The 144179-nt window shown below is 43.7% G+C and overlaps 1 protein-coding gene across 1 annotated transcript; it reads right to left on the bottom strand.

Moving 5' to 3' along the window:
• Positions 1 to 33348: 33348 nt before the first annotated feature.
• LOC147678811 (rheacalcin-1-like) lies at positions 33349 to 107790 on the bottom strand. Its single transcript, XM_086945732.1, has 5 exons — positions 107784 to 107790; positions 103312 to 103427; positions 57644 to 57784; positions 39567 to 39693; positions 33349 to 33664 (listed from the first exon to the last, which is right to left on the bottom strand). The coding sequence occupies exons 1-5, from the start codon at positions 107788 to 107790 to the stop codon at positions 33594 to 33596; spliced, it is 462 nt and encodes a 153-aa protein (XP_086801858.1). The 3' UTR covers positions 33349 to 33593.
• Between the last annotated feature and the right edge of the window lie 36389 nt (positions 107791 to 144179).

Raw genomic sequence — 144179 nt, 5'->3', positions numbered from 1 at the left:
TATAAGCTCTGTCTCGACAAATGAAATAGGTACCCCTAGCAGTAAGAAAGGCAGGGGAAGAGTTAGCCGGAAACACATAAGTCTCTACGCACTCACTCCTCCCTAGCTGAGCTCTCGGATTTCTCCCATTACCTTGCAAACAGACCTGACCTCGGTGAGGTACGACCCAGATTGGAGTTGAGCTTTTACGCTTGCTTTCTCCTAAACTAAGGCGATACTCTGAAGTATTCCAACTTAAATATACTCGCAATTCGTCTCTAGGGTATGATGGAGTATTATTGACGTCCTTGACCATATCAATAATTCCCTGGACTAAAGCTTTGTTAGCAGAGTTATATTTAGTGGAACGTGGTGGACGTGGAGGATAGGTTTCGAGAGCATAAGCAAAGATGGTTTGGAAAGCCTGAAATGATCCATTATAGCTGTAAGGCAAAACCAGATATGGAATACCTTTATCCATAGTGTGAGGTATCAAGCCACATACCCAGCAGTCTGTAGTGTTAACTACCAGTTGGTGTTGGTGCAAGAGCTGTACAAAAGTGTTGTTGGTGAATTCTGAGCGTCTGGCTTGCTCATGTTCCGGAAACGAGTGAAAAGAGTGTATAGAGGAAATAGTAGAAATAGCAGGATCAAGGGGAGGTACTGTAGAAACTGGCACAAAAATCAAATTTATGCTAAAGACGATTCCACCCACCAATGTTGCTAAAACAATCAAAAATGTAACGGCACATTGCATCAAGAAACATTTGCTGTGAAGAATTCTATTAAGTCTGTTTCTGCGAACGTAAATCACATTCTTTCGTTGCAGCGCAGGAAGCTCCATCTTCTACAATCCGCTCGCGACCACTGATGATGTGTACGTAGATGAAAATGCCTCTATCAGCCCTGGGAGTTCCCAGAACCAACAGAAAGATCGACCTTGTGTCAGACCCCTGCAAATTCAAACTAGGCACACAGCCACGACCCTACGGCTACCCAGACGGCAAGGCAATTTTAAAAACAATAAACAATAGCAAACTTCCTGGCTGAAGGCAAAAGTTCAAAATATATATAAATATATCAAAATCACAGTATGCAGTTGCCTGCTTTATTAGTCCTTTTTATGGCTTCTAAGGTTGTATCTTTTCTTCGCTGGTACTGTCTGATCGGAAAATAGTGTATTACTAGCAGCTGTTGTAGAGTTTAAGTTCGCAGATAGCAAAGTTTCTTGTGATGCTGGAGACAAATGTTCAGTGTTCAAAGGAGTCCTTTCAGGAGGAGAGTCAAGTTTCAAAGTGTCAGTAATCAAATCGGCATCGCTGAAAGGGACAAATTTCGGAGTTGTTTCAGCTTCGGAGGCACCAATTCCCTTCTTCACCCAGTCGTCGTAAGGCAGCGGCAAAGGAACACGCTTTACATGAGAGGCGTGAATCCAATGTTTACGGCCAGCGACACGTACAGCTGTCCTCGTTGCCAGTAGGACCTGGAAGGGGCCGATGTAGCGAGGCTGAAGATTCTTTGTCCTCGCAAAATTTCTGACCACCACGTGGTCGCCGGGTTTCAGCTGATGCCCTGGACTCTCCGGAGGTTTTGGCAAAGCATCGAAGACCTGTTGATGAATAAGACTCAATTTAGCAGTCAAGTCGTAAAGGTAGTCTATCAACATAGGATATTCAATGGAGCAAAAGTGTTTAGGCCTCGGCACACCCCAGATATTTGCCGGACGGCCAAACACAATCTCATATGGAGAAAGCCCTATTCTAGAATGCACTGTTGCTCTCGTTGATAACAAGGCCAAAGGAAGTGCGTCTGGCCAGGCTAAACCTGTGGATGCTTGTATCTTGGCTATCTTAAGCTTCAGAGTGCCATTGTAACCCTCGACTAAACCAGCAGATTGGGGATGGTTTGCACTGTGGAATTTTTGTTTCACTCCTAGACCAGCACACACACTCTGCATAACTTTCCCTATAAACTCACTTCCGTTATCTGACCATACAATCCGTGGCATTCCAAACCTAGGGAAATATTCCTTGAGAAGAATTTTGGCAGTTGATAGGGCAGTGTTGTCCTTTAATGGGTATGCTTCTATCCACCTGGAAAAAGCACAAACTACCACCAGGACGTACTTTAAATTGTTGCAGCGTTCCATGTAAATGAAGTCTAACTGAATCACTTCAAAGGGGCAGGAAGGAGGAGCGAAATGACCAGCTGGAGTTGGAGTTCCCTTGCCAGGATTATGCATCAAGCATACCATACAATTTTTCACCACTCTCTCTGCACACTTACTGATTCCCTCATTCTTCCAAACCGGAGCTAACATCTTACATATCCCTTTAGAACTTATATGCGCCACTCCATGCGCCATCGTCACTACTGCAAGCACATATGCATCAGGCAACATCCAACGCTGCTGTTCTGTCAAATCAATCCAACATCCATTCGAGTCCAACTTGCCCGTACTTTCTCTCCATACACGTTTCTCTTCCTCAGTCGCTTCTTTCTGAATCTCTTTCACACTTTCCATAGTGTCCTCACACATTCCAGACTCAGCAATCCATCTTGCAGACGTAGCAACGTACATTCTACTCATCGTGTCTCTAGCTGTCTGTTTAGCAGTTTCATCAGCAAAGGCATTCCCACGACCAACATCATCCGTGATTGCTTTATGAGCACTGCACTTCACAATCGCAACTTCAGTCGGCAAGGTTAGAGATTCCAACAAGTCGTTAACTAGCTGACCATGTTGGATCTTAGTCCCATGGGACGTAATGAAACCTCTTTCTCTCCACAACCGGCCAAAACTATGGGCCACGCCAAATGCGTACTGACTATCTGTAAACACATTCACTCTCTTTCCCTTAGCTAAAACACACGCTCTCGTTAGAGCTATTAATTCTGCAGCTTGGGCAGAATTCTGACTCACTCTTGCAGTTTCCACAATCGTCTTCAAAGTCGTTACCGCGTAGGCAGCAGTCACATCACCATTCTCCAATTTAAAACATGACCCGTCCACATATAGCGTACCATCTGGGTCGGACAGGGGAGTATCTTTTAAATCGATACGTCCTTTTGTCTCTTCCTCCGTTTTGAAATAACAGTCATGTGGCTCAGAATCACTCGACTCTTGATCAGTCGGCAACAATGTTGCTGGATTCAATACATTGCATCTTTTGATCTGAATATGACTCGCTAATAATGTCAGCTCGTAACCAGATAATCTCGCACTAGTAAGGTGTTGAGTCTTCGTTCGGTTCATGAGTGTATCCACTGCATGAGGAACCATGACCACTAGCATATTGTTCATCACCAAACCAGCAGATTGTCGAATGGAAGCTGCAGCTGCCGCTGTAGCCCTCAAACAACTAGGTAACGCTCTGGCTACCGGATCTAATGTTGATGAAAAATACGCACAAGGGCGTTGTTTATCACCAAATTTCTGTGTCAGAACACTCAACGCGCAACCTTCTCTTTCGTGAACGTAGAGCGTGAATGGCTTGCTGTAATCAGGTGTACCTAATACAGGAGCTGAACACAATGCTTTTCGTAATTCAGTAAAACTCTCTTGGCATTCATCAGACCATGGCACCGGACTTGGAACATTTTTCCCAGTCAAAGCTACCAACGGTTTTGCTAAAAGAGAAAAATTTGGGATCCACTGCCTACAGTAAGAGGTAATACCTAGGAAGGCACGTACTTCTCTCTGTGTGCGTGGAACACTCATCTGCGTAATTGCTTTTATTCTTTCTGGGGTCAACTTCCTTCCCTCCTTTGATAAGAGGTGACCTAGGTAGGTTACCTCTTGGCAGCAGTATTGCATCTTGGAAGGAGACACCTTATGATTCAAATTGGACAAATGATGCAATAACGAAATCGTAGCTGCTTTGCAAGTTTCCTTGTCATCGGCAGCCACTAAAAGATCGTCTACGTATTGTACTAGGGCAGAACCTGGAGGAAGGACAAAAGAATCTAGCTGACTTTTTAAAGCTTGACTATAAATGGATGGACTTTCACAATAGCCTTGTGGAGCGCGTTTAAATCTGAAACTGCGACCTCCTAGACAGAAGCCGAAAATATCCCTACTCTCTTCGGCTATCGGAATGCTAAAGAAAGCATTCTTTAGGTCTATAACTGAGAACCATGTAGCTGTAGCAGGTATCAATGTTAACAAGGCAGTAATGTCTGGCACTACAGGAAACTGCGGAATTACAATCTTATTAACTTCTCTAAGGTCTATGACAAACCTATAAACTGGAGGTTTTGTAGGGTCAGTTCGCTTCAGAATCGGTAATACAGGACTGTTACAGACATTTCCTCTAGTTTCTTCAACTACACCCTTCTTAATCAAGTCTTGCACAATCAATAAAAGTGCACGCTCACCTTCACTCGATATTTTATACTGGGGAATTCTTGGAAATTTCACATTTGCTTTCAAAGTCACTACATACGGTGGAATTTCTAGGAGACCTACATCATTAGGACCAGTCGCCCAAAGAGAATCAGGGAGTGAACGGAGCTCCGGCGGGAGTGCGTCCATTGACAAGTACATCGGAGAGGTGATGTTTTTTCCCAGTGTAAGCTGTACTCCTTCCGGAGAGCAGTACAATGTCGCATATAGTCGCTTTAACAAATCTAAACCAAGCAGATTTTCATTACAACCTGTCGTCAAAATCAGGGGTGCTTTCAATTGGCACGGTCCAACAGAAATAGACAAAGGACCAGATATCGGATTGTACACAGGGGCGCCTGAAAAACCTACGGAAACATTTGTTGAGCCAGACAAAGGTGCGCCAGGGAGTTTCGCATGCATTATAGAACTTTTTGCGGCACCAGTATCCAACAGAAACGGTTCGACTACACCTGATGTTGCTACTGCGACATAAGGCCCACTCTGATCCACTGGAACTGATACTACTCCCTCTCTCTGTCCATGGCTGTCCTAGTACCCATTTTGTTGAAAACCCTCTTCTACTTCACAATAATCTTCAACAAGATATTGCTGAGATCTATTTTGCTGAACAGACTGTCCATTTCGTTGATCAAAGTGATTGGATGGACGATCATTAGTTTGTGGAGGCATAGCACCTCGTCCTCGTCCTCTAGAATTCTGCACAAAACCACCACGACCTCTCTGAGCTGCTGCTGCATTATTTTGCGCCAAGATCGGACATTCATTTTTATAGTGACCCTCTTTCTTGCAGTACGCGCATTGATTCCATTGATATTGAGGTCTTGATGTACTATAATCTGTCCTTTGGTATGAGTTCTGCTGCGTATTAGTCTGGTTCGCGCGAGGCGGATACGCCTGCTGCAAAAGAACTTTAGTTTTTAAATCTTTCGTTTTCTTTTCTGATTTTTCCTTTTCCTCTTTATCTCTATTTTCGTAGTACTGCGCAGTCGCAAGTATTTGCGCTGTCGTAGATACAGCCCACGCACTTTCTGAGTCTTTTAATTTATTGCATAATTCAGGTAACAAATTATGCACAAATTTATCGACAAACAATCTTTGCCCTCCTTCTGTACTCATGTCCTGGCCACTATGATCCACAAAAGTCTCTTCGAACCTCGTGAAGAAGTCCGAGACACTTTCGTCTTTCTTTTGCCTACATGCTGACAACTTGTCCCAATTAACACGCAATGCTGGCATCAGAGTCTTCATTAGATCAATTATTCTACCTGGCAGATTAGCGATCAAAGGTTCGGGTTTCGCACCACCTATTTGTTGACCATCTGCTGCAGTGATAGCTGCCCAATCACCACCTAAAGCAGCCTGATGATCCTCTCTACGAATTTTAGCCCACACTGGTTGCGGAACTACGTTACCAAATAACATATCAATGTCGGCTAAGTTCATTATACAAGCCTCAACTGTCTGTGTTAATTCCTTGTAATATCCGGCTGGATTCTTACGCGGATCTGGCAAGGCCTGCTTTACTGCTAACACTTCTGCTCGTTTCCATGGAATGTGTATCCACACTCGTTGGAACTGCGCTGGAGCACCTGCAATACCAGCATTATCATCACGTGGCACTGCTTCGCGCCAGATTGGAGGAACTTCCCTCATAGGATATTGGCGACTTAGCTTCATTTTACCTTTCTCTAAATCTCTCGGAGAACGAAGAGATGGATCATTCCTAAAACTTAAAATGAGTTCCATCGCTTGCTTTATTTTCTCACCCACTATCATTCCAGCAGCAAACTCCTTTTGAACCCTAATTAAATCTTCCAAATCTGATTCGACATCGTCTTCTTCTATCTCTTCACGTAACAACGAGCACATCTCATCAAAGACGTATCGTTGCGTTGGTTCTCCCCACTGCATAAATGTGTCTAACACATCTCTCGTACTATATCTTCTACCCTTCGAAATCCATCTGAGAGCCGTGGAGTCTAAAACTCCCCGTTCCTCAGTACTAGGAAGCTGACTCCGTCTCTGTACAGAGTCAGGAGTAGGAGTCTTAATCAGGGTTTTATATATAGGAGACAGCATATTAGTAACTGAATCAGTGATTCTTCGACGAACAGAAAGTGGAGTTAGTACACTCGCAGACATAGAGAATGCAGTGGAGGTAGGAATAGATGAAGAAGCAGTAGGAGTATCGAGGAAAATAGCTTCTGGAGCAGTAGGTACAGAGGTAGGTATAAGAGTTGGCAGTGTAGGAAGAGGAGGAGCTGTAGGAACATTTACATTCACCACAGGAAGTACAGGAACTTGGTTCTGAGGGACAGGAGCAGGAGCACCAGGTTGTCCAGCAACCGGCAATTGAACATTCGGGACGAGCGGAGCCGTAGCACCTTGTGCATACGGTGGAGGTGACCGTAACAGATAAGACAGCAGAGGATCGTTTTCGGAGTCCTCCAATATCTTAGCCATTTTCGATGGCAAGGCAGGATAGCACTTGTCAATCGCTAGGTTATGCTCTCTAATGGCTACATCTATGACCTTCTCACACTCGTTAGCCTGCAACTGTTTAGTCGCTTGCTCTAGAGTTAACCCTTCTTGTTCTTTCTGTTCTTTCTTCAACCTTTTCATTTCTCTCTGTTTGGATTCTTTCCGCCAATAACGGAAGGAATCAAACATTGCCGGCCGGGCTTTCTTCTTGAACAATTTCGCTTCTAAATTGTCGAGAATCTCTTGCTCAAAACTACCATGCAGTGGCCAACTAAGGACACCATCCTTCTTACAATAGCGGACCCATATCTCATTATAATTTATAGGACCCACGCCATACTTACAATATAAATCATATAGGGGAGTCCCAATCGGAGGAACCAGACAAGAGTCCTCCAATCGCGAGTCACTGTTGCAACTAAAACAAGACAACATTTTCCGACTTACCATTTTCAGTCCGGAACACAAAACAAACAAAACACGGAACAAATATGTGCACTCGAACCAAGAACTTAGGCCTACCAAAACGAACTGATGTATCGATACCCAAAACTAAACCAAATAGATTATCGTAACTAGAACAACCAATGATAATCTAACAAAACCAAACTAAACCAAGAACCGATCAAGGATTTTTAACAATCCTCACAAAGTAACCAGCTAGCTATCACTAAATACTTAACTGAGGCACTGAAGACGTCACCAAGGAGAAACCCGTCACGTTTCGCCGTACTAAGGACTGCACCACTTCGGGTCCAAGACAGGGCGACGGTCAAGGCAACGGCCCACTGCAGCCGTCCTGAACGGGAAACCCTCGTGGAAGAGAACTTTGGGCCACTTTTGCGATATGCCGGGATCGATGAAGTGGGGCGCCTCCCTCAGGAATCTTCACACGAAGCTTCTCGAACTCTTCAGGCTTTTGGACCGGTACCGAATGACGTCGCCCCACGTTGGGCGCCAATTGGAGTTCTGGACTTTTTGGTTCCGTCCAGAGGTGTCAGGGTACAACACCCAAAGACCCCGGAGTTCCACCTGCCTTGGTGCACAAATGAACAGAAACACGGGCTTCTCGATGGTGGCGTCAAAGACCAAAGGTTTATTACTGCAGGGACACAGAAGTCACAGAATCTACGCACGGGCAGAAACTAGGAGCCTGTTCGATTTGTACAAAGTGGGTCGCTCCTTATATACTAAAAATTGTGCTCTAGGCAAATATTTCACATGTCGGTACATTCCCAAACCTTTGTGTCTCTAAACAATAAATATTTGACGTTACACAGGAACCGTCGATAAAATCTGATACCAAACATCTACGAAGAGGGGTTCCCACTAGTTCATCACAATCCCCTGTCAATATTGCATTCAGGACCCGGACCGCCTCATCGTAAAGTTCGTTACCTCCCCCTAATAAAGATTCAGAAAGAAAGAAACAGAGCCAGGTGTGGAAGATAGAAAAGTGGGATAAGGGATGTTTGTAGGTCGTAAATGGGCAAGGCTACCGGCTTCGGCCGCCTAATCATGATCAGGTACAATGGACACGAAGACCAGTTTGGCAAGACTGGCCTTGGGCAGAGGAGGCAGCCTTTGTCGAGTCATGCAGCTACAGCGTGATCTGGTTTAAGGTGCACGTGTCATGTAAGAGGTGAATCTCCGGCTAAGGCTACGTGTCCTTAATCAAAGTGGAGTAAATGAAATGATCAGAGGCTATTGCATATGTGAGGGCAAGGAAACACAAAATGGCGGCCATGATCTAAGATGGATGCCGTGGGTATATCAGAAATATGTCAATGGAAGGAGTGCTCTTGCTCGTAGCGTAGCGAAAACACTAGGATATACTAAATGGATCATTTGCGGTTCACTGATACCAATACTATGTATTTCCGACAAACTTGAAAACACGGGTTCAAGTCGTCACGGAACCGTCACGGAACCTCACCTTTTTGGGTCGATGCAGCCGAAACATGTAAGCCTTTTTTTGTAATATGCACTAAATATATTTTCATTGCAAGGGTATTGTTTTTAATCCTGACCCAGAGAGTGAGCTAATAAATATTCTTTTCACTCTCTGTAGTTAGTTTTAGTATCACACACTTCACTATTCGATTTTCATTTGAGCTGCGCCTGCCACCCTACCAGTTTAATGTTTCACATCTGATGGATTTAAGTATATCCTTTAGAGAATAGAAATCAAAACATCCCTGAGCTCCTCCCTCACATTGAGGGGGTTGTAACCCTTGGCGGAGCTAGGTGTCCCCACCAAGAGGAGAATCCCAGATGATGAAACATGCCATACATGTGGGTGATGGAATTACGTCTTAATTAAAAGGACTTTTTTCACTTTTTTTTACTAGTGAGAGGTTACTTTGGCTTGGGTTATGTACAATGCTTCTTCGTAGCACACCAGACCAGAGGACTCTATGTATTATTGCTAAAATAATATGCCTTCTATTGGGGAAAATTGTTCATATTATGAAATCTTTAAGTTAATGATGTTTCTCTCGCACATCTCACCTAAAAAAGTTATAGCCAGGCTGCAGGTGGTGCAAAATGCGGCCGCCCAGATTCTCACGGGCACAAAAAATCGTTGCTCTGCCAAACCGGCGATCAGAGCACTCCACTGGCTTCCTGTGGAGCAAAGGGTGCAGTTTAAGGCCATGTGCTTAACTCATAAAATCCTCCATGGAAACGCCCCACCTATCCTTAAAGATCTTGTGATTCCTTATATCACGACCATAACCCTCCGATCCTCTAATGTCCACCTCACTCAAATACCCAGGATTAAGAAAGCACGCTCCGGAGGCCGGCGGTTTTCCTATCAGGCGTCCAAGCTGTGGAATGTTCTCCCTCTGGACCTCCGTGCCCAACCTAATCTTCTGTCCTTCCGTAAATCCTTGAAGACGTGGCTGTTCCCTTGACCTTCTTCTCGCTTCCGCCTGACCTGACTTCCTGGATTTTCTGTCAGCGCTGGGACGCTCCTGGGCAGCCATGCGCTTTAAAAATCTCATTCCATTCCATTCCATTCCATTCCATTCCACATTCATAATGTTTTAATTATTCATGCATTTATTGTTTTAAATGGATGCTTCTATTCTGCAATAGCAGTGGTCTGCATGGTAACCATAATCTTTATTACTACCATTGTATTTTATTTGTCTACAGTTCTCATGCCTTATTCTTATAACACTGTATTTTGTATATATGCTATCCACACACTGCATTATCAATGCTGGTCCGGATTCTGCCCTTAGCAGGCCAGTATCCAAGGGGCTTTGAATGAAGTAATATACTGTCTAAGGTATATTCCCTTGGTGGTTATGCAAGCTTAATAGGGAGTCCAACTCCATTTCTAAATAAAGACTTTTCTTTTGCCTCAATCTTTTATAATGCCGTATGAATTCTTGAAAGCCTAGGGTACAGACTTCCTTTAAGGTAGCATATTTTTATAAAAGTTTTAGACATGTTTCAAGCATTCTACTCTTCTTCAGGAGAACACACTCAATTATTAACCTAAAATCAAAATATGAATCACATTTACTTTTGGATTGAAGCATACTCAAAGCAGTCCAAAGCATACATCATAACGTATCCAATAAAAATCAAACATAAAACAAGTGATACCCACCCTCTCATTGACACATTGCTAAATAGACATTATTTTTTTCTGAAATGTATCAATAAATCTAAAATAAATCGTAAAAATGCTAAAACTATATGGAAAAACTGAGATACATCATTAAGTATTGGTTTCTATGCATATTTCATAACATCAATTACTGTGTTTTACAGATCATATGATACAATTTTCTTTACAAGGGCTGGTATATTTTCTCTGTTCCAACCCTGTACCTAAATCCTTCCTCATTCCTATTGGAATTAACTTTTGGTGTGTGCAACCATACTTCACATCTCCACTGCAGACAAGCTGCAGAGTAACTATTCAGTGTGCAAACCACACTTGTAAGATGTTTAAAGGGATCTTTCTGAATGGAAGCAGGTCAAAGGCTGCCTGAAAATTTGGGGCACTCTTAAACTTCCTTTGATAATTTTATTGAAGCTACTTCCTATTAAATATATATGACCCTCAAACAAAAGAAATACTCTTCTGTGAGATGCAGCAAATACAGATAAGCATGCATGGGGTTTTCAGAATTGACTGGTAATCTATCAGATATTACAAAATGTACATAATAATAATAAATTAAATAATAAATAATACATTAATAATCAGTTGTTTAGGTCATTATTATTTAATTCCCCTCCCATCCTATACCCCAGCAAACCCAGCAGCTTGCACCTAATATAAATAACTATAAATATTATGAAATTTGCATATTTAATAATCAATACAAAAATATTAAATTAATAATTACTTGTTAATTAAATATACTCCCTACCCTATATCCCTACAAACCTAGAAACCTGCTACAGCATTATAGATATCTGTTAGGACTTACATTAAGTTAATAAATCATTTATAATTGCAAACTATAATTAAAAATATTATTAACATTTATACATACAAAAATAATACATATAATTAATATATGAACAAAAACACATAAAGAAAATTAAAAAAACAATATTGTTTACAACTATATTATTGAAAACGATATTAACACCAACGATATTCTTGACAGCGATATTACATACCTGAAAACAATTGATATTCTTAACAACGATATTTCTACATCACAAAATTTTTAGATCACAATATTTATTTTACAATATTTCTGTAAATCAATATTTAAAACTCAATATTTTTCCAAACACTTGCCAATCTAAGTGTTCTAACCTAGGCAAACACAAGTGAGGGGTTTCAGGGGTGGCTTCAGAGGGAATAGCAGAAGAGTTCAGGAGTGGGGGCTCCCAAATACAGAAATATCAATATTTAGGGGACTACCAAGAAAACAGAGGGCTTGGAATAGACTGAGATCTGATATCAGATAGAGGCAGGGATGGGAAGCTTCGGGGGCGAGTGAGGAGTAGTCAATATCATTAGAGATGAGGGAACTGAAAGTGGCACTTTGGGTAGTGAAAGGTAAGAAATGGCCAAGAAATTAAGCTGAAATCAGTGAAAGAAGATACATGGTAATTATGTTAAAAATTGGAACAAGCAAACACCATTTCAGTAAAAGAACAGAATTGAACAAACATTGGGAAACATAGTGCAAACCACATTAGAGAAATATACAGTAAACAAGGGGTAAATTAAGGTACACATGAATATCAAGAAAAGGAGAGTTTCCCTTGCGAGTGCAGCGAAAAAGATGTGGCTTCAATGGCGTGAAGTCATTTTTTTTGTCAGGACACCACTGATGCTCTGTCTGTCATGCCCTGCTGCTGAGATTAGGAAATAGGCTGGTATTACATATGAAGTGCACCACCTTGCCAAGCCACAAGATCACATTACAACTGTGTTTCTCTTGTGTTAATACTCTACACCCTATAACTTACTATGTGTTGTATTTATATCTCTTTCAAGATGATGAATTCAGCAGACATGGAGTGTTTTGGGAACAGCAGCAGTGCAGTAGGATTCATCCTACTTGGATTTCAGGCAGGGCCAGCTCTGGAGCCCCTCCTCTTCCTCCTTTTTCTCTCCATCTACCTCTTAACGGTAGCGGGAAACCTCCTAATTGTGGTCACTGTGACCCTAGAGAGCCACCTGCACTCACCCATGTACTTCTTTCTGGGAAACCTGTCATTCTTGGAAATCTGGTACCCAACAACCACTGTGCCCACCATGCTGGCTGGCATATTGGCAGGGGTAAGGCTCATCTCCTATACCGCCTGCATCTCACAGTTTTATTTTTTTGTCTCCTTTGCCGGCACAGAGTGCATCCTCTTAACGGTGATGGCTTATGACAGGTATGTGGCCATCTGTTTTCCCTTACGCTATGCAGTCCTGATGGAAAAGGGGCTTTGCCTGAAGTTCACAGTGATTGCCTGGATGTCTGGGTTTTCTCCTCCATTGATCACAGTCAGCTTCCTCTGTAGACTGCAGTTCTTCGGATACAAAGAGATAAACCATTTCTTCTGTGAGTTTGCACCCTTGGTAAAAGCTGCCTGCTCTGACACCTCTGTGATAGAGATGACTGTCTTTCTCCTAGCCGTCAGCATGTTGTCCATCCCATTCATTCTAGTCTTAGTGTCTTACACTTACATCATGTCAGCCATCTTGAGAATTCCTTCTGTACTAGGCAGAGAGCGAGCCTTCTCCACCTGCAGCTCACACCTCACTGTGGTCATCGTATACTTCGGGACACTGATATCAATATACCTGACACCGACGTCTGGCCACTACCTCCATCTCAACAAAGCCCTATCCCTGGTCTATACTGTGGCGACCCCACTGCTGAACCCCATCATATACACTCTGAGGAATAAGGAGATGCAGAGGACCTTCAGGAAAGTTTTCAGGACAGCTGGAATTCTCAAAGTATGAAAGCAAAGAAAATAACCTACTCTAATGCAAAAAGCATTCGAAATTAAACTTATCATTAGAGAATGCGGGTGTCCACTCAGAGCCAAGATATTACAGCGAACTGGTCTTTTGCACCCTAAGTCTTAAATGGTTTTGAAGCTCTGCAGGCACAATGACCACCGAGTGGTGAAATTAATAGTTGAAGACTAAAAAGTGTGTCAGACTTCCCACATGTTCCTTCACAGTGACCATACCAATGAGTTGATATAAAATAATGCTCTTGATTGGAATACAGTGCAAGAAGTACATGTGACGTATATAGCCCTTTCATAGTTGTGTCTTGTCGCAGGTCATGTAACCAGGTGCTCTATAAATCTAAAAAAAACTAAACTAAATGGTTTTCAAAAGTTGCCATTCTTGCAAATAAAGGATTACATTCTTGACACATTGATATTTGATCTCATATTTCATAAAAACTAAATGTTATATTTGAAGGAGATTCTTAACACTTAAAAAGGTAAATAAGAATGTCTAATGCAGCAAAACAGTCTCAGGCTAGATGTAAACAGGCTGATTGTAAGATGATAACTCCCCCTGCTCTTGGAATGAAAGAGATCAGATTTTATGAAATGGACTTAGACGTCCCCTCGGACATGCCTGAACACTAAGCAGGGGTAACCTTTACAATCAAGGAGTCTGCCAAGAAAACTCTGAAAAGGCATATGGAGTAGGATTATGTGTGTGAATGAATTTACACTTCTCCCTCATTCCAGTGATCTATGTTTGAACATGATATGCCAATAAGCACTGTTATTTGCACAGATTTTATATCATGTGTAACAGATATGACAGTAAGTGTTAAAGGTCACTACCTGGAAGAAAGGTATTTTATAATAGCAACCTTGACACCCCCACACCTGGTGGACTCAATGATGATAGTAAAATAGACATATTGATGTAGGTTTTATTTTTATTTTTCCTACTCTTCTTTGAAACTCTGATGTTCAAAAGATCCTACCAGCAGCTCCCTTGGCTTCTTGAAACGCTCTGCGTGGACATAAAAGTGGTCTACGTCACTTTGTGGTTTCAGTTAATTTTCCCTTTTGGACGCATCACTGCTGGCCAAGAAACATTGATGCGACCCTGGCATCCCCTGGCCAGGAAGTCCATCTATATGAGGCGTGCCTTGTGGACACTCTTTAAAAACAAGCATTGTTGTGCTAAAGATACGACTCACTCCACATTATTATTATGCTCAATGGATGAATAGATGAATGCGGGTCATTCAGCACCATTGATGGTACGTCAGCCTCCACTGTTGCTCTGAGATTCATGAAACGTGTAATATTTGTGTTCCTCTAACTGTTTGATATCTTTAGTACTTTTGGTAGGGAAAATACAATACTTTTTACATTGCTCTGCCTGGATTGTCTCCTCTGGCGAGGTGTCAAGGTGATCGGACACCATATAAGGACAAGTCGCCTACGATTCTTCATTTTTCTTTCCCTTGTGATAAATTATCAAGCACTTTGAATAGTGTTATACTGAAGGTGTGACATCATTGTTAATATTAAGCACATTAAGCACTAGGAGAAATATGTCATTGTGATTTACAATAGATATACACTGATATTTAAGACACTTTTTATAGCTGGGTTTTTATGCATGCAAATTTACTTTGCTGTGCACCAAAAAACACTATGTAGCCGTTCTCTACTACCTCTCTTATGCAGAAAGATGTCACTTTGGAGGCGTGCCCCAAAGAAGTTCATCTGAATGTAGGGATTGGGACAAGTGCAGGTTCAATGCATGTGGGGTCTCAATAGACAGTAACCAAAATGCCACACAGGTAGGTGACCACAGGAGGACTCAGTCCAATGTCCTGAGGAAGTATAACGACCATACAACTGATACATGACAATCCTGGCTGGCTCAAAAACATCAACTATATTTACATTTCTGCTAAATGTTCCAAACCTTAACAATTTTTGTCTGACTCTCTCATCATGCTGCATGTATTTGGTGAAGAGGGTCCTAAGACCACACTCAGAGGCACCCTCATCTATAGACCACCCGGCCCCCGAACACAATTCAGCGAAGACATCACTGACTTCATCAGCCCTCACGCCCTCCCTTCTGAGGACTACCTGCTACTGGGAGACCTCAACTTCTACCTGGAAAAGAACAGCGACAGCAACACCACCACCCTCTTGGACAACCTCGCCAATCTCGGACTCAAACAACTTGTTGACACCCCCACCCACTATGCCGGGCCCACGCTCGACCCAATCTTCACCTCCAGCAAGCACATCTCCTTTAATCACACCACAGCTCTCCATTGGATGGACCACAGCTGCGTTCACTTCAACTTCAAAAAGACTACAACCCATAACCACCCACAACCAATTCCACGGAGAAACTGGAACAAAATTACCTCCGACCAGCTCTTCACATCGCTTCACCAAAACCCTCCTACAAAATCATCGGACCCAAACAAAGCAGCCACCAACCTCACACAATGGATCACCCACAGCACTGACGAATTAGCACCCTTGAAAAACCATCAAATCAAGAAAGGCAGCAAGAAAGCCCCCTGGTTTAATGATGACCTTAAGAAATCCAAGAAAATCTGCCGCACCCTCGAGAAAGCATGGGGAAAAAACCCAACTTCTGACAACCTGGCCCCCTTCAAGAACGCCACTCGCAAACACCACCAACTGATCCGATCCACCAAGAAATCATCATTCAAGGATCGACTCGACAACAACGCCCACAATAGCAAAGAACTATTCAACATCGTCAAAGAGTTTACCAACCCCACCGCTGGCACCAATGGCATCACTCCCTCCCAAGACCTCTGCGACTCTCTAGCATCGTTTTTCCACAACAAAATTGCTGACATACATAACAGCTTTGGAGACCAGTCCACCCCCCCACCTCCGAAGTTGAACCCCTCCCCAACAAGCTTTGCGCCTGGAACCCAATTACCAACGAAGACACCATCTGCCTGATGAACACCATTAACTCAGTATCACCAACCGACCCATGTCCCCACCACATCTTCAACAAAGCAGACTCCATTATCGCACCCCATCTCCGAGACATCATCAACTGCTCCCTCAACTCCGCTACCCACCCGGATAGCTGGAAACATGCCGAACTCAGCGCCCTCTTGAAGAAACCTACAGCAGACCCCACTGAACTTAAAAACTACCGCCCCATTTCGCTCCTCTCATTCCCTGCCAAAGTCATTGAGAAAGCCGTCAACAGTCAACTCGCCGACTTCCTCGAATCCAACAAATCCCTCGACCCTTCACAGTCCGGCTTCCGAGCCAAACACAGCACCGAGACCGCCCTCATCGCAGCAACAGACGATATTCGATCCCTACTGGACAACGAAGAAACAGCTGCCCTCATCCTACTTGACCTCTCCGCAGCCTTCGACACAGTCTGCCATACCACCCTTATACAACACCTCAGCAACGTCGGAATACAAGGAAAAGCATTGGACTGGATAATCTTGTTCCTCATCAGCATAACCCAGAGAGTCCGACTCCCCCCTTTCAGATCAGAGACCACAGAAGTCATCTGCGGGGTACCCCAAGGATCTTCACTCAGCCCCACCCTCTTCAACATATACATGAGTCCCCTCGCATCCATTGCGCGCCAACACAACCTCAACATTATATCCTACGCAGACGACACCCAATTGATCCTCTCCCTCACCAAAGACCCAAACACCGCCAAAACAAACCTACACGAAGGGATGAAAGAAGTAGCCGAGTGGATGAAGAACAGTCGTCTAAAACTCAACTCGGACAAAACGGAAGTCCTCATCTTAGGATCATCCCCCTCTGCCTGGGACGACTCATGGTGGCCACCGGCCCTAGGAACCGCACCCATACCAACGGACCGCGCACGTAACCTGGGCTTCATCCTAGACTCCTCCCTCTCGATGACCAGACAAGTCAACGCTGTCTTATCATCATGCTTCAACATCCTACGAATGCTCAAAAAAATCTTCCGCTGGATCCCCACCGAAACAAGAAAGACAGTCACCCATGCACTGGTCACTAGTCGACTGGATTACGGAAACACCCTTTACGCCGGAACCATAGCCAAACTACAGAAAAAAATCCAACGCATCCAAAACGCCTCAGCCAGACTCATCCTTGACATTCCCCGCCAAGCTCACATCTCAGGCCACCTGAAAGACCTCCACTGGCTCCCCATCAATAAGAGAATAACGTTCCGCCTTCTCACCCACGCACATAAAGCCCTCTACGACCTAGGACCCGAATACCTCAACATGCGCCTGTCCTTTTACACCCCACCCGCAAACTTCGATCATCCAATCAAGCCCTCGCCGCAATCCCAAGCATCCAAAGATCCTCCATGGGGGGAAAATCCTTCTCCTACTCTCCTACTTAGCGGCTAAGACCTGGAATTCTCTCCCCACCCACCTCCGCCTTACACAGAACCACCTCTCCTTCAGAAAACAACTAAAAACATGGATATTTGATAAGTAAAGCTCCCCCCCTCCCTCAAGCGCCTTGAGACCCACTGGGTGAGTAGTGCACTATACAAATTTAAACTTGACTTGACTATATATGTATTTGCCCTAAACTCTTTGGTATTTGTAAAGGTTTTCCACAGAAAACGAGCAAAACAAACAAGCAATGCTTACTAACATGTTTGTTTCTGGCCACTCTTTCCTAATGACATCTGTCAACCCCAAACCATTTCAAAATCATGCAGAATGTGTATAACATTATGCATAATTTAATTATTTCATTCCTTTATGTCAGAATACGGTCCACAGAAATATCACCTTATGTAAATATTGTTTTCTGCATATCATTCACACAAAATATTGTGTAGATTTTACAATATTAATTCCAATAATGCTGTATTTTTGTCAACTACATGTAGGACATAATGATAATTTTGGACTAAGTTCTGGGACACATTACCATTCTGCTGATGGGAAGCAGTCTCTACCCCCATCCTTATTGTCTGTCTTGAAGTCTATGCAGAGTACCAATTGTATCTGGCTTGTAGGGAGAGAAGCTTCTTGCCAACCTAAACCTGCCTGGATTACCACATTCAAGAGATCTCACTGAATTAGGTCTGCTTCCACAATGTTCACAAAATATTCCAAAGATGATGACATTATTCCTGGTAATGATGAGAGATGCATTGAAAATAAAGAATCAGGGCAGATGCAGGACCAAGGAGAGTGAGAAGGGGTGTTGTTACATGTACAGACAAATCTCACATTTTGCACAAATAACTGCTATAAAATAAACACTTATTCTGTCATCCAACCAGCCTTTATCCTCTTAAATTCTTGTCCATCAGTAAATACTTAACATGATGCAAAAGAAGGAAAGATTTTGTGAACCCATGTTATATATGTGAACAGCAGAGGGTTCAATATCCGACCCCTCTGATGCAGTCAAGGTTGACAACTCTTTTTATTAACTGATAGGAAGGGTGTCTGATGCACTCAAGGTTGAGAGCCCCGCCCCCTTTACGTCACCTGGTAGGAGGCATGTGTGGTGTACTCAAGGTTGATCACCCCATCTTTTCTTACCTTATAGGAGGGGTGTCTGACACATTCAAGGTTGACCCCATTTTCATTACCTGGTAGGAAAGGTGTATGATGCATTTTTATTGCCTTGCCCGTTTTTAGGGGGACCACCATGGGACCTAAAATAAAGGCGGTGTGACTACGGGTTTCGCAGTCTGCTCCCACACTGACTAACCCTTAATCAGGTCCTTAGAATCAATAGCAAATCTCTGCTATAAAATACCAATCTACCTACACACTAGCGAACCAAGGTACACACCACCATAACTTAAATGTTTTAACTAACATAAAAATTAGACTGAACAATAAAAATATTATGTTAATTAATTAATTAAAAATCAGCACATGATCAATTAAAAAGCACAAGTTTAGAAACAAAGACAAAAAAGTGAATATAACACGCAGAAATGTAATAAAAATTTACAATTACAGCAAATACACATACATAATTAAATACAACTCCTCCCACTCATAAATAAATAATTACATTTACAGTTCTGTAGCTGTAGGTCTTCATCCAAATCCATGTTGTCAAAATATAACCAATCAAAAGGTAAAAGTGAAGTCCAAAAAGGCCCCCAAAAAAAGAAAAACTCCACCAATCAAATAAAGAAATGACAGGAATATATTTCAAAAGTACACTTAGCAGTAAATGAAATGGCTGTAGAATTAAAACAAAAAAGACTATCTCCCTATAGAAAACAATGAGACTTTAGACAAAAATGTAGCAAAAAAGTTCTAAAAATATTTAACGTTATAAAAAATATTTAAAAAATGTCAATAGATGTATTTAGAAAATGTTAATAATTATGTAAAGTATAGAATACATTGTAATATACAAACAACACATAATATAATATAGCACTGTGTATAATCAAATAAAAAATATATAAAAGCACTTACAAAAGCATGTATATGCGACAAACATATATGGTTAAAAGAAATTGTACCATATTGGTAAAAATGTTGAAAAATATAAATATGTCAAACAATGGAAAAAAAATATAAACATTTTTTGCATTAAGAAAATATAAGAAATGCTGTAATATATAACAATACAAACTTTTTATTTTATGATTTACACTATATTAGCTTAAAGAAAAATAAAATATAAAAAGTAGATACAGAAAAACATAAAAATCATAAATGGTGTTATTCACTGTCCTTTTTAAAAATGTCAATATTAATGATGAATATGAAAAACGCAATGCTTTTACATCTAATGCTCACACTGTAATGTAGTGGTCTCCAAGCTTGTTTGGCCCGTGGCTCCCTTGACCTATTGCCTGTGGAGTTTGGGGGAATATAAGCCCAACCTCGGTAGTACTTGCATTTTTCTCCCTGAAAATAATTGGGATGACGCTGTTGAAAGTATTATAATCACATGCACAGGGTGTTTAGTTTTACCTAGGTGGCGCCTCTAATAAAATATTCCTAGTTACATTTCTTTGCCCATGCTGTTTTTAGAGTACCCTCTCAAAGTTTTTATAACACAGTGCTAGATAGCACCCTATGCATGTAGGCCCTATTGCCAAAGTGTTTCTGGGCTTGAAAAATATTTGCATGCACTTCCATTTCTATCCATGTCACATGCCTACACACCTTTCTCAGCAGGGTGGCTCACGATTTTTTTAAACCACATACACCTTTATTTTGCTGTCTCCTTCCTAAAATTGCCTTCAAATCAATGCAAGTAAAATACATTTCTTAGATGTTTTTTAACACATCCCTCTTTCTTGTTGCCGTATATGGTGTGTTACTTGCCTGTTCCCAAGGAGAGAGCAGACCTGTTTGGAAAAGCGTGTCTACTGAAAGAAATGTTTACTGGAAGCACCTGTGATTCAAGTACAAATGTCAATACCTAATAATACTTAGGGGGTCATTAGGATGACGGGCGGACTTAGTCAGCCCGCCATCCTATCGGATTATGGGACCGCCCGTCATAAGGGCGGGGGTCCCGTGGAGGGTATTAGGATGCGCCTGCCACAGTGGTGGGCGCATACTGCATTGTGGCGGGCGTGCTCTCAACACCGCCCGCCACAATGCTAAAAATGCATGTGATGCATTTACATACACAAAGCGGCAGGCACCACGCGGTGACTGCCGCATTGTGTATGCAGGTGGGTACCACAGGTACCCCCCATGTGCACCCCCTACTTTGCCTTCACCATGGGGGCCCGCAGGGGGCCCCCAAAGTGAAGACCGCCTGCCTTTCCGTGGCGGCATTGACGATACGGAAAGGCATTCCCCAAAGCCCATACTAATATGGCTGGTGGCATCTGATAGACACCGCCACCATATTAAACCTTTTCCGCTCGGGTCGCAGGGCGACCAGGGCCGAAAAGCGGAGGACGGTCTTTCATTCCGCAGCGGTCCCCCCGCCATAGTAATATGGCGGGGGAAAAGGGTGGCGGGCGGGTGGCGGGCGGATAAGGATGTCTGGCGTATCGCCACTGCCCGCATGGCGGTGGCGGCCCGCCTGACATCCTAATGGGCCCCTTATTGTGTTTAATAGACAGGACAACTGTACTTTCCTGATAACTTGCATTGGTGTAAAATGCATTTACAAAAAACAAATTAGGCATCTTCCGCTTACTTTGGGAATGTTGATATGTGGGAAACCAGTGAAATATGGAGGTCATCTCCCTCAACAAGTTAGGCACTATGTTTACAGCCTTAGGCATGTTACTTACAAATCATCAACATTATGTGATTAAGTCTAATTAGTTCAACTGAAGCCAACAACCCCTTCAAAATTAAATGCATTAAAGTGCTTGGTGCATGACTCCCTGGGCTAGGTTAGACGGCTCCCCGGGCAGCCATGGCGCACAGTTTGGAAACCACTGCTGTAATGTAACATATTACAAAAAACATGTTATACACTAAAGCAGTTACATTTACTACGCCCACTTCTATTGAAACCATTTTGTGAATTATGTTACACACCGAAGGGATCACAATCCCCATTTCAAAACAAGCCATTTAGGGGAAGGTGTTGGACACTAAAGTGGTCCCATTTACTATTCCACCTCCAATCTAAGCTATTAAGGGGAAGGTTTTGGGAACTAAATGGGTGATACTTACTATTCCTAATCCAATCTAAGTCATTTAGGGGAAGGTTTTGGAAAATAAAGTGGGCATGTTTACCATTCCCATTTCAAGCTAAGTAATTTAGTGGAAGGCATTGGACACCTAAGTGCGGAATGTATTGCCACACCAATCTAAGCTATATAATGGAAGGTCCTGGACACAAAAGGTGTAAAATGTGCTATTCCCATTCCAATATTAACCATTTAGGAGACGGTGTTGGACACTAAATGGGTGACATTCACTATTCCGACTCCAATCTAAGCCATTTATAGTGGAAGGTTTAGACACTAAAGCAGCTACATTTCCTTTTGTGACTTCAATCTAAACCCTTTAGGGGAACATTCTGGACACAAAACAATTCACAATGACTATTCCCACTCCAATTGAAACTACTTAGAGGAAGGGTTTGTATACTAATGTGGCCGCCTTACCTATTCCCAGGACAATCTGAATGTTTTTGAAGGTGTTCAACAAAAAAGATAACAGCATATATTTAGCCCTCCAAAATGATAATATTATCAAGGAAATATTATTAATTAACAAAAATTCTTAAATACCATATGTATTTTACATAGACAAAAAAGCCATACACATCTATTATAAAAACTTAATAGATTGATATTAACTTATGTAATAACATAAAATAAATTAATATATCTTAAATATATTTAATATAAACCCTTGTTGCAGTGGGGCACTACAAGTCCCAGGATTACTAGGGCAAGAGGCGGCTCTTTTACTGCACTTTATCGGCCAGCGCTATCTAGCGCACAAACTCCTCTTATGGCGAAAGATGCTTGTTGTTGTGGGGACTTTGAGCACCAGGATCACCAGGGGTAGGAGGAGGCTCTTGGCTTTTCGCACACCAGCACTGTATCGGCCAGGGCTCTATAGCACACAGACTCTTCGTCCAAAAGGGGACACAAGGTGGCGAAGGGCAGGCCCGTCCTTCACCCTGGGGGGAGTGCCAGGCACCGTATCCTTGGGACTAACCTGTTGCTTTTGATTTTCTTTATTTGCAGGGGTTGAGAAGCCTCGAGATTTAGTCTTGGATTAGGGCTTTGGGGCTGTTGGGCATGTGCTGTTTTCTATCAAAGCAACATTGGGAAGAGAAAGGCAGTTTCTCTGAAGACAGCTGATAAATGCTGTAGCACTAGCAAAGCCATCCTATCTTTCCTGAATAACGTAGCGGGAGCCCTCACAGAGATGATTACCCATGTGGAGGATGAACTGGCCATGATCCAGTGTGAAGGGAATTAAGGGGCTTATTATCAACAAATATCTATATTTATCGCTAAATGGGCTTAGCGACAATTTTTTTATCGCCGCGCATCGCCGGGTTTTATCGCAGAGATAACATGCTATTAGCAACGTTTATCTCTAAAGCGATAAAATTAGCGGCAATAGCGGCAAAATGCATGAATATTGCTGAGAATACAGCGATATTCACGAATTAATGCCAATAGGGTCTTAGCCTGAATATCCACCTCCCATTGGATATACAGGCTAAGAACTGGTCTGAGCAGGCGTTTTGGAGATATTAGCGTTTAGCGCAAATATTTCCATTGCTACGCCTGCGTTGATAATAGGCGATAGCGATGTTAGCGACTGCTTTCAGTCGCTAACAGGTTGGGTACACCCACTTTGTATGTCATTATCGATAAATATCGCTGACATGCAAAGCAAGTCAAGTCAAGTCATAGAATTTGTATAGCGCACTACATACCCAGAGGGTTTCAAGGCGCTTAGGAAGGGGAGGAGGATTATTTGTCAAATATCCACGTTTTAAGCTGCTTTCTGAACGCTAGGTGGTTCTGGGTGAGGCGAAGGTAAGCGGGGAGTGAGTTCCATGTTTTAGCAGCCAGGTATGAAAAGGATCTGCCTCCCATGGTGGTCTTGTTGATGCGAGGTACAGTGGCGAGGGCTTGGCTGGAAGACCGTAGTTGGCGGGAGGGGGTGTAGAAGGACAGTCGAGAGTTGAGGCAATCTGGTCCGATGTCGTAGAGTGATTTGTGTGCGTGGGTAAGCAGTCGGAAAGTGATCCTCTTATTGACGGGTAGCCAATGGAGGTCTTTAAGGTGACCAGAGATGTGTTCGTTGCGTGGGATGTCTAATATGAGCCTGGCTGATGCGTTTTGGATTCGTTGGAGTTTCTTCTGGAGTTTTGCGGTAGTACCCGCGTAGAGGAATGGGGAGCACCTAACAAATTTAAAGTTGGCACTAAACCACTCAGGGGTAAAAAAAAGGGGTCATCACCTCCCAAGTCAGCTGCAGCTGCAGAACCCTGTCTCCCACATCCTGTTTCCCTGTAACAAAGGGTGCCAAACCTTATTGATCAATCTACCCCCCTAAAACATAAGTCCTCTTTAGATCACCAGCAGACAGGGAGGGGATATTCCAAACCTGCAGAGCCCTAGGGGGACTCTTCCATGTGGCATAATGATTCAGCGTCCTCCGGCTGCTACTCTTCATGCCTTGGTCATGGGGGGAGGATGGGGGAGAAGATTAAAATGGGCTTGGGCTGTCCCAGCCGATTTTAACCTTTTTTTGTAATCCTCTTATCTATCAGATGTTTACACCTCTCTCTATGAAGGAGCCTCTGACATCAACATTTAGGCGGTGTACTCTATAAACTTGTTGGATATATTAAGGTTACTCTGACCCTGCCTTGCGCCATGAATCCAGAAGTACCTTTAATTGGTTTGATAAGGCATGCTCACAGGCCCATAGAGTGCTCATGTCATCTCTGCAAACATGAAGCAGCGAGGAGGGCCAGGGCCTCTTTTTTGTCAGGTATGTAGTGGAAGAAAGAGGATTTTAATAGAGGAGCTTTAGGACAGTGTATTGGGAGCATGTCCTCTGAGGGATAGCATGGCGTGCTGGAGGGTAGTGAGCCATCCATTGTTCTCTCCAGAGCAGGCACCAGCACAGATCTGTATGATCAACCATCGGGCTTGGCATCTATGATTCTGAGAGTAAAGAGGACGAGTATTATAGAGGCCGGGAGGCAAACAAAGCTCTGCCTGGGGGGTGCAGGGTTTCAGTATGTAGGCACTGAGTGTCGCTACCACATCAGTAGCTGCAGACCCCACATGTCCGACTAGCTCACAGTGCCTCACAAGAACTCCTAACTTTCCCAGTGTGACAAATAATTTGGCATACCAGTGCATGAACCTCTAGACCGCAAGGGTACCTTGGGAACAGATCATCACCTTTCATTTTTTTCACTCATGCACGTCCATAATAAACAAAAGAAAGACAAGAGGAAAATTTACAATATTTATTGAAAATACTTTTGTCTAAAAAGGAAGCATTTGTGCTGCAATTAGAAAACATATACAACTGAGCCACGCTATTAACATTACTAGCAAACTGTATACAATGAAAGGCCCTAACATGGTGAATGATTTATCTGACTACGCCTACCCTCACTACATGAGCACAGGGATGTATCAGTGATCTCTTGGATTAGAACCGGACCCCATACCTGGTATTGTAGTTAGTATGGTTTGAGTTTACACAAGGCTGGGGCACCCCTATCATGACCTGTCCCTTTACAAGATTCCTCCTCTTAAGTTCCAAGGGAGTGTGGCACAATGTATATGATAAAAACTGTTGTGTTGGAAAACAGCAGCTGTGCTGTGTGTTATGTCTAAAACGTTAGGAGATGTTGCTGACAAAATGGAAACCAGTACACAATGTTGTTCGACCTTCTACGAAATGTTCAGACTGAAACCCAAGAAGGAGAACCAAATAACAATATCACGTGCAGAATATTGCAAAATTAATGTCATGGCTCAACAACAAGTGTATCATGTGTGAACGTGCAAAGCAAAAGCAGCCTAAAATTGGTAATAAGTCTAACTAAGGGAGACCACAGTGGATCCACAAGGGAACTTACTACACTTTCACTGGGAGGAAGTGAGGAAAGCTATTATTACCCTCCCCGAAGGCACAGCCCTGGGTCCAATCAGAGTATCACAGGAGTTTTTGATGTCAGCACACCTATTGTGACTCAGCATCTTAATGCAGCCACCTGTACCTCGCTACCTACCAGCTGGCACCAATATGAAATTGTGCCCATTTTTAAAAATGGGAATAGAATGGATCCTGTATGCTATCGTCCAAACTCCCTGGTGGTTAGTGAGGTTAAAGTCATCTGTCGGGTGCTTTTAAACCACCTCCCTTCTTGGGCCAAAGACATGCATGTGTTATCAGAGATCAAATAATGGTTACTGGCAGGGTGGGATTCTGTTGAACACAATTTGAATCTTTACATGCTGATCTCTAAGTATACCACGGCGAAGGTGGGGCAGCTCATCTGCCCTTTATGTACCTCACCTCAGCCTTTGATAGAGTTAATAGAGCCAAGCTCTGGAATGTACTCGAGTCCATGGGGGTCAAGCCAGCTCTGTTTCCCTTCTTACTACATCTACATGAGGTCCTCACTGCCCCTGTCAGGTACGGGGCAAACAGAAAATGTACTCAGCCTTTCAGTCTGAAGAGAGGGGTGTGCCAGGGGTGTATCCTGGCCCCCTTCCCCCTCATTCTCTTCTACATGAATGGTTTGGTGACTGTCCTATCTGAACAAAGGTTAGATGTTCTGAGCATGGGCTACCCTTGCCTGCTCTGTTATATGTTTACAATACAGTTTTAATTGCTTGCAGGGCTAAGGGCCTGCACACACATTTTAGATCATTGTGTTTCTTTCATAGATGGCCTTCAGTGTCCTAATAACTATTCCAAGTCCAATGTCATGGCTGTAGGCTTAGAAATACCAGCAGAAAAGATTCATGACAAAGGGTCATCTCATTAGCAGGGTTGAGCATTCTTCTGATCTGGAGGTCCTATTGAACTCTTATTTGCATCCCCTGCTTCATAGAAATGCTTTGATGTTTGAAAGAGCCAATGATGGCTTCAGCACCTTTTCAAGGCCATACCCACATAGAGGCATTGCTTGAAGTATATAAGGGCAGGTGTATCCCAGCAGTCTGCTTTGGGTGTGATATTTGGGGTTTTAAATCCACATCCCTTTACAGATTGTTGAGAATACCTTTCTCAGAGGCCTTTTAAATTTCCTCCAGGGCGCTCCTAGTGAGATACTTCATGAAGAAATGCGGTTAGGCTAGTTATATGATTTTACTTGCTTACGCCCCCTGCTTTTATGGTTATCTATCTGGCCAAAGGAGGAACTACATCTGAATGGCCTGTCTGAATCTGGCTAATATGTCCCTTATTCCATGGCTCTCATCTATCAAAAGAAAGGTTTCCACACTTGGCCACCCAGAACTTTTTCTAGAACTTGAGTGTTTCATGAAAATGGATGATGCATGGACGAAGCAGGCCTTTCTCTCCAGGGTGGCAGTGGAGCGAGAGGCCGCGGCCCTGAGTAGGCTCTCAAAGCACCATGTTATTATGGTCAAACCAGTTCCTAGGATGGAACCTTATTTGAACTAGGGGATGTTTAGCTACCACCGTAGGTTTCAACCTATTCTAAGTTAAATGTCTTTCATCAGTCGATGTTGCCCAAGGGCGTTTGTTCAAAACTTTCAGAGCTACAAGAATGTATCAGTGATGATATTTCTACCCGATACCTTACATATTGTTATGATTTGCCCAAGATTTAACAACTTATGACCACAGCACAATCGCCCATAGACAAATGGGAATAATTTATGCCATCAGTATATTCGTCCATTCCTTCTCTCTATGGATTTTAGACTGATGAGACCTGCGCTCTTGTTTTTATAACTTTTACTGTCTCCTAGTGTTGGCTTTGTTGTGTCACGTTTTTCATCTGGCATACTACACTTGCCCTTAGCATTGTTTTTTTTTTTTTATATATTTTTTTTTCTCCATACATTACACACATTGTACTACATATATTATACATTTGCCAAATAATTTTGAATTTATAATTAACCATATCTGGTTTGATGAGACTACTCCTACTATACATGGCCATAAAAAAAGGGAAATTATAAAATGCATTTACACAATGTCCACCTAAACGTATGGTTTACAAATATCTATATTTCCTATTACATTTCAAATACAAATAGGTTCCTATATTGCCATACTCTCTTTCCATTTCGCAATTGGCTCCCAAATTTTTAATCCCAACTTTCTTCCCCTTTTTCCCTTACGTGCGTAGATTGCCTTCTCAAGATTATACATGCCTAGTAAATTTGAAAGCCAAGTTTGCATAACCAGGGGGGGTCTTATCCAACCATGCTCTTTCTATTGTCAGCCTTAATAAAGTGGTGGCAATAAACATACATTTTTTATAGGTGTGACCTTCCCCCATATCCCTCCCCAACAAAATTAACAGAGGTGTCAATTGTACTCGTAATCTTAAAGTGCTACCCATAAAATCTTCTACATTTTTAATCATAGTGTGTAGCTGGGGGCAGGTAGCAAACATATGAACAATATCTGCATCTACTGCATTACAAGGAGGACAGGTGGTACCAGTCGAACCTCCCCATTTAGCTATTCTGGCCGGAGTGTGGTACAGCGAAAACAGAGTCTTGTAATGCTGAGATTGGAGGGGACCCGAGCATAACATGGTACGACCCAGGTCAAGTGATTCCGTAAAGCTTTCAGGTTCCCCCCCAATTTTTCAACCCATTTGTTACTAAATGTATTCATGTCATCCACCTTCCCTTTTGCAAGACTTGCATAAAAAGATCTTATCATACAATCCCCTCCTAATATTATTTTCTCAAGTATTTCATTACGGACAAAACCCGCTGCCCCACCCCGCTTCTTGCTGAGAAAGCTCCTTATCTGCAGAAATTTAAAAAAATCCCTAGTGCCAATACCATATTTACGGGTAAGATCTTCCAATTGGACAATCCCCTCATCATCCATTAAGTCCCCGATCTGTATTATCCCTTTTTGTGCCCACCCAGCCATTGTTAAATCAGCAAAGACTTCCGCCGGGAAGGATTTGTTCTTATAGAGCCTGATGTACCTATTATATCTTCTTAGGTTCGCCTTTTTAAAAAAGCATTCCATATCTTAACTGCTGCTTCTACAGTCTTGAATCTAGTCCTTTTGTAGTACCCAAACTCTACTCGATTTAAGAAACAGTTTTCTGTCTCCACCCCCAACACCGCAGAATAAACTTCCGTGGACATGGTCGTAACTCTTTGCTCGAGTCCCCCACCCCCAATTAGTCCCTGCATATACTGTAATGCTGCTGCCATTTGGTACATTCTAAAATCAGGGGTCCTTAGCATTGTTTTGTACTACATATCATATTATTTGAGCATTTGTTGCAAACCTTCCAATTTTATGAGGAGTATACTGTGCCTGTATCAGTGCATCCTATTTCTGTACATTTGTGGCAAATAATCTGTTCTGTGGACAGTTGTTTTTATTTAGACTGTTACATTCTCCTTTATGGTCTGCAATGTTTTAATTGTATGTACATTGATCATTTTATTTCCCTTAATATATAATCATTTTGCATCACATATATAAAAAGTAGTACATAAAACACAAGGAATAATTAAATATATGAACAAAATAAAACAACTTGAATAAAACAATTATCTAAAACCATGATTAGAAAAAAAGCTTAATATTGAAACTAAACATTATTTAAAAAATGCATAATTAATTAACGTTTCCTACAACACACTGAGAAGCGAAATCAACCAAGTAAACATATGTTATCTTTATTTTTAATAAAATATAGAAACCTAATTATTAAAATAAAAAATGTGCTATAAATTCTAAATGGTTGCAACATAAAAATAAAGCTTTGAAAGCATTGTACACCTAATATATATAATTCTAAATATCAACTTATTTTTACAATTAGCTTTTCATACACAATTTGAAAAAAATATCAAGATTTAAAATATTATCAATTATTACTACGATTAAAATAAAATAACATGTAACAACGAACCATAATTTAAAAATTTCTACCAAAATATATGAAAGAATACACACTAAAAAATATTAATTTCACAACAAAATATTCATTAAAGACAAATATTTAAAATACTGTCAACATAAATTTAATAAATATAAATTACAATATGTTTAATAAATTATCCCAAAAATGTATCGAACAATTAGGTAAATATTAAAAGATCAGTACAAATAAATTTTACAAATTCCAAAAAATTAAATAGTGAAGAAAATCAATTGTAACAAATGTTCTCATAAAATAAAAATATGAAATACATAATTACCAAAATATCATATTATTGCTCACACAGCATATTTTAAAAATCTACTCAACCCTTTTCCCTATAAATTCAACATTCCCTCTTATACAATAATAAAACATAAAATCAAATAGGAAATCTAATTAATAATTTAATAAAGTATTTTTGTAAATTATATAAAATCAAAACAAAAAGACAAAAAGAAAAAACACAAAAATCAACATACAACACAAATTAAATACTACAAAAACATAATAAATAAGCCATAAAATGATATTATGTACACCCTTTGATATTTCCATCCACAATATTTTTTACATCATGATGCCCTTGAGACAATATTGCTTTTCACAATATTTTTTATTTGATATTTTCTTCAAACACCATTTCATTTATCCCTGAGATAAATATTAACTATGATGGAGTAACTGGACTAAGTAATTATGCATTTTTCGTGTGATGTAAATTACCAAAATTACACAAATCCACCAGCATGCGCAATAAAGAGTAACTTGGGGAACAATCCTACAACAGAGCACAGAACCGATGGACCAAGTGAGAGAAAGTGGCTACTGGTTACAACGCTTCATGTCCTGTACCATTTAGTGCTCGTTTATTTGAGCAAAATGCACCCTCAGGGCATTTTGGAGAAAGTAGTATTTAATGCAGGATTATGCTTCTCACACATAAATTGGGGTAATTTTGTGTAAATGATGCTAGAACTAATTACGCCAATTACACCCACCCCTAGTCTCAGTGTTCAGGGACCTACAGCTGTCAGTGGTGCTGTGGAAGGGGAGGGGGGGTGGCAAGGCCCTCCATCTCTTTCTGCTCAAGACATCAGGCATGTGTCCCTTCTGCAGCAGGTATTTTAGGTCTTGGCTACAGACATCTTTAGCTGTATGTTGAAGACATATTATTTCCAGTGCACCTCCATCCACTTTTAGTGGTAATTGGTTTAGCACCTTCCTCTTGATTTGATTGCTTTGCTGTCGATATAACTCTGTAATTCAATGGATTTTCTCCCTATTTGTGTGTTTTCTCAACAAGCAGCATTTTTTTCACACAGTGTTTTTATTGGTTGATTTATTCTTCCACTGCTGACATCAGACCTGGATTGTGGTTCCTGTAAGGGGCTATTGTGACTCACTCTCTCTCTCCCTCCTCTTCCGTCCCTCCCTCATATTAACTCTTTACGTCCCATCCCTATTCCCAACCTTCCTCTTACCACCCTGACTCTCTGTTCCTTCGAGTCTGGGATGAGGAGAGAGGACAGTAAAGAATGTTCCTACCATGTCTTGTATCTCTACCTTCCTTAAGGCTGGTGATCTGAGGGACTGTGTTTTCCCTATTTACCCACAGCTCAGATCTCCACTTCAATGTGGTGTGAGAGGGGGAAGGCCCTCCCATAGCCCTTCCTACTGCCCCCAGCTCAGCCCTGTCATTAACTACTAACCCTATAAAGATGATTTATATCAATTGTGGCCATCATGCACATTCATTGGTTTGGACTATCTTGAAAACAGACAATAAATTAATCTCTGCATCAATATTGCTTCTGACATACAAACAAATTTCCATTCACTGTAGAAGGTGCTGAGACCGCTTTGAAATATTGTTCAAATTTATGATAATGCCCATTATGAAAATAAACTTGTTTATACTAGACCACTGAGACGTTGGGAAGTGTAGTGAAGGCAGTGGAGGCTTAGAGGCATTTAACAACTGGTAACTCCTCGAGTGGTGGGACATGATGCTATTGAATGTACTGTTGGTGTTCACCTCTTAATGTGGATATGAGCATGCAGAAGCTCAGCTTTTTCCCACTTCCTTCCATCTTTCCATGAAGATGCGCTGCTGAGCCTGCTCCATGCTCATACTCTCACATGATGATGATGATGATGGTAACGCTTGATCTCGCATTCAACATTTCTAACACTGAATGGGGGTCACACTCATCAAGATCCTATCGCAGAGATTTGGGGGTGGAATTGGCAGTCCTTGATAGAATGAACATTCTTTACTGCCCCCTGCTCCCCATTCTGCCCCTTTGAAAGGCTCTGAGGGTCCCCACAATGGTGTGTATTTTGACTCCAAGATGCCCTTCACCTGGCAAAGGGATGAGTCAAAACACTCAATCACGTCCCCATCAACATCCTAGCAGCTGGACAGAAGGCTGCAGTGTCTGAAGATGAAAGGAGGAGCTGTCACCCATGGGCACTGTGCAATCAGACATAACCTGCTTCACCAGGCAATACCAGAGATCTGGGCACAGTAGGACCTGGAGGTCTTCTCCAAAATCCACTGGGGAAGGGAATGGGATTTCAATCCTCGGGGTCTTGTCCCGGCGACCAGTGTCCTACAAGATGCAAATCTTCAGGAGCAGTCTGGATCACCTTCTGAGGAGAGCAATCATACAAGGAGGGGCAGCAATCTGTCAGTAGGTGCAGGCAGCACAGCAGGTAGAGCAGGCACAGATGGGCTCAGCAGGTATATAAAGCACAGCCGGCACAGCAAGCTCTGTAAGCACAGCAGGTACAGCAGGTACAGCAAGCTCTGTAAGCACAGCAGGTACAGCAGGCACAGCAAGCACAGAGACAATGAAGACTGAGCAGACACAGCAGGTACAGCATGTAGAGCAGGTACAGCAGACACAGCAGGCACAACAGGTGCAGCAGGTACAGCAGAAACAGCTGTGCTCATCAAGTATATCAAGTATATCAAGTACAGCAGGCACAGTAGGTATAGCAGGCACAACAGACACAACAGGCACTGCAGGGTCAGAAGGCACAGCAGGCACAGCTGGTGCAGCAGTCAAAGCTGAGTAAAAAGGTACAGTAGGTACATCAGGCACAGCATGTGCAGCAGGCACGGAACACTCCCCTGAAGTTGGGAAGCACAGAGTAAGAGCAGATCACTGAAGAAGGTTTGGAGTCCGACAAGGTCCCCTTCCCCTTCACCCGCATCACAGCAGCTCCTGTAACGCAGTCTCACCGGAGACACTCGACAGCTGCCTGTCTGTGTCTCACTCCTTCACTTACCGTGGTTGTGTCTGTCGTGCACAAGGTGCCCCCCAGGCTGTGCTGAGCGGCATGGCAAACCAACAAGATGGCTCAAGGACGTTTGAGGGACAAAAATACATCATTGCAACAAGCTTTATTGCACCACTGAATGAAGGTTGTGAAGACCCCACTGCAAGCAGGACATCAAGGGTGCTTCGGCCTGGACATACAAGGCAGGGCAGGTGTGTATTCCAATAGATTCATATAAGGTCTCAACCTGTTGATTATTGATTAGAAATTAACAAAGCCTCTAAGCAGTGAGCACACACCTACAAAGCACTCAGATATACTAATAAATACAAGGACAGCAATGGAAACCAATCAGCAGCCTGCTTCTTCCACAGCATTGATATATGAATGGAAGCTGATCTCATGATAGATTCTTCTTGCAGATGTACTGAAATTTGTAATTATTGCTGTAGTCATTCCAGGTGATGTTTCCTGGGAAAGAAAAGAGAAGGAAGTCAGTGCATTCACCTTGGGTGCAGCTCTATGTGTACATTAACCTGATGCTTGAGAACCAAAACCCGCCACAGTCTAAGACGTTATGGCATACAGTGCAAACTGTTGGGACCAACTGCTAAGAACATGAAAACACGTACATATCTTTGCATCACAAATATAACATCCTGCACTGTATACATTTGTCATAAGTAAAGGGAAAGAGAGCAGCTGGGTCATAGACGACTGCACCACCAGGACTGGTCGCTAGTTATAGAAGATATTACCAACCACCAATGATCTGCCGCTTGTAGATCCTAAACATAAATATGTGAACGGGTTGAATGAGAGGCAACATATAAGCACAAGCAATTAGTTCAGAAAAGCACATCAGCGAAAGTCATTAGCAAATAGTTGTTTCTGGTCTTTTTATTCTTCATATGATAGAACCAGCCAACACATTTTGCACAAACATGGGCTTTTTCAGGGCAATAGGTTAAGGAATGAGCTATATCCTCAGTAGCTGGGTCAAGAATGATTTAGATGCAGTCCTAGGGCGTAATGGTGGAACTCATAGTAGAGTGATATCCTGTAAGTATAGGCAATGCGGTGTACTTCAAAACGGTATAAGCTGTATCCTGTAATCAGCACGTCTCCAACTGATGTGCTGATTACAGCACGCATTCCCAGATGCGGCTCCACATTATGATATGGCTAATACCGTTTTGAAGTACACCGCATTGCCTATACTTACAGGATATCACTCTACTTTGAGTTTTAGTTATAAATATTTTATTTTGCCGAAGTGTCAGGTCAGTTATTTCAATGGCAGACATCCGTGGCTATAGTTCCCAGAATGCATTAGGTTGTCAGATAAAAGTGAGGAAGTGAAAATTGAAAATAGAGCAAGGTGCCAAAGCTTAGATATTGGATCCAATCCTTCTTCTAAACACCAAGGGCTCTTTTACAGAAAGTACCCTAAAGGCTCAATGGGCATGTGCTCTGCATTGTGTGCCCCTGGGGCACATTTGCATCACAGAATATTACGCAGATGCTTGGGCGGCCCCTTCTGAAATACTGAGAGCGCTGGCAAACATCAACCTCCCCTTCGAGACAGCGACCTTCCCAGAGAGCTGGAATCACGTGGAGATTTAAGCCCTTCTCAAGGCCGACCCCAAGGACCTCAAGAAATTCCAGCCCATCTCCCAGCTCCCATTCCCGGTGAAGGTCATCGAGAAGACCGTCAACAAACAACTGACCCGCTACCTTCCCAGTCCGGGTTCCGCAGCAACCACAGCACCGAAACCGCCCTCATCGCCCTAACCTATGACATCAGGACCCTGCTGGACAACGGAGAAACAGCGGCCCTCATCCTTCTAGACCTGTCAGCCGCCTTCGACACAGTCTGCCACCGCACACTACGAACACGCCTCCATGACGCCGGGATCCAAGAGAAGGCCCTGGATTGGACCACCTCCTTCCACTCCGACTGAAAACAGAGCGTCCATCTCCCCCCATTCCGCTTCAAAGCCACCGAGATCATCTATGGCGTACCCCAGGGCTCATCCCTAAGCCCAACTCTGTTCAACGTCTACATTGCACCTCTCGTCCACGTCGCCCGACTGCACGACCTCAACATTATCTCCTATGTCGATGACACCCAGCTGATCCTCTCCCTCACCAAAGACCCCCACACCGCCAAAACCAACCTCCATGAGGCCGTCCCCAAATGGATGAGGAACAGCCGACTGAACCTGAACTCGGACAAGACAGAGGTCCTCATACTCGGATCCACCCCATCTGCCTGGGACAACTCCTGGTGGCCGTCTGCACTGGGAACAGCTCCAACTCCCACCGACCACGCTTGCAATCTAGGGGTCATCCTCGACTCCACCCTCTCCATGACGAATCAAGTCAACGCCGTCTCTTCCTCCTGCTTCAACACCCTCCGCATGCTCCGCACAATCTACAAGTGGATACACACTGAAATGAGAAGAACGGTCACCCAGGTCCTTGTCAGCAGCAAATTGGACTACGGAAATGCTCTCTACGCAGGAGCCCAGGCCAAACTCCTGAGATGGCTGCAATGCATCCAGAACGCCTCTGCACGCCTGATCCTCGACATCCCTTGCCACTGCCACATCACTCCCCACCTGAGAGACCTGCACTGGCTCCACGTCAACAAGAGGATCACCTTCAAGCTCCCCACCCACGCTCACAGGGCACTCCAAAACACCGGACCAACATACCTCAACAGTCGACTCAGCTTCTACTCTCCCACCCGCCAGCTCCGGTCTGCCGACCTCGCCCTCGCAACAGCCCCCCACATCCGAAGAACGACCTCTGGCTGCAGATCGTTCTCCCACATTGCCGCCAAGACCTGGAACACCTTCCCCACCCACCTACGGCAGACCCAAGACCTACTAACCTTCAGAAGACTCCTCAAGACCTGGCTTTTTCGAGCAGTAGCAGCCTTCCCCTCCCCCGAGTGCCTTGAGACCCTCACGAAAAAGTAGCGCGCTTTACAAATTATATGATTGATTGATTGATAGCACCAGCGCTATCACTAGAATGTGTTCCCTCATTTACATGGGGGAATGGTTCCATGCAAATGAGGGAATCACTTAGTCTCCGCACTGTATCATAGATATGGGTGCAGAGGTAAACATACCTTTAGGTGGTGTTCGGAACGGGCACCACAAAAAGGTGGTGCACTTTTAGTGCACCTCCTAAAGGCAGCCCTTTAGAGGGGAGATGTCTGGGTGGTCCCATGGACCTCCCAGACATCCCCTTGCAGGCAGATGCATTCACTCACTGCACCCACCTGCAAAAAGATTTCTCTACCCTATAATAGGGCACACTTTCCCTGTTTTCCCCTGTCGCACCTGTTTTAGGGTGCGCTGTGGCGCAGACAGGGATAGTGCTCCCTTATGGTAATACTGGAGCTGGAGAAGTCGTTAACAACACCTCTAGAAAAGATGGCATCTCTAGTGGCACAGCACCCAGAGAGAGGGGACTACTGGTACCTTCTGAAACCAAGTAGCACACACAGTAATCCAGATAGAGGAGTGAAACATGCTCGCTCCGAGACCCTTATAATCAGTGCACTTGCGCTTACGCAATGCAAGGTGTTGTCATCAATGAAGTCATTTCAGATGTTTCAGTGATGTTATCAAGGATGTCATAAAACATGTCATTACTGATGTAATATGTGAGGTCATAAGCAGTACATGGTGTGGGCGCAAATTACTGCTACTTTGGGGGACAAGTTATGGTAACTTGAGATAACTACAGATGGTGAATTTCAGTGGTTTGGTTCATTATGTTTTAACTGACATTTTCACCTAATTTTAACGTCCCTTTAACCTTTGGTTTTTTGCAGTGAATATATAAGCATATGTTTTTTAGAAGTCCCCCTATATGTGGCTTCTGTTGTATTAGTCTGGAAAGTAGATTTTGCCCGTCCAGAGGATAATCACTAACTAAACTTGAGATCTCAGACACACTGCCACTGTTATCTTCCATTGTTGATGGAGCACTACATTCCTTTGGAATTAAGTGTTTGTTCATTTTAATCATCACCACTCTGTCCACATTTTGAGGTAAGACACGGGTCCGTCTGACTGTGCCAGCTGTCCAGCTTCACAGAAAACACGCTCTGAGGGAACACAGGCTTGACTGGGTGTACGTGTTTGATTGGTTCAGATGCTCCATCCATTACCACCCCCTTTTGTACAGCTTTTGGCCGCCAAAAGTGTTGCAGGGTATGCTCAGACGTGAGTCCCTTGCTCACTTTGCCACTGGATTCAAGCAAGCCGGGCTGAAGACGGCTGGAATGCCAGAAACCGGTCCCAGGATGCTTGTTTCCGGTCCAGGGAAGGCATGGCTTGGCAGTTCGGGAAGGACTGTTCCCATGAGGCACAGGGTCAGACTGATTTGCATATAGCCATGTCTGAACTGGGGTGGCAGAGTGGGCTAAAGAATGGTGATGGATTAAACCCAGATCTTTTGACTGGGTGTGAGTGTTTGATTGGTTCAGATGCTCCGTCCATTACCACCCCCTTTTGTACTGTAATCTACATAACGGCCCCCACAACGCTAAGGATGCCTGGCCTCCACCTTGGGGGTGCCCAGGAGTGGACGCCTCACAGGGAAAGCCAGGATGGGTTCCACAGCGGTATTCGTACAAGCGCCTTGAGACCCTTGCGGGTGAGTAGTGCGCTATACAAGTATCAATTTACATTTACAATTTACAATGCGACTGCACATGGTGCGGTGACCTACTCCCATTTGTCTACGGGTGCTTGTGCTGTGGTCGTAAACCGGCCGTAGCACAAGCTCCGATATATAAATGGAAGAATGTCTTAATCCTTGCACCGCATGGCAGGCACCAGAGGGTGCCTGCCACATGGTACAGGGATTAACAGGGTGCCCCCTTGGCCTCCAACTGTTGGCTGCAAGGTGAAGGGGGGCCTGCTTTCCATGTCAGAAAGCCCGACAGGGAAAGCCTGTTGGAAACTGACATCATAATCCCTATGGCAGAAGCGCCGTCCATAGTCAGAGACCTGCCCGATAAACTACTTGAGTCCGTCGGAATCCAGCCGGAATGACCGGCTGGTTTCACTTTTGAGCCCCTGCATTATTACAGCGCAGGGGCTCAAAAGTGAAACCAGCCGGTTTCTGCATTACGCAGCAGTTGAATCTGAAACCGCGATGAGGCTCTAATCGTAATCCAGCCCTATGTGTTTTTGGCTTATTGTTAGGGGCAACGCCCACTTCACACCTTAAAACCAGCGGCCCTGTTTGTCATCACTATAGGGAAGTCACTTTCCTAATAAATATCCGCCATGTGGTGGGAGAAAACTCCAAGAGCATCATTGACTTTTTTCAAAAACATATCCTCGCTTTGGGGGGAGAATTAGCTTTAAAAAATGTAAAAATGTAAAGGTAAACAACGTCAGGATGTCATCATGAGTTAGCGGGTTAGCGAGTATTACGCAATTTCTACAAAGTGTGAATGGTGTGCGATACCTGGACGCTCCCATCATTCAAGTGGTTTCTAAACATTTCTAAACATTTATGGGCTGTGTGTGTGTGTTGTGTGTGTGTGTGGTGCAAATGGTAACAATGAACTTCTGTTGGTGCTATGTACTTGCAGCTATAGACTTGCAATTGCAATATTTGCTTGGGGTCATTGCGTTTCATTTATATTTGATAGTGATTTTGTAATTCCATGGCAGGGTTTATGCCTGCAAAATGTTTGTTTTTCTATTTACTAAACCCATTTTGCAAGTTGAAAAAGCATTCCTAATTCGCAAATTGAATATTAGAATCCATTTCAAATCAGAATTACAAGGCGGTGTGAAAGGGATATTCCCTCATAATTCCTAGTTATTATGGAATTTAAGTTTTTTAACCCCTATTATGGTTGCAAACTACTGATTAGTTACCAGCAACTCAAATGATGAACTGATTCTTGATGTATTCCAAATCGAAAATATTGATTTTTCAAGGCAACACTGGTTCCTTTAAGAAACAAGAAGTGTTTATAAAAAAAGAAAAGCTTTCCCATTTGCAAATGCAAACATAGCAATAGTGGTTCACTGTTCTATCTGAGCCACATGCCTGCAAGTGTAGCCAATCACAGGGGGTTGCGACTTGACTCGTCAATAGTCATTAGGGAGGTTGAGGGGAGTGGCAAATAGCATCCTTCCTAATTAATAATAATTAAGCAGATTGTCCTGCAACCTGGTGCAACTGAAGAGTTTGCAGCAAGACTGGCCGGTTAGGACAACAACCAGGTGCCTCTAAAAGTTTACAAAATAACGAAATATTTTTTGGGCTGGTACAGAACCATACAACTTTTGTACCAAATTCTTCTGAGCACTGTCATCCCACTCACCATCTGTCTCCTGCCATGATCCAATGTAATATTCATGTGCTAAGCCATCAGGCTGCCCAGGTCCAAAGTGATCAAAGTCCCAAGCAGTTCCATCCGTCCAACTCCCAATGTCCGGATTGTTGTTATTCTAAAAAAACAGATTAAACAAGTTATAGAGGCACCAGGCTGTGAGATCCTGTACTACTGTAAAGAAGTCAAAGAGGCACCAGCCTGTGAGCTCCTGCACTACTGTAAACAAGCCCCAGAGGCACCAGCCTGTGAGCTCTTGTACTACTGTAAACAAGTCCCAGAGGCACCAGCCTGTGAGCTCTTGTACTACTGTAAACAAGTCACAGAGGCACCAGCCTGTGAGCTCCTGTACTACTGCCAGCCTGTGAGCTCCTGTACTACTGTAAAGAAGTCAATGAGGCACCAGCCTGTGAGCTCCTGAACTTCTGTAAACAAGTCAGATGGGCACCAACCTGTGAGCTCCTGTACTACTGTAAACAAGTCACAGAGGCACCAGCCTGTGAGCTCCTGTACTACTGTAAACATGTCACGGAGGCACCAGCCTGTGAGCTCCTCTACTACTGTAAGTTCCAGAGTCACCAGCCTGTGAGCTCCTGTACTACTGTGAACAAGTCATAGAAGCACCACACTGTGAGGTCCCGTACTACTGTAAACAAGACACATAGTCCTCAACCTCTGAGCTCCTGTACTGCTGTAAACAAATCACAGAGGCACCAAGCTGTGAGCTCATGTACTACTGTTTGTAAGGGCCAACAACAGGGAAATCATGTGAACCCTGTGCATCACATTTTGAATGACAAGTTAGAGCACATCAACATTTTCACAGAACTTATCAAGCAGTCACCGTTGAACATAAAATGCTTTAACATCATCCTAGAGGTACTATGAGTTTACTAACTAAGAAACCCCCACCCAAACTGGACGAAACCAGCCTGCACTAATGGTAGTGCCAGGAAAACAAGGTTTTTAATTCAACATTGTTCTAGAGGCTCAACATGCTTGCATAAACATGCCAGGGCCACATCAGCTTTGTTGGCCTCCACTGAACAGCAGGCCAAGGGCTTCCATCTCGGGTCTATCCTGCTTTTCCAAAACTACTCGCTTCAGGGACATCATACGTGGTTGAGTACAGTATCCTGCATCGTCAGCCCCCTTTGTGCCCTCAGCCTCCTGTGAAAACTCATGGGAAGGTTAGTAATGAGTCTAACAACAGCTTAAATGTCATTTATGGTTGGACTCCCCCTACTCCTTTATCCCTTTAAACAAGTTACTTAGTTTTGCTACAAGCACCCTTTACAATCTACCCAAGACCTCAGACTACTGTTTCCAATCCATCCTGCTGCCTGATAAGATAAGAACTCCCTATACAGGTTATTGACTCCAACTCCTCTCCTAATTCCAATCCAATCCAAAAATCTTTATTTCGGCCTTTTAGGCCATAAAAGAAGCATACAAATACATACAACAGTATAAAAACATCATTGGAATGTACAAAAATACAAGTAACGAGACTTCTTATCCATTTTTAAAATCGAATAGATAAAATGCATAAAAAAGGGAACAGCACAATTCATTACATGGGAGTAAAATTGACATTATGGTAAGGACGTTAACAACGGAAGCCGTAAATAACAATAAGACAGTGGCAGAAAATTCAATCTATGTTAGATTATCCTTAATCAGCTTGGACCTCTTACGCCACATGGCAAGGAGAAATTTGGAAACTGCAAATACAATATGGGGGGAAGAGTCAGATTTCAGTATTCTGTAGGATGACAGACAGTTCCTTATAGCCATGTTCCTGCATAAGGGCACCAACCAATATTTCCTTGAGGATTTATAGGTGGGGCAGAAAAACAGAACATGGATTTCGTCCTCATCGCACAGATTGCAGCCAGGGCATAACTTACCCCCCCCATTGGTCCATTTACTAGTAAAGGATTTGATTGGCAGGGAGCCAAACCGCCACTGTAAAAACAACTTCCTTGCCAAGGTTGGGTATATAAAATCCAAGAAAGTTTCAAACTTATATGAATTTTTGGATTGAGTAAAACAGTGAGTAAGGGTGCCGGTGCTAAGTGCAGTCATGTGAGATGTGAGTTTTTGTTCCTTGTACACTTCCACTAGTCTTTTCCGGGGTACCTTGCTACATCCTAATTCTGGAGTCACCCAAAGCTCGCTAAAACCAAGCCTAAACAATTCTTTTTTTACAAAGGCTAGCCAGGGTATCTTGCCATTGTGGTTCAGGTTCATGACATATACCAGATCTTGCCTGTAATGGCTAAGCTCCTTTGTTGACCACAGTCTATGCCAAAATCTAATGGGTTTGGAATTAAGATCCTCTCTGATGGAAGGTAGACCCAGATCCAGACGTATGGGAAGTAGGGGAGTTGCAGTTGGGAGGGCCAGGAGACGCCTCATAAAGTTATTTTCAACACCAACCAGCTCAATTGCCGCTTGGTGCCCCCATAGCTCGCTTCCATAAAGTGCGGCTGGTTTCGCTTGCACTTTATACATCTCAACTGCAGGAGCTATAGGTTTATAGGTTGAGGTGTTGGTAACCTTTAAGATAGCCCCAGACAGTTGGGATAGCCTCAATCGCGAGCTTGCAATCTGTGGGCCCCATAAGAGGTTCTCCTGAAGGGTTACACCCAAATACTGAAATGTTTTGACCCTCTCTAGGACCATAGAATTTAAGGTTGGGTTGGGTCTAGTTGTAGAGGAGGGGTTAAAAATCATGTATTTGGTCTTCCCTGCGTTTATTTCAAGGCCATGCTGCCTACAGAAAAGATCGAAGCCATCAAGGATTCTCTGAATTCCCAAGGGTGATTTGGAAAGCAGGAGGGTATCATCAGCAAACATAATCGCTGGTACCCTCCTGCCTGCCAAGACTGGGGCGTCATTATCCTCAACGTTAGCTAAGTGTGAGATGACGCTGTTCACATATAAACAGAAAAGAGTAGGGGCAAGGACACAGCCCTGCCTAACCCCCCGGGAGACAGGAAACCTATTTGTCAGTGCTCCGCCCCGTCCGCAGCGTACCTGAGCGAAGTTGCCCTGGTGAAGTCTAATTATAGCCTGGAGTAAATTAGTGGGCACTCCTAACTCCTTCAGGACCTCCCAGAGTTTTCCTCGCGGTACCAGATCGAAAGCTGACTTCAGGTCCCCGAACACCATGTACAATCTCCCGCCCTCGATGGTCACCGTTTTCCAAAAGAGGAGAACTAGGCGGAAGATTTGGTCCATGGTGGACGTATTTTTCCTGAAGCCAGCCTGGAGAGGACTTAGGATTTCATTTTTCCTCCATCCAGACCAACAGATGGTCTAGTAGGATTCGCGAGTAGATCTTCTGGGGGACATCTATCAGGCTGATCGGCCTGTAGTTGGATGGGAGCAGAGGACAGCCCTTCTTGAAGATAGGGACTATCTCTGCCCCCAGCCAAGTACAGGGGATCGCCATACCACGTGCAAGTGAGTTAAAGAGGATGTGGAGGTAAGGCGCCCAGATCTCTGAGTGGGACCTAAAAAGGTCACCAGGTAATTTATCAAGGCCAGGTGCCTTACCCAACGCTAAGCCATCAATTGCACTGGCCACTTCCCCTAACGTGAACTCCAGAGTGTCACCAGGAAGGGAGAGGAGTGTTGCAACAGTGGCATCAGTATTCTCATGGATGTCTGCATAGAGTTTCCCGAAGTGATCTTCCCATATTTGTGCTGCTATATTGGGTTCTACTGCGGCTTTTGGTTCCCCTGAGCCAGTAGTAACCAAGGACCAAAATCTTCTTGAGTCCTTGGCTGTTAGAGCTGCAGACAGATCCTGCCATCTATCCCAGTCCCACTCTGACCTCACACGAGCCATTGTATCTTTGTACTGTCGCCGCAAAGCGGACACCCTGGTCCGGGATTCCCCCTCTTTGACTGCAGTGATAAGGTCAGCTTTAGCCTTTCTACACTCAGAGTTATACCAAGTAGATGTTCTGGTCTTGTGCTTGGACTTCGGCACCTCTGGGTAGAGGACCTCTCCCAATGCAGCCACTAACTCTTCGTGAATAGAAGGTAAGGATTCCTGCAGGGCCTGGGTACTGGGTAGACTAATTAGTTCTTCCAAGGCCTCAAATTTGGGCAGGACCAGATTATAGATTTTCCCCATATTTTCTTCCGATTTGGAGAAATTCTGCCACCTCACCCTACGCCTATTTGAAGTTAATACCAAATTTCCCCTTTCATCTCTTTCCTCTGGACGAGAGGGTCCTATAGGTTCGGGGAGGTAGGCCAGGGAGAGGAGGAGGGCATTATGGTCACTATCAGTGCGAGGAATTATATAGAAGTCCTCCACCTTAGGCCAGAGGCTGATGTCAACAAAAACATAGTCCAGTCGTGACTCGTGATTGAGTCTATTGAAAGTGCACTTGGAGGGGGTATCTGAGGGAGTCCGTCCATTACAAGCTCTTAAGGCGAAATTAAGAGTCAAAGACATAATTTGGACCGCAAGTGGGGACCAGGATTTAGGATGAGGCGAGTGGCACACTGGTATGCCCCAGAAGTCGTCTTCTGCAGTAAGGGCCCCTTCCCTCAAGCCCTCTAGGGGCTCAAAGTGGCAATTAAAGTCACCGCCCATTACCACCTTGAAGTCTGCCGGCAGCTGGCCCAGAAAGGACACAAGATCTTCAAGTGTGGTGGACTCTGCCGTTGGTCCTACTGAGCGGGAATAAACATTTATAATTGCTAACATTGGAGCCCCCTTCCAGTTTAGAAGGACACACTGGATGTCTTGGGAAGACATAGGTAGGGATTCCGCTTTGCAGCCAATATGCGAGGCTATCCACACCGCCAAACCACCCGAGGGCCTCCCCTTGCCGTTCCAGGTGGCATGGATCTCAAATATGGCATAGCCAGTTTTGAGAACCGGCTCCCTCGCCCATGTCTCTTGAAAGAGGCAGATATCACTGTTTGTTATGAGGGAATCCCATTCATCCGTGTGAATTTTATTGGAAATACCTGCAACATTCCAAGATAGTACCCGCAGGACACTAGAGGGAGTGTGCAGGATTGGTCCATGCCCCCCTGAAGTGTTTCTACCACTGCAGACTTTTGGAATGGGAACCCCTTGTAAAGAGGGTAGACTAAAGTTAGATGTGACTGGAAGACTTGGGATCGTACCATGAGGGTCTGCTGACAGTTGGCAAGGGGAGTTGGCACCGGGAGCGTGAGAATTTTCATTCAGTCCATTTGACGCTCTTTCTTCAGCAGAATAACCAGGAAGGGACCCCAGGCGTCAATCACAAGAGTCCAAGCCAGAAAGAGCTTCAAATCTGTTGTTAACTTCCAAAGGTGTAAATGGAAGCAAATGGTCCATCCCCCCCGAATGAGAAAAATGTTCCATACTCCTGTAATTAGTTCCATAGCCCCTTGGTGGAACATGTTCCCACCCAAGAACATTCTTTGGGATCATGGAACCTGGGTGTGAGGGGAGGTAATGGTTAGTTTGTTTTGGGCCATTAATCCCTATCGGGGGCATGGGGGGCCATGGGCATGACAGAGGAGCTACTAGGGCTCTGGGATAGAAATAAGTAAGGTCACACGGCATAATTGATTTGCCTAGGTTCCCCGGCATCCAACTCAGAATATGCCTAACAGCTTCAGGGTCCCTGAAGTTAATCACAATCAAATCGCCCTCAATGTCTTTCTCCCGTCCCCCTAACCAGGAGAGTCGGCGCACATGCACTATGTCTCCATTAACATTCACCGGGAGAGGTCTATTTTTGGACAACCAGTACATGGTTTTGTTTTTAAGTTGCTCTGGGCCTTCTCGCTTATCTGGGTCTAGAGTGGGCACACCCGTAAGCACCACTACATAGGGTAGTGATTCTGGAGGAAGTTCAACCTGGGGGATCCTGCGTTTAGGTGCGTTGCTAGATGGTGCCCTCTCTCCCACCAGTTGGCTTGATCTTGCGGCAGTACTGCTTCCACCCTGCGAGTTGGTACCATTCTTATTAATGCAACTGTAGAAGGAGTGGCGGAGGTTAAAATGCCTTGAGGAATGTGGGACAATGTTTTAGTAGGAGGGTTAGGCAAAGGGAATGAGGCTGTTGTAGTGGTGGTCGAAATCGTATGGGCCTCCTTGGCTAGATTGTTAGATGTTGAATAGAGCATCTTGGAAGTACAAGGTTTTGAGCTGTTAAGTGAACTGACTGCAGTCTGAACTATACTAGGTGTTATAGGGACCTTCTGATTGGTCGGTCTATTTAAAATAGCCTGTTCCAAGTTCCCTAACCGTTGTTCTATGGCCAATAGTCTATCTACAATAGGGGAAGTCAGTGTCCTGAGCATTTGCGCAATTGACTCTAAGGTAGGGGCAAGTGGAGGAGTCACCTCCGGAAATGCACATGGAGGGGTAGTAGTTAGTATAGGGGGTGGTATTTCTTGTGCAGTCGCTGTAGATGTAGTAGGTCTAATACCCACATCTGGTGTGGAAACAGAGACTGAACCCCCCCCTTTCCCCTTACCAAATTCAGAGGGACTAATTTTGCCCTTATGTATAGTACCCCCTTTCCTCATCCTTTTTTTGGGCGGAGGGCCAGGCATTATCTGGGCCTCAATCTTCCTCAATTGAATTTTTAGCAGTAGTTTTTGCCATAGGGATGGGAGCTTGCATAGATTTCTGAGCTACATCAGGATTGCAAGGTGGTAAGGGAGCGACGGTAGGCAAACTAGAGGGATCCCCTGAGTAAGAGGGAGGTGTGGAGGTAATATCCCTTAAACGTTCTGGGATTCCCTGAGATGTAAAGGGGTCCTCAGTAATGGGGGACACCTTTGTACTGAGTACTAAAGTATGCGGGGACATAACCAAGGGAGTTCTTGCCTTGTAACCCTCGATGGAGCGTCGACGCTCCACCCTTTTCTCTGCTAAGGCTTCTTCCCTTTCAATATCAGAGATGGATTTCTTGAAGTAGTTATCTAGAGTGCCCTTGTTAAGGTTAACCCCCGAAGTCCCAGGTGAAGCCGTATCCATAATGGGAAGAGGAAACACAGCTATGAAGTTATACAAGGGTGACTATAGCTAGAAATACTAAACCAGCAAAACTGAAACAACTATAGTAACACTTAAACCGTATATACAAACAGTGGAAGTCACAGAGACCCGGGTCTACGTAGGGAGCACGACAAAAGGGACAGGGCCCAGCCCAGCCTCACCAGCCACCTAACGGCCACACAACGGCCCGCTCTTTGCCCGGTCTTCGCCCGCGCGCGTCCCGCGTGCGCGTGCGAAAGTTGGGCTAAGTAGGAGGAGGAGTGGGCGGGAAGAGGCCCAGGTGCGCGCGATTGCCTGGCGCAAGCACCTTTCGTTGCCTCGCAGTCCCGCTCCCAAAATCACTCCCTCAGCAGGTGGAAAGATCTGGCCTGGAATGCAGCGGCCAACCTGTGCAGAGTACTAAGACAAATTCCCCCTGGGCAGCTGCAGTAAAGAAACAGAGCACACGGGCTCAGGCACAGTTCTGGAATCAGGCGCTGACGGAGAAAACACAGCGGAGCACGCAGGCTCAAGGTGCAGAGGTCCCAAGTCCGGTAAGGCAACAGCTGAGTCAAGGACTCCCCACGCTACCAGCAGCAAAGCACGACTGCGAGCGGCCCCCGCGGAGCGGGGGCCGCGAGTCGTTAAATACTTGCAGGGAGGAGTGGGCGGGAAGAGGCCCAGGTGCGCGCGATTGCCTGGCGCTAGCACCTTTCGTTGCCTCGCAGTCCCGCTCCCAAAATCACTCCCTCAGCAGGTGGAAAGATCTGGCCTCGAATGCGGCGGCCAACCTGTGCAGAGTACTAAGACAAATTCCCCCTGGGCAGCTGCAGTAAAGAAACAGAGCACACGGGCTCAGGCACAGTTCTGGAATCAGGCGCTGACGGAGAAAACACAGCGGAGCACGCAGGCTCAAGGTGCAGAGGTCCCAAGTCCGGTAAGGCAACAGCTGAGTGAAGTATTCCCCACGCTACCAGCAGCAAAGCACGACTGCGAGCGGCTCCCGCGGAGCGGGGGCCGCGAGTCGTTAAATACTTGCAGGGAGGAGTGGGCGGGAAGAGGCCCAGGTGCGCGCGATTGCCTGGCGCTAGCACCTTTCGTTGCCTCGCAGTCCCGCTCCCAAAATCACTCCCTCAGCAGGTGGAAAGATCTGGCCTGGAATGCGGCGGCCAACCTGTGCAGAGTACTAAGACAAATTCCCCCTGGGCAGCTGCAGTAAAGAAACAGAGCACACGGGCTCAGGCACAGTTCTGGAATCAGGCGCTGACGGAGAAAACACAGCGGAGCACGCAGGCTCAAGGTGCAGAGGTCCCAAGTCCGGTAAGGCAACAGCTGAGTGAAGGACTCCCCACGCTACCAGCAGCAAAGCACGACTGCGAGCGGCACCCCTAATTACCTCTCCTCAATCTTGAGAAAATATTTCCCAACTCGTAAACTTTTAAAAACTTATCTATTCACTGTCTAGTTCCGGTGTCTATTGTGGTAGTGTTTCTTTCTGGATCAGCGCGGGGATGCCCAAGGGTAACCAGGCGCTATATAAAACTCGTTAAAAAAAAAATAAGCTGCTCTCCGATGACCTTCATCTCCTGGTCGCACCCAATCCTTTGTGGCAGCTTCTGGATTTTGGTCCTTCAGCATCCTTGGCTTCCTGTCCTGGGATGCCCTTGCAGCTCAGGTATATTCTATGGTCATCTAACATCCGTTAGGAGACCTACCTCCCAGGATCTCCTGTGTTAGAAGAATCCTAAATGCTCACCTCACTTGAGCACTACATCTGACACCCTGCATATGTATACATGGGATATTTCTGAGCTCCATCAGGCGTGTGTCAAGCTTCCACCACACATTCATTCCATAAGCTACTCTATAGGCTCCAATAACTGCTTATCTCCTGAGGAACTGTTCTGGTGCTCAGCACTTCTTGATTAAATGCTCTTGCTGCTACCTCAAAAATAAAAATAAAAAAGAAATCAATACCTAGATGAGAGGACTTACCAGGATCGCCTTTTCACCAAGCAGAGGCCCTAAGTTCCTTCTCTTTTACATAGTTCAAGTGACCCTAGAAGAGGACTGGAAGGCCTAAATATTCATTTTGGCTTTTAATCTGACATGGAAAGATCTTTCCTTCCAAGACATTGACTGACTGATCCAACTCACTTTTGTCATGTTGCCCCAAATTACCCCTATTCATGCTTCCACAGCTCAGACAGACATCCACTTGCAGCTATTGGCAGTTCATCATTACCTTGTTTAGGAAGAAACATCAATATGACAAATAATTGTACTAAAGTTCTCCTAACATCAAATTCCAACCCATGGCTTTGGTAGACGAGGGTTTTAGGGGTCTGAGAACAACCCCTTGCTGCACCCTTCTTCAATGTCAGCTAGGTTTTGAGTGAACTGGAGAGATCACACTGGGACATAGAAGACAAGACTCCCAAAATAACTTTACCTCATGATCTGTTTCAGAGAAGTCAGTGAAAATATGGCTTTTTGAAGCAGTGTGTGGTGTGCATGACTGTTATTTAAAAAAACTCCTAGATGAAATTCCCCTTGAGAGAGCTCAGTAAGTTACACTTAGGTAGGTGTAGTAGTCAATGATTGAGGTGTAAGACCAATTGTATCTGAACCAGACAGCCACATCATCAACAAATCCCATTAAAAACTAGATTCTGGTGCTGGGCTGGACAAAGGATTTAAAAAAAACTATTGAAGAGACACCGAGCAAGAGGAGACAAAAATTCAGATTTTCTGTCATTCAAGTGAAGATGTAGGTTTTAAAGGCTCAGCGGAAGAAGTGATGCATTTGAAGATCACCAACCTGTAGTGACAGTGTGCTCCAGAGTTTACATATAAAAAAAAGGAATGAGACACCAGTTCTCGCCTGTCTGGTGGTGGAATGGAGGGACTCAAAGAGGAGCATTGGTTGACCTGAAGAAGCAAAGGCACCAGAACTATTATCCATGATAATGAAGTGGCTTATAGAATAGACAAAGTCTCTTGCTAGTTATACCTTCTTTGGACTGTGGGTCGTGTAGTTTCTCTTGATGTTTAGAGATTGAAGGTGACGTATCTTGCTTTATTTGTGTCAGTGGGTCATTAACGTCTAAAACCTGAGGAATTAACTACTGGAAAGATGATGTTATTACTTATTCCGACGACTCTTTCATGTCCTCCATGTCATGTTCCTGCTTAAATGAAGTAAAAATAGACAGCGCTGGACGCCCGCTAATAGCCCAATGGTGTTAAACTAGATGACGTATGTATATACATCAAAATGGCTTTGGTGGAATTCCAAGTAATCTTTCTGGCCATCACACAATTGATGCTGGTGAAAGTGAAATGACAGTGTTGTGTTTGTATAATAGTGTTAATTGTGTTTTGCTGTTAATTGTAAATACCATTATATTTGTTTCATGTCATAATTGTGAAAATATAGTGTATCATCTTAATTATATGATTATTATTAGTTTGAATTTACATTTATGAAATATTGTAATAAATATGCCATATTTCATTAAAAAACAATATTTACATATTTTACATTTCAATATTTATATTTCTTGTTACTTAATGTAGTTGTTAAAATGTTTTAACTGTTTGAACTACTCTCTCTACAGTTGCACATACTGTAGTGACACTAGTAAATATCATCCCTCCCCTGTCAAATGCTTTCCCTACTGTTGCACTGACTTGAGTGGGAATAGTAAATTTTATCCCTGCACAGCCCAACTCTTTCCCTACTGTTGCACCAAATGGAGCGGGAATAGTACATTCTTCCCCTCCACTATCTAATGGTTTCTCTACTTTTGCACAGACTGGAGTGGGAATGGTCACTTTTACCCCTTCTGACTCCAACCCTTTCCCTACTGTTACGCTGAATGGAGAGGGAATATTTAGTAGTGACCCTCTTTAATATGTTATTTCTTATGACGCTTACAAAAAATGTGTAATTTGTAACATAACTCTTAATTATTTTAATAATAGTTTTAACTTATGTATGTTTAAATAAACATATATATATATACATATATACATATATATATTAACTAAGAGCTTCCGGTTTCCCGGGGAAAACAGATTGCACTCCTCACAGTCTGCTCGTAATTCTTATTTATTCCAGCAGTATTCCATATGCATCAGTTCATAGGCAGTAAAAATGACGACAGCAATTCCCTACACGTTTCGGCATTACAAATGCCTTGTTCACGGCTTTACCGTGAACAAGGCATTTGTAATATTAATATGGGTGAGAGAGTGGAAAGAGGCAGTGATAGACATTTTCAGTGACACTGACAGTAACCTCATACAGGATCTGCTTTACAACAACCAGTAAAAGACATTGTGAAAATTACACACAAACTAGAAAAACTGCGGAAGGGCGAAATCGCCAAATGGTTGGAATGTAAATCTCTCCAGCAGTACCTCGACGTTGCACGCATTCCAAGGGGCCTGAGAATTCTTGTAGCGCCTACTTATGAGAACCCTAATCCTGAGATGTTGAGAGAGTGGGCGGATAATAGCACCAACTTGTTAAGGAGAATGTTGCCCATATGAATTAAATATGCCACGAGTGACCGAGAGGAGATCCTAACAAAAATAGAAGGGTTGTTTAAGAACTTGAAACATCTGCCAACCAAGATGAGATCTGCAAAATAATGACAGACATGAAAACAAGACTAGCCAAATACGAACAATCCAAAAAAGTCAGAAAGGCTGTCAAATTTCAACGAGACAGAAACGACTACATGAATAGGAAAATATATACATTTTCTAAAAAGTTTGAAAATATACGCCGCCAACAACTATCAGCGACATCAGAAATACAAATAAGATCAACGGAACCCAGTGGGTCAGAATTGAGCTCTGAAGTAGAGTTAACTGGCACAGAAAAACGGAAAACACAGACCGTGGTGCAAGAATGTTTTTTTTTTACGGCTAGAGCGACAAATGAGCCTGCAACCACGAAAGCTCTGACCAGAAAGCAACTATACCCCCAGAAATCAAAAAGGAGTAGAAGAAAAGACAGACGCTGGGGCAAAGGAAACACAAAACCAAAACAAACTGCCATACAGAAGAAACAGACGACGATGAACACACATACAGTCTTTGCAAACACAGTAATCAATCGCACCAATATGGAGCTCACGACCGATGAACAAAGAATCCACTCGTTAGGCCTCATGTTCTTTGCTAAAAATAACTTTGATTATGCTCTGACAATAGTGGACCTTTTTCAATTTGTAAGAAAATTTAAATTACAAAAAACAAATTCCATACTTCCGGACTTAATAATGACATAGCAACTAATGATGACACCAGTAACATACTCACTGTGGGGGACATGTCTCTTCTTCAAAATTTAGTCAATACGGAAGAAATAGAGTATCAGGAAACAACAACGGAGTTTGCCACATCAGCAGGCTTAGACATTTTGAGCACACTGCGAACGCCATTTAAAACCTAATAAGTGTTCACACCAATGATGCCAAAAGATGGTCTGGATATTTTTGCTGAGAATGTAATAAAAGTTCTGAAGGAATTAGCCTGCAATAGAATAAAGAGTTTGCAAGTATCAATCATAACAAAATGACTAAATATAATGAACTCATTGACAAAATAAAGCAACAGCAAGACATTGGGGTCCGCTGGTCGGACAAGGGCGGGAATGTCGTCCTTTGGCCACTGGAACAATACAATAAAGAAGCGCTAAATCAACTCCAAAACAGAGTATGCTACAGCCGAATAAGCCCGAATTGTATAGTGGAATTAAAGAGAAGTTCCACAAAGCATTATACGAATGGAGAAGCATGGGATTGCTATCTAAACATGAATTTGAATTCCTTAAAACAGACTACCCAGTCAAACCACAGTTGTATTTAATTCCCAAAATACACAAAAATGCACTTGACCCCCCGGGAAGACCAATCATCGCTGCAATAGGGGAACTCTTTGAGAATACGTCCAGATTTATAGATTACTTTCTACGACCAGTTGTATGTGATCTACCCACATACATAAAAGACTCAGGTGATTTTTTAACCAAAATCTATGATGTATCTTGGGAAAGTGACTATATACTGATGACATTAGATGTGAACACACTTTATACTAGCATCAGACACAAGGATGGCCTCAATGCCCTCAGTTACTATCTATAAAAAAGACCTATGCATTTGTTTCAACATACCATGATGCTACTGCAAATGGCAGAAATGTGTTTGGAAAATAACCTTTTCATATTAGACAAACTCACTTATAAACAGCTGCAGGGCACTGCCATGGGTACTTGCTTCGCCCCCAGCTATGCTAATTTGCATATGGGCTGGTGGGAGGAGCAAGTACTCATGAAGACTCCAGGAGACAAAATGGCTGAGAATGTGCTCATATATGTCAGATACATTTACAACATTTTTATCTTGTCGAAAGGGTTGTTAGAAGGTGCCAACATCTTCTCAGAAGAAATCAATAGAAATTTTCTGAATCTCACTTTCACATGCAACACTAGTACTAAGAGTATACATTTCCTGGACCTCGAAATCTTTGTAGAGAATGACAAAATCCAATCGAGAACCCACAGCAGAAACTCACTACTCCATGCTAACAGTTTCCACCCAAGTTCACTTAAAGTGAGCATACCATATGCAGAATGCTTACGCATGAAACGGAACTGTAGCACCATGGAAGCTCTAGAAAAATCCACTAGTGATCTCTGTAACAGATTAGAGCGCAGAGGATACAGCTCAGACACACTTGTGAAAGCTAAAACTAAAACAACTAACATACTGAGGAGGGATCTTCTCTTTAGGAAAGAGAAGAAAACTAATAATGTCAATAATCCTAAACAAATTGACACCCCCAGACTCATTACAGGATTCAATGCCTACCATGCTAGTGTACATAGAATATTACACAAACACTGGAACACTGTACGCAATGACCAGGTTATAGGCCCTGTGTGTACTAAAACACTGCAAATCACATTCAAGAGGGCAAAATCAATGCGCCAGGAAATAGTCAGCAATGCTCCAGCTATCACCAAAAGTTATACCGGGCTTAAAGCACCAAAGGGTTTTCACAAATGTGCGAAGTGTAAGGCGTGCAAGCACGGTGTCAACACCAGTATGGTCCAGATGCCTTTCCGACACTCCCCGTATGTATTCAGAGGCAGTTTCACCTACAAATCGGACTTCGCCGTCTATGTCTTGTACTGCACATGTGGCAAAGTGTACGTGGGTAGTACCATCCACCCATTGCACGTACGCATTCTCCAACACCCCTTCACATTTCTGCCCAGGCCCATAGCTTCAGCCCCCCTCCTCCCCCATCGTGTGTCTCAGCCCAGGCTGCTGCAGTGCAGCTGGAGCTGGAGCTGCTGGGGGTTCAGCAGGGCATTGTCTGGAGTCTTATCTCCGGCACACCCAAGTTTTTCACAGGTCATTAAAGATCATTTGCATATTTAGATAACTTTTGTAAACTGATTGCAGAGGCTTCAGGGTTTTTACTAGTTCCAGTACCCCCTGGGCCCCCACTCTGCCTATTCCATACATTTTCATTTTACATTTACTGCTGTAGTGTGAGAATGCATTTCATGAAAAGGAATATAAAGTAGGGTTGTCAAAAAAACAAACCAGCCCTGTGTTGTTTAAAGAGCCTGCAAAGACGTCCTCTTGACACTAAATAGAGTTATAAATAAAAAAATGTACTCATTTGTTATGCGCCTTTTCTGTCTTTGTTCCCTTTAATTATCAGTCATTGAGGCAGCCCTAGAACACAATTAAAAGTGCTTTCTATTTCTATTTGCTGTTCTAAGTATGCACAGATATGTGCTGAAAATACAGCTTTAGGTGACTTCTAATTTTTGTACCATCTGGGACATCAAAATAATGAGCTGGCAACCCTAATCAAAGGACTGGGCGTGAAACAGCAGTGATAGGGGAAGATGGGGAGTACTGGGGTGGGTGCTGAGCAGTGATTCATTTGTAATAAAACATGTCTCCGGGCCCTCACCATTAGGCCACTACAACTTTAACCACCCACCGATTGCCTTGCTTCCCCGGTCAATGACTATACCTATGCAACTACGAACCATAACACTTGTACAAGTGTGACTATTCAGACTATTTCAAGCCTCCAAAGCTATAAGAATGGCAAAGGTGTCAGGAGTTTATCATTATATTGTATTAATAAACAGCTGTTCTGCTCATCTCTAAATTACACAGATTAGACAGAGCCACCATGTGGCAGACTGTCATAGTGCCAGTGTACACAATTAGGTGCCAGTGCCAAAGCACCAGAAACCACCTGCTCAAATTAGGCACTGGTGCTGAGGTAACAGGAGAGGGACATTGGTTCAAGAAGGTGTGGAAGAACAAAGGTGTGGAAGATGAATGGTAGGACTGAACAGGTGTAAGATACAAATAGATAAAAATTGGAATGGAGAGACTTGAGGTGAATGAGAAGTGCGGAGGGGCACTGGAGGTGACGGGGCCAGAGAGGCCATGAGATAAATGCGAGAGACTGTTAAAGATGAGGGCAGTGAAAAGACAGAATGGCAGAAGGTGGTTAAAGGTGACACAAGAGTTTGAATGGGGGAGTTCAGAAATTGTAAAAAGGGGTGATAGAAGTGGACTGCAAATTGAGAGAGGGATCCGGGATTAGGAGAGGAGAGGAGAGGGTGAGATGAAAGCGGCCAAGGTGAACTGCTTAACTCTGCACAAGACCGGCAGGGCTTTAGGGACCCCTGCTGGTCCCGGCCAGGGGCAGGTGAGCTTCTAATGTGGCAGCACGTATTCATGTGGAATGGAAGACCCATCACAAATGTTAAATAGACATCTTTCTGATGTTAATTGCTGTATTTTGGTTATAAACTGGTACTGATAGGGTGAAATCGTTTCTCAGTGTTACTGTGTGTAGAAATAATAATGTAGCAATGGTAACCCAAAATACTCTGCATCATATAACATTATTTTCATTTTCTTCCCACACAATTTGGTCAAGCCTGTCGTGTAATTTGGTCCTCACCTGCCTCATAATTCCATTAGCCCTGCCTACAGGTTTAGAAATGTTTGTCAGGAGGGGGTCCTTATGCCTGAAAATATTAAATGGGGTGTCTCGGCATCCTAAAGTTTGAAGAACTCTGCCTTAGGCCCATTTCTAATAATGACCCTACTTACCCCGTAGCCAGGCACATTAATACATCCCAAGGTGGAAAGGCACAGGATCTATCCTTCTATGTGGTCGGCACCGTTCCCAGAAACCCTAGAGGAGGAACAGACAGTTCGCCCTTAGAACGTTACAATCACGCTACATCATCCTCTTCAATTCCAATTCCAATTCCAAAAGCCCCAATGGAATGAATGCGGATGAAGCCTTGAATGTGCATCTATAATCTGTCCTAGCTGCCTGTCCAGCCCCAGCTCAGCCTATGTAAAGTTAGGTCACATTCACCTATAATTTTTTAATGTTATTTTCACCTTTTTCACTCACGACATGGCCTATCACATGGCCTATCACATGGCCTATCACATGTGACATGGTTTCTAAAAACTTATTACTCAGCGTTTTTCTGCCTGTTTTTGCTTATCCCTTTATCCAGCATAGGAGTATCAAACCTTAGCTAGTCACCCCACTGGGGCCCGACGGCTGTTCCCTTGAGGCCACTTAGCCTCAAGACCCTCACATTCATTGTGTGTGAGATCATTCTGCTTCTTACGTTGAGTGTTTCACTGACCCACCAATATATAAATAGACAAGAGGATTTCCTTTGGGTCTTATTTACAAACACCACGCAATCAATTAGTATAGGAACTAGCACTAACCGTAGAAACATTTCTACCGGACTGTAAATATAATTTAACTCAGTGCATAGCTTGCTACCTCCCCTTCTTTAATACACAGGTTGAATGACGCTTTGCAATTTCTTCTATGTCCATACATGTTAACTAGGAACAATGTCACAATTGTTATGATCCCACATGCTGCTTATTACCTTAACTTTTTTTTTCTAGGTATTATTGTGCAGATAATGGTACGGTACATTAACAATAATACTGTGTACTTCCTGAGTAAAATGCACTTTCATGTGAATACAGACACAGTTATACTCTATGTCTATTGCCTGGCCACTGATTGCTGTGACAACCATTTGAGAGTGGTGCATAAAACACAGAGAATGAGAATGTACCTGATGTAGTGATCAATGCGGTACGCCGCCGAAACGTGTCTAGGGCGTTGAAGGAATAAAACTTCTTTGTTGTCATCATTTCACGGAGTCAGTGCCTGGTTCACCGCCGTCAGGATTGGTATATAATATATATATATATGGCTTTATAAAATGTATAGCTAATTTAAAATGATTTAAATATATTTATTTTACATGATATTATCGTTTAATGTTAATATATCAGTGTTTACTATTTTTAACTAAGTTAAAAAACAATATTTTAATGCACAAAATTAGTGTATAACGATATTTATTCTCGTTATTTACCTCATAAGTATAGGATAACGATATTTGTGTACTCATTATTTTTGTCACAATATTAATATCCCGCAATATTTATGGTTTTGATATTTTGTCAGTGAACCGGTGCTGAGCCTAGCCCGGCCTCTGGCAGGTTGGTTAACTTAAAAGCCAGGTCTTTAGCTTCTTGCAGAATTAAATAAGAGAGTAGGAGGCTCTGATGTGGAGCGAGAGGCTGTTCCATGCTCTAGGAGCGATGTGAGAGTACGCCCACCCTAGATGCGATAATTCCTCATTTCATTAACTGACCCTTATCGAGCCTGTCTTAAGCCCCTGTGTGTATACATCAGGTCCCGCTGTCTTTGTGAGTATAACATGACAAGTATACCCACAGCAGTTCATTGGACACAGGCCCTGTAATGTCATTCTCAGTCCTGCAGAATCTCTCACACTTGCCTCTTGGTCTTTCAGATGTGACTGTACAATATACCCAGGGTTGTACTTTATCGTTTGCCAGTGTGACTGTACGATATACCCAGGGTCGTACCTTATCATTTGACAGTGTGACTTACAATATACCCAGGGTTGTACCTTATCATTTGACAGTGCTCCAATCCAGTAGGACTCACTATTTCTATAGTTGTGTAATCTTCCCATCAGCCGATATATGAAGCGATTCTCTTCTTCGCTGTGGATGGATGCAAGATGAGCACCAACTTTTTTACAATTTTCCTTGAAGGGGAGAAAGAGATTAGTTTGTGGGGCAGAGGATGAATCTACCATTCAGTTGCTATTTCCCATCAGGTCTACACACTTATACATTACAATGCGTCACTGTGCCTTTAGACTTGTTGAACCTCTAAACACCCTCTGCCATAGTGCCCTCAGCTCAGAGTGAGCTGCCTTCACCCCACTATACCTCTACAGTTTAGTGTTGAAGCTTAATGTTAGTGTAACGCGCTGCCACTGGGTGCTTCGGGGGCACCGCTGCTTTTAGAAGTGTGTTTTGTGAACTCTGAAGGACATGTTTCAAAAGATAAATACTAAAACCTGTTTCTATAAAATGAAATACTTGAATCTGTTTTTATTAAAAAGCTGAGCTATTTTAATCTGAATTTGCACTTTAAACCTTGCATTCTACAAAGAGGGAGGCAGTATTTTGGGGGAAAACCATGACATTGGGAGACCCCTTCCTAGTCGGCACACTAATCAATCCCAGCCAGCACCATGAAATTTAGCCCACGTTAAGGTCACACAGCAGACACGTGCGGCGAGCACGATGCTGGTGAACCAAAGCCGCGCCAAAGGAATCCCATCTGCGCCCGTCCACGCCCGAATGAGACTTGAGGCCAGGATCCGTTCCCCAACCCATCTAAATAGGATAACTTATTCCTCATCACAACTACTAGCCCTCCGGGGATCCATTCAGGATAACTGTCCCCATTCATTCAGTCCATTTGTTTAAGGGGGAATCTTATTGCAAAAACTGCTTTACGCCGCTCCATTTTACCGACAGTCCTGAGGTCCTCAGTAATGGTGTGTCTGATCAATTGTGGGTCCCTTCCACACCGCAAATTGGAACTCCTCTAATTTCTAGAAGAGTTAAAACTTGATGTGATAGAAAAACATGGCTCCACACAGAGTCAGGGCCCAACCTCGCCCAGGCCCTGCCCTCTGACTACTATATTTGTCAGAAAGACCAAGAAAACAAGAACGGCGGGAGACTTCCCACAATACTAAAGGAAGCCTTTAGATGTCTCCAGGAACCACTTCCCCTTCCGAACTTTGAAAGCATGATCTTCAAAAATCTCATTGTACCCCACACTTTTATGGGGCACTTCTTTGCCAGCCTCCTGGCCTGAGCAGACATTTCACCTAGGTCCTGCCCCACACAATATCTAATTTGGCAAGCTTTTCCATATTGGGAAATCTCCATAATCACATGGAAGACCCGGCAGGCCTAAAGGTTTCCAGGCTCATGCAAGACCTCTCCGCCATCCAACTCGACCAAATGGTATCTGGTCCCACTCATGAAAAATGCCACTTGCTTGACCCTATCTTTACGAACAACCCTCTCTTAAATGTGCTGGACCTGCTCCCGGTTATTTAGCCCGACCCTTTCATGACTCCTATGGTCCTCAACCAAGTAGACTCTTGACTAGGCCTGGGCTGTGAACTCTGTTTACAGAGTTTTCTGCAGTCTACACTCCGTAGAGGTCGTGGAGTGCAGAAAACTCCGCTCCGTGTAGTGCAGAGTTGTTTCCGTGCTTGTGAATGGTAACTTGGTGACCCCGAGCTGCCGCTTGTGTAGAGTTTCCACCTGAGTGGCTGGAAGGTCAGCGCAAGTGGTAGTACGCACTGCACTTTTTTTTTGTACTTTGCGGAGTTCCACATAGCAGAACTCGCGAACTATGCCCAGGCTTGCTCTTGACACTTCGAGCCCCAACTTGGGCACTGGCCCCCAATTGCAAATGCCATGGTCTCTTAGTAAATTACACAAGCGCTCGATCAAATCATTCTCATAAACACCCAAACCAAATGCCCCAAAGACAAATTTGCTCCTTTGTTTACTTCCCACTTACTGACACTGAAACTAGAATGCAAAAAATCTGAGAGGAAATGGAGAAAAGGCCAAAACAAATCTAGAAAATCAAATATCAAGGCTTGATAAGGGAGTACCATTTTGGAATCAAAACTGCTGAAGTTGCTTATTATGATGCTAAAATCAATCAAGCCTCCAACTCCCCACATGAAATATTTAGGGTCATCAAGGCTTTCCTGGAGCCCGCCTCTAACGGCTCCATCCATGAACAGTTAGTACCCAAGTGTAATGATCTTGCCAGTTTTTTTATCCAAAAAATCACAGACATCTTCCAACTTTCTAAAAATCTTCCAAGGATATAAGCTCCACTCCCAAGAGAAACAAGCAGGAAGAAGGAATAATGCCTTTCATTAATATCCAACGTGATATTAGAATGCTTTGAAGTTCTTTTTAGCAAAGTGATATCGGGTTCCCCACTAGATCCTGCCTCACCACGTATCCTTTCTAAAGCGGCAGAACACACCTTCTCTACTAATGATCAATCATTCATTAGCAAAAGGAATCTCACCATTGGCATGGAAACAAACCATGGTAAAATCCTTAGTAAAAAAACTACAATGGACCCCCTCTATCCAGAAAATAACAGGCCAATCTCGTTACTTCCTGGTCTGAGCAAAATACTTGGAAAACATGTTAATTAGTCCCTTCCAGAATTCCTAGAACTTTTTTACATTCTACATCCAACCCAAACAGTGTTTCGACCTCAGCATAGCACGGAAACCACCATGATAAAGGTTGTGGAGGGATCAAAGAGGCTGCTGGATTAGGGAGGCTCTGCAGCCCTCAAACTCCTTGACCTAAACACCCTCTTTGATACTGTAAACTACGACAATCTTATTGAGAGAATTTCCAGTGCAGGAGTCTCAGGACCAGCCCAGAACTCGCTCAACTCTTTCCTGAGGGACAGAACCTTCCAAGTCTTCTATGGACCCCGTACCTCCAACATACTCTTACTGAGCTGTGGAGTACCACTGGGCTCCTCATTAAGCCCCTCGCTACTAACCTATACGTGCCCACTGGCAGACTTTGTATCTCCATTTGGGATCTCCCTAATCTCTTATGCCGAAGATATCCAACTGGTTTTCCCTCTTACTCCCAAACAAGATCCCCAATCCCTCACTTTGAGCCCTTGTCTGGAGAGAGTTGTGTTGTATGGACTTCTTAACATGTTGCCGTGCTGTGTAGCCTTTGCTATCTCAAATGCAAGCCCGCATCTTCTGACAGACATTCCACATTCTGCTGTTCGAGATACTGATCGTCTGTTTCTAGACCGAGTCAGTTACCGGATCGCAGCAGTGGAGGTCATCAGAGGATGGGCTCCATGCAATCAATTAAGAAGAATAAAGTTGTAAAGGATATAAATAAACCTATGGAATACTTTCTTCATTGCTACCTCCTTACAACAGGAATTTTGCGACAAGGATTCTTTCTACAGTTTCTATTAGTTCATTGGAAACTCGGAGCCCACCTTACTTGGCGTACATCTAGTTTAACAACTGAAGTGTCAGTTTAGACGAGTCAAGTCACATAGCACATTTTACAGGTCTAGTTATTCCTATTGTCATCCCTTCCTTCACTGCTATTGGTTATTCCACATGACAAGCATTGGAATGCTGTTGAAGTATTTATATGACGTCAACCCCTTTGCGAGTCATTCCTTCGCACCTCCTCTGACAGCTGTTTTCCCCCTTCTCATACAAGCTCATTATTTCTGAATAAATAATTTAAATACAGTTCAGTTTCCGTGGATTTGTTTTCTCAATCCACAACATACATGGCGACGAGGTAAGGGATACAAATTTATGTGACAAACTTGTGAAGAGACGGAGGTGGAGCGGCTTATTCAATTCTTCAAGGCAAGTGCTAGTATTGCTTTCAATACGAATTACAGTTCTAGTTATTAACATTCTTTTTCATTATTTCTGGTATCCATTTATTTCGGGTCGGAAGAAATTCTTCATACGTCGGGCATTGTGTATGGATGAAGCGTTACAAGAGCAGTGCCAAGACGGGTCGAATTCACTAAAGAAAACTTTCAGGCAAGTTACGAATACTGTTCATTATGGGCAGTGTTGACACCATCATAAAAATGTTTACATATTCGTGTATTCACAGTGCGTGACAGGATTGCTGAGAAGGAGCGCATTTGCCGTTGACAGTTGGGCCAGTTCAACTGTCATTCTTCGCTCTGCTCAGCTGTACATCAGCCGGTGGTTGGACGCACATACGTCAAGGCGTTGTCGATGTAGGTTACATGACGCCATTTTGTTTTTGTTGTTTCCTCACAAAGGCATATTATCATTACAGCACAGCTTTTGTAGTTTGTGACAAAGACAGTAAGGTATTATTATTCATGATTCATTCGAGAATAGGAAATATTTATCCATAAAAATCGCATAGGTGCAAGCCTTGGAAATCATCGGTTAATCGTATTTCAAAGGATTTGACAATTTCATGTAAGACTTGTATATGACAAACAAATATTTGTTTTCTGGCTAAAAACAAATCGGTACTCTGTATGTACTAATTCAAAAGTTTCTTCAAGTTTTGTTCCTAGGTTCATGGTAACATTGTTTTGACAAGAACTTTCATTATAGCTCTACTAGAATATTGTTGCAGTGATTGTAACAAAGCAAAAGCACACGCCAGTAGCAATTTATGAAGGTATTGGAAAACTGTACAGCATATATATATATATATTTCAATCTCTAAGAAAGCAAGTTTTCAGGTCATCATCATTGAGTTCTTTATTAAGAAAGAGACTGCGTATTCCAAGCAGGAAGTTATGGCCAGTGAATCCAATTTTAGTGCGCCAACAGCATTCTTAAATGAACAGTTTGACAGTTTGCCCGAAAATGAACCAGCCCCTGGTCAATTTATTCCTTTAGATGAATTCCAAGAAACAGTTAAAAGGCTTGAGAAGCAATTTGATGAGGAGGAAAATATTATGGTGGGCAGACACCGGTTTGTTATGAGAAAGCAAACTGAGAATGAAAATATAGAAGAGTACACAGCCAGTTTAAGAGTATTGGCTACTAAATGTGATTACCAGATAGAGTCGATGAGTATATACGGGATCAATTTGTCTTCCACTGTTATGGACGCAAAATTCAAGAACGATTGTTAGCATGTAAAAGGCCTGCTCTTTCTGAAGCAATTGATATTGCCAAAGGTATTGAACGACCATTAGAGTGTTCAAAGGAATTATCAAGGGCTTCGGGTTCAAATTCTAATGTATGCTTAGTAAATGATAGAAAGAAAAAGGAAAGTTACGTAATCAAAAAGTTTAAGGCAAATACAAATGTTAATACATCTCAAATTGTATGTTTTAGATGTGGTTCTCATAATCACAAGGCTTATTCATTGTGTTGTCCAGCAATTGGAAAGAAATGCACCAGATGCCAGAAGGTAGGGCATTTTACGGGGGTGTGTGGTACTTTTGGCAAGAAACGTTTCATACCTGCTAAAGTGAGTAGTGTGGAAAAATTTGATGAGAACATGTGTTCGAACATAGTATTAATGATTGAAGACGAATACAAAAATGTCAAAGGCCCCTTAGGGTTAGCACATGTTGGTGAGGTTCAACTTCACATAATGGCTGACTCTGGTTCACCAATAACTATAGTGTCTGACAAAAAATATTTACAACATTGGCCACATGTTGATTTGTTATCTTCTGATATTAACCCCAAGGCTTTCGGAGAATTTGACATCAACATATTTGGATTTTTAGAGGATATTTTAAACATCAAAGGTAGATGTGTGAAAACTAAAATATATGTAGCTGAACGCGGTAGAGATATTGTTGGATGGAGAGATCTTGCCAAGTTGAAAATATTATTGAAACCTGGTGCAGACGACCCTATTGTACTTGATGAAGATTTTGTATCAAGTATTGAAGTTTCTTCTATTACATCCAGCAATGAAGGAATTTCTTCTATATTAAGTAAGTATGAGTCTCTATTCGAAGACCGTATAGGGTGTGTAAAAGGCTTTGTACATAAAATAATATTCAAAAAAGATGCTGTGCCAGTGAGACATAAAATCAGGTCGCTACCTTTATCGGTTAAAGATGAGTTAAATGTATTATTAGACAAACTTGTCAAGGAAGAGATTATAGAACCAGCTGATTCCGCTGAGTGGATTTCGGGTATTGTATTAATCAAAAAAAAAAATGGTGAATTCCGCTTGTGTGCTGGTCTGAGATCGTTGAACAAAAATATATTAGTGGATTGTTTCCCACTGCCCAAGATTCAAGAAATTTTAGCCGCTACGGCAGGTTCCAAATATTTTTTCGCTCATCGATCTCAGGTCAGCGTACCACCAGGTTAAGCTTGACGATGAATCAAAAGAATTGACCACATTTATCACCCCCCTTGGAGCTTTCAGATACATACGATTACCATTTGGACTAGCATCTTCGGCTAGTGTTTTCCAAAAACTTCTGGAAAACATGTTTAATTGAATGGTAGGTGTCCAGAAGTTTCAGGATGACATTCTCATTCATGCGAATACTATACATGAACACAATGCTATTTTGGATTCTGTACTTTGTAAGTTGCAGAAGAAAGGAATGACTGTATCTAAGAACAAATGTAAATTTCTTAAGACTGAATTGGAATATTTTGGTCATGTTCTTAGTCATGAAGGAATCAAACCTAAGTTAAATTTAGTCAAGGCCATCTCCGACACTCCTAAACCAGAAGACAAAGATTCGTTGAGGTCTTTCTTAGGACTCAGCGAGTATTATTCTAGATTTATAGAAAACTATGCCAATCTTGTCGAGCCCTTAAGAGCACTTTTACGGAAAGGGCAACAGTTTCTATGGGATGTTCAACATGATAATTCGTTTTCAGAAATTAAAAAGTAAATTCTTAATGCGCCCACTTTAAAACCTTTTGACACAAAAGGTTCCAATATAATTACGGTGGACGCCAGCTCGGGGGCATAGGCGCTGCTTTTACCCAGAAAGTCAATAAAAATATGCACACTGTGGCTTTCATTTCACGTAGGTTGACCGACGCTGAAACAAACTACAGTGCAATCAAGAGGGAAGCTCTCGCATGTGTGTGGGCAGTGGATAAACTTAAGATGTATTTATGGGGAAACATTTTGAATTAGTAACCGACCATAAACCTCTCACTTTCATGTTTGATGGATATGGGAGAGGCAATGGGAAAGCCTCAGCCAGGTTGGTGAGGTTACTTGCTAAGTTGCAAGAGTACAATTTCTCTATAAAGCATATATCAGGTAAGGACAATATCAGAGCTGATTGTCTTTCCAGATTGCCCACTGAAAATTCCGAAAGTCTGAATGAGGATGAAACAGAATGTGTTGTGTCTGCCATAACAGTTTACAGGATTCAGGTAATGTAATTTTAGAAAGGGAATGGAAAGAAGCCATGGACACTGATCCTATCTTGATAAGAGTTAAAGGTTACAAGTCTACTAGTTGGCCTCCAGTTCGCAATCTTTCTTCTGACATTAAAGTGTTTTTACAAGTCTCGGATGAGCTAAGCATTGTTAAAGATTTCTTGATGAGAGGTGATTTACTTGTTCCCCCATCTAAGCTAAGAAAGCAGTTGATTGCTACAGCACACACGTCTCACTTAGGTTCCACCATGACAAAGAAAAGGTTGAAAGAACAATACTGGTGGCCCCAAATGGACCTTGATGTAAATTTGTTTGTTGACAAATGTCATATCTGTATTAGATCGGATAAACACTGGAAACCAAGAGTGCAAGAAATGCAACTTTTAACAATTCCCAAATCCTCTTGGTTTAAAACTGCAATTGACATGGCCGGTCCTTTTCAGATTTTAGAGCAGGAGTCTAAATTCTTGATTGTTGTTAGTGACTACTACAGCAAGTGGATATATCATAAATTTGTTCACACTATTGACTCAGACTCAGTCATTGACTTTTTAGAAATGTGTTTCACCATTGAAGGAAGCCCACGCATACTGGTATCGGACAATGGGAAGCAACTAACTTCTAACAAAATTACAGACTTTCTAAACCGACATGGCATTCGCCAGGAGAAGACTCCGCTGTACTCACCTAAGTCAAACGGTCAGATCGAAAGAGTGAATCGTTTCATTAAGGCTGGTATCAAATTGGCTTTGGCTTCAAGAATTACTGTGAAGAAATGTATCCAAGAGTATTTACGTACAACACTACTCAAACAGTGTAGTGAGAGGGAGAAGATGTGATGATGAGATGATTTCAAACATTTCTGGTTTTGAGACATATGTACCCGATACAGTGTCTATTAATGATGATCAACTTCAAGTCAGGAAGAATATAGTTGATTGCCAAGTAAAAGCGAAAGAATATCATGACAAGGTCCACAGGGCTGTTAACAAAGAATTCTGCAAAGGAGAGTGGGCCCTTATTAAAAATCCTACTGGTCTGGTGAAGGGAGAGTCCAAGTATTATAACCCTGAAGAAATAGAAGAAGTTTCTGATAGTGCCATTCGTCTCAGATATCTTGGGTGGCGCAATAAGAGTGATGCCATAAAATTAAAGAGAAGTCAGGTTGAGCCATGGTTCAAAGGAACAAATGACAAAACGTTAGTCGAACATGAGTTTTCATGGCTTGATACTTATTCAGGGGAAAAAGATTGTGATATACATGTACATAATGAAAATGTGTGTGGCCCTACAATTGAACGTAGCAGGGACCTTGAGAGTAAAAGCTCTGGCAGGTTATCTGTAATCAACCCTGAGGATTTGTAGTACTATGACAGCACAGAAGGTATACAAGTGAACTCAGATTTTGCATGTGGACAGGACGTCACCACACCTGATACTGCTAGTGGCAATGTCTCAGAGTGTCATGGAGGTTGGGAAGGTACCTGCACCAGATATGGCAGAATATCCAAGTTACCTGTGGGTTTCAAAGATTATGAATTGCATTAACCGTTATTTGGTTTGTTTAAGAAAAAGGGAGATGTTACAGGTCTAGTTGTTCCTATTGTCATCCTATCCTTCACTGCTATTGGTTATTCCACATGACGAGCATTGGAATGCTGGTGAAGTATTTATTTGACGTCAACCCCTTCGCGAGTCATTCCTTCGCACCTCCTCTGACAGCTGTTTTCCCCCTTCTCGTGCAAGCTCGTTATTTCTGAATGAATAATTTAAATACAGTTCAGTTTCCGTGGATTTGTTTTCTCAATCCACAACACACATCAAGTACATTTCATTGAGAGGATTGTCTGAGTGGGATCACGTGTGCTGGATGTACTCAACTGCACCAATCATCAAGTTTGTTTGGGAGAAACGACAGAAGGGTAAAGCCTATTCGTATCAGGAAGCAATTAAATCTACAATATCATTGGTCGGCTGCCAAACAATTGGCTACAAGTAGTAATCTGAACAAATTTCAGTCTTTACAATCTCTTGGCACGCTTTTAAGCTGGTGAGACTGTGTTTTCATATGGAATTCGCAAAATATTTGGAACATGGATGTAAGCTGATGAGACTATATTTTTATAAATGAGGTGAAAAAAACGTGTGCTTTTGCTTGTGATCTTTTCTTTTTTATTTATTTTCATCTTCTTAAAGGAACTGTAAGTGAATGAGGGACCTTCTTGATTATATTTCCTTCACAAATGTATGTGTTCAATATCAAAATTGGAAATTGATAAAATGTTGGGAGAAAGTAATGCAGAACCACAACCTCCACTTTTCCTAGATTTTCCTGGCAAACCTAAATTAGAGTGGCAGCTTTAGTTAAGAGGCTTTAAAAATTACTTAGTGGCTACAGATGGTGTAGGTTATAGTTCCGCTAGAAAAATTACTTGATAATTTGCTTGAAATTCCTACTCCAGGAGGGGAGGCAGAAGATGCATGGAATGTGTGTATTGAAGCTGCAAATAGATTAGAGAAACAATTTACAAAAGAACCTGGTGTTTTAGAATGGTTTAACTTTTATTCAAGAAAACAGAATTGTGATGAGAGTATTGATCAATATGTAGCTGCCTTACGTATTCTAGCTAGCACTGCTACTTTGAAAATGTGAAAGATCAAAATTTGAGAGATCAAATTGTGCTTAATTGTTATTTTGAAAAAGTACGTGAACATTTTCTATGTTGCATGAACCCAACTTTAGAAGAAACTGTTAAAATCCCCAAAGGGATTGAGAGAACCACACTTTCTGTAAAAGCTTTAGCTAATGCATCCACCATGCTTGGTACTGTTTCCAATGCAAATGTGAATGCAGTAAAAAGTATTGAAGGTAGTAAATTCAGCAAAACTAATCCATGTTGCAAGTGTGGGGCATACAAAACTTGGGTAACAGTCCCAACTGTCCAGCACTAGGAAACAAATGTAATAAGAGCAGAAAATTGTTCATGTTATGAAAGTGTGCAGGAGTTCGAGTTCTGTTAAAAGTCAATTGTGTACCGAGGTTACACAGCAGTACTTACTCGAGGAGGAAAGTAGTATTAATACTGTAACTATTTTAACCTTAGAGGTTAATTGTCCAGAAGATGTGTTACTGTCAACTCCGATGCTGGAAACATTGCTCAGAACAAAGGACTGTATTGCATAGTTCAGATTGGTTTGGTGAATGGGCAGATCATGGTGGATTCTGGGTCACCGGTCACTATGTTGTCTGAAGAAACATTTAGGTGACATTGGAGTTTATGGTTGCTTGAGACACCTGACATTAAAACTGCAGCTTATGGTGAATCAGAGATTATCACCAGAGGGTATTTTGTAGACACCTTACAATTTTCAGGGAGATCCATCTCTACAAAGATTTATATTGCTTCCAATGGTCATGATATAATCGGTTGGATTGACCAAGGTAGACTTGGCATAGTGTTAAGAACTGGAACCGCTGTTCCACTTGTGTTCGTGGGAAGAATGTTGCTGGTGTTGATAGTATTTTGCAAAAACATGCTTCTGTTTTTTCTGAATCTATCAGAACTGTCAAAGATTTTGAGCATGAAATAATTTTGAAACTGGGTCAAGCACAAAGTTAGAGGCGTCCCACTTGCTGTCAGGAAAGATTTAAGACATTTAGATCAATTATGTGCTGAGAAAACCATTGAACTTGTTAATGCTGCTGAATGGGTCAGTGCCGTTGTAATCACAAAAAAAAGGATGGAAATATCCGCTTGTGTGCAGATTTGCACTCCTTTAACAAAAATATTATAATCCAAAATGAATGAGTTAACTTCCACCTTGGAAGGAGCGAAGGTCTTCATTAATATCGATGTAAAGGCAGTATATATCATCAGATTTTACATAAAAAGTGGCCTCAGTCTCTATGTACTTTCAACACTACTTTTGGAGCATTCAAGTACTTACGGTTGCCGTTCAGCCTTGCGTCAGCTGCAAACATATTTCAGAAATTGATGTTCACATTATTCAAGGATGTACCTGTTGTCTTGGCATTCCAGGGCACATCCTGATATTTGCTGAGGATGTATTAGAGCACCTTGGTAAACTAGACAAAGTTTTAGGAATTTTGTCCAAACATGGCATGACTGTTTCAAAAGACAAATGTAGATTTTTAACAGAAAACATAGATAACGTATATTTAGGACAATGTATGACTGCGCAAGGGATTAAACTTAAAAAAGATCTTATCAGGGCTCTCAAAGAAGCACCGGCATCCAGTAACAAGGTTACGCCAGTTTGTGGGTATGCCACCCTTATGGGACCTTTTAACAGAATGTTTCAAAAAAAGATCAATTTTGTGGGAGTCCAAAAGAACAAACTGTTTTTTAGGATATCAAAGAAATCTTAACTTATGCCCTTGCGTTAAAAACATATGTAAGTGGTCACAAGTGCATTAGAACAGTAGAATCCACCTCAGTGGGCTTAGCGCAGTATTGTGTCAGAAGGCCTAAACCGCAGAAGCTATTGTAGCTTTTGCTTCAAGAGCTTTATCTTCAACCGAAAGGAGATATAGTACTATAGAAAGGGAAGCACTTGCCTGTGCATGGGCTATAGAAAAATTTAGAACCTATGTGTGGGGCACTTCTTTCACTTTGTGCACTGATCATAAACCATTAATGTATTTATTGGGTGATAAGGGCATGTCATGTACATCTTCAAGACTTATCAGAATCATATCTAAACTGCAAGAGTATCACTTTGATGTAAGTTATTTACCAGGAAGCAACAACTTTAGAGCTGATTGTTTGTCTAGATTACCTATAACAGAACAAGGTGAGGAAGCCACGATGCATATGTTGAGAATTAATATGTGCTGGCTAACACGGATTTCATATAGAAGTGCAATGGTACCGTTACTGAATCTGAATGGAATGCTGATTGTGATATTGACACTGTTCTCAAGGAAGGCAAATCTTTTGTCCAACAGGGTTGGCCCTCAGTCAGAAATTAAGGGTGACTTGTATGTATTTTGCCAATTAGCTGATCAGCTAACTGTGGAAAATTATATTTTTATAAGGACTGGGAAAATTGTGGTTCCCAAACGCTTAAGGTCTAAAGTCATATGCCCTATGCGTATTCCACAGTGCCCTGTCAGACAACGGCCTCCTTATTTCTAGACCTCTGATCTCCTACTGCACTCTCGGTAGAACCCTTTGAGCCTCCAATACTCAACAGGCAGCCATCCCCATCATAAAAAGACAAGATGTGGGAGAAGTTCCTTCAGCTATAATGTGGCAAACCTATGGCATGCCCTCCCTCACACTTTGCAATGGACCAACAACAAATTGTATTTTAGGAAACTTTTAAAACCTGTCAATTTGAAAACATACCTCCCTCGAGCACGTGGTTAAGACTATGTTGCACTGATAGCGCTAGTATGCCCAAGAGTAGCTGCATGCTCTATAAGTGTAAAATAGAACAGAGAAGAATAGAATAGAATAGAATAATGCCTTGCTCATATAAAAAAACACTGAGGATTTTTCAGTCAGCGATATACATATGTTTCGAAGTAAGTGGCAACCAAAAGTCATAGGAAAATTACACTACAGCATGGGGAATCTGTTGTGTTTGTCAGTGTGGCCAGACCAGCAGGTAACTGGCTAGCATGAGAAGTACAGAAGGTTCAATGCTGCTTGCTCGCAGGTGCCCATGAAGTTATCTTCGGGAGTAATGTTCTAGTTGTGCTATTTGTAATGCTTTTAAGGTTCCTGGTGTTTGAATATTCACAAACAGCAATTTTTCTAAAAAATTTTATATGGTAGGAATTATTTTAAATATAGTTTTTAGCTTTTGGAGGCCACCATTGGATTACTAGATAGTTTGTTAGATTCATGGTGGCCTAAAGATTTCCCCCCTACTACCAACACAGTAGATGTAGTAAAGAATCTAGGAGTAAAATTTGATCCCTCACTATCCTTTTGACAACAAGCGCTCAAGGTGGCCAGCACGTGCTTCCACCTGATATAGTCACTCAAAAAGTTCTTTGACCTACTACATTGTGTGGCTAGAAAGGCAGTGACAGTGGCCCAGAGTAAATCTAAACTGGATTACTGTCACCCGCTTATATACAGCGACTTATAAGTCTGACGTGAAGAAACTGCAGATAGTCCAACATGCAGCTATACGCCTAGTACTAAAATTGCCTTGAGGTGCCGCAGCAACCTTAAAATCCCTACACTGACTACCAATCCGTTAAATAGTCCATTTTAAGATCCTGGTAATCACCTACAGAGCTGTAGATCATCAGGACCTAGGTATCTTAGGGCCAGAGTCAAACTGAATGTGAAGCATCGCCTCTTCAGATCCTCATCAGCGAACCTCCTCAAGCCTCTCAGCTTTAGGTACACCTTAAAAGGTGGCAAATCAGTCGCAGCCCTCGGGACTAAAGGCTGGAATTCCTTGCCTATTAACCTCTGGTTTTCTCAGACAGAACTCATTTTCAGGAAATCCCTGAAAACCTGGATCTTTGGCGCCTTAGACTCCCTATCTCTTTCACTACTCTGATTTTGCAGGACACCCGCTGAATCTTATGTATGGGTTCGCCATTGCGAATTTGCGATGTTACAATGCATGAGATGCATTGCATGCCATTACAACGCGATTGTTACAATGGCTGCGTTGTTACATCGCATACCATTACAACGCAAGTCGGTACATCGACTTGCTGTAGGGGGCGCTGGATGTTGGAATAGTATAATTTACTATTCCAACTCCAGTCAGTGCACCAGTAGGGAAGGTGTTGGATTTTAAATTCAGTACCTTCTGCCCCTACAGCAAGTCATTGTAATGACTTGCGTTGTAATGGTTTGCGATGTAACAATGCGGTTACGGTAACAACCGCGTTGTAATGGAATGCGTTCTATCGCATTCGTTGTAAACTATGTCTCCCGCCATAGCGCCATGATGCTCCTCCGAATGACATTTGCTCTCTACAAATACCTTATACATACATACATCTATTTTTAATTGCCATGTTTCCTATTTTTTTATTTCATAACTTTTCAACAATGGCTAATTTGTATAAAAGATTGAAATATATGTTGCATGTCATCTAAACTGTAAGTACCTTCTATTTTCTATATTTGGGGAATAAGGTGAATTCTGATTTCTGTGATTGATTACATGTTTTGTATGAGATAGGAATTGTTGAATTTTGGAAATTTTAGCAGTGGATGCCTGTCGATTAATTTATTTTTTGCTTGCGTGCAAAATATATTTTTTAATTGTGTTCAATATTCCATAGGGCGTAGGCAATGGTTTCTAAAGGATGCAAACTCTTTATAGAGTATAGCTTACATTTGCCTTTTTTATGACAAATTAGGGTAGAGATATAATGATAGTTATTTTGTTGTATCTCTTGAAATATTTGCCCTTTTAAAAATTTTTATTAAACTGCCTGAGAGGGGTGTTATTTGTTGATTGTAGTTTGGAAAAATGTGTCCAAACTTTCATTTGCATTATTGTTTTTTGCTTCCTTGTTCAATCAATTCAATTCAAAAGTGCTTTATTCGGTATGTATGAATACAACCATATACCAACAATTCAAAATAAAATGCATATACATCATAGAATTACATCAGTCTCTGATTTAACAAGTACCAACAATACTGTATAAAGTAATCATTTTCCGGCACATGTGCAAATTAGCAATATAAAGGTGCGTATTGGTGCATTTGTCTAATAATACATGTGCAAACTAGCAGTAATAAAGTGCATATGGTATATACTATTATATAATGCTGTATAAAATACTCATTTTTCAGCACATGTGCAAATTAGCAATATTGAGGTAAATATTGGTACATCGTCTAATAATACATGTGCAAGTTAGCAATAATAAAGTGCATATGGTATATACTATTATCGGATGCTATAAAAAGTACTAATTTTCCAGCACATGTGCAAATTAGCAATATTGAGGTATATATCGGTACATCGTCTAATAATACATGTGCAAACTAGCAATAATAAAGTGCATATAAGTCTGGGCCATGTATTAAATTCATGCAATGATTGATTTTCGTGCAAAGATACATTTTAAAATATATGTAGCCACATAAAAACATATATCTGAGCTCTCTAAGTTAAATACCAATTGCATCGCTGTTTTAGTGCTACGCATGTTATATTTTATGTTATATTTTAAAAAGATGGGTTTTAAATAGAATTTCCTATAAGAAGTATAAAATTTGCAACACAGCATAAAATGACAGCTACTCTGCTTGGATGTACCGTCACAGGGCATAAGCATGTTCCAGGTTTCTTAGTTAATGGGAATGCCACTAAATGGTGCACAATTCCTAGGCGTAAATGAAATAATACAAAATGATGAGAGCTTTTGGTGACAACAGTAAGATATGATTGAAAACCTTCATTAACGTTATATTCTAAGTAAGAGTTAAATGTGCTTTTTTGTTACATATTTGATCATTCTGGTACTTCTTGTATGTTCCAGGAGAGTAACTTTAAGCTCCTTCTTTGATGGACCTATCCCCACTGTAGGTACTCCAAAAATATCACATTCATAAAGTGTCTTGTACCAAGATTGAATATGACATAACCATGGTATATTTGAGCGGTGATCGAGCTTTAAACAGTCGTTAATCACATCCTGAGTAAATTTTGTTTCTTCTTTTGACCAGATTGATCGCCATAGGGCATAGGGCAATTAAGTCCTTAACATAATTTAAGCCCACTTCCCTATGTATTAACTCATTTGAGGCCGCAGCCGGGGCACAAAGCAGTCATTTCAGGAAGGCATTCTCCTCATGCTGGATTTTGTTGCCACTCTGGGTATGGTATCCCCATATCCCTGCCCCATACAGGGCTGATGTTATGCACCTCGAGTTGTATATGGACACCATCTCTTGAATTCTTCGGCCCCTCAATTTCGCCGCAAATCTAAAAACAGCACTAGTATTCCTTACCATTTTAAAACGGACACTCTCTTGTTCGTTAACCCACCCTCCATCTCCAGAGAATGTGATACCCAGATAACAGAATTTCCTTACGGTTTCCAATTTCTACCCTTCTAAATAAAAGGTCCTGCTCTTTCTTGTCTTCCTGCCACAAGACATAATGAAGGTTTTTCCTTTGTTAATTATCAACTTTCTGCTTTCAATGAAAGCATGAAACTTATTAATTAAACATTGCAGGCCATTTTGGGTCTGGGATAAAAGAACCGCGTCATCCACGTATAATAAAATTGGAATGGGGGTACCATTTATAATAGGGACATCTACTTGGATGGTTCTTAGGATTTGGTCTATCTGGTTTATAAATAAAGAAAATAAAAGTGGGGCAAGAACACATCCTTGTCGGATGCCTCTATTAATTCTAAATAAGGGTGTACATTCTCCAGCAGATCCAAATCTAACTTTGCTAGACAGGTTTTCATACAGTCTGGCCAGGAAGTCAATAATTTCGGTCGGAGCACCCATTTCCAGTAGGACTGGCCATAGGAGCGAGTGTTCCACCAGATCAAATGCCGAACTTAGGTCGGCAAAACACAAAAACAAATTTCCCTCTTGAGCTTTTGTGTATTTGCCGATTATAAGTTCCAGGTTCACGCACTGCTCCATTGTTCCCATCCCCCTTCTAAACCCATACTGCACTGGGGATAAGATGTTATTTTCCTCGACCCAGGCTTCCAGTCTCTCTAAAAAGGACTCAACTGAGTATTTTAATTGACGAGTCCAGAAGCGAGATGGGACGGTAATTACGTGCCTCTGACCTAAGGCCTTTCTTATACAGAGGTACGATAATGAACTGACCCCATGTTGGTGGGAGCCTATCTTCTATAGCTGTATTAAAATATTGTGTTAATATTGGTGCCCATAAGTTAATTTCATATTTATAAAAATCCATAGGCACCCCATCTGGGCCCGGGGCTTTGCCACCTTTACTATTTCTTATTGCCTCGGTAACCTCAAGTAGGGTCACGGATAACTGCATTTTTTGCCATTTTGAACTAAGCACTATATCTGTGACTAAAATTTGCCCATCTAGGTTAAAATCTGAATTAAAAATCCCAGTAAAATGGGCAATCCAGGCGCGACAGCTTACATGAGAGGTGATATCAGGGATGTTATCGTTCTTTAGGAGTGGGCTATTTACAGTTTCCCAGAATAATTTGTGATTTTTTGTTTCCGCAGCCATATCCAAGTTAGACCAAGCCTCATTTTGAAGTTCTTTTTTCTGGTAGCCAGGGAGGTCTTATAATTGTGACTCTCCTCTCTAATTTTAACTAAATCTCTGGGCTTGGTATCAAGGGCTAATTTAAGTTTATTTAATGACTGGGCACAGTGCTTATCAAACCACACCACTTGGATTTTCCTCATCTTCCGAATCCTAGCTGTAAGTGAATCATCAATCGCTTTAGTTATTTTTAAGAAGTTAGCGAGTAAATTACCTGGAGTTACTGTAGATGCCAGACAGTAGCCTATTTCCCCTCTGCATTTTAAGAGAACATCCTTCCTAAATTGGGCGGGGTTAATTCTAATCTACTTTATTCTCATGCCGTTCGGTCTTTTGGCTATGATCCCTTGGACAGGTCTCCCATAAGCATGAGTGTTTGGCCCCCAGCCAGATAGTACCAGCGATATGCTGTTATGATCGCTCACCGGTTGCTCAACTACCCATACGTTGGAATAGACTGATCCATTGGACACCAAAATGTGATCGATGTTAGTGTGGGCATCCCTCCCTCTGAATGACGGGCACTCTTCATTATCTTTATTCTTTGTACAATCTAGCAACTCAAGGTCTAATTTGGCTACTAGATTATTTAGGGCACTTCCATAGTTAGTGTGCAGGAAATGATTGTAAACAGTGCTACCTCCACTATGGTATTCCCCTCGATGACCGCAGATCCCCTTCTGTGCATGACATGACTATACGCTTGTACATTAAAGTCACCCACCCATATTATTACTGGAGAGTCACTTGATAGCTCTAATACTCCCTCTATGGCCCGCTCTATATCTAGTACAATCATACCCCAGTTGGCTCCAATGATATTGTTTTAAAAGTTTACTATAATGAGGTAATAGAAATTTTTAGGTAACCAAAGTGTCCCCCAGCTCGCACCCTATCCATGTACCCATGTTCCATGTATGTCGTGTAACTCCCGTTCTGTTCATGTTAGAGAGACGCAAATACATTTGCGTTCATCCTTACACTGTTAGCTATCTGACCATACCAAGAAAGCCTATTAAATATGTTCCTACACATGTGTTGCCACCGTCTTTATGTGGTGCACTTCTGAAATTCATACACGTTTTCCTCCATGTTCCTGACCAAATCAAGCTAAGCCCTTAACGAGGCCTCTCTGCCTCATCTTTCCTGTCTCCGAAAGCAGCACGCGTCCCTGACCCCTGCCTTACTTCCTGCCAGCGCGGCGGTGCCCGGCTCAGCCTGGACTGCCTGCCAAGTTCATGTTATCTGCTCAGTCTCCTCGAAAACACATTCCAGTCTAGTGATATAGGTAAATATCTTTCCGGCTGCAGAGCAAAGGGCCAAGCCTTCCTGTCTCCTTCATGTAATTCATTTCTCCCGTTACCATGGTAGGCCCATAGCTCCGCGCATTTGCACCTAGACACATATGCATTTAGTATAGAATAGCCTCTGCCCGAGAGACCTTTTACTCCAGATTAAACATCCTCCAAACACCAGATATCAGATATGTTATAGGAACAGGTCGATCTGACATGCCAGACTTCTGTCTCCCCTACTAGTGCTAAAGTCAAGCCTTCAGTTACACGTCAGATGCACATCATACCAGCTGCGCGCGCACCCAAGTTACAGTTTTTAGCTGACTTTGCAGAACCTTCTATGTATCCACCCACTTATGACACGTTTTTGTGACGTTTTCAGCACACGCCTCCGTGCACACCTATGTACACGCCTTTTTGCTACGCACATATGTTCTTATCACATTCTTTTCACTTGTCACGCCTACTGTATTCATTACTATTGCACCGTTTTACTATATATGTCATGTACTGTTAATAAATCGTTGACATCTTTTTGCCATCATTGCATATACCCCCGAACCCTTGTATTGATGGAATTGATTTCCATGACTCGAGTCATTCTGAATTAAAGCCCTTAAGACTCGGACACCCCGGACTCTGCCTCTTATTTGATTGAGCTATTCTTTTACTTGTCAGTAATTATACGGTAAAACTTGACCGGTAAATAATATTTACCACATAATTTGGCGCCCGAATAGGGACCCCTCCCCCACCCCACGCGCCGGCGATGCGTCGCAGGCCTTGCCCCCTGCCACAGCCGTGACGGACATCTATGCACATCTGCAGGATTTCCTGTATCTCCCTCAGGCCTACGGAGGTGACGGAGACTGCGATCGACATCCAGACGAGGCGGTGAGGAGTGCGGAGGATCCCGACCAGAGCCCAGCCGAGAGAACAGTGTCCGAGGTGTCCAGAGGCCCACCTGTCCGAAGCGTAGAGGCGCATGCGTAGTGCGCGGCAGCAGTGACGTCATAGCGGTCCAGTCCAGTCGAGTTTCCGAGGCCTTCCGTTCCGTGCTTCCCGGTGAGTGCCGTTGCTGGGGATGCATCAAGACGGGTGCATTAATTTGTGTCCGGTCAAGACGGGTTTGGGTACACAGATCCGGTCTGCACTGTTTTAGCAGTGTATCTGTGCTGTTTAGCAGTACATCGAGTTATTCAATCATTCAGAGATTCAGCATTGTTTTCGTTATAGAACTTGTGGGTAGTCAATATCTGTTCGAAATGTTTCAATGTGTTTAATGTCGTGGTATGAGTGATTGTTTGCATAATATACTGTGTTCATTGTATTTGCGTCCAATTTAGAGGTAGCAATGCCTTTGTTCTCGAAATTACGACAGATAGGAACTAGGAAAGGGATACTTGAAGAAGCAGTTCCCATCCCACCTAGCGATACTCCAGGACATTTTATGTACCATAAACATGGCTTAGATGCCATACTGTACTTAGACTTATGGGTGGACTATACTAAAGACTTGGCAGAGAATCAGAGATGGCCCGTTACAGGGACATGGGATGCCGAGTGCATCATGAGAGTAGAAGAAGCGTTATGGAAAAAGAAAGCCAGACAATCACAGAAAGATGCCATTGAATTGTGGCGTAAAGAATCACATAGACAGACAGAGAAAGCACTCAGAAAAGCAGAAAAGAGTAGAGAAGATTCCGAAAAAGCTAAAGAAAAAGACCTACTAGAAGAAGGACAATGAGTCAAAATCGAACAACATGAAAGACGAAGTAATGCTCTTATAACAGGACTGTATCCAGTTCTGGCCGAGGGTCGAGGGCCCAAAGCAACTCCGGAAATACCGAATGGCCTGCCCCCTCCATTGGATCCGACCAAAGTACGTCATAAAAAGACCACAGCAGATAGTTTCCTTTCTTCCTATTTAGATGATGAAGCTCCCGCAATGTACCCCGCCAATTGCCACTGCTGATTCCTGCTGATCAAGCCACGACCCCTCCACGTCATCAACTTCCCGCACCTGTTGTCACTTCCCCTACTATTGGCCCTAATAACCCTTTTGGTACAGATGCGACTCGGAGTCAGTCGTCCCCGATAAACATACCTTTCCCACACCCATTGACGTCAGGTCAAGCTCATGGTTCTGCCTCAGGAGGTGCTTCAGGAAGTTCCCATCACACTCCGCCACCCATACACCGATTGACAATGAGAGAATATGCCATGTCCCGTACACCTAAAGCAGGCTCAGCCGAAAAACTTAAAGAGTACCTGACAGATTGCAGATACGATCCAGTACTTGGCAAGACAAAACCCATGATGTTAGCCTCACTACGTTTACGCCGTGTTACAGACTATCTACTGTTATTACCAGACATGCCAGGACATCTAGACAACATATACCATTTTGTTAGAACAGGAGAAGGGCCAAAATGTGTTCGCGAAGCTATGGCACACGAGAAAGTTGAGACAAAGGGTATGATAATGCGATTTCTGATTAATAGTTTGATAAGGGTACTGGACAAGCCCGGCTTTTCGGAGGAAGAGATGGAGGGTTTGTCGAGGTGGAGTCAGAATATTGCCGAATGTAAGCATGATAAAGAGAAATGTATAGTGGCCATGACTAGAAAGATCCGTAAGGAAATCGTAGCAATACATGCCAGACGAGAGACTAACAAGCCTCTCGAGTCAGACGATAAAGACACCTCAGAGTAGGACGAACCAGAAGATTCAGCAGCGACCCAAGTGCCTCCAGGCACGATAGCTTACGTAGGTAGGGCGAAACTTCCTAAACAGTATTCTCTTGATAGGCCCTTTGACAGACCCATCCGTCATCTTTCCCCGATTCCAGAGAAATGTTCTCTTGAACATGTTTTCCAAGTTACTGATAGAATCCTGAAAGAAAGAGTAGGTTATCATGAACTCACTACCTTACGTGATCAGGAACTAGCCCGGTCCGCAGTTCAATGGGCCGGGGATGACAGCATATATAAAGATGATTTAGTAGTACAAATGTTTTTAAGTCTAACCCCAGAAGAACAGCGGTTAGCTGGTATATACATGACCCAACATCTTATCATACAATATGAAAACGAACAATCTGATCCAGGTCCGTTGTATAATCTATTACAAGACTTACTCCTGCATAGATGGAGAGGCCTAGGTACCGATTTGATTAATGTAATCCTCGAACAACGTCATAAATACAGAACGTTCTTGACCCCGCGTTTTGTGCCTGTTCCACCCCCAGTAAATAATCCTTTTCACCTAGACAGACAGAACCCTTTACGAGAAGTACACCCCATCCGGAAACCAGACAACACATTTGAACGCGTATTTGTATACACGCCCATAACTAAAATGGAATTGTTAGAAATGAAGAAAATAGTGCCTAGTCATGATAAAGATCCAGCAGGTTTCCACCGGGAAATAAAAGACATGCTACTCATGGGAGATTACACATATTCTGATATTATGAAAATACTGAAAGTATTATTGCCTGCCGGTGTTTACGAGAAACTCAAAGAAAAAGAATGGGAGGTGGGAGATAAAAAGATCAATTGGACTGAACTGGAAACCGAAGACACAGGCCGAACCCCAGGTTTAGGCCTTGGGGATAAAACTAAAGCATTACCAGGATTATTAGTACAGGTTTTACCAAGATTGTTGTCAACTAAAAAGGAGGACTGGGATGCAATCTCAGCCTGTAAACAGAAACACGATGAAGATACTAGTGATTTTTATTCTAGATTCGAGAAATGTTTCATTATTAATAGTGGCCTGAAAAAAAGTAGCGAGTCTTACCCACACCTATTTGTAACCAAATTGGTCGAGAATTCCTTACCCCAGGTTAAGAACCGCGTGTTGAAAGTTGAGAGCACATGGCAAGCAAATACACCTTCCCAAATGTTACAAATGTTACAGTACCACCAGAACAGAATTCGAGAGGAACATGATCACGAACAAAGACGAATGAAAGACACGAAAATGAAAATGCTAGTTGCTCAGTCAGTTCCAGCTGATGGGCAGAAAAAGGGTACGACACAGTCCAATAATTCGGAGGCTCCCGTTAAAGGGACATGCAACTATTGTAAACAGCCAGGCCATTATGTAAATGAGTGTACAGTTCTGAAACACAATATCGCCACAGGTAAGACCAAACAGAGACCACGTCCACCCAGACGAGACCAGGTCCAACAACATGTTCCACAAAATGTACAACCTATGCATGTTCCACAACAGACCGTAGCGGTACCACAGCCCCAACCTATTGCCGCAACCCAGCATGTCACACAGCAGATGTACCAGTATGCACAATCTGATTACCCCGATTATCAGCAATACACATGAAACAGCCTGGAGAGGGAGGTTGGCTTGCCTCTTATTGAAGTTCCTGTAGATCAAGAGGGTCCTTATGTACATAGTCAGGTATTAGGGAAGGATAGAAAGTTTTTGATTGACACAGGGGCAAGCAGAACTACCATCAGTCATGACGAGGTTCCAGGGGCACCCCTCTCAGGCTCACAGAATGTTTCCCTTGGATTTTCAGGAAAGCCTATTGTTAAAGAAGTATCGAAACCTGTTCCCCTTGAAGTTGGTCCATTATCCCGTACTACTGACTTATTGCTCACGAAATCATGTCCAGAAAACTTGCTTGGTATAAAAACTCTGAAAGCTCTAGGAGATGTAATTTGTTGTTCTCCGGAAGGAGTAAGGTTGTTCCTTCGCGACTTTAAGGGACATTATGTGTTGAGAGATTTCGATCCCAGGTTACAGAATGTTCCTGCACATTTATGGGCACAAGGCCCCACTGATGTAGGTTGTATGCACATTACACCATACCGTGTTACACTCAAGCCAGGAGTTGTGCTGCCCCGAATCAGACAATACAAGTTACCACTTGATGCTGTAGTGGTTTTACTGAAAATCATTGACGAGCTCATTGCACAAAGAGTGGTTGTAGGAACCGACTCCAATGTTTGTAATTCCCCTATCATTCCGATTCTTAAATGCACTGATCCAAATGCACCTCCAGTTTATCGACTGGTGATTGATTTACGAGAATTGAATAAATGCATTGTACCACAGTACCCTGTGGTCCCAGACATCTCTTCATTATTAACAGCTATTGATTCAAAGGCGACGTTCTTTACTGTAATCGACCTCAAGAACGCCTTCTTTAGTGTCCCCATTGATCCGGAAAGCCAGTATCTTTTCGGATTCTGTTTAAATGGCCGAAGCTTCAAATTTGCACGCGCCCCTCAAGGATTCACAGAAAGCCCCAGCATCTACAGCCAAGCATTGAAACGACAACTTGACAATATTCACATGCCTCCTAATACTTCCCTGCTCCAATATGTTGATGATCTATTGATCACCGCCCGAAGTGAACCAGAATGTGAACAAGCATCACTGACAGTTTTGTTTTTCCTGGCGGACAAGGGACACAAGGTGTCTCCTTCGAAGCTACAATTCTGTGCCCAGAAAGTGGTATACCTTGGGCACTTGCTATCCAAAGAGGGGAGACAGTTGACACCAGATCGTATACAGTTAATAGCACATCTTACACAACCCAAGACACAGAAGGAAGTACGAGCTTTTATTGGACTCACTTCCTATTGCAGACAATGGATTCCCCAATACGCATTTTTAGCTAAACCTCTTATTCAATTGACAACACAGGAAGCAGCGTCTTCGTCTGTTCTCCCTTGGACTCAGGAACATACACAAGCTTTTGACGAATTAAAGAAAGCCTTATGTCAAGCACCTGTTTTAGCGACTCCATGTTACAGCAAACCTTTTACACTTTTTGTCACAGAACGCGATGGCACAGCATTATCAGTTCTCACTCAGGTTCAAGCAGACAAATATAGACTGTGTGCTTATTTATCGAGCACATTGGATCCAGTAGCCCAGGCCTTGCCTGCATGCTTAAAATCAGTTGCAGCAACTGCTCTAGCAATCAGACAAAGTGATTCCATTGTATTAGGACATCAATTGACAGTACAGGTTCCACACTCCGTGGAAGTTCTCCTGAACAGAACACAGACCCAACACTTGACCATAGCACGATTGACAGGTTATGAATTGACATTATTCCAACCACACATAGAAATCAGACGCTGTAATACATTAAATCCTGCTACACTTTTACCATCGAGCAATACAGATCCTACTCCACATGACTGCGTGGAGGTCATTGACACGATCACGAAGCCCAGACAAGACTTGACAGATATGGCCTTACCCGATCCAGACCTGACACTTTATGTGGATGGTTCATGTATGAGAACAAGTACAGGAGTGCTAGTGGCCGCATATGCAGTGACTACTGGAACTGAAGTCTTAGAAACACATCGCATTGACACCCTGTCAGCTCAAGCAGCAGAGCTCATTGCTCTGACCCAAGCCTGTATACAAGCCAAGAACCTTAAAGTAAACATATACACTGATTCACGTTACGCATTTGGAGTCGTACACGACTTCGGTGTCCTCTGGCAAGAAAGAGGTTTTCCGACCTCTCACGGAGCCAAAATCCAGCATGGCCCCCTCATTCAAGCCCTGTTAGAGGCAATACATTTGCCAACAGCCATAGCCATCATGAAGTGCAAAGCACATACAAAGGTTACAGACACTATTTCCCAGGGTAACGACCTGGCAGATCGAACAGCGAAACATACAGCACTGACTCATACCCAGACGACTGACATGACAAAGGTTGACGTATCCTCACTGACACATTGCATGACAGTTAGGGATCCCACACAAGATGTCATTGACATACAGACACATGCTACTCCAGATGAAATAAAGAAGTGGACTGAACAAGGAGGGGTCCAGACAGACCAGGGATGGATGACGAGGGGAAAGACCACATGGTTTCTCCCCGACTCTATGGTTCAAGTAATTATCAACACTGCACACAGTCCAGCACATTTAGGTGAAAAAGCCATGTTAGACAGTTTACAGAACCTCTGGTTTAACAAACATTTACGAGCAGCAGCTAAACAGAAAGTGCGTACCTGCATGATCTGTTGTCAGTTCAACCCAGGAAAAGGTATTCCTGTGGAACGAGGTGGATTTCATCCTCCCGATCATCCTTTTGAAGTCCTCCAGATGGATTATATCCAGATGGACAGATGCAGAGGTTTTAAATATGTCCTTGTAGTTGTATGTGCCCTATCCCGATGGACAGAAGCATATCCCGTCCCAGATTACACTGCTCCGACCACTGCTAATCAGTTGGTTTGTGAATTCTTCCCGCGGTACGGTTTGCCCCGTGTCGTGTACTGGGACAATGGTCAGCCATTCTCGTCCGAACTCATGAAGCAGGTCTCCCTTCTTTTGGGATATCAGTGGAAATTCCACTGTGTCCGACATCCCGAGGCAGCAGGTCTCGTGGAGCGTCATAATCAGACTCTGAAAACACGTCTTGCTAAAGTGTGTAAAGAGAAAGGCGTAGATTGGATAGTAGCATTACCTGTTGCTCTTTTTTTATATGCGAATGGTAGCCCATTCTAGGACAGGGCTATCCCCGTCTGAGGTGGTCTTCGGTAGACCTCCTAATATGTGGGGGACGCCTATGCCGAGAAAAATTACTGATGTTGAAAGTACTATGCTGACAGATTACATTGCTTCCTTGATGTCTGCACTACAATCATGTCGTTCACAGGTTGCAGCAGCCTTTCCAGACAACACCGAAGTGAAGCCGCATGAGCTGGTCCCAGGTGATGTCGTCATAGTGCGCAATTTCGACAGATCAAGCCCTTTGGAGCCCCGTTGGAAGGATCCGAAGATCGTCTTGTTGACCACCAGGACTGCGGTGAAGCTCGAAGGCAGAAAAACCTGGCTCCACCCGAGTCATGTGAAACGTTTTCATGGACTTCCGCCAAAGACTGATTCCCAGCCCTGCCACATTCCAGAGACTGATACTAAACTCCCCCTGGTAGAGCAGACTCCTCAGCAGGAGTTCCGCATGAAGTTGAGGTCTAGTAAGTCAGACAGTTTAATTGTTTAAGTCCCCCTCGGGTGAAGCGGTTAGACAGTTTCTTGACATGTACAAGTTAGACCCCAACAGAGAGAGAGATAGACAGGAGATCAAGAAACGAAATTATTGTAAAAATCTCCGAAGCCATTGTATCTGCACGTTACTTGTTATGTTTTCTCTGAGTCTTACGTTAACTTGCATCGGTTGGATGTTATTTATGTACTTTCCCATTGCACACTCTTTTTCTAATGACACTGCAGAGCACACTTTCAGCGACCTACCTCCCCATGAGCTTTCTTATCGTTTAGCTATGCGCAACAATACCTTCATTCGTATGTTACATCATTCACACCAAACCAGCAATGCTACTAATTGCTGGATATGTGGCCGACTCCCTCCCTATCAGAAATACAAGAGAGCTCTGCCCCTCTTTCCCTACCCGTTCACACATAATGGTTCATGTGGTGCATGGTTTGCTTTAATGTCCTCCTTAGATAGTAAGTCCAAAGTTTCCCAAGGCAATTGGATATGGGGAAACCTGAATACAGTCATGAACAAAGCATGTTTCCCAGACAAAGAAGGTCTTCCACAAATGACAGGGACCCATTTAGAAAACGAAGTGTATGCATTAGGTAACTTTTCCCTCAACCTTATGATCCTGAACGTCCAGTCCGAGACTAATTCGGACTTGCCGTCTATTTCGGTTTTACCAGTAAAGGGTGAATTATGTGTCAGAAAAAGTGGTTCAGTACATCTAGGACACAGTGATTGTGATACTGTTGTCGAATTCAGTGATAAAGGCAAGTCTACTTTCAAAGCTTCCCGACATTCCTATTTCGTTTGTGGTCAGACTGCCTATCTACGTTTGCCTCCAGACTGGGATGGTACTTGTTTTATTGCATTCCTTTTGCCACCTGTTTTTCTAGCCCCATCTGATTATCATAGGAATTCTCGCCTTATTCACGTTAGGCATAAGAGAGATCTCCCAATAGTTGATCAGACTGAAACCGCATGGGAACAATATACAGACTTCAATAAAGGTTTCTTTCCTTATTTAGGCACTGTCTCGAATAGTAAACTTATACGCCAATTGACCAGAATCCTTGAAGCAGTAGTGAACGAAACTACTTCGGCCCTAGGTAACTTAACAGAAGAGCAGTCTGCTATGAGACTTGTTGTTCTTCAGAACCGCCTTGTCCTTGACGTCATCCTGGCCGATAGGGGCGGAGCTTGTAGAGTCATCGGATCCAGTTGTTGCGTGTTTATTCCTAATAACGCGCCATCAGTCTATAAGGCCATAACTCGACTTCACGAAATAGCTCATCTGATACACCAGAATCCAGGCTCCTGGACTTGGTCTGGTTGGTTCTGGAGTGTAGTATCTGCCTGGGGATGGAAGTTACTGTCATTCTTAGGAATTGCACTGCTCATAGTGTTCAGTTGTTGCCTTTGTCTGCTATGTGGGCCAGCGATTTGCGGCTTGTGCGCCACAGTCTGCATTCCCCGTCCAAGTACACGTTCCCGTTCTCGAATAAAGAAAGATGAACAAATGATGCTTTATGAACAGAAAGATGGTCTCATGAAAATAGACATATCCTGAAGGGTGTGGTGGGGTCCAAGGAGGGAATGAGGTAATAGAAATTTTTAGGTAACCAAAGTGTCCCCCAGCTCGCACCCTATCCATGTACCCATGTTCCATGTATGTCGTGTAACTCCCGTTCTGTTCATGTTAGAGAGACGCAAATACATTTGCGTTCATCCTTACACTGTTAGCTATCCGACCATACCAAGAAAGCCTATCAAATATGTTCCTACACATGTGTTGCCACCGTCTTTATGTGGTGCACTTCTGAAATTCATACACGTTTTCCTCCATGTTCCTGACCAAATCAAGCTAAGCCCTTAACGAGGCCTCTCTGCCTCATCTTTCCTGTCTCCGAAAGCAGCACGCATCCCTGACCCCTGCCTTACTTCCTGCCAGCGCGGCGGTGCCCGGCTCAGCCTGGACTGCCTGCCAAGTTCATGTTATCTGCTCAGTCTCCTCGAAAACACATTCCAGTCTAGTGATATAGGTAAACATCTTTCCGGCTGCAGAGCAAAGGGCCAAGCCTTCCTGTCTCCTTCATGTAATTCATTTCTCCCGTTACCATGGTAGGCCCATAGCCCCGCGCATTTGCACCTAGACACATATGCATTTAGTATAGAATAGCCTCTGCCCGAGAGACCTTTTACTCCAGATTAAACATCCTCCAAACACCAGATATCAGATATGTAATAGGAACAGGTCGATCTGACATGCCAGACTTCTGTCTCCCCTACTAGTGCTAAAGTCAAGCCTTCAGTTACACGTCAGATGCACGTCATACCAGCTGCGCGCGCACCCAAGTTACAGTTTTTAGCTGACTTTGCAGAACCTTCTATGTATCCACCCACTTATGACACGTTTTTGTGACGTTTTCAGCACACGCCTCCGTGCACACCTATGTACACGCCTTTTTGCTACGCACATATGTTCTTATCACATTCTTTTCACTTGTCACGCCTACTGTATTCATTACTATTGCACCGTTTTACTATATATGTCATGTACTGTTAATAAATCGTTGACATCTTTTTGCCATCATTGCATATACCCCCGAACCCTTGTATTGATGGAATTGATTTCCATGACTCGAGTCATTCTGAATTAAAGCCCTTAAGACTCGGACACCCCGGACTCTGCCTCTTATTTGATTGAGCTATTCTTTTACTTGTCAGTAATTATACGGTAAAACTTGACCGGTAAATAATATTTACCACAATAATTAGTTCCCTGCCTTTGCCATGTACAAGACGCAGAATAAGTGTGTAAGGGGCCACCTCCACACAACTACCAAAACTAAACTCAGTTAGGGTAGTTGCTACCAAAGTGAATAGTCCACCTTTTGCTCTTCCTGCTAAAGGAGCTGTTGCATCCACACTATATGATGTGTACCCCTCAACTTGTATTTGGGCTCTATGCCACGTCTTCTGGAGACAAATTATATCGTATCCATGTGTAATAAAACTGTTCCAGAAGGGCGTAGTTATTTTAGCAGCAATTCCCGCTATATTCCAGGTGGTAACCGTGAGGCCATCAACAATATATCATGTGTGGTATCATAAAATGCAGCCATTTCAGGTCTCTGTGAACTCTCACCCAGTGTTATGTCTGTAACAGGGGTTACATCGGTCTGGGCTATTTTATCAATTTTGTGCTGGTCATTGCATACAGACCTTACTGCGGTATCCCCTGCTTCCCTATTTGCACCCAGCAACCCTTGATTGGTTTCAACCATTCCCCTCAATACATTTGCTTAAAAATGAGGTGATGTAGTTTGTTCCCTCAGTCAGTCATTCTCATCTAGTGAGCCAAACACCTGAAATCTGTTGTAAGTCGGGATTGCAAAGTTGTCCCATGGATTATAAAGTGGGACAGGATCATAAACTGTGTTATATTGATTAAAAAGGGTAGCTCTATGTTGATAGCAATCCGAACTGTAGCGTGTTTCCCTGACTGACCCCTATAAAAATAATCTAAAGGGAGCAGGGTTGCATTGTATTCCCGTTTAGAGGGTACGGGTGCATTTGAAATCGAGTCTCTAGCCCAATCGGGGGTTCTAAAATTTATGACTATACAGTCTCCATTTATCTCCTTTTTACTGGGTCCCAACCATCCTACTCTCTGTGTTGAGATAATCTGATTCGCCCCCTGCATTGGAAACCCACAGTTTTGGGCAAGCCAATGCAGTGTTTTGTTCTTAAGGGTTTGATGATTTTCAAATTGGGTGGGCTTAAGCCTTGGTATGTTAGCAAGAATAGCTGCGTATGCGCTACTTTCCGGTGGTAGGTTTATCATTGTGGGAATTATGTTATTAATGTTACGGACAGGTACTGCTCTGTCCATACTATTAGGTACAGAACTCCCTTTCTCCCTTTGCCCCACATCGGATTTCTGCCCTGTTGTTATAGTAGGGGTATTAATTGGTAATTTTACCGGGGCGGTGATTGCTTTTGCTGTAGCCGGAAGACTGGTTACTCTCGTTTCGCTGCCAGTCAAGATGTTATTAGAATTAACCTTTGGGGCGTTGGCTGTGGGTTGCTTGTTCTGCATACTAAGGTGTTCTAGCAGATCTAAATTGGCTATTTCCAGCTTTTCTAGGTTCTCTACCTTATCCGTTAAGACCCTCAGTCTTTCAGCCATTGGTGTAATATGGGATTTTACCAAGAGCTCTAGCTTTGATATAAGGCCCTCCATGTTAATGGGGAGTGAATTTTGTTGGGCAGTGCCATGGTTTTCATTTAACTGTAAATTCCTTCTCTGCTGCAATGTGTTTCCCCTCCCCCCTTCTTTCACAGTAGTTTGGTTTGGTCTCTTCTTTTTTCTTCTATATATCCTCCCATGTCTATCTGCAGTTACCAGTTTCCTACTGGATGTTAATTTATATTTGGGCTGGCCGGGTCCATGATCACTCATGCTATGTGATAGACTTGTGTTGACTGTCTCATCTATTAAGTTGGTATCATTATTATCGCAGTCATCTAACTCAACTCTAACGTTAGACACATCAATCACTGTGGGGGGGGGGGGAGGGATCTCATTAGGCTGTAAGTTGGGAGTTAATGACAGCCTATTTTCCCGAGCAGCGAACACAGTGGATGGTGACAGTTGTAATACATCATCATGGTTCTGACCATTTCCTGGTAAGTCCACATAAGAGTGCAATAAGATTGAGTCCTGTGACATAGCTGTTATTGTAGATGTATTTACAGGTATATTGGCTCCTTGCGTGGAATGGGTTATCAGGCACATGCTCGGTGGTAATGAGAGGCGTCTTTCGGTATTTTCGATAGCAGTGGCAACAACCCCAATTGTTTGTTGTAACATTCTGTCTATATCAGTTAAGCTTGGGAGTGGGGTTGTTGCCTGAGCTAATTTGCTTGTCGTGGATCGGGTGGACATTGGTGTCTTTTTGACCATGATTCCACTTAATGACTTGGTAAGTTCTATACTGGGCCGTAATGTAGTCACACAATTCAGCAGGGATGATTTAATAATTTACCTTGGACGATGTCTTGCTGGTAAAGCAAAGGGACGTGGCCCAGACCAGACTCCTCAGACCTCTGAGGGCCTAAGAGGGCCCGCCCTTTGCCCGGGCTTCGCCCGGCGTCCCGCTCACGTCCCGCGAGGCGGGGCTTACACCGCTTTTATGTGCCTCCTGGCGCGGTCGGGTGATGCATGAGCCACAGGGGTTGCTGGTAATTGTGGTCCCCAGCCCGCACTCCGCTCGGCGGTCGCGCTGTCAAGGTGGTGGGACCAGCGACACGGCGGGAGGCAGGCAGGGGGCTCCGATGGCAAAGAAACCGTCAGCAAACACCCAAAAGGAGCGTGGGCAGGTCAGTAGAAGTTCCTTGTTTAAAATGCTTTCATAACAGTCCTGCCACTCTCTTTCGAACCCAGGGATACACCAGTATCTGCAGTGGTGTGTGTGACCTATGCAGGTTCATTCAAAATATTCTAATTACGGGGGGGATGATGTCAGGTTGATAAAAATTGATTTGTCAGTAGATCATCATGGTTTATGACTTTTTGTGGTTGGAGACATATAAGGAGGCAGTGTCGGCTCCTCTGCAATGGTGGAGGAGCATCGCCCCACTGCCTGTCTCAGAGTCAGTAAATGAAAAATAAAACAATGTCATTGTTTTAATTTTCATTTTCCGGTTCTGAGCCAGCTTGCGAAGGGAGGGGGGGGGGCATTGAGAGGAGGAGTGCAACGTGCACTCCACTCCCTAAATGTCCCAGGCCGACTAAAACACACATGCGCACTTAGGTTTTCTTCAGCCCGGCCGCATTGAGTAGCCGGGCTGGATAAACCCCAGAGACTCCATGGTCTGAGCAGGGCATCTTTCCTGTCCACTCAGACCAATCCACGCCCTGCTCTCAAGTGAGAGGAGCACAGAGATTGCAGGGAATCCATGACGTCGTCCCAGTGCTTGCTGGTACCAGAAAGGACTGTGCCAAGTGCGACGCGGGAGTCAGCTCAAGGTAAGTTTTTATTTTAATTTTTTTTTAATTATAACCCCCCTCCGTGCTTCCCTTCCCGCGCTCACCTGCACCGGCTCCACCCGCCCCACCACCTCTTCATTGTGGCAGCTGTGACTGTATGGAGGATTCATTTTTTTACAGTCCAAACTGAAATTTACTGTTGGCTGAGTAATCTAGTACGAATAGGTTTTTTAGGTTTTTCTTCAGGAAGCTTGGTTAAAATGGAAATTAATCCCTGAATTTGGGTGAGTGGATAACTTTTCTATAACTGGTTAAGCATTGGCAACTCAAATGTACTCGAATGTATTTTTGGAGCTGCATTTCTCGGCTCTGGTGTGGATAGATTAAATGAGTTCAGTGTAGATGAGGGTTTGCTTGTTATTTTTATTGTGTATTTATGAGTGGTGTCAAATTAGTGGTCATGGATGGGATAAATATGAGTAAAAAGAGCAGGAATATGATTTAAAAGTATCATTTATTACCTATTATGGCCATTTTGGATTATTTGGAAATCGGATTCAGTGGTAAAAACAATTACCCTTTTTTAATTATTTGTATTAACATAAATAAAAAATTGGTTATTTGTTATGTGCGATTGTAAATTGGGGGAATTTGAATGTGCTCTGTTTTATATTGCAATTTATTATTTAATTTATGAACTTAATTTCACTATTATGTTGACTTACTTTAGTGGGGGCATTGCCAACAAGTTGGCAAAGTAGTCACTCATCAGAGATTTTCCAGGCAGACCAACAAGGATCCTGATTGAATTGGATCTCAGTAAAACTAACTCTGAACAGGGCTTGTTGGGCTCCACTCAAGGAGAGGTCCCGGGCGCCATTTTGAAGCACAGTCTTGAAATGAGAGAAGGAGGAGTGGAGTCAGTATGAGAGAGGAGGAGACCAACTCAGTGGAACATGAAGAAGAATCTTCTATTTATAATTTTTAATTGCTCATGAAGGTACTTCGTTTTGTCAAATTTTATTTCACCTCCATTGGTTAGGTCATTTATTAATTACATTTCATCTGTTTGGTTGGCTAGAGGGTATTTTTGTATATTTTCATGCACGTGTGAATAGTATGTATTGAAATGTAAGGCTTTATGTTTATTTTATTTTATATATTTTATTAGACTCTCTTGTAGTTCTCAATATTTGTGTTGCTTACGATATTATAATTCTCGATCTTGTTATGCGTCATTATATTGTCCTTTCGATGTACTAGCACATAATGTTGTTGTCGTTGATAATTAGATGTGTTACATAGTGAACATAGAAGTGGAATATTTCTGTATTCACTATTTAGAAAAAATATGAATGTATGTTGCATTTGGTGTTGATGTGTCACAAGCAATTGAGTGTGTATAAAGTAGAAGCTGGCATAACAAATGAAGTCCAGCTATCCATGTGCTCTATTGAACTTCATTGACAAAGTAAAACAGGGTCTTTCAGCAAAACCTTGCCAAACCCACAAGGAAATAGCTCAGTGTGGCACTGCGAGCAATTCTGCAGCGCCATGCTGCATCATTTACAAGAATACAGCACACCCCTGTGTTTTCCCTTGCACTAAAAAAACTGCCTAGTGTCAACACAGACACCCTAGCGTCATAGTGCACGGATGCCTGCATTGCAGGGATGATTTGCTGCAACAGAGGCACCCTTGTACACTAGTGCAAGTGTGGAATCATCCCTGCAAGGTAGGCACCATTGCACTATGGTGCACCCTTGCACTATGGTGCAAGGGTGTCTGTGTTGCAGTGAATTATTGGTTATGTGCAGGAAGGTAAACAATCTTTAAAGGCGTCCTGCTCTTTTTATGTGTGCTTCAGAATGCAGAACACATAATAACAGGAAAAAAAAGTATTTCTCCTTTCTGCGCCAATCTAACACCTGTTTTTGAATGATGTTAGTTTTGGGGCTGCCACACATTTACACAAATCCTTGTAAATCTGGTGCAGCGTAAGAAAGCAATTGGTGTTACGGTGGAACGCCCACAACAACATGGTCCAGCACTTTCATGCAGTTATCTGTGTGAGAGGGTAGCATATTTACAAGGCGGAATTAAGCCACGCAAAGTGGGTTAACTTGACTTTTGAATTTGGAGCAGGACATTGCACTGGAACGTTGGTAAAAGTAAACATGGCCCCTCAGTGTGTCTATGCCATCTCTCAGGGTGTGTGTCCTCTCTCACGTCTCTGTCCTGCCTGTCTGTCTTCTATTCTTTTTCTTCCCTCCTCTGCTTTCCTTCTTAGTCCCTCTTGAATCTCACTCCATGCCCTGACTGCTCTCACCCCTGATTGACTCATTTGATTGACTGACAGATTAATAGATTGACTCACTGATAGTTTAATTGACTGATTAATTGCATTGATTGATTGATTGACTCGAGATTGATCAATAGAGGGATTCACTGATTGATTGAATAACTGTTTGATTGGTCTATCGATTGGCTGATTCATTACTTGCATTGACTGATTGATTAACTGACTGAATGACTGATTAATGGACTGATCGAATTTATAAAGCACGTTCCAACTGTGGAACAAAGCGTTTTGCATTAATTCTCCCAGCAGAGCACTTCAGGACCTGTGCTTTTTCAATGTGACCAGTGGAAAATCCCTCTTGTGTGTGTATGTCTCAGGATTTATTTGTATTTTTAGGATCTATCTTGCTAGTGTTTTTGACCACAAGGCAGTGAGCGGCTGCTCAGCAGCACTCTGCTGCTTGTGCCATTCCCAAGCATGGCAATCAATTTCATTAAACTAATTTGGAAGTTTCACTTTTCTGAAAGCCATCCATAGGCGTACACAAAATACAATTGCAGTATAAAAGTCAAGCACCACAAATTAACAACTAGAGTTTCATCACCCACATCTGGAACTCCAGGCATTAGGTATGCTAGCTGTCACAACAAGTTGGAAAAGCAAACTCCAGTACAGAATGTTAAAAGCCTTAGGGCCTCATTTATGAGGCCCCTTCCACTGAAGGAACATCACGTTTTGTGACGTTCTATGGTGCAGAAGCCTGCTCCATATTTACAAGGCAGCACTAAGCCACTTTTTTGTCTTAATCCTGCCTCGTAAATATAGTTCCCTTTGACTCAGCTTTCTGCAAAAAATTGGCGTGCATTGGATATTGCTGGGGACGTTCCCAGCAACATCAAGGGCTTTTTAAAACTGCCCCAGTGAAATCATGTGAAATCATGTGAAATCATGTTAAACCATGTGAAATCATGTGAAATCATGTGAAATCATGTTAAACCATGTGAAATCAAAAATCTGAGGCAGCGCCAAAAACGTTCGCCTCCCCAGGGGAGGCGTAAGGGAGGCAAAACAAGGAGCAGTATCTTTATTTCTCCATGTTTTTCCTTTTTCTATGTGTACTGCGCATATAGAAAGAGTAAAAGCATCTTGCGATTGTTTTACCTTCCTTCACAAAAATAATCATCCCCGCAATGCAGGTACCCTTGCTCCATGGTGCATTGTGAACCAGTGCAGGGTAAAAGGACAGGAATGCGCTGTATCTGATTCCCTTTTTTTTGCCATAGGGCAGCGCTGCAGGAATGCGTGTGGCGCTGCTTTAAGGCAAATCCTCATAAATTAGGCCCCTAATCTGGACCCATTGCATGTTTGAAGGGGGAGCATGGGCTAACTACTACGTTACAGTTTGAAACTTCAACACCTTGGCACAGTGGTAAAGTCTGCAGAGTTTAAAATTATACTTTTTTCTAAGTTTGGCTTAGAAATGGACGACTAGTTGAAATAAAAAGCATTGGTTTACATAGTTTTTTATTTTATGTCACAAAAATGACTATTTTTAAGGTTATTAGATTACTGTCACTCAGGATCCAATGTACTCCCTGTTGTCTGCCAAATACTGCCTGAATGACCTTCCACCTGAAAAGGCTTAATCAGTGACGCTCACAGCTTTCTTTCTGCGAGAAGAGATGTAAAAACTCAGTGAGTGGGTCACAGAGCTGAGATTTTTCCAGGAAAATCTGTTTTCTTAGATTTGACCTCCTCTGCACTGAGGATCCTGTCTGTTGTGTTTGCATCTAGATGTGGAAGAGAATCTTTTTAATGTAGGTGTGCCACACAGACACCCAGGAGATCTGGGTAGCAGTGAAGATGGCAGATGGGTACATAATAGGGCTGCACTCAACTTTGATACTAAAGGGGCTGGAAGAGGGTTGTAGTTGGAGCTAGGAAGTTGCAGAGAGCATCTTAGGCAAGGATCCCATCTGTCTTTCTGGAAGAAGTGAGGTGTGGCTTAGTGTGTAGGTTTACAACCAGAAGTCATAGTAATAATATCACACTGTTGAAAGGCGGCTGAAGATTGCTTTGAAATTTTGATATAATTTGCTTAGAAAATTATTCCAAGCGAAATTTGGAAACCCTATAAGACACCTCAACCATCTCTAGTAAGTTAGAGAGCTATTCGACTCTAAGACGACAAGAAAAAGAATATCTCCTGTCTGTCTGGGAAGGACTGAAGACTCTTCCTGGTTCCCTTTGAGTCTCTGACTCTAAAGACTTCTCTCACAACCAGAGAAGCTGACCTCCTCGGAGTGCATAGGAAGACAAGAGATCCAGGAGCAGTTTGGTGGCATATTTACAAGCCCCTTTCACCACTAGAGTGTCACCTTTTCTGACACTCCGGTGGCATAGCGCCATTTCAATTATTTACAAGGTGGAACTAAGCCACCTAATGCAAATATGCCCATTTCCACCGCAGTCTTCTGTGGCAAAGGTGCCTGCACTGGGTGTTGCAGTGGGAGTTCCACCGCAATACCCATTGCTTTTCGAATCTGCCTAACATTTGCAAGGCTGAGGAAGCAACAAAAACAAATGCCAGGGAATAACTGGTCTTAGTATGGCAACATGAGGAGAAATTATTAGTTTCTCCTCGTATTTTGGTCATTCCATGTGTGCTGCATTCTGCAGCACATATAGAAAGTACAAATCACCTTTAATGACAGTTTATGTGTAGGAAGGTAGGTGTCTCTACATCCATGCAGCACAGGCACTGTTGCAGAATGGCGGCACAGGCACTGTTGCACAATGGCGGCAGGGTGTTTGTGCTGGTGCTAGGCAGCTTTTTTTAGCACCAGGGCTAGGGGAAACTCAGGCTAGTGCCCCATTTTTAGGAATATGGTGGATCCCTGCATTTAAAAAAAATCGGAGCGGTGCGTTGCCAAATTTGGTGTAACACCGCACTCTGATATTTTGTAGTAAATATGTCCCTAGATGCGTTTTCTGCTTTTCGAACATGGTAAGAGGAGATCTGCCAAGGAACAGAGGGGCATATTTTCAAGTTATCTGCACTTTATCTCAGCCAAAGTCACGATAAGTTTACCGCCCCATTCACAAGCTGGTGCAAACAGCCGATATCATCATTTTTCCAGCAATAGCAGCCGCAAAAAACATCGCCACAGATGACCCCTGCAACTATCGCTAATGAGATGCAGAGTAGGAATTCAAGTGCAAAAAAACGCCAAAACACCACACCTCTACATTCTCAATGACCAGCCTGATCATCGATAAGATCACCAAACACAGGATACTGCGCGTTAGCACCAGAAAACTAACACCTGCTCTGACCTGGTGCAAAGTCAGACTACAACCTGCACCAGAAAAGAGAGCCCAGCCCAGAGCCACACCTGAAGAACAACAGATGCCATGGAGCCACTGAACATGCGTGCCAGACACCCAAGAGGGCCACACCACCCACCCCCACCCCTCCCCAGCCCACCCACCCCGGCCAAAGACATGCACATCAAATACACGGAATCATGTACCATATAACCCGCATGATGTTGCACAATCACATCTGGTGACATGCATGTGTTGTCACAAAAATGAGCATCACTGATTCACCTTCGAAGAAACAAATGATAATAAATTAAAATAAACACAGAACAGAACTGAAGACACATGGCACCTCCACTCGGGACAATCAGTAGGTCACAGCCTGCTAGGCAAAAATCATGAACAGAAGGTGTGTCCTGCACACATCAAAGGACAGAGAGAGAGTAAAGGATAGAGAGAGAAAGAGAGGGAGTGAGAGAGAGATAGACGGACAGAGAGGGGGAGAGAGATAGACAGACAGAGAGGGGGAGAGAGGGATTGAGAAAAGAAGAGAGGGAAAGGGAGAGAGAGTGCTGACACTGCACACACAGGCCACACTGCTAACCTGCTGCCACTGGTGTGTCTCCAACCATGTGATTGTATGTAGTGCAGGTCACCAGGTCCCACATCTGAGACAGACCCTTCATCTGACACAAAGACCAGATACCTAAATGGCAAAGTACATACAATTGCACAAGACATCATCACCTGACTGCCTCTGCGCACCCAGGTAGCTGCATCCCAGCACCTCCGCCGCCCAGCAGTGCATGCCTGCCCCTGCGCACCCAGGCCCGCTGCTCACCTTCTGCCACCGGCGTGTAGAAAAGAGAGCCGCCCATGCGCCGCTGTAAGCCACAAGCTCACCTGCCTGCGACATGGCACCCTCCACATCATGCTGCCCCGGTCCGCAGGCCTCCAGGTCTCACATTTGGTGCTGGATCTTGATTACTCCATGGCAGAGGACATATCAGTGCACCCGACCTCATCGCAGGCTGCACATCCGCTCAGCCTCATAGGAACCACTACCTCTGTGATCCAGGATATGTTGCCACATGGTGGTAGGCCCGCGCTGCCCGCTGGCTCAGGCCTAAACTGCGGTCCAGCAGGGCACACAAAACCAGAGCCGTCTGGACCGCAGGGACTGTGCATCATCACAGGCTGCACACCCTCAGCACTTAAAGTGCCCCAACCTCAGTGCACCGAAAGTCACCGTCCCGTGGCGGTGTGCCTGTGCCGGCCGCTGTGTATCCGGTGCCACCAAGTCTGTGCCCCCACAGTCATGGACCCTCAATGATTGGGTATCGTGGTGCAGATGCCATCATGTCCCCTCCAGGCCTGCGGCATGTGATGTCGCAGGCCCCTGGGCCCTTATGCCTACATGCACACCACACGGATACGCCCCGAGAGAGGTTGGAAATGGCGTTGTGCCCGTGCCACTGGCCCTTTTTATTGGCGGGGTCACATGTGCTGTTACGAGTGTTCTGGATGGGTGTAGTGTGGGTGTAAACCAGACATGAGGAAGTGGCCGTGGCATGCTGACAACTAGACCTGTGAGCAGCAGATCACTACAGGGGTGTCCTGGCACATGTGGCTTTGTTGTCCCCCCTGGAGCGTAAGCGTAGTGGGCTGGTCTGATGTATGCCACTACAGCGTAAGGGTTTGAACAATGACCCTGGGGCTCTATGCGTGGTTCCATACGGGGCTGGACAAGGAAGTAACAAAACTCACCCTGTTGCTGTTGTGTCTGGTCCTGTTGAGCGGTGTCCGGTCCCCCAACTCCTGCCACCATCTCCCCACTGATGACTGTGGACACCATTTTCTCCATGTCGTCCAGCTCCTCCTGTGGTGCAGGACTGCCACCATAGTCTGCATTGCTGCCATCCGGTTGTTGGCGAGTTTCAGCTTGGTTTTGAGATTGATGTCATTTCAGCGCCTCTTGACCTCGTCCATTGTCCTCTTCAGCACTCCGACTGCATTCACCTTGTCCACAATGGCCTACCATAGTAATTTTTTTGTCGCCAATGACACAATGGAGGTAACGAACAGATGTTGATGGTGTTTGACCACCACCTGCTGAATAAAGCGCATCTTCCTACTCTTCTTCTCCTTTGCCTTCCCTGACCCCGAGGTCTCAGGCAGGTCCTCTGGGGAGCTTGTGGGGTTCTGTTTCTCCTCCGCACTTGCTCCAGCAACAGCCATGGTTCTTTGCTGTTGTTTGGCATTTGTTTGTATGTTTTTTTCACCTTTTATGGTGATTGTTCCTGCCTGACGCATGTGGATTGCAGGCCTGTGGCTGATTTTCACTGATTTTTGTATCGGGATTGGCCTCATTGCATCTTTTTTTGCGTTCTTGTTTTGCATTTCGCATTTTTGCGGTGTGGCATTGATTTTAACACGGCCATTTGAGGCGTTGTTTGGTGACTATCGCATGATACCGCCATGTTGTGAATACTTGGTTGACACGGTGTAAATTTCCAGCGATGGACTGTGATGTTGTAGGTTGCGTTAAGTTACTTTTGTGATGATTATCACACGTTCTTGAGAATATACCCCTGAGTCCGCTACATTTGCCTGGAGAATAATCAGCTGGAACAGAGATGACTTTATCTTTGAATGTGGTCCTGACTAAAGTTCAAAAAAAGCTTTTCTCACACTTGAACCCATGGGCTGGTACTCAAGGAGCGGCCCCGTAAGATTCAGGTATATCTGAAGCAAATGAAATGCAGGTATGGACCTTTTGCTACAAGTTCTGAAGTGCTGAGTATTTTTTTTCAGACTTTTCATAAAAGGACATTTGTTGCTAGGAGTTAGTGGAAGTGTGTATTTGCAAAGAGCCATATTCCCAAAATATTTTTAATTGTGATTGTTGCTTTGTTTCAGGGTCCAAAAACAAATGAAATGCTGGCCCTTAGTATAACATTACTGCCAGGGCAGTGAAGAGGTTACTGTTTTAATTCCAAAAAGCGTCTTTCATTAAAACAAATCCCAATTTTAATTTTGATTATCACTTAACCCAACATCATATGATATTTGTCTAATTTTTGTGTCATTTTAATCTGCAAGTTTTTTTAATAATGATGTTTTGAGAATTATATTTTGCTTATTTCTAACCTGTAATCTAGTTACGATGTTGCTTTGCGCTGCCATGAGCACTTTTCACTGAGGAAGGCCTTGCTGGCTGTGCCTGGATATAAAGAAAGAGTCCAGGATTCCCACTGAAACCTGCTTTTACTTTTAGGTACTAATTTATTTAATCTATGTGGCAGCTCAAGCATATGTTCTGTTATGTTATGGAAACCTTTAGAGCGCACGATTACCCGGAGGTGTCCTGGCGCTAGTTACTTCTCCTTAATGCAGAGCTAGAATAAAGAGTGTTTATTTATCAAAACTGCCAGGTCTTCAACCCTTTCCTGAAAGCTAGGAGATTGGTGGCATTTCTCAAATGGAATGGCAAGTCGTTCCAGGCTTTTGCTGCGCATGAAGAGAAACTTCTGCCGCCCCACTGAGCTTTTTTTGTTGTGGGACTACGACCAATTTGGCTCCCAGAGATCTAAGAGTTCTTGTCGGACTAAACCATTGAAACTGGCATCTTAAATGATCTGGCCCCAGACCTTGAAGTGCTTTAAAGTCTATGCAAAGAGATTTAAAATGCACCCGGTTCCTCACCGGGAGCCAGTGCAATTTTTTTTATTTCTTTGGAAATTGGGGAGAACTTGGATGTGCCCGTAAGTAATCAGGCCGCCGCATTTTGTAGCAGCTGGACTTTATACAGAAGTTTTTGTTGTATATTTAGATAGGGGCTGTTACAGTAATCCAGCCGGATGTATGACGTTAGCACGCATATTATTACCACGCATACCTTTACAACGCGGTATTTACAACGAATACTGTTACAACGCATAGCGCTTTGAGGTGCTGGATAGTGGTAAGTATAATTTTATATTCCAACTCCAGTCCCCGTGGACACTAGGGAAGGTGTTGGATATAAAATTAAACTTATTCCCTATCCTAGAGCGCCCCCCAGCGCAATGCGTTGTAATGGTATGCGTGATAATGCCTGCGTTGTAATGGTAGTGCGTTGTAAAAAATGTGTGCTAAACGTTGTATACCATCCAGCCTCGTCACGACCAATGCTGTAACCACTGTTTGCCGGCTCCCCAAAGGTAAAAGCCGCAATACCTTCTTAACAGTTCTCAGGACATGCACTGTTGTTGAGGTTACTGCATTTACTTGGGCCCCAAAGGAGAGTTTCTCATCTGGTATTATTCCCAAATATTCACCTTTTTAGAAGGTGTAGGGAGTGACCCCATGGAGGCAGGTCACCAATGAGGCATCCAGAAATTAATATTGTTCCCAAACAGCATTGCTTCCGTTTTACCTGGATTAAGCTTTAGGCCATTGTCTGCCATCCATCTCCCAACCGATTCCTTGCAGGCTTGAAAACATGTATCTATTCCAAACTCTTGGCCAGGTAATAGAGACACCACAATTTGTGTGTCATCAGCATAGGACGTGATCCCAAACCCAAATGCACTGATAACGGGAGCCAATGACGAGACATACACATTAAAGAGTGTGGGGCTCAGTGAGGACCCCAGCGGTACACCACATGGCAGTGCAAAGGGTTTGGACTGAAATTTACTTAGGGATACAATTGTCCTCTTGTCTGATAGAAAAGATTTAAGAAGATCCCAAGCTTTCCCCTGGACCCCACAGTCCTTGAGACGGTTCATCAAAATGTCATGATGGACCGTATCAAATGCCGCGGACAGATCCAATAAGATGAGGGTTGCCCTGCCTCCTCGATCCACTGTTTCCCTGATCTCCTCCTTGGCCTTAATGAGCGCCAACAAAGTGCTGTGTCCCTCTCTAAAGCCATATTGGGAGGGATCCAAAGCTTGGACTTCCCCCCAAAAAGTACTGACATGATGATTCATAATTTTTTAAACCATTTTTGCAGGGAGAGGAAGACGAGAGATCGGGTGGAAGTTGTTGAGATCCTTAGTGGCCAGTCTTGGCTTTTTCAGAAGGGGCAATATTGAGGCCAACTTCCAAAGCAGGGGGAACTGTCCTGTTTCAAACATGCAATTAATAATGGATGCAAGAGAAAGAGCGATTGGACCAGGGACAATTTTGCAACTGTCACCGGGCATGGACCAAACGTGGGCCCGATGTGGCTCCCATTAGGAGCTCAAGAGTATCGTTTACAGTCAGTGGTGCAAATGTGTCCACGGCAAGGGGGGAATCCTCTTGGGCTTAGAAACCTCCTTCGCCATGTTCAGCCCAGCATCATTGGGCCTGCTGAAGACTGAGAATACGCTCTCCACTTTATTAAGGAAGATTTTGTCAATCTCCTCACATAGTTCCTGACTAGACTCACCTCGAACTGGGCTCAAGGAAGCCAGGCTGGAGACAGTTCTAAACAACTCTTTGGCTGAGTTCTTCACCAAATCTATTTGGGTCGAATAGAAGTTTTGATTCACTGAGAAAATAGCTTGTTTATAAATATGAAGGCTAGATTTATACAATTTCTTCACTGCTTCCTTGTAGCCTTTCCTCCAATTATGTTCAAGGTGTTTATAGATCCGTTTTAGATTTCTCTCCTTCTCTGTACACCATGGAGCGGAGGGATGTGATCTTTTGGGGTAAACAGTTTTTAGTGGAGCTATTTTATCACATGCTTGTGCAAGCCAATTGGTGTAAATGGAGGTCGCCTCCTTTACACCCTGCGGTAAACGACCTGCTGTGGTAGTAAGAAGCTCCTGTAAAACAGTCCCATCGACTCTCTTCCAGGCTCTAGTCTCTATCTCTCCTTTGGGATAACTACTCCCCTCATGCTGAGCCGCAATAGTTAGTTTGAATTGGACAGCAGCGTGGTCAGACCACACAAGTGGTAATATGCCTGTAAACGACAGCGCTGGATGGTTAGAAAAAATACCATCCAGGGTGTGTCCGGCTACACGTGTCGGTCCCCTAGCATGTCAGTAGAGAGCTCTATATAAAAGTTAAAATCTCCCAAAATAGTATAGGTGCTACAACAAAGACCCTCTTCCAACAAATTACCAAGAGGAACAGCAAACGAGTTTCTAGCTCCTGGTGGCTTGTCCAATAAAATACCTTTAAAAGTATGATGGTCGGATAGGCTGGAATTAAAAGACAAAGCCTCACAGGCTGTATTTGAAACGGGCAGGAATACAGCTTTAATAGAGCTCTGGTAAATACTGCCAATCCACCGCCTTCCCTAACCGGCCTATTTAATGCATGGCAGAGAAACCCAGATCTCACAAAAACCCTCCAGCCCCCTTCCTGGATAGTATATGACGGAGCAGTGCCCCACACTAACTCAGTGTGGCAGAGTGGAGGGGCCTCGACCAACAGATGAAAATATACCTTCACAGGCCGAGAAGAGCATCCGGAGGAGGGATAGGGACCGTACTGTACTTCTCATTGCTGTAAACCCTGTTGTGTTAAGTGGTGGAAACAGTTCTGTACTTGAGGGTGGAGGGGTGCTGGCGATTACTGCGACGGTTGCAGGTGAGAGCGGGGGGAGGGTGCCGCCCCCAAAACATCTTCCACCTGGGGAGGACCGTCCACCCACTCCCCCTTGCTACTCCACTGCATCATTGTGAAAAGACAGGACACACATCATGGACTGAGTCGCCTGCTGGTCCTAAGTTTCCATTGGACCTCATATTCCTATAAACCGGTTTATTCATTCATGGTCCCCTCTCCTTTTGCCTTTGTTGCTCTTCATTTATTGCTCTCTTTCTCTGGTTTTCATTGCTTCAATGCACTCCTTGTCCCTCTCTTCTATCTTTGCTTCCAGTGGTCAAAAGACACAGAGGAGTCTAGGAAGGGAGGCTTTGTCATCACATGATATGCTCTGAAACTCTGGATCACAATTGGACTGACATCCAACTTCATTCAAAGCAGGCCAGGAGATGGAATGTAAGTCTGCACCCACATTCAGTCCACTGGTCGTTGTTCGTCATTATTGGTCATTAATGCACTCACCTCTCTTTTTCTAATCAGAACATTTCCAGTTTCTCGCTAAATGATTGTGGACTGAATTACCTCTCCGTCTTTCCAGCTGACCGGGCCGATGAAAGGCTTGTAGCACGAGTCCTGGTACTGCACCCAGCCGTCGTCACAGCACCCCTGGTAGCACAGGCAGTGTTCCTGATGCAGAGCTGAAAATAACGTGATAAAAGGAAGGCTTCAGCTTAAAAATGAACTTCAGTACTGATTCATTTGAAGAAAGTATTGTCTTTTTACCAGGCCGCCGGGTTAAAAGTGAATTGTTTCTGCCGTTTACCTGGCCACTGGCTAGATAGTTGAAATTATCTACTATTTGGCCGTCAGCCTTGAATATAGCAGAGCAACTTCACTATTCATCCGGCCTCGGGCTAAGTAGTAGAAGTTGTGCATGGATTGGCTGGCAGCTGTGCAAATAGTGGAAAACAACATTAGTTATCCAGCTGCTGGCTAAATAGTAGAGATGCTGTACCATTTGGCCAGTGGCCATGCAAATAGCAGGAAAATGGTACTATTTACCCAGCAGATGATTAAATAGAAGAGTTTCTGAACTGTTCAGCAGGCAGCTGTGGAGTCTTTTCCTCTTCGGCCCTCTGGCACTGGTACTCCTAGTTCCTATGCTGTGGGTCACCCTGGTTCATGTTGTTCGTGTCACCCTAGAATAGGATGCCCCTGAGTCGGACACTCTTGGAACTTTTGATCCTGGTTCCACTTGGCCTACACCCCCTGGTCATTTTAATCTTGGTTCTCCAGGTCCTGCTAGCCATGGTCCTTTCTGGTTGTGGTCTTCCTAGTCCTGGTCCTTCTGCTTCTGGCCTCTTTGTCCTCCTTGATCTGATGTCTGATGTCTGTGGTCCTGGCCCTCCTGTCACTGGTCCTTCTCTCCACTGCTCTCCTGGCATTGGTCCTCCTTGGTCTGTCTACTTGGGTCTTCTACTCCTGCCCTGGTTATTCTTGCCCCCTGGTCCTGGTTGGTGTGCAAACACCCTCCTAGCCCATGTTGCTATTGTGGTCAGGATCTTCTGTTCCTTCTACCTTTGGTTATTCTGTGTCTTCAGGCCCTTGTCAACTGGGTCCGGATCCCCCTGTTCCACTTCCTCCTGGCCCACGTGATCCTTCTTACCCTGGTCCAGTTTCCCTAGTGCTGCCTTTCAGTGTCCGGGTCCCCGGTGGCATTGGTAACTCTCGTCCTAATAGATTAGGTTTCCAGGGCCTGGTTCTTCTCGTCCTGGTCCTCGTGGCTTTGGTCATCCTAGTCCTCGTAGTGGTCAACCTCTCGGCCCTTATTCTCCTACTTTTCATCCTCCTCCTACTTACTTCTCCACTCCCCCCCCCCCAAACCCCCCCCTCCACGTTGATTTTCGTCAGGTACAGCCTTAAAGCCTATGCCTCCGATTATTTTTTGGGCTTACAGATTTCTTTAGCTGAGACAAAAAATCACAACTACCATTCCCAAGATGCATTGCACAGGCGATTAAAATGGCAATGTGGCTGAAGGGGCCGCTCATGACATGCAACCAATAAGCATCAATGCCCTAAGCCTACTCTCCTGGGTGAATAGTTTTTAAAAAGTGTGTTTCTTCAGCAGGCAGCTGAGTCAACTCCTCCTTTTCCCAGACACATTACTAACCTGTCTCCTAATTTCACTTTGCTTTTCCACAGAAGCCATATTACAGTGTTTCACTCAATTTACCTCCCACAAGTTCCTCAAATCATCGCTCCCCAAAAAACCAATTCCCTACTGCATTTGTACCTCTTTCTAGAGCCTAGATAAAACCTATCTGTCTGCATTCCCTGTTGGCATCTGCTTGTTGACTGCTGTTGTGTTGCCAGATTCAAAATACTCCGCAACTGCAGTTCTCCCTGAACAGAATCCTAAAACTAGCATATTCCAGTCGGCTCATGTTATTGAGCCGTGATCGGGGGCCAGCGGTGTCAGCTGCCAGAAACTCTGGGGCATATTACCAACAACTAGCGATAATTATAGCTATGTTGGTTTAGCTGCGATATTTTTATCGCCGAGCTGCGGCGATTTTTATCGCTTAGGAGCTTTGCTATTATCAAGGTATATCTCCTAAGCGATAAAAATCGGCCGCAATGCATGAATATCGCTGAAAAGTCAGCGATATTCATGCATTACCGAGCTAATGCTCTTAGCCATGTTATCCACCTCCCATTGGATAACATGGCTTAGAACTGCTCAGGGGCAGGTGTTAGCTTTTAGAGATATTCGTGCTTAGCGTGAATATCTCCAAAAGTTGGTAATAGGAGATGGCGATGTTAGCGACTGTTTCCAGTCGCTAACATCTTGGCACGCCCACTTTGCATGTCATTAGTGATAAATATCACTGACATGCAAAGTGGGGCCCAAGATCGTCGCTATCTCCTACTAGCTGTCGCTAACTGTTGTTAGCGACAGCTAGGTAATAGGGAGATAATTTTATCTCCGCTTTCTTGCCTTTTAAAGCCAAAAAAGCGGAGATAAACCCCATTGATAATATGCCCCTCTGTCCCCGGTGCGTTTCCTTTCATCGTAGCACCTCGGGCGAAGACGTGGGGTGTGCCGGCTGAGTCTGCTGTCAGGACCTTTTTCCTGTCAATGTTGTGCTCCGGGCGAAGGAGTGAGGTTTCTGGATGTTTCATGTGGTTGCTTTCGCGCTATTCCTGTCAGTGGCAGCATTTTCAAGTTAGGACTGCATTCCTTGTGCATCCTGTGGGCCTGTAGGTTTCCGTTCTTGTTGCTGCTCCTGAAGTATCTGTGACTAAACTCTTCCCTCCTTTACATTTTCCGTGACTGAACCTCCTTTCATTCCCTTTCCTGTCACCCTGACAGTTCCTTCGAGAGTATTCTCTAGACAACAGCGCTACCGTGTGGATTTCCTTGGAATAGACTCGATTTTCCCAGTCAAAATAATAGGTACTTTCTTTTGCTTTTGTCATTCTTTCCTTTACTACGGACCTCCTCCTGTCATTATCAGTATATTGACTGCGCCTCTGGAATACATCTGTTTACCTCATTGCAAGTGCGTAAGTTACCCCACGAGACGAGGAAGGTAGATAAAAAGTGTAATGATTGTTCCACCATATTTCGGCCATAGCACGTTATACGTATTGCTTTTAACTTTACATTATAGCACTGTATACTGTTCCCTCGAGGACATCAGCTGTGTCCTTTTTTTGCTTGGGTGTGTTTGGTGTCTATCTCCGTTATTTTCCGGTGTTCCACCTCCATTCCTTGCTTTCCCTTTTCGTCCTGCTACTTTGTGTATTATCCTGTGCCTTGTTTTGCGGCTCCATTTTGGTTTTCCTCCCTTGTTTTGCTTGCTCTGTACCTCTATTTTCTTCCTCTCTTTCTCCTCTACCTGTGTTTTGTTGTCCCTCACCCTATTGTATTCTGCATATTCCGGTCTCCTTTCCTATTTTCTTTTGTGCATATTGTGTCTCTCCCCTGTGTATCCATGATGGCTGCGGCGGGCATGAGTCAACCGCCACCTTTCCTAAATGAGATACGAGAGCCTGAGATATGTTGCAAGGAATGGTTCAAGATTTTTGAGTCGTATATATCATTACCATTGGCGGCGAGAGATTTACTGCTATCCGCAATCAACATATTCTTCTTCATAATTTAGGAATCCATGGAAGGAAGATATACAAGACCTTACCTGAACCTGCAGGGAGGGAGGAGGGGGGGCATTGATGTGTTTATGTGCACTGTTGAGAAATTAGAAACACATTTTGGTGATAAGATCAATGTTGTTTTAGAGCGCCGTAAGTTTTTTAACAGAGCTCAAGGGAAGCAAGAGTCTGTCCAAAACTATGTTGCGGCCTTATGGGGTTTAACACAGATGTGTGAGTTTGGCAACCTCACGAATTCTCTCATAAGAGATCAACTAGTGCTTTGCACTAACAATCCTCGCGTCCAAGAGAAACTTTTAGCTAGGAACCCGGGTTTGAGAGAAGCGATGGAGAACGCAAAATCAATTGATCACACTGCCAAGTGCATAAAAGAAATGAAGCCTGGGGTGATGTGGTAGCCACTGTCAACACCAAAGATAAAGAGTCAGACGCGCACAAAGTAGTAAGTAAAGAAAATGCAAATAGAAAGGTTAACGACAAGGATTTTCAATTTAAGTGTTATACATGCGGTCGTAGTAACCATTTTGCAAATTTTCCTCAATGTCCAGCCAGGAACGTGACTTGTAAAAAATGCAACAAAAGGGGGCATTTTGTCAGGGTATGCAGAGAAGGGGAGCCTCACACTACATTTGGACACAAAGAAGGCGTAAAAGTATAGAACAGAGAAGTCAAATGTGTAATGGATGGTGTGAAAAAATGTATTTTGCAAATTAAGAATGACACTAGTTGTATCAATGATATTTATCCTAAATGTGAAGTGCTGTTGAACAACAAAAGTGTAACCATGTATGCTGATTCATTCTCGCCTTTCACACTGCTGAACAAGCTAGACTATGAGAGTATAGGGGGACAGGAGGAGGCCTTATTACAAATACCTGACATTTCTCCCACTGGTTATAGCAAGGAACTCATGGGGATGAAAGAAATGAAGATCCAATTCAAGGGCAGAGAGACATATGGCAAGATATACATAATCGAGTCGGATATAACTTGCTAGAGTGGCAGCAACAGAAAGATCTGGGAATTATCTTGGACCCCAACAGCGAAGAACAAATCCTTCTCACTGAAAAAGTAATTGGGAGAGACGATATTTGTGAAGAATTTCCTAACTTGTTCCAAGAGAGATTGGGCTGCTTGCATGATTTCCAGCATAAAATCAAACTCAAAACTAATGCCTAACCAATGGTGCATAAGTTACGCCCTGTACCCCAGCTGAAGAGGGATCCACTAGAAAAGGAACTCAACAAGTTGTGTGAGTTGGGGGTAATACAACCAGTGGATTGCTCAGAGTGGTTGGCCCCAGTGGTCATCGCGGTCAAGGCCAATGGTGAGGGTATCAGGCTATGTGTGGATCTTCGTAGTCTCAACGAGAACATATGGGTGGAGAGACACCCTCTGCCAAACATCAATGAAACACTCAGTACCATGGAACGAATGAAATATTTCAGTGTGATTGATTTGTCCATGGTCTATCACCAGGTGGATCTGCACCCCAGTTCCAGACCACTCACCGCCTTTATAACTCCTCAAGGGGCGTTCATGTTCAAGAGGATGCCTTTTGGCCTGGCGTCAGCATCGGCGGTCTTCCAGAAGATAATGCAACAAATCCTAAGAGGAATAGACCGTGCGATGTGCTTTCAAGATGACACCCTGGTATGTGGTAGCAGTGTGGAAGAACATGACAGGACCCTCAGAACAGTATTCCAGAGGCTATCTGATTCAGGGTTAACGGTTCAGCGGAGCAAATGCAAAATAGGAGTCATGTCTGTGGACTATCTGGGCCATTCCATTTGGGAGGAGGGTTTTAGACCCAAAGACAGTCTGTTAAGAGCAGTGAAAGATGCCCCGTACCCGAGGAACAAGGAAGAACTTAATTCCTTCCTGGGACTCATGGAGTATTTGGCCAAATTCATTAAGAACTTTGCTGCGAAGTGTGATGTGATGCGCAGTCTCTTAAAAAGAATACGGAATATGTATGGAAAGAAGAACATAAAGCCGCCATGGAGGAATTGAGAGAAGAAGTCTTAAATTCCCAAGCTCTAGGAGTTTTTGACAGCAAGAAAAAAACCATCCTCACCACTGATGCCTCGAATAAAGGATTGGGAGCCACTCTCATGCAAAAGGAAGGAAAGGGAGAGAGGATCATAGCATTCGCTTCCAGATGCCTCACGGATGCAGAACAAAACTACTCGGTAATCGAGAAAGAGGCCCTAGCATGTTTCTAGGCAGTGAAACATTTTAAGTTTTTCCTTTGGGGTCTGCCTTTTACCATCAGATCAGATCACAAGCCGTTAACCTCCATCTTTACAGTAAAGGGCATTGGAAAACAGCACCCCACGTATAAGCAAGTGGATACTGGGGTTGGAGAATTACAACTTTAAAGTAGAGTACGTACCCGGAGCAGAAAATACCATTGCATATTACTTGCCAGGTCGCCTCTTCGTGATGTGGTCCAAGAAGACCCCCTGGACAACCCTATCATGTCAGTAGACAACCCGGCCATCACAGAAGAAGAATGGAATAAGTTCACGGAGGAAGACGCAACGTACTTCAAACTCAAAGAGATTATAGTGAAAGGATGGCCTGACAAAGAGAGTGCACTGGATGAGGATCTGAAGGAATTTTGGGACGTTAGGAACGAGCTAACTATCATTGGAAGGAAGGTCTACTGCCAATCCAGAGTGATACCACCTAAGGGTCTCAGGAAAAGAATTGTTGATCTGGCCCACGAAGGACACCTGGGGCGTAGCATCACAAAACAGAGGATCAGAGCGACGTACTGGTTCCCAATGATGGACACCATGACCGAACAACAAGTCAAGGACTGCATGAGCTGTGCAAGAAGCGACAAATCGAAAACAGTTCACAAGGCACCTCTTTCCCCAGTGCAGTTACCTACTAAACCATGGACAAAGTTAGCCATGGACATCATCGGGCCTATGGATCACCTGGGCGTTCCGAGGCGGTTTATGCTTGTGTTGATCGATTACACATCACATTGGATCTTTCAGAAATGTGTCCATCGAGTTAACACTGACTCGGTTTTGGTGTTTCTCAGAGAAGTATTTTCTAGATAGGGCATACCTGTTACCCTGGTGAGAGACAATGGGGTCCAATTCACGTCACAAGCCATGAAAGATTTCCTAACCAACATGGGGATAAAGCATGAACTAACAGCTTTATATTGCCCAAAAGCCAATGGCCTGGTTGAGTGTGCCAATAGGATGATCAAAGAACGCATGCAATTAGCTTTAACCAATGGTCGTAACATAGAACACCATCTAAGAATCTGTTTGTGGGCATATCATACCTCCCCCAATCTGGTCACGGGCATCTCCCCTTTCATCTCGCTTCGCAGAAGATAGCCCTGTACTAAGTTTAACCCAAGCTGCTTAGAGGGAGGCAAGGAAGTGAACCCTGATCAGGAAGAAGGGGTAAGGAAGGTGGTCTCTCATCAAGCCAGGTACAAGGAGTGCTATGACCAGAAGCAAGGGGTGAAAACTCCTAGTTGGGAAATTGGGGATGCAGTGCAAGTTAGGAGGGACACTAAAGATTGGAGCACTCAAAGTTAGTTCTACCCCGTGCTGCATTGCTAAGGTCCTAAGAAATGTTGTTAAACTTGACAATGGACAATGGTGGAGTTGTGATAAAATTGTAAGGTCTGAAATGTAACAGCATTGTGTTTTCTTTCCCTTCAGGTGACATTACTGAACTGTGATTATCATGTTCTCTCTCTTTTTTTCCCCCACCTACCTTTCCCTGCAGTTTTCCTGGTTTCGATTTTTCTCTTTCTATAAGTTGTGTAGGAAGGGAGGTGTATTGTATCTATCTATATGTTGGAACATTCCGCCCACCCCTACTCTGCATAGAATGTTGGTATAATCCACTGAAGCTTACCTTGGAATGTTGGCGATGTTCTTTGACACTGGCAAGTTGGAGAGTGGATGGTCAATAAAGTGATTTCCAGAGTTTCCTTTGTCAGTCATCTTTTCCTGCAGTATCTCGTCTTTTTAACAGATATCATGAAGGTTCTGTTTGATTTCTAAGGCCTTTCGCCCCCTGTGCTTAGCTTTTTTGGCTATTTGGGGTAGTTTGCGCTTAGGCCACTCTTAACATTTTGTCCACATAAGATACCCTCATCAAATTTGCGGCCTTTTCTCCCAGCATCTTGAGAATTCTAAAGTTACCCGAGGTTTGTGGATTCTCCTTGAGGGGACCCCGAAATTAGCCAAAATACAGCAACATTTTAGGTATTTTGGGGAAAAATAGGGGAAAAAGTACTGCAGAAGAAAGCGTCTGTTTTTTCTGAAAATCGTAATAAAGGATTTGTGGTGCTAAAATCAGCCTCTTCCCAGCTTCGAGGAACAGGCAGGCTTTTGTCAAGAAACCAAAATTTTGTAAACAGTTTAGACATTTTACTTGGGCATAGCCTATTTTCCTATTTTTTATACTTTCAACCTCCCTCCAGTTAGTGCTAGAAATGGGTGTGAAACCAATAATGAATGAAGTAGACACAATTCTGAATTCAGCAAGAGGTCATTTGTGTAGATCCTTCAAGGTTTTCCTATAAAACCTAACAGTTGATATAAAAAATATTGCATTGAGTAGAAAAAACAGCCATGTGTGCCTTTGTTTTCACCTGTAACAACTTCTAAGTCTGACAGATTTGTTAAAGCATCTTTTTGGTTGGGGGATATACAGGACTTGTAGGTTCACCAAGAACCTGTGGAACCTGAGAGCCAATAAGTGTGCTGTACCTTGTAAGGGGTTTTCATTATGTCTGGGTATATGACCCTTTTTTGGATGTGCTTAGCTGTGAACTTTGAACTCTAGCTCAGCCGGCAACCAGGGAAACCAAGAAAACCTGTACATTTTCTAAAACTAGACAACCAGGGAAATCCAGGACGGGGTGACTTGTGTGGCTCTCATCAGGATTTGTCACACAGAATCCCTTGCAAACCTCAAACTTTGTAAAAAAAATGATTTTTCCTCCCATTTCTTTATATAGCAATTCATTTGGTAAAATATAAAGAAAGAAAAATAGGTATCAAGGAAAAATATGTATTTCGGAAATGGGACCAAAGTATGGAGCTTAGACGAATGTCTGACATAATATCGACAGACAGAATATCGAAATACAAAAATATCGGCAGAAAAATATCGACATCAAAAATATCGGAGTCATATCTTCATAAAGGTAAGTACAAAAATATCGAAAAAATAATATCGTAGTACAAAAATATCGAAATTAAAAATATCGTTTTTTTAAATGTATTAATAATAATGTAAAAATAATTTTAAAATACATATAATTTTACAAATATTAAATAAAAATATTAAAACAAAATTAAAACTAATACATATACATTTAAAATAAATAAAACACTTAATAATTTAATGTAATTTTCTTTTTTTTAATTTCATTTAATTGATTTAATGTAAAAAAAAATATTTTTACCCTGTGCCCCTGTACCCCAAAAACCCCAAACTGACCCTGAACCCTAAAAATATCCCTGTACCCCAAAAACCCAAAACTGACCCTGAACCCTAAAAATATCCCTGTACCCCAAAAACCCAAAACTGACCCTGAACCCTAAAAATACCCCTTTACTCAAAAACTGAAAACTGACCCTGAACCCTAAAAATACCCCTTTACCCAAAAACTGAAAACTGACCCTGAACCCTAAAAATACCCCTTTACCCAAAAACTGAAAACTGACCCTGAACACTAAAAATACCCCTTTACCCAAGAACTGAAAACTGACCCTGAACCCTAAAAATACCCCTTTACCCAAAAACTGAAAACTGACCCTGAACCCTAAAAATACCCCTTTACCCAAAAACTGAAAACTGACCCTGAACCCTAAAAATACCCCTTTGCCCAAGAACTGAAAACTGACCCTGAACCCTAAAAATACCCCTTTGCCCAAAAACTGAAAACTGACCCTGAACCCTAAAAATACCCCTTTACCCAAAAACTGAAAACTGACCCTGAACCCTAAAAATACCCCTTTACCCAAAAACTGAAAACTGACCCTGAACCCTAAAAATACTCCTTTACCCAAAATTAATTAATATTATTTAATTACCAATTAATTATTAATTAACAATAACAATAAAGTAAATATATTAGCACATTAGCTGTAATTAATTGAATTTAATAATTAATATTATTTTTCCCAATTAATTAATTAAGAATAACAAAAAATTATATATAAAAAAATTACTCTAATTAATGTAATTAACTAATTAATAATAATTAATTACCAACTAATTAATAATTAAAAATATGTACAAAATTATATTAATTAATTAACTACTTAATATAAATTAATTACCAATTAATTATTAATTAAAATATGTACAAACATATATTAATTAATTAATTATTATTAAATTACTTCCCACCCTATTCCCCTATAAACCCATAACCCGCTACAGAACATATTTATCAATTAATCAATTAATTAAAATTAATTCTCAATTAATTCTCAATTAATTAATTAATAATTCCTACTAATTAATAATTAATTTAACATAATTAAATTACTTCCCACCCTATTCCCCTATAAACCCACAACCCGCTACAGTAGTAAAAGACAATATTTAATTAAATTACATTAAAAATAAATAATAAAACATAATAAATACAATATAATATACACTAAATTTATTTAAAAATTGATATTAGTAACATCAAAGTTATTTATATCGATATTATTGACATCGATATTTAAAACTTCGATATTACTGATATCATACTAATATCGATATTAAGACTGTTGATATTACTTGCCTTCGATATTTTGTCCCATCAATATTTAAACTTCGATATAATTGTATATCGAAATTTAAAACTCGATATTTTGTCTGTGTACCGCTTAGACATTGTTGGTACACATACTAGCATGTGAGTTAGAGTGCATAGAGAGGCGATATGTAATAAGACTCGTTCTGCTAATCTATGTTCCCCTAAGCCTCCAGATAAATATGAGATCACTTGTGTTGGAAGGCCTAGAGCCCGTGGCATAAATGACCCAAAACGCAGCGTGAACAGATTACATTTTTCCATTGAAAACTGACCCCTTTTTGTAATGTGCCTAGCTGCAGCTCTCAGCTGGCACAGAGGGAAACATAGCAAAACTATACGTTTTTGAAAACTAGACACCCAGGGGAACCCAGGATGGGGTGACTTGTGCGGCTTCCACCAGGTACTGTTACCCAGCATCCCTTGCAACTGCAGAAAAAATGTATTTCCTCAAATTTCTGTGAAGAAAACTTCTGCAATCTGTGGGGAGCCACAAACTTCCGCACAGCAAACAGTCCCCAGAGTCTCCCGATAAAAATGGTATCTCACTCGTGTAGTTAGGACTAGCGCCCGCAACAGGAAACGACCCCAAGCGCAACGTGGACACATCACATTTTTCCATTGAAAACTGAGCCTTTTTTTGGGATGTGCTTAGCTGTGGATTTTGAACTCTAGCTCAGCCGGCACCCAGGGCAACCTAGAAAACCTGTACATTTTCTAAAACTACACACCCAGGGTCTCTCATCAGGTTTTATTACCCAGAATCCCTTGCAAACCTCAAACATTGTAATAAAAAAACTAATTTTCCTCCCATTTCTGTGATGGAAAGTTCTGCACTCTGTGGGTAGAGACACACTTCCACCCACCCAGGAGTCCCACAAGTCTCCCGTTAACAATGGTACCTCCTTTGTGTGGGTGGGCCTAGTGCCTGCAGCAGGAAACGGCTCAAAACACAACATAAACACATCACAGTTTTCCAGTAAAAACTGACCCTTTTTGTAATGTGCCTAACTGTGAATTTGTAACTCTAGCTAAGTTGTTAGCTTGGGAAACCTAGCAAACCTGTATATTTTTGAAAACTAGTCACCAAGGGGAATACAGGATGTGGTGACTTGTGTGGCTCTCACCAGGTTCTGTTACCCAGAGTCCCTTGCAAACTTCAAACTTTATCAAGAAAACTAATTTTTCTCACATTTCTTTGATGGAAAGTTCTGGAATCTGTGGAGAGCCACAAACTTCTACCCACCCAGTATTCCCCCAAGTCTGAGATTGATACTCCCCTGAACTGAACCAATAAAGAAGACTTTGAATAATACTCAATGCGCAGGGCACAACAGCGATGCTGTGCCAGAGGAAAGACTTAAAAAATGAAATCAATGACACTCAAATCTGCAATCCCTTTCTCCTGCAGCTGCTCAGTAGACTTCTCTAACCCAGGGAGAATACCCAGAAAAGACACAAAACTGACCTGGGGTGAAGGCGGTGATGCTCAGAGCTAGGAGGAGGATTCCAAGCATGACACTAATCTCACCTGGAGTGAAGCCGGTGATGCTCAGAGCTAGGAGGAGGATTCCAAGCATGGCACAAATCTCACCTGAGGTGAAGGCGGTGATGCTCAGAGCTAGGAGGAGGATTCCAAGCATGGCACTAATCTCACCTGGAGTGAAGGCGGTGATGCTCAGAGCTAGGAGGAGGATTCCAAGCATGACACTAATCTCACCTGGAGTGAAGGCGGTGATGCTCAGAGCTAGGAGGAGGATTCCAAGCATGGCACTAATCTCACCTGGAGTGAAGGCGGTGATGCTCAGAGCTAGGAGGAGGATTCCAAGCATGGCACAAATCTCACCTGAGGTGAAGGCGGTGATGCTCAGAGCTAGGAGGAGGATTCCAAGCATGACACTAATCTCATCTGGAGTGAAGGCGGTGATGCTCAGAGCTAGGAGGAGGATTCCAAGCATTACACTAATCTCGCCTGGAGTGAAGGCGGTGATGCTCAGAGCTAGGAGGAGGATTCCAAGCATGACACTAATCTCACCTGGGGTGAAGGCGGTGATGCTCAGAGCGAGGAGGAGGATTGCAAGCATGACACTAATCTCACCTGGGGTGAAGGCGGTGATGCTCAGAGCGAGGAGGAGGATTCCAAGCATGACACTAATCTCACCTGGGGTGAAGGCGGTGATGCTCAGAGCTAGGAGGAGGATTCCAAGCATGACACTAATCTCACCTGGGGTGAAGGCGGTGATGCTCAGAGGTAGGAGGAGGATTCCAAGCATGACACTAATCTCACTTGGGGTGAAGGCGGTGATGCTCAGAGCTAGGATGAGGATTCCAAGCATGACACTAATCTCACCTGGGGTGAAGGCGGTGATGCTCAGAGCTAGGAGGAGGATTCCAAGCATGGCACTGATCTCACCTGGGGTGAAGGCGGTGATGCTCAGAGCTAGGAGGAGGATTCCAAGCATGACACTAATCTCACCTGGAGTGAAGCCGGTGATGCTCAGAGCTAGGAGGAGGATTCCAAGCATGACACTAATCTCACCTGGAGTGAAGCCGGTGATGCTCAGAGCTAGGAGGAGGATTCCAAGCATGACACTAATCTCACCTGGGGTGAAGGCGGTGATGCTCAGAGCGAGGAGGAGGATTCCAAGCATGACACTAATCTCACCTGGGGTGAAGCCGGTGATGCTCAGAGCTAGGAGGAGGATTCCAAGCATGGCACTAATCTCACCTGGGGTGAAGGCGGTGATGCTCAGAGCTAGGATGAGGATTCCAAGCATGACACTAATCTCACCTGGAGTGAAGGCGGTGATGCTCAGAGCTAGGAGGAGGATTCCAAGCATGACACTAATCTCACCTGGGGTGAAGGCGGTGATGCTCAGAGCTAGGAGGAGGATTCCAAGCATGACACTAATCTCACCTGGGGTGAAGGCGGTGATGCTCAGAGCTAGGATGAGGATTCCAAGCATGACACTAATCTCACCTGGAGTGAAGGCGGTGATGCTCAGAGCTAGGAGGAGGATTCCAAGCATGACTGTAATCTCACCTGGGGTGAAGGCGGTGATGCTCAGAGCTAGGAGGAGGATTCCAAGCATGACTGTAATCTCACCTGGGGTGAAGGCGGTGATGCTCAGAGCTAGGAGGAGGATTCCAAGCATGACACTAATCTCACCTGGGGTGAAGGCGGTGATGCTCAGAGCTAGGAGGAGGATTCTGAGCATGGCACCAATCTCACCTGGAGTGAAGGCGGTGATGCTCAGAGCTAGAAGGAGGATTACAAGCATGGCACTAATCTCACCTGGAGTGAAGGCGGTGATGCTCAGAGCTAGGAGGAGGATTACAAGCATGGCACTAATCTCACCTGGAGTGAAGGCGGTGATGCTCAGAGCTAGGAGGAGGATTCCAAGCATGACACTAATCTCACCTGGAGTGAAGGCGGTGATGCTCAGAGCTAGAAGGAGGATTCTAAGCATGGTGGCTGCTGAGGAAGCTGCACAGAGTCAACTTGTCTGAAAGAAGAACCACAGCTTTACCTTGAGCAGTTAAAACATTTACAAAGCAACTTCAATAGTGAAAACGGATGTTTGTAACATAACATAACATGTGTATTGTAAAGCGCACGTTCAACTGGAGGTCTCTTGGCACTGAATAACAGATGTTTATTGTTACCCAATTCAGTGGTACTCATTTTATCGACCTCAGATGGATGAAAGACTGAGTGAACCTGTCACCATGAGGTTGAACACAGGCCCCTGCAATAGACGCATTAGTCCACTGAGCCACCAGACCCGGCTTGTACTCATGTGCAACAGCGGACAATACCCTTGGTTGCCTGGGTGAACACCCAAACTGTTCCCTTGCAATACTTGTGCGGTGATAGTGAGGGATGCAGCACTAGGGCAGTGCACAAAGCAGGGAAGGCATGCTATGAAGGCCACTGTGGTTCTTTGCAGTGTTGTGCCTGGGCCTCTGACTCACTGACATAGAAAATGTCTGCTTTAAGGATTCTCTGGCACCCCCAAAGTTCGCTGTATTGGGTGTACGTGTGGCTGCAGTGGGGGGGGGGGCGGGGGGGTAATCACCAGGCACCCTGGCAAACAAGTGACAACCAACTCAGTTCAGCAGGTTATTTGCAGTCCACCTTTCATCCACCTGGCTCGCCCTCCCACCCCGGAACTGTGGCTTTTCTCAGGGTTACTGCATATGAGGCTGTTAACTCGTGTTACAGCCCCGTCAGAACTACCCGGCCTCTCGTAACGAGGGTCCATTGAGCATGCTATTTTACCTAAAGGGGAGAGAGATGAATGAACCTCTACTTACCGGTAATCTTCATTACCCCGAATAAGGTCCTCCTCATCACAGTCACTACTATATGAGGCGATCCCGCCTCCTGACAGGTTCTCTAACGTGCTAGTATTAGGAAGAGAGGAAGCACAGATTCAACAATCATCCAGGTAAGGAAATACTGAGAAACCTTGAAGCTGTAAAACACCCAAAGCCGGAGTCGATACCTTGGTGAAGGTCAAAAACAACCACAGCACGGAAACCACCCTCTTCGCCACAACAGACGACATCTGCACCCTACTGGACAAAGGAGAAACAGCAGCCCTCATCCTCCTCAACCTCTCAGCGGCGTGTGACACAGTCTCTCACCGTACCCTAATATGCAGACTCCGCAATGCAGGGATTCAAGACAAGGCACTCGACCCATACATACGATGGTACAATCCCTCCTCAAAACAAAGCGAAACTCAACCCTGTACTGACCTATACATACGATGGTACAATCCCTCCTCAAAACAAACCGAAACTCAACCCTGTACTGACCCATACATAGGATGGTATAATGCCTCCTCAAAACAAAGTAAAACTCAACCCTGTACTGTCCTACACATACGATGTACAATGCCATCTTGAAAACAAACACACACTCAACCCTGTACTGACCCATACATAGGATGGTACAATCCCTCCTCAAAACAAACCGAAACTCAACCCTGTACTGAGCCATACATACGATGGTACAATCCCGCCTCAAAACAAAGCACAAAGTTAACCCTGTACTGACCCATACATACAATGGTTCAATCCCTCCTCAAAACGAAACACAAACGTAACCCTGTACTCACCCATATATACGAAGGCACAATCCCTCCTCAAAACAATCACAAAGGCAACCCTGTACTGACCCAGAGTACAATGGTACAATCCCATCCTCAACACAAAGCACAAACCTAAGCCTGTAGAGACCCACACATAAGATGGTACAATCATTCCTCAAAACAAACACAAGCTAAACCATGTACTGACCCACACATAGGATGGTACAATCCCTCCTCAAAGCAAACACAAACGGAACCCTGTACTGACCCACACATAGGATGGTACAATCCCTCCTCAAAACAAACACAAATTCAACCCCGCACAGACCCATACATACTATGGTACAATCCCGTCCTCAAAACAAACACAAACTCAACCCTGTACTGACCCACACATAGGATGGTACAATCCCGTCCTCAAAACAAAGCACAAACGTAACCCTGTACTGACCCATTCATATAATGGTACAATCCCTCCTCAAAGCAAACACAAACGGAACCCTGTACTAACCGACACATAGGATGGTTCAATCCCTCCTCAAAACAAACACAAACTCAACCCTGTACTGACCCATACATACAATGGTACAATCCATCCTCAAAACAAACACAAACTCAACCCTGTACTGACCCATACATACAATGGTACAATCCATCCTCAAAACAAAGCACAAACTCAACCCTGTACTGTCCCATATATATGAATGTACAATCCCTCCTCAAAACAAACACAAATTCAACCCCGCACAGACCCATACATACTATGGTACAATCCCGTCCTCAAAACAAAGCACAAACGTAACCCTGTACTGACCCATTCATATAATGGTACAATCCCTCCTCAAAGCAAACACAAACGGAACCCTGTACTAACCGACACATAGGATGGTTCAATCCCTCCTCAAAACAAACACAAACTCAACCCTGTACTGACCCATACATACAATGGTACAATCCATCCTCAAAACAAACACAAACTCAACCCTGTACTGACCCATACATACAATGGTACAATCCCTTCTCAAAACAAACACAAGCTCAACCCTGCACCGACCCATCCATACAATGGTACAATCCCATCCTCAAAACAAAGCACAAACTTAACCTGTACTGACCCATACATACAATGGTACAATCCCTTCTCAAAACAAACACAAGCTCAACCCTGCACCGACCCATCCATACAATGGTACAATCCCATCCTCAAAACAAAGCACAAACTTAACCTGTACTGACCCATACATACGATGGTACAATCCCATCCTGAAAACAAACAAAACTCAACCCTGTACTAACCCATACATACAATGATACAATCCCTCCTAGGATGCCGAAAGGGTGCTAGTGCCGGGGGAAATTACAGATATCCACTGTATTAGATGAATACAGTGCATTCCTGGCCTTTCACGTTGCCGGAGCACAGCACAGCAAGGTGACTTGCTGTGCTGCCCTACACCAAATCTCCATCACTCCGTACTCCAGTGTCGGGAATCGTACGCTTGCAGCCATCCAAATGCCCGACCCTGTTCCAATTCAGGAAATAGCTGAAGAGACTCGTCCTTAAAGAACACTCCATCAAGATGATATAACAATCCACTTTCACTCTTAGAAACCAACTACTCCACCAACCACACTTAGGGCCTAATGATGATGGTGGTTATCCTGTCAGGAACGGTCCTGGACGAAAGGGAGTCGGCAGTCCCGCCAGACATATTACGATCCGACCGCCGTGGAGGAATCAGGAACATGGCTCTTAGGATTGAGGCTTGCACTGCGGCCCAAAAAAAGGCGGTGGCACAAGCCTCACTGTTACGAGGCTTCTTTGTGAACATCCCTGCACCTGGTGACAGGCACCATGCAGCGACTACCGCACGGCCCGGGGATGTTTAGGGGGGCACAGAACCCATCGATGAGTGCCAGGGTGGGAAGTGGGTCCATTTCCGCATGTCTTTTCATGGCAGGTGGGCAGCCATGAAATGGCAGGCGCAAAGGGACATTGTTATCCCTACGGTGGTGACTGAGGAGGCACCCCCACTATTGTAGGGATTGCAGTCCATCTGTCGGTCCAACGGGCCCCTTATGCCTGTTGGATGCGCGGCGGACGGTCTCTCCACCAGCCCACCATCCTAATGCGGTGGGCGGTCATGCAGGGGCTGATGACGGTGGGACCGCCACGGATGGCCTGACGGTGGCAGTCCCCTGCTATCGTACAGTCTGCTGATTTTTAGCTAGGTTTGCAATATGTAAATGCAACAAAGTAACAACAAAAGAGTGTCCCTATACTGGAAGGGATGCACGGAGCACAATGAGTCAACACAAGCCCATTAGGTTTGTTTGTAAAGCCCTCACTCACCGACCTGGTCGGTGACTTGCTTCATCATCGGGCCCCACCGGGTGTGACCGAATGTCACCCCGGTGTGCTGCGACGCCAGAATTACTGCGGAGCTGGTCTTGTGAGGAGGGAGGGGCTATGTGAAAGGTGACGTGAATAGTGTCAGAAGTGGTGGTTTAAAATTGTCTGAGATGTATCAAAAATTATTTAATCGGTGATCATCCCGGGCAAGACTTAAAAAATGTGATGGTGAACAAGGCCAACTAATTGGATGGTCTTGCACCAATAACATTAAGTGAGAGTGTGATCGGTCAACATGTTTCAGCCGTTTAAGGTATATTGACCTGGCATTCGTCAGGACCTATGGTGTAACCCCGGCGGTCTAGGCACGCTAAGGCCCATCCGCACGTGGGTCGTGAAAGTGAAAAAATTTTTGTCTGTGAAGTAAAACAGGAGGAGGGCTCCACACGCCGAGGCAGGGAGCAAGCAACCTCAGGTTTCTGAAATTCAGAAACAAAAAATTAAAACCTGTGAAGATAAGAGTACAGACAAACATACAAAGAGACAAACAAGGAGATTAAAATCATTTGTCAAATGGCTCATAGTATTTACAGCCTGTGACTTGTGCTCTGGGTGCCAGGGGGTGTATGAATCATACATACTAGCAGAGGTGCGTGACTCTGCATGTGGTCTGGACTTACAGGACTACAGCTAAGTCTTACATAGTGACAATGCAGTCTCACATGTGGACTATTAGACTTGCTAACAGTGTAGGTGAGCATAGGGGATTGTGAAAGTGATGGAGTTGGCAACTCGCAGTGTGATGGACATACACACTCAACTCTATCACACGGGCGATCAATGGGCCAATGGCCGGTGACCACTCAACATCAGAAAATGAAAGGTGAGAAAGGAGGGTTCTCACTTCACAGGGGGTGATATTACACCCCACAGACCACGGGAGGGGGGGGACAGCGCTTTTCGGCACATCCTAAAGTAAAAGAAGACAAGGGGTAGAACAAGGGACAAACACAGTCAGCGTGTTTGCGGAAAAGTACTTAGCTCGTTTTTAGTATGTTGCAGTCGCAGTATCACTCACGCCCTCTGCGCCAGTCTCCCGCCGATAAACCTGGTCGGCCCTCTGAACCGGGTCTCGTCGATCAAGGGAACGGGAGTTTGAGGCGTTTTTATTATTGAACGGGGATTGCGCAGTGATGCGTTTCCGGGTAGGCAGGTTCGCGTAGTGCGCATGCGCCAAGTACAGAGGACTAGAACGGATCGCTGACTACGGAGAGGCGGACCTGTTTCCGGGTTGAGTAGAGTGTTGTGCGCATGCGTATGGCTTAAAGTCGTGAAATGCTCGGGGAAACAGTTTCGGATGGATATGAATATCCGATCATGGAGCAGGCGGCAAAGCACAGTGATTCTCGGATGTGAAGTGTTGGAAACTAAATAGACACAGCTACTTATTTATAGACGAGTATGTTGACATTGCGCCAAAGGTAGCGTAGAGACAGATTGAGAGACGGTTCAATGTGATATCTGACTCAGATCCATAACGGTTCAGAAGAGCATCTGGAGAGTTTAGACTGGGTTTGTATTAAAACAGTGCGAGAGGGGGGGGGGGGGGGCCTCTAGCCACAGGTGGTGAATAGTAGTCTAGGGCAGAGGTGCCAGAGGCACTGTAATTAACTGGCTAAAACAAGTTCTCAGGAGTATCTGATACAAGGTATAGGGAACAGAGTTTTTATTTCAGGACCGAGGCCCAGGGTATGTCATCATTGAGGCCAGATATATGTGTCCCCAGGCGGTAAACCCACCGCTGTTCCTTTTCGAACAGTCTGTCCGAGATGTTGGAGCCTCCAGTGATTTGTTCTATCGCGGTCCATCTCAGATCGTTCGTGGTGTGACTGTTCTGTAAGAAGTGGTCGCTCATTTTTGTCGTTATTTTCTTACACCTGATATTGCTCCTATGCTCACAAATCCTTTGTTTCACTTTTCTGGTTGTCATTCCGACATACCGAACAGAGCAAGGGCATGTAACAAGGTATACAACATTTGTTGAGTTGCAGTTTGTGTGTGCTTTTTGGTGCCAGGTTTTGCCCGGTTCCAAGTCTAAAGATTTTGAGGAGACAGTCAGGTGACAGACGGAACAGTTTGCACACGGAAAATGGCCCGTCACTCTAGGGAGATTCCACGCATCAGTAATGCTTCTCATTGGAGGGACTGTCAGCTGTCTGGGTCTTGTATGTACGAGAGCGTCTTTCAAGCTGTGTCCCTTTTTAAATGAAAATAAAGGTTTTTGCCAGTCTTTTTTCGTGCTTGCGATGATTTTCCAATTTTTATTTATGGATTTCTTCATCAAGTTGGACAAAGCACCATAGGTGGTCACACATGTTAATGGCACCTCTGTTGTGGTTTTCATAACCGGTTCAAGGAGGGCTTCTCGGGGTTGATTTCGAGCTCGTCTGAAACCCTTTTGGAGAATGTGATTGGGATAGCCTCTCTGTTTGAGTTTATTTGTCAGGTCGGATGATTGTGTCTTGAAATCATCTAGACTACTACAATTCCGTCGAATTCTCAAATATTGCCCATAAGGTAGATTTTCCTTCAATGGGCGGGGGTGGAAACTGGTGAACTGCAATAGGTTGTTTTTCGCAGTGGCCTTGTAATGAGTTTTAGTAGTCAATGTGGTACCACTAATTGAAATTACTACATCCAGAAAGACCACCTCCGTGGTGCTCACTGTGTGGGTGAATTTCAGATAACTACTGATGGTATTAATCCACTCAAGAAATTCCATCAGGCGTTCCATGCTGCCCTTCCAAATAAGCAGCACGTCGTCTATATATCGTCTCCAAAAAGTGATGTTTCTTGTAAACGGATTGTTAATGGACTGGATATTTTGAGCCTCAAAGTCCGATACATACAGCCCAGCCACGCTGGGCGCAAACGTGCTGCCCATCGAGGTACCAGAGCACTGTAGGAATAGCTGTCCTTTGTAAGCAAAAAAATTCTCTTTGAGAGCGATGGTGGCGCATTCTAGTACAAATTCCTTGGGGGTGTTGTAATCCCATGTGACAGAGTTGAGAGCTGTTCCAAGTACCTTTATTGTTTCATCTTGGGGGATACTGGTGTACAAGCTCTCTATGTCTAGAGTAGCTAGAATGACGGTGTTGGGCTCAAAAGTGATAGTCTGTAATTCATGAAGGAGGTTTTTTGTGTCCTTTAAGTAGGTAGGGGTGTTCTGGACAATCGGTTTTAAGAACTGGTCACAGAAGGTGGATAATGGTTCTAGTAGAGAACCTATCCCTGACACTATAGGGCGGCCCGGTGGTGGCAGCCTGTTTTTGTGAGTCTTTGGGAGTGTGTAAAAATACGGGATGACCTTCTTACTGGTTGCTAGATAGTCCGCCTCATTTTTAGATAGGTGGCCATTTCCTTCAGCTTCCTTAACCAAGTTGGTGATACGATTTTGTAGATCTGTAGATGGATCTGCAGTAAGTGGGGTGTAATTATTGGTATCACTCAGTAATCCCTCACATACTTTATCATAATCCGTGGTGTTTTGGATGACGATACCCCCGCCTTTGTCGGCGGGTTTGATTGTAATTGCATTGTTGTTTTTGAGTTTCTCCAATGCCTGATATTCGATCGTGCTGAAGTTCCCATAGGTCTCCGGTTCAGAACTGGTTTCCAAGTCCTGGAATACCGCTTGTTCGAAGGCTGTAATTGCAGCCGGTATCGAGTGTGGGGGGGGTACGAATGTTGATTTTAATCTCAATCCAGTGTCCCCTTTTCGCATATCTGCGTCCGGATCCTCTTTGCCCTCGAAGAAAGCTTTAAGTTTCAGTTTTCGAAAGAAATCGGTTAGTTCACAGTGTAGTCTGAACTTATCTGGGCGGGCTGTAGGTACGAATCCGAGCCCCTTCTCTAATACTGTAAGTTCTGTAGTAGTAAGTTGGTAATCAGAGAGATTGGTTACTAGACTTGTTGGTTGCTTGTTCCTGCTTGGGGTGTCTTGCTCCTGGTGTGATTGCCGACTGCATCGTCTGCTTGCCAGGAGACTTGGTTGAGGTTGGGGGTTCTTCTGTTCCTGCCTCTTCCTCTCCGGCCCCTCTCTAAAAAAGGCTGCTGGTATTGATTTGGTGGAGGCGGTTGGTGCCAGCCTGGATTCCATCCCATCATCGGGAATTGTGGTTGTGGAAAAGGAAAAGGGGGAGGGCCAAAACCCCCATGTGGTACCATTGCCCAATTGGGTACATGATTGTATTGGTATCGTGGATTGCCCCTGTTGCCTCTGTTACCACGCCTTCGTCCTTGTTTATAAGAACTTGAGCTGGACCCGCTACTATTCGATGAATTATCATCAGATGCCTCTGACTCGTTGGTATTCTTTGCTGGTACTGTGTATTCGGGATCCGCATACGGGTAGACTTTGGTAAATTCGAATTTCTTCAGATCTTTTTGAAATTTTGTTAATTTGGACTGTAAGAGATTTTCCTTATATTCAGTCAATTCTCGGTTGATCTCATCCAGTTTTTTCTTGTAGCCCGTCACGGTGGCTTTTATTTCTGATTCTGTTTCTTGGATTTCTATTAGTAGGGTCTCTGACAGGCGCAAGGCAGTCTTTATTATAAGTACGAGCCAGTCTCGCGTGCAGTGCCATGCGATCATGGCCCAATCTTTACGAAACTGAGCATCATTCAAAAAGATGCGTGGGGCATTAGTTACCAGAAGGCCTTTGGGTGCTGAGTTGGAGGTGAGGTACTGTTTCATTATAGTGCCATGTAGGATCGTGCGTATACGATCACGTTTTTGTTCCGTTAGTTTTTCCCAATCTGAAGTATGTGCTATTGCCTGAGAGATAGCCGGGTCAGCAAAAAGGTTGGAATCAGCCATAAGTGCATCTATTTCCGCTTCAGAGAAAGTGAGTCCCAAGTTCGACATTGTGCAGGGAGAGGTGACTAGTGAAAACACTAGCACCTAGGGGTTTGTAAAACTCTCACAGCTGTGCGCTGCTATTTATTCATCAACAAAAAGAGAGATAGGGAGAGGCGCGAACACTCTTAGTCCCCAGGGACTCTTAGTCCCCAGGGCCGACCAGGTTTATCGGCGGGAGACTGGCGCAGAGGGCGTGAGTGATACTGCGACTGCAACATACTAAAAACGAGCTAAGTACTTTTCCGCAAACACGCTGACTGTGTTTGTCCCTTGTTCTACCCCTTGTCTTCTTTTACTTTAGGATGTGCCGAAAAGCGCTGTCCCCCCCCTCCCGTGGTCTGTGGGGTGTAATATCACCCCCTGTGAAGTGAGAACCCTCCTTTCTCACCTTTCATTTTCTGATGTTGAGTGGTCACCGGCCATTGGCCCATTGATCGCCCGTGTGATAGAGTTGAGTGTGTATGTCCATCACACTGCGAGTTGCCAACTCCATCACTTTCACAATCCCCTATGCTCACCTACACTGTTAGCAAGTCTAATAGTCCACATGTGAGACTGCATTGTCACTATGTAAGACTTAGCTGTAGTCCTGTAAGTCCAGACCACATGCAGAGTCACGCACCTCTGCTAGTATGTATGATTCATACACCCCCTGGCACCCAGAGCACAAGTCACAGGCTGTAAATACTATGAGCCATTTGACAAATGATTTTAATCTCCTTGTTTGTCTCTTTGTATGTTTGTCTGTACTCTTATCTTCACAGGTTTTAATTTTTTGTTTCTGAATTTCAGAAACCTGAGGTTGCTTGCTCCCTGCCTCGGCGTGTGGAGCCCTCCTCCTGTTTTACTTCACAGACAAAAATTTTTTCACTTTCACGACCCACGTGCGGATGGGCCTTAGCGTGCCTAGACCGCCGGGGTTACACCATAGGTCCTGACGAATGCCAGGTCAATATACCTTAAACGGCTGAAACATGTTGACCGATCACACTCTCACTTAATGTTATTGGTGCAAGACCATCCAATTAGTTGGCCTTGTTCACCATCACATTTTTTAAGTCTTGCCCGGGATGATCACCGATTAAATAATTTTTGATACATCTCAGACAATTTTAAACCACCACTTCTGACACTATTCACGTCACCTTTCACATAGCCCCTCCCTCCTCACAAGACCAGCTCCGCAGTAATTCTGGCGTCGCAGCACACCGGGGTGACATTCGGTCACACCCGGTGGGGCCCGATGATGAAGCAAGTCACCGACCAGGTCGGTGAGTGAGGGCTTTACAAACAAACCTAATGGGCTTGTGTTGACTCATTGTGCTCCGTGCATCCCTTCCAGTATAGGGACACTCTTTTGTTGTTACTTTGTTGCATTTACATATTGCAAACCTAGCTAAAAATCAGCAGACTGTACGATAGCAGGGGACTGCCACCGTCTGTCACCTGACTGTCTCCTCAAAATCTTTAGACTTGGAACCGGGCAAAACCTGGCACCAAAAAGCACACACAAACTGCAACTCAACAAATGTTGTATACCTTGTTACATGCCCTTGCTCTCTTCGGTATGTCGGAATGACAACCAGAAAAGTGAAACAAAGGATTTGTGAGCATAGGAGCAATATCAGGTGTAAGAAAATAACGACAAAAATGAGCGACCACTTCTTACAGAACAGTCACACCACGAACGATCTGAGATGGACCGTGATAGAACAAATCACTGGAGGCTCCAACATCTCGGACAGACTGTTCGAAAAGGAACAGCGGTGGGTTTACCGCCTGGGGACACATATATCTGGCCTCAATGATGACATACCCTGGGCCTCGGTCCTGAAATAAAAACTCTGTTCCCTATACCTTGTATCAGATACTCCTGAGAACTTGTTTTAGCCAGTTAATTACAGTGCCTCTGGCACCTCTGCCCTAGACTACTATTCACCACCTGTGGCTAGAGGCCCCCCCCCCCCTCTCGCACTGTTTTAATACAAACCCAGTCTAAACTCTCCAGATGCTCTTCTGAACCGTTATGGATCTGAGTCAGATATCACATTGAACCGTCTCTCAATCTGTCTCTACGCTACCTTTGGCGCAATGTCAACATACTCGTCTATAAATAAGTAGCTGTGTCTATTTAGTTTCCAACACTTCACATCCGAGAATCACTGTGCTTTGCCGCCTGCTCCATGATCGGATATTCATATCCATCCGAAACTGTTTCCCCGAGCATTTCACGACTTTAAGCCATACGCATGCGCACAACACTCTACTCAACCCGGAAACAGGTCCGCCTCTCCGTAGTCAGCGATCCGTTCTAGTCCTCTGTACTTGGCGCATGCGCACTACGCGAACCTGCCTACCCGGAAACGCATCACTGCGCAATCCCCGTTCAATAATAAAAACGCCTCAAACTCCCGTTCCCTTGATCGACGAGACCCGGTTCAGAGGGCCGACCAGGTTTATCGGCGGGAGACTGGCGCAGAGGGCGTGAGTGATACTGCGACTGCAACATACTAAAAACGAGCTAAGTACTTTTCCGCAAACACGCTGACTGTGTTTGTCCCTTGTTCTACCCCTTGTCTTCTTTTACTTTAGGATGTGCCGAAAAGCGCTGTCCCCCCCCCTCCCGTGGTCTGTGGGGTGTAATATCACCCCCTGTGAAGTGAGAACCCTCCTTTCTCACCTTTCATTTTCTGATGTTGAGTGGTCACCGGCCATTGGCCCATTGATCGCCCGTGTGATAGAGTTGAGTGTGTATGTCCATCACACTGCGAGTTGCCAACTCCATCACTTTCACAATCCCCTATGCTCACCTACACTGTTAGCAAGTCTAATAGTCCACATGTGAGACTGCATTGTCACTATGTAAGACTTAGCTGTAGTCCTGTAAGTCCAGACCACATGCAGAGTCACGCACCTCTGCTAGTATGTATGATTCATACACCCCCTGGCACCCAGAGCACAAGTCACAGGCTGTAAATACTATGAGCCATTTGACAAATGATTTTAATCTCCTTGTTTGTCTCTTTGTATGTTTGTCTGTACTCTTATCTTCACAGGTTTTAATTTTTTGTTTCTGAATTTCAGAAACCTGAGGTTGCTTGCTCCCTGCCTCGGCGTGTGGAGCCCTCCTCCTGTTTTACTTCACAGACAAAAATTTTTTCACTTTCACGACCCACGTGCGGATGGGCCTTAGCGTGCCTAGACCGCCGGGGTTACACCATAGGTCCTGACAAATGCCAGGTCAATATACCTTAAACGGCTGAAACATGTTGACCGATCACACTCTCACTTAATGTTATTGGTGCAAGACCATCCAATTAGTTGGCCTTGTTCACCATCACATTTTTTAAGTCTTGCCCGGGATGATCACCGATTAAATAATTTTTGATACATCTCAGACAATTTTAAACCACCACTTCTGACACTATTCACGTCACCTTTCACATAGCCCCTCCCTCCTCACAAGACCAGCTCCGCAGTAATTCTGGCGTCGCAGCACACCGGGGTGACATTCGGTCACACCCGGTGGGGCCCGATGATGAAGCAAGTCACCGACCAGGTCGGTGAGTGAGGGCTTTACAAACAAACCTAATGGGCTTGTGTTGACTCATTGTGCTCCGTGCATCCCTTCCAGTATAGGGACACTCTTTTGTTGTTACTTTGTTGTAAATCCCTGGGGACTAAGAGTGTTCGCGCCTCTCCCTATCTCTCTTTTTGTTGATGAATAAATAGCAGCGCACAGCTGTGAGAGTTTTACAAACCCCTAGGTGCTAGTGTTTTCACTAGTCACCTCTCCCTGCACAATGTCGAACTTGGGACTCACTTTCTCTGAAGCGGAAATAGATGCACTTATGGCTGATTCCAACCTTTTTGCTGACCCGGCTATCTCTCAGGCAATAGCACATACTTCAGATTGGGAAAAACTAACGGAACAAAAACGTGATCGTATACGCACGATCCTACATGGCACTATAATGAAACAGTACCTCACCTCCAACTCAGCACCCAAAGGCCTTCTGGTAACTAATGCCCCACGCATCTTTTTGAATGATGCTCAGTTTCGTAAAGATTGGGCCATGATCGCATGGCACTGCACGCGAGACTGGCTCGTACTTATAATAAAGACTGCCTTGCGCCTGTCAGAGACCCTACTAATAGAAATCCAAGAAACAGAATCAGAAATAAAAGCCACCGTGACGGGCTACAAGAAAAAACTGGATGAGATCAACCGAGAATTGACTGAATATAAGGAAAATCTCTTACAGTCCAAATTAACAAAATTTCAAAAAGATCTGAAGAAATTCGAATTTACCAAAGTCTACCCGTATGCGGATCCCGAATACACAGTACCAGCAAAGAATACCAACGAGTCAGAGGCATCTGATGATAATTCATCGAATAGTAGCGGGTCCAGCTCAAGTTCTTATAAACAAGGACGAAGGCGTGGTAACAGAGGCAACAGGGGCAATCCACGATACCAATACAATCATGTACCCAATTGGGCAATGGTACCACATGGGGGTTTTGGCCCTCCCCCTTTTCCTTTTCCACAACCACAATTCCCGATGATGGGATGGAATCCAGGCTGGCACCAACCGCCTCCACCAAATCAATACCAGCAGCCTTTTTTAGAGAGGGGCCGGAGAGGAAGAGGCAGGAACAGAAGAACCCCCAACCTCAACCAAGTCTCCTGGCAAGCAGACGATGCAGTCGGCAATCACACCAGGAGCAAGACACCCCAAGCAGGAACAAGCAACCAACAAGTCTAGTAACCAATCTCTCTGATTACCAACTTACTACTACAGAACTTACAGTATTAGAGAAGGGGCTCGGATTCGTACCTACAGCCCGCCCAGATAAGTTCAGACTACACTGTGAACTAACCGATTTCTTTCGAAAACTGAAACTTAAAGCTTTCTTCGAGGGCAAAGAGGATCCGGACGCAGATATGCGAAAAGGGGACACTGGATTGAGATTAAAATCAACATTCGTACCCCCCCCACACTCGATACCGGCTGCAATTACAGCCTTCGAACAAGCGGTATTCCAGGACTTGGAAACCAGTTCTGAACCGGAGACCTATGGGAACTTCAGCACGATCGAATATCAGGCATTGGAGAAACTCAAAAACAACAATGCAATTACAATCAAACCCGCCGACAAAGGCGGGGGTATCGTCATCCAAAACACCACGGATTATGATAAAGTATGTGAGGGATTACTGAGTGATACCAATAATTACACCCCACTTACTGCAGATCCATCTACAGATCTACAAAATCGTATCACCAACTTGGTTAAGGAAGCTGAAGGAAATGGCCACCTATCTAAAAATGAGGCGGACTATCTAGCAACCAGTAAGAAGGTCATCCCGTATTTTTACACACTCCCAAAGACTCACAAAAACAGGCTGCCACCACCGGGCCGCCCTATAGTGTCAGGGATAGGTTCTCTACTAGAACCATTATCCACCTTCTGTGACCAGTTCTTAAAACCGATTGTCCAGAACACCCCTACCTACTTAAAGGACACAAAAAACCTCCTTCATGAATTACAGACTATCACTTTTGAGCCCAACACCGTCATTCTAGCTACTCTAGACATAGAGAGCTTGTACACCAGTATCCCCCAAGATGAAACAATAAAGGTACTTGGAACAGCTCTCAACTCTGTCACATGGGATTACAACACCCCCAAGGAATTTGTACTAGAATGCGCCACCATCGCTCTCAAAGAGAATTTTTTTGCTTACAAAGGACAGCTATTCCTACAGTGCTCTGGTACCTCGATGGGCAGCACGTTTGCGCCCAGCGTGGCTGGGCTGTATGTATCGGACTTTGAGGCTCAAAATATCCAGTCCATTAACAATCCGTTTACAAGAAACATCACTTTTTGGAGACGATATATAGACGACGTGCTGCTTATTTGGAAGGGCAGCATGGAACGCCTGATGGAATTTCTTGAGTGGATTAATACCATCAGTAGTTATCTGAAATTCACCCACACAGTGAGCACCACGGAGGTGGTCTTTCTGGATGTAGTAATTTCAATTAGTGGTACCACATTGACTACTAAAACTCATTACAAGGCCACTGCGAAAAACAACCTATTGCAGTTCACCAGTTTCCACCCCCGCCCATTGAAGGAAAATCTACCTTATGGGCAATATTTGAGAATTCGACGGAATTGTAGTAGTCTAGATGATTTCAAGACACAATCATCCGACCTGACAAATAAACTCAAACAGAGAGGCTATCCCAATCACATTCTCCAAAAGGGTTTCAGACGAGCTCGAAATCAACCCCGAGAAGCCCTCCTTGAACCGGTTATGAAAACCACAACAGAGGTGCCATTAACATGTGTGACCACCTATGGTGCTTTGTCCAACTTGATGAAGAAATCCATAAATAAAAATTGGAAAATCATCGCAAGCACGAAAAAAGACTGGCAAAAACCTTTATTTTCATTTAAAAAGGGACACAGCTTGAAAGACGCTCTCGTACATACAAGACCCAGACAGCTGACAGTCCCTCCAATGAGAAGCATTACTGATGCGTGGAATCTCCCTAGAGTGACGGGCCATTTTCCGTGTGCAAACTGTTCCGTCTGTCACCTGACTGTCTCCTCAAAATCTTTAGACTTGGAACCGGGCAAAACCTGGCACCAAAAAGCACACACAAACTGCAACTCAACAAATGTTGTATACCTTGTTACATGCCCTTGCTCTCTTCGGTATGTCGGAATGACAACCAGAAAAGTGAAACAAAGGATTTGTGAGCATAGGAGCAATATCAGGTGTAAGAAAATAACGACAAAAATGAGCGACCACTTCTTACAGAACAGTCACACCACGAACGATCTGAGATGGACCGTGATAGAACAAATCACTGGAGGCTCCAACATCTCGGACAGACTGTTCGAAAAGGAACAGCGGTGGGTTTACCGCCTGGGGACACATATATCTGGCCTCAATGATGACATACCCTGGGCCTCGGTCCTGAAATAAAAACTCTGTTCCCTATACCTTGTATCAGATACTCCTGAGAACTTGTTTTAGCCAGTTAATTACAGTGCCTCTGGCACCTCTGCCCTAGACTACTATTCACCACCTGTGGCTAGAGGCCCCCCCCCCCCCCTCTCGCACTGTTTTAATACAAACCCAGTCTAAACTCTCCAGATGCTCTTCTGAACCGTTATGGATCTGAGTCAGATATCACATTGAACCGTCTCTCAATCTGTCTCTACGCTACCTTTGGCGCAATGTCAACATACTCGTCTATAAATAAGTAGCTGTGTCTATTTAGTTTCCAACACTTCACATCCGAGAATCACTGTGCTTTGCCGCCTGCTCCATGATCGGATATTCATATCCATCCGAAACTGTTTCCCCGAGCATTTCACGACTTTAAGCCATACGCATGCGCACAACACTCTACTCAACCCGGAAACAGGTCCGCCTCTCCGTAGTCAGCGATCCGTTCTAGTCCTCTGTACTTGGCGCATGCGCACTACGCGAACCTGCCTACCCGGAAACGCATCACTGCGCAATCCCCGTTCAATAATAAAAACGCCTCAAACTCCCGTTCCCTTGATCGACGAGACCCGGTTCAGAGGGCCGACCAGGTTTATCGGCGGGAGACTGGCGCAGAGGGCGTGAGTGATACTGCGACTGCAACATACTAAAAACGAGCTAAGTACTTTTCCGCAAACACGCTGACTGTGTTTGTCCCTTGTTCTACCCCTTGTCTTCTTTTACTTTAGGATGTGCCGAAAAGCGCTGTCCCCCCCCTCCCGTGGTCTGTGGGGTGTAATATCACCCCCTGTGAAGTGAGAACCCTCCTTTCTCACCTTTCATTTTCTGATGTTGAGTGGTCACCGGCCATTGGCCCATTGATCGCCCGTGTGATAGAGTTGAGTGTGTATGTCCATCACACTGCGAGTTGCCAACTCCATCACTTTCACAATCCCCTATGCTCACCTACACTGTTAGCAAGTCTAATAGTCCACATGTGAGACTGCATTGTCACTATGTAAGACTTAGCTGTAGTCCTGTAAGTCCAGACCACATGCAAAGTCACGCACCTCTGCTAGTATGTATGATTCATACACCCCCTGGCACCCAGAGCACAAGTCACAGGCTGTAAATACTATGAGCCATTTGACAAATGATTTTAATCTCCTTGTTTGTCTCTTTGTATGTTTGTCTGTACTCTTATCTTCACAGGTTTTAATTTTTTGTTTCTGAATTTCAGAAACCTGAGGTTGCTTGCTCCCTGCCTCGGCGTGTGGAGCCCTCCTCCTGTTTTACTTCACAGACAAAAAAATTTTCACTTTCACGACCCACGTGCGGATGGGCCTTAGCGTGCCTAGACCGCCGGGGTTACACCATAGGTCCTGACGAATGCCAGGTCAATATACCTTAAACGGCTGAAACATGTTGACCGATCACACTCTCACTTAATGTTATTGGTGCAAGACCATCCAATTAGTTGGCCTTGTTCACCATCACATTTTTTAAGTCTTGCCCGGGATGATCACCGATTAAATAATTTTTGATACATCTCAGACAATTTTAAACCACCACTTCTGACACTATTCACGTCACCTTTCACATAGCCCCTCCCTCCTCACAAGACCAGCTCCGCAGTAATTCTGGCGTCGCAGCACACCGGGGTGACATTCGGTCACACCCGGTGGGGCCCGATGATGAAGCAAGTCACCGACCAGGTCGGTGAGTGAGGGCTTTACAAACAAACCTAATGGGCTTGTGTTGACTCATTGTGCTCCGTGCATCCCTTCCAGTATAGGGACACTCTTTTGTTGTTACTTTGTTGTAAATCCCTGGGGACTAAGAGTGTTCGCGCCTCTCCCTATCTCTCTTTTTGTTGATGAATATGTAAATGCATACAACACACATCACCACTTTGGCCACTGTCAACAGGACACACGATTTCACAAGCGCCAGCAGACGAGCATGCATTTGTCAATAACCTACTGAACACTCAACCCCTTTCCATGTCACTGGACATGAACATGCAACGCTGCCCAGGGTCACACAGGGAAGAGAAATCACTCAGATATAAAACTCTTTCAATCAACAAAGACAAACTTCACTGAACCCCCAAACACAAAAAGCGAATCAAGAGATACCTGTGATCCGATCCAGAGCTGCTTGCACAGTGCTGCTCCTGGAGGAGAAAGGCACTGCGCTGACTGTGTGATAATATATATGTCTATAGCACCCTGTGCTTGTTGACAATGTGTTTGTAACAGGAGAAGTGCCGGACGTGATCAAAGACTATAGATAGTCCACAGGTCAATAGTGTTCATGGAAGGTTTGGACCCGCCAAAGCAAAGCCTGTTCAAACAGAGCTGAGGTTAGAGCTTGCGAGCGGAGAAGGCCCAGGATGTGGGATGGACAAAGCCCCCTGGGCAGCTGTGTCTGCGGTAGAAGGAATGCCACCTGCTGTGTGGTGTGGTTTCCATCCCTCCTTTGTGCGTGGCCACGCTCTGCACAACAGAAGCCGAGCTCAATGTGTGCACTACGAGAACATACAACTGGGTGGCGGCTGCCTTTCATCCCTAGGCAGAAATAACATCCCGTGACATGCTTCATGAAGTGGCATCCATGGCATTAACTTGATTCCACTGAAGAAGTACATGGCATATATTTTATTAGAACATTGGAATGTTGGGAGCTCCGTTGAAGACAATGAAGTGGCTCAGGGCTTCTAATGGATGGTTAAAGCATTGTGCTTCAATGTCCTAATGTTTGTCCTTCTCTTTCTCCCTTTTAAATTCAGAACTTTCTATCCTCAGTGGGGGGAATGCTCCGATAGCCTTAAACCATCCCCCTCTACTGGCTGGTAAAGATCTTCTCTCTTGTTATAGGCCTTCGCATGTGGCTCCGACCTGGGGCTCAGGGCTTAGAGCCACCCATAGAGCCCTTGGCAGCCGTCTATAAGGCTATAGTAAAACACTACGAGACAAGGATTAATAAAAACATGTTACATCTTAACTTGAGGGTGCCGACCTCCTTGATGTGTGGGTCACCCCTTAAGGATGATGTGCCCCACTTGTCTCCAGTAAGGAAGAACACTCATGCTGAACGGAAAAAAAACCAACTGCAGGGAGAGTCTGCGGCTCATGGAGAAGTGAGGGCCGGCCCATCTTTAGTCATCCATAGCAGGGTCAGGAGCCTTCCCCTTAGCTGGAGGGCCTGGCAGCAGCAGGCCGGATTTGAAAGTATGGAGTACAGATGGAAAGACTGCAGGTGTGAAACCTCAATATGTTGAATACAACCGTAAAACCCATCAAACAAAGCCTGTCAACAAAAGCATCACGCTACACCTGATTCTGTCATCTAAAACTGCCTCCAAGTTTTGAAGGTCTGTCATTAGCATAATACTTTAATTTATTCTTGGACGATGTGTCACAGGCACCCTAAGGGAAGGATGTCCTCAATGCAAAATCTTCTGTGAGGTACCAGATCACCCATCCTTAAAAAGTTCCTGCAACAATATATTCAGTATTTGAAAATATTGCACTAACTACAAGTCACACCTTAGTGAATACTAAGTCAAGTTACAGATCAATGTGTGATGTGCAGCCTAACCCCCTTGGCAAGCAGACCTCTGCCGGGCACATGGTTCAGGTCCCCCCAGGGCCTGGGAGGCAAGGAAGCATGGACAGCAGCTATCACTGTGCAGAGAATGAGCTCAGAACAAGAGGCATCCCCTGCCTGCCCCTCTCAGTGACCGCTCCATCAGAGACTTCCAGACCACTCATTCTTTATGTCACAAGGACTGGGGTGTAAGAGGTCTGGCTAAGGTTCAGGAGGCTCAGTGGAGATGACCGAGGCTCAGTGGAGATGACCGAGACCTGTTCCAGGTGCCACTAAGCATGTTTATTAAAGAGGGGACATGTGGACAGAGGACCCCTTCCTAGAACTGAGCAGTACAGAAAGCAGCCGCAGCCTCCACAGGTAAATGCTGTGGGGCGGTGAGGGGGGGCAGGAGCAGGACAAGGGTTGGGTCTAGTGGGATCCAACATGCGAGGGCAATGAGAAAATGAACTAAATAAATAAAACCACTTACCTTGTACTCGCCGCATGGCTGAAGTCTGTCATGCGGCGAGCGCAATGTAGGGGAGTTTATTTAGTTATTTGCAATGTAAGGGGTTTTATTTATTTATTTAGTTAGTTTTTAGATTGCCATCATATGTCGGATCCCACAACCCCCTCCCCGCCCCAGCCCCGCTTTACCGCCCCACAGTATTTACCGGTGCGAGCCACGGCTGACAGAAAGAGGCTGCCACCCCCTTCTGTTTGGCACCCCAAATACAGAACACATTCATCTGGAGGCAGAAACCAAAAGTAAACTGGTACCTACAGCCTGGATGGAAAGACCCGTATGCCAGACCAGCACAGACACATCACACTGGAGACTCTCAGTCTAAACAATAATTAAAAGCGAGAGCTCACCTCCACACACCAAGACCAAAGGTTGCTTTTTAAGCATTCATTACAAGGGTAGAGGCCTGGGCTGTTTTGCAGTAAAGGCGAACAGTCCCAGTTTGTGCCACGGATCACCTTCAGCTAGATGCGCTGTACATACAAAGGAACAGGGCACCCTATGTACGATAAAGAGTTGGCCTCAGGGCACTGTGAAAGGGAAAGATGGACTGGCTGATTGAAGCAGGCTGTCCCGCTTTCACAGTATAGACGGCACCCAGCCGGCACTTTCAAGCGAGACAGAGATTCGCCTGCAGGTGGGTGCAGTGAGTAACAGGGCATACCTGCTTGGGATAACTTGCCTCCAGTGACAGTAGATAGCTCAACCAAGCACCCCACAAAAACCTGTAAGTCCATCAACCATATCCCGGAAACGGAGATCCTCAAACTGATCTCTACCTCCAAACCAGCCTCTCACGTCCTTGACCCCATTCCCCCCGAACTGACCAAAGAACTGAGTCTCTCCACAGCCCTGTTCTCTTGCAAGATCATTTACAGCTCCCTGAGAACCGGCATCATACCTGAATGCCTCAAAGTTGGCCAAGTCACATCACTACTAAAAAAAAACAGGCCTTGACTCCAAGGAACCCAATAACTTTGAACCCGTCCCGAATGTCCACCTCCTATCCAAAATCCTGGAAAAATGTGTCCTCCAACAACTGACTCAGTAGATGGTTAACATCAACCTTATTGACCCCCACCAATCGGGTTTCAGAAATGACTACAGCACCGAGACCGCGATCCTTAACATCACAGACGACATCCACAAATCCCTTGATACTGACCATTGCTGCCTCCTCATCCTCCTAGACCAATCGGCATCCTTTGACATGGTTGATCACCAACTTCTCATCTAGGCTCTACAAGAAAGGCTAGGAGCTGATGAGGTGGTCCTACGATGGTTCTCCTCCTTCTTACACAGCCGCTCACAATGGATAAAAATAACAAACTTTACCTCCGATCTGCACCCTGTCAACAGGGGCGTCCCTCAAGGTTACACACCCGCGCTACTCACCCGGAGGGATACACCCTCCGGGTGAGTAGCGCGCTATAAACAAATGCTCTGATTGAAGGTTCAGTGCTCTCACCTCAACTGTTCAACACATAGATGCTACCCCTCACCACCCTACTCAAAAATGCTAACATCCCTTTCCACCTCTATGCTGATGACACCCAAATCTATCTTGAAACCTCCTCCACTGATGACATTCACAGACTAAATGTGACTGTAAAAGAAATCCAACATTGGCTGTCGCTTAACCACTTAAAACTCAACCAAGAGAAAAAAATCTCCTCATCTCCAACAGAGAGGAGAACCCTCATATTTCAGAAGGGCTAAAAGCTTTGGATGCTCTTAACGGCAATCACACTCTGACCCACTCCGTTAAATCATTAGGAATTACCCTAGACTCAAAACTCGACAAGGCCAAACACATCAAGAACTCCACAAAGAGCGCCTTCGTCAACCTGAAGTTACTTAACAAAATAAAACCATTCATCCCAACCAACGACCTCAAACAAGCCACCCAATCACTGGTGCTATCCAGACTCGACTATGGGAATGCCACCCTTACTGGTACAACAAAATCTCAACTAGCCCTTCTCAAAACTACTCTCAACGCAGCAGCTAGAATGGTCACTGGAATCCGGAAATACGATCACATCTCACCAGCACTCAGAGAACTAAAATGGCTCCCAAACGAACTGCGTGTTAGATACAGAACCGCCTGACTCACACATAAAGCCCTGCACACAGTAAAACCTGAGTATTTGGCTGCCAAACTCAAGAGGGCTGGGCAGACAAGGAACCTCAGGAGCTCCTGTACCCTACTATTCATCCCCATGAAAACACGAAAACAAAAAACTGCTGCAAGGTCCTTCGCCGGAAACGCACCCAAAATCTGGAACGCCACCCCAGTCGGTATAAGGACTATCTCGTCCTTCATAAAATAAAAAAAACAACTTAAAGTACTTTTCCTCAACCGCTCCCTCCCGAATGGATTACCGCCATCAAAACGCTATCCCCTGCTCGTCGTCTCTTCCTGACATTGTAGCACTAAGACTTACCTCCTCCCTACTATTCGACCCCCAAATGCTCCTCCCCTTAATTGGTTCAACCACAAGACACTCTATGAGGTTATCTGAGGAATCACAATCTACCTCAATGCTGCTCAGCACACTTGGACATCCGAACCTATTATGTAGAATCCTGCTTTATTGTATCAACCCCAAGACAACGTGCACTCTATGAGGTTATCTCAGGAGGACTCACGTACTATCTCAATACTGCTTAGCACACTTGGACTGCCGAACTTATATGTAGAATACTGCTTATTGTTTGAATCTTGCTCAAAAACTGTTGTGAAGTGCTCCGATACCCTCGGGTCAGGCTAGCGCTGTATAAAACTCCTTAATAAATAAAAATAAATAAATAAATGTCTGAGGTAACCATGGGACCCCTTTCCTCCCTTACAGTAAGCGCACCAGCTGAAGACCTCTGTGCCCACGTTAACAACACAGAACAGGCCCAGAGGCAAAGTGTTTCCATTGTTTGCATGGAGCCACGCCCACACACAAATGAGGGACCACCAATAAGGATAGCACCAGTGCAACGTATACCTTTGATATATGTATTACAGAAGGGGCTGCACATGAGTATGTAACACCAAAGTACCCCCGGTGGACAGAAATCAGGTGCACACACCTATTGCACCCCATACACATAATACAGCCCCTGGACTTACCAAAGTGGACACAATACAGAGAGTACAGCACCTTCTGCAGAGAGAAAACACATCTTCAACCATGTGGGGTCTGACATGACACAAGGTACTTCCTATAAGAACCATCCGATGTTGTAGCAGAGCTTACAAATGAGGTATGAGTTAGAACAGGCAGTGACCAGTGGGCAGATTGGCTCTCAGTGCCTATTTTTTTTATGTTCAGAAAGATTTTATTAAATTTGAGCAACTGGTTGCCACTGGGCATCATAGGCACTCTTTTCTGCCCAACAGCACTCTTTTGTCCAATCAAGGGAATCGAAAATTGTGAATAGCAGTCGCATATTGTGAATGTGAACATGTCCATTCATGATAACATCAGCAACCAAGAAGTAAAAAGGCAGAGTGCCTGTGCTTGCAGCAGAGGAGCTGGGATATATGTGCAGTAGGTGTGAACACTGCCAGGAAGGTGTACAGGATGCCAAAAGAAAAAGGAAGCAGAAGCTCCGCAATGCTGAACCTGAAATACTAGTTGAGGAGTGAGTGGCTGAAAAGGAAATACTTTTGGAAAGGCCTCATTCAATGCCCCAGAGTCTACCCCCAAAAATTATTTTGGCACAAAACAAGAATTGTATTAATGCAGTTGGAGTCACAAACCATACGTCTTAAGAAGTGAGAAAGAGGTGGTGTGGCCTCCGATTATGAGCGGAGGAGAGGTTAGTATCAAGATGAAGGGACGCAACTGCGACTGGAGGTGGACAGAGTACCGAAACTCTACCTACTGCGACGGAAGAGCTAATGGCAACAGCATTTCAACTAGAAGCTTTCAGTTGTGTATCTACAGTTGACATTTCAAGCCAGTAATCACCAAAAGTGTAAGGGAAGTGCTGTATAATACCAATTGCATTATTGTCCATAAGTCAATTTGGTGTACATGATAGAAATGTAAAAACATTTAAATATCAAACTACCTATTGCAATCACTATCCTGCTATTTATAAAAGCATCTTTTGTTTGCTAACAACTTTGTCGCCATTTGAGGAATCTTCATGAAATATACAGAACTAGTTTGCCACTCATTTCAGTTGCTGTATAGAAACTTGCGGGTGAATCGTCAAACAGGCACCGAGAAAATGGGGGGGTCTCAAAACTAATTTTCCCCATGCAGTTTCCTATACAGGTTTTAGACACAACTACAACCCGAACCGCTGAACAGAATTTCACCAAATTAAGCAGAAAGCTAGATTTTGGTCCAGAAAGAGTGTTATTTTGGGTACATCTTTTAAGTAGTTCTGAAGTTATTAAAGAAAAAAGTTGTATGTATATCTAGAGATTTAGATTTACTGTGGATTCACTGCAGTGGATCCACAGATCAACGCACCAACAGCAATGCCCTGATTGGCTGGCCACAATCTGAGAAAAATTTTGCAGCCAACATTTTGTGAATCAGGACATGAGTCCAGCAGGGGGGTAATAAAGTACATATAGGATATAAGGGGTCAGAATGGAGGTATCCTGATGGCGGTGTCGATGAGGAACCCCTCATGGGGGAAAAATTGCAGAAAATGCTTGTTTTGTGTATGCTGCTGTGTAAATCTACAGCAGATCCAGGACCCAATATCAAAAACACATACACCCACTCACAGACCTACTCGCATACTCTCTCAGTCTCTCAAACACCCACACAACCACTCACACATCCACTGAAACATCCATACACCCATTCAAGCTCCACTGACACAGCCACTTACACACAACCTCATATACCCACCCATAACACACGCACACACCCACTAACACACCCACACCCACACAATCCCTCAGACATCTACGCACATACCCATACAGCCACTCACACACCCACTCAGAGACCCAAAAAAACAACTATAAACCCATTTGCATACTCATGAAGCCTCTTACACACCCAATGACTGACCCAGTGAACCACTCATACATCCACTCACAGACCCATACAGCCTCTCACATCCCCACCCAATACTTACACAGGCACTCACACATCCACTTACATACCAACACAGCCACTCACACACCCACTTAAAAGACCACTTATAAACTCATAGAGCCATTCACATACCTGTATAGACTCTCGCACATCGTCACACATCTATACAGCCACTCATACACCCTCTCACACCCCCATACTGTCCGTTATACATCCACTCAGAGACTCAGAGAACCACTCATAAACCCAGTCACAGATCCACACAGGCACTCACACAGCAAGTCACACACTCATATATATACTGATACAACCACTCATACACCAAATAAGTAAACGACAAAGGGGGAGTAAAGGAAACAAGGAGACGAAATAAGGGACAGAGGTAGTAGAAATAAAGGAAAAAGAAAGGGGGAATAAAGAGAAGAGGAAATAAGGAAAAGAGGAAGTAGAAATAAGGGAAAGAGAAAGGGGAATAAAGAAGAACATTAAAAGAGGAAGTAGAAATAAAAGTAAAAGGAAGTACAAACAAAGGAAGGAGAAAGGGGGAATAAGGGGATGAGAAAATAAGGGAATCAGGAAGAGGAAATAAGGAAAAGAATAAGGAGAAATAAGGGAAAAGAAGTAGAAATATTGAAAAGAGATAGAGGAAATAACGGAAAATTAATTCAGCGTAAATATTAAACATTATACATTTTGTATACCTAAAATATATCATTCTAAATATCAATTTATTTGTATAATTAACTTTTTATACAAAGTTTTAAAAATATATTAAGATTTAAAATAATATCAATTACTACTTACTAAAATGTAACATCAAACCAAAAATAAAAAAATTCTACTAAAATACATGAAAGAGTAAACACTAAAAGATAGAATTTTGCAATGAAATAACAATTAAAAATAAATAACTTAAACACTGTCAACAAAAATAAAAAAATATACATTTTAATATTTTAATACATTATCTATAAAATGTATCAAAACAATTAAATACATTTAAAAAAAATAAGTAAAGATGAATATTACAAAAAAAGAAATGTTAATATTTTTTTTAAATCTATTAATTATAACAAATATGTTCCCATAAAATAAAAATATGAAATGTATAATTACCAAAATATCATACTATTGCTCACAAAGCAAATATTTTAAAAAAATTAAAAGAAACGTATTTTAAAAATCTCCCCAACCTTTTTCCCTATAAACCAACACTCCCTTTTATATAACAATAAAACATACAATTAAACATAAAATCTAATTAATACTTTAAAAAGTATTTATAATTTTAAATTACATAAAGTCAAAACAAAAATTAAACACACAAATTAACATATAACACAAACTAAATACTACAAAAACATAATTATTAAGCCCTAAAAATGATATTATATACAACCTTTGATATTTCTATCCACAAAGTTTTGGCATCATGATATCCTTGAGACAATATTGTTTTTTCACAATACTGTTTATTTGCTATTTTCTTAAAGCACCACCTCAGTTATCCCTGAAATAAATATTAACTATGATGGAGTAACTAGACTAAGTAATTACGCATGTTTCGTGAGATGTAAATTACCAAAATTGCACAATTCCACCAGTATGCACAATAAAGAGTAACTTGGGGCAACAATCCTACCACAGGCGCACAGCACCGATGGACCAAGAGAGAGAAAGTGGCAGCTGGTTACAGCGCTTCGTGTCCTGTACCATTTAGTGCTAGTCTCTTTGCTCAAAAAACACCCTCAGGGCATTTTGGAGAAAGTAGTGCTAGATGCAGGATTATGCTTTTCACACAATAACGTATAAATTGGGGTAATTTTGCACAAATTACACTAGAACTAATTATACCAATTATACCCACCCCTAGTCTCAGTATTCAGGGACCTC

This window comes from Lissotriton vulgaris, chromosome 12 (assembly GCF_964263255.1).
Source record: "Lissotriton vulgaris chromosome 12, aLisVul1.2, whole genome shotgun sequence".
In the NCBI taxonomy this organism is placed as follows: Eukaryota; Metazoa; Chordata; class Amphibia; order Caudata; family Salamandridae; genus Lissotriton; species Lissotriton vulgaris.
This window is presented reverse-complemented; position numbering and strand designations above follow the sequence as displayed.

Bases quoted from the DNA above. Each gene is read 5' to 3' on its own strand.
- LOC147678811 (XM_086945732.1), bottom strand. The intron at 57,785-103,311 runs GTAATTCAGTCC...CTCCCCTTCAAG, and splicing joins TCAGCTGGAAAGACGGAGAG to GAAAATTGTAAAAAAGTTGG. The intron at 33,665-39,566 runs GTGAGTGGGATG...TTTCTTTCCCAG, and splicing joins ATCATGGCAGGAGACAGATG to GAAACATCACCTGGAATGAC.